Source organism: Parus major, chromosome 4A (assembly GCF_001522545.3).
Source record: "Parus major isolate Abel chromosome 4A, Parus_major1.1, whole genome shotgun sequence".
Lineage (NCBI taxonomy): Eukaryota > Metazoa > Chordata > Aves > Passeriformes > Paridae > Parus > Parus major.
The window spans coordinates 17,461,692-17,593,063 of record NC_031772.1 but is presented as its reverse complement, the minus strand read 5'-3'; the positions used below and the strand labels follow the sequence as shown (position 1 = coordinate 17,593,063).

At 41.3% G+C, this 131,372-nt stretch overlaps 2 protein-coding genes and 3 long non-coding RNA genes across 10 annotated transcripts; 2 read left to right on the top strand and 3 right to left on the bottom strand.

Moving 5' to 3' along the window:
• The first annotated feature begins 17,102 nt into the window (after positions 1-17,102).
• LOC107203902 lies at positions 17,103-28,858 on the top strand. 2 transcript variants are annotated; one of them, XR_001521406.2, is made up of 5 exons: positions 17,103-17,782; positions 17,985-18,028; positions 18,731-18,904; positions 19,823-19,901; positions 28,235-28,858. It is a non-coding gene; the product is annotated as an uncharacterized LOC107203902 (long non-coding RNA). The 2 variants fall into 2 exon arrangements; XR_004497312.1 differs by having other exon boundaries at positions 17,650-17,782; positions 18,746-18,904.
• On the bottom strand, positions 20,342-22,879 carry LOC117244371. Its single transcript, XR_004497314.1, has 3 exons — positions 22,815-22,879; positions 21,170-21,219; positions 20,342-20,562 (listed from the first exon to the last, which is right to left on the bottom strand). It is a non-coding gene; the product is annotated as an uncharacterized LOC117244371 (long non-coding RNA).
• Positions 23,624-50,657, bottom strand: LOC107203900. Its single transcript, XR_004497313.1, has 5 exons — positions 50,137-50,657; positions 48,352-48,527; positions 46,688-46,826; positions 25,827-25,911; positions 23,624-24,462 (listed from the first exon to the last, which is right to left on the bottom strand). It is a non-coding gene; the product is annotated as an uncharacterized LOC107203900 (long non-coding RNA).
• Positions 50,658-51,724: 1,067 nt separating this feature from the next.
• Positions 51,725-63,067, top strand: FGF16 (fibroblast growth factor 16). The gene is made up of 3 exons (XM_015626493.3): positions 51,725-52,074; positions 58,286-58,389; positions 62,051-63,067. The coding sequence occupies exons 1-3, from the start codon at positions 51,798-51,800 to the stop codon at positions 62,294-62,296; spliced, it is 627 nt and encodes a 208-aa protein (XP_015481979.1). The 5' UTR covers positions 51,725-51,797; the 3' UTR covers positions 62,297-63,067.
• A 4,738-nt stretch (positions 63,068-67,805) lies between these two features.
• ATRX (ATRX chromatin remodeler) lies at positions 67,806-124,398 on the bottom strand. Of its 5 annotated transcripts, none has more exons than XM_015626326.1 (35): positions 124,295-124,398; positions 121,133-121,245; positions 118,244-118,299; positions 117,375-117,427; positions 115,694-115,818; positions 114,403-114,522; positions 111,317-111,426; positions 109,219-109,286; positions 105,445-108,380; positions 103,026-103,101; positions 96,875-97,005; positions 96,146-96,361; positions 94,442-94,535; positions 93,813-93,921; positions 93,014-93,193; positions 92,490-92,631; positions 91,992-92,101; positions 89,945-90,091; positions 89,565-89,742; positions 84,417-84,554; positions 84,029-84,204; positions 82,958-83,075; positions 82,255-82,385; positions 81,873-81,961; positions 81,537-81,706; positions 80,513-80,666; positions 80,133-80,236; positions 78,459-78,567; positions 77,203-77,380; positions 75,688-75,882; positions 73,991-74,140; positions 72,655-72,777; positions 72,008-72,103; positions 71,395-71,523; positions 67,806-70,660 (listed from the first exon to the last, which is right to left on the bottom strand). In XM_015626326.1, the coding sequence occupies exons 1-35, from the start codon at positions 124,381-124,383 to the stop codon at positions 70,385-70,387; spliced, it is 7,389 nt and encodes a 2,462-aa protein (XP_015481812.1). In that variant the 5' UTR covers positions 124,384-124,398; the 3' UTR covers positions 67,806-70,384. The 5 variants fall into 5 exon arrangements, 4 of the variants coding, with proteins under 4 accessions (XP_015481812.1, XP_015481810.1, XP_015481813.1 ...); XM_015626324.2 differs by lacking the exon at positions 124,295-124,398 and adding an exon at positions 122,110-122,470; XM_015626327.1 differs by lacking the exon at positions 124,295-124,398 and adding an exon at positions 121,784-121,842.
• Positions 124,399-131,372: the final 6,974 nt, after the last annotated feature.

The following is a 131,372-nucleotide window of genomic DNA, read 5'->3' as shown; positions in this document are numbered from 1 at the left end:
AAAGCCACAGTTGATGTTGATTCTCAACTGGAAGAATGGGAGGGGGTACAGGAACATCCAGCTGTTGTGCATTTGACTCAAGAAATCATTTACTTTCTGATGTGCAAAATGATGAGCATAAAATAATGGGAGCAAAATAATATTCCCCACCCTGTGATTTACAAAAAAAAATTGCTAATGACCTCAAACCTAAGGTTCTAATGAAAGGACAATAATGGCAATAATAATGGGAAATATTATTTAAAAACAAGCCTTTTTTCAATTAATGCACATTTTTACACTTTGTTTCCTCCTTGACAGTTTGGCCAAAACAAATCTTCCTAAAGTTAATTTGTCTCAGGAGTAAAAGGGTCGATGCAGCATTACATGTTCATGCTCTGAATTCCAATAAAAGAGTTGTTACCATAGCAAAAAGTATTGTTGCAAAGACAACACACACAACATAAGATTAAAGAAAAAAACCTCCAGAAATATTTACAATGCTCAACAATAGCATAGTATATTCTGTCCTAATTACCTAAAATGAGACTCTGCTACTGCTGTGATACTGGCTCCTTTCAGAGCCATTTTTCAAAAGGCAAATCTCTAAATTGTTTGGGTTTTTTTCAAAATCATATCAATTACTTTAAAGATTATGTACATCATAATGGCCTGAGGCTTGTTAAGGATTGGAGAAAAGACATATTGTGTAAGATCTGTACATGAATGGTAAAAAAAAGCAGGTCATACCTTATATTCTGGGTTAATTTCAGGAAACAGAGGAACAAAGGGGGAAAAAAGGCTGAGAAATATGAATGGAAAGACAAGGCAGCAGAAATGTGAATAGAGATGCTCATGAAGTTTGGCATGCCAGCATTGTTCAGCAAGCATTTTGATAGGAGGTAGTTTTAAAAGTTTTAAATAATAAACTGTGAGTTTTGCAGGCTTTCTTAGACACCTCAGATAGCAAGAGAAAGCATGGAAATGATTGCAGGAGCAGATTCCCATGTGGGAAAAGCTCACACTGCTGGAAAGTGAAGACAGCTGTAAATGATGCAGCACCAGCTGAGACACTGAACAAGTGGAAGAGTGAAGAGCAAGACAGCAGAACGTGTGAAATAGGATGAAGAGCCAGGAAAATGATCTAAGGAGCAGAGTTTGAAGGGACAAGAGAGCAAGGGCAGAGGGGAAGGCTCTGCCTTGGTAAAACCTGATCCAAGAGGAGCCCAGAAACACCTCTGCAGATGAGGGCACCTGGAGATGGACAGGACAGGGGTTCTACATGCCCTGCTGAAGAGACAGAAGGATTTCCCCAGAGCCAGCCAGGCTAGAGAAGAGACAGCCAAGCTGAAAAAGAAATCAAGATCCATCCTTTGGCAGCAGGAGAATGCTCTGTCTGCTCATAGGAGTGAAAGAAAAGGGGAATGCCATGGAAATGTAGGGACTAGGATTTGAGAGAAGTGGTCTAAAAAAGGGAACAAAGAATAAGGGGAAAAATCAGGGATGTGAGGGGAGGAGAGTAGTGAAGGAGTTCACTGAAGAGGGAAGTGATGAGATTGGAACATGATGTGGGAGTCACAGGGTGAAAGCTGTAGGACAACAGCAAATGGACATAAATGAGCAGCCCAAGATATTAAAATAATCTTTAAGTTCTTAATTAACCATCATAAGACCTTTGACCACACATTGTAAGGGTTATTTTAATAGTTTGTAGGGAGAAGGGCGACATTTATGGACTTGAATAAATCCTTTAAAATGCTTACACTGCAAATCAAATGTCACGAGGCAGAATTCCACCCCTCCAGGTGGTCAGCCTTCCCAGGACACACAACACACTCTGCCTGATTTGCCACTAGAAAGAGATGGAGAAACAAACCTCCTCTCTAGGTTTCAAGTGTAGAGGTGTAATGATTATAAAGCTCTTCTGTCCCTATTTCTCTGCACTGTCTCCAGAACATCCTTTCCAAATTTTCACTATTTTTAACAATGTTTTTACAGCCTTGCCTTCCTAAATTCCTTTTGTTTCCTTTACCACTGTGCTCTTGCCCTGCCCCTCATCCACTGCCCTCCAATTTTTGTACCTCAGCGAGGCAGAGCCTTCCTCTTCTCCAGTGCCTTAGCACAAGCCAGGAGGAGCACAGGGAGCTTAGGAGCATCAGCCATTCCTATTTTTCTCTCTTCTGACCAGACTTATTACAGCTACAGTGCAACCAGGGGATGTAAATGCTTGCTAAGGCCTCTCCATGCACAGTTTGTCTGTCAAAGGGGCTGCATGTGAGCTGATTCCATATTGGAGCGTTGTGGTGGCACCTCCCAAAAATACAGCTGAAAAATTCAAATTGCTCTCCCCTGAGCATGTTAAAATTGTCAGTTTTCAGATTCAAAAATGAAGTCCTCACCTCCTCACTGCAGGCCATGGAAGCACTAATATTTCTCCAAATTTCTTGGGTTTCTCACATATACATACACATGGCCATAATTACCTTCATACCTACACAGAGCCCTGTAAACATGGGTTAAAAAATATGTCTTTTTTTTTTTTTTTTCCTTAATTCCCGTTGGAAAAATGGCTGAGGATTTTAGAGTAAACTCTTAAAAATGTTTGCCCAAGGGAGACAGCATGGAAAATTTTGGCCAGAATGATTTAAGTTTGGCAAAGCCATAAGCAACATAAAACAGGACCTTATAATAGAAAGTCTTGGGCAGCCTGATGGCAGACACCACGATTTGTGCTGTTTGTAAGACTTCATTTTCGTTAATAGGAGCTGCATGGCAGGGCTGGAATACCCTGGGGCTTCCTGTCTTTAATTTCCTTTGAATATAATCTTGGTCTTAAGCCTTCCTTCCTAAATAACCTCTGTCTTTAATTTATTTTTTTTAAGCAAATTACAACTTAACGAGCACACATTCTCGTAAGGCAGAGCCTCTAATTATCAAAATGACAGTGCTGCTTAGAATCTGAATTTCACAGTCATTCAGTGACCAATTCCACAGGTCAGTAAATAATTATACACCATCCCTGCCAAAAAATAATTAAATAGGATATTATAATGCATCACTGTGTACACCTACACCTTGCATCACACAGTCACCTGGATGTTTCTTGCAGAGTTTTGATGAAGGCAGCAGCAGGGAGGTGCAGATGTGCAGTCCCAATTGGCCACACAATTAATGAACATTTAAAAGGGGTTTCTCAGCCCTTATTCAGACACAAGTGCATGTAAGAGACACGGGGATGTAGCTCACCACTTGTGGATACATTAGGCAAAATCATTCTGCTAGAAATAATTTTACATTACTTATCTTGCTAGGAATAACTTCTAGATCCTTAGAAAGGATGGTGTAGTTTTGGAGGATTGGCTTTGCAGGTTTTCTAGACTTGCAGTACTTCCATGTTTCCTCATCCTCTGATGAGACATGGAACAGTCAATGGTTATGAAGCTGAGAACTTTTAAATATAAACCAAGTTTGTTGCAGAGTCCTTAATTCCTGAATCTCCCAGGGAAGCACATTTTAAGCTGGAATATGGCATTTGGAATTCCTGCCAGTTGCTTTGGGCCTCTACTGCAGCATTAATGCTCAGAAATTCCAGCGGAGTTTCTTTATGCTGCTTATAGAAAAGTGCCCGGCGCTGACCCTAAATGCCCCCATTATTAATCCCTGCACTTCCTTTATTACACACATCCCACACTTGAGGGGCTGAGATCCAAACTGTGACCCAAGGAAAAGTGGGCACTCCCTAAAGCGCTGGGGAGTTCTGAGACCACCCCTCTCCATGACCTACCCCTTCAACCCCCATTTTTCTCTTTGCTACCACATGTGTAAATCCATGTGACATTTAGATCTAAGAGGAAAAGGGCCATTTTCATGGTGTTCCCCCTTTGCAGAGGATGTCAAGAAGGTTTTAATTTCTTGTTCTGGTTGCAGACTGCCTGGGTAGCTGCAGGCTGCCCCACTAAACTCTCCTAACACACTTAGTGGCCAACAGCCTTCAGTAGTTACCAGCTTTGGACCAATGTTGAATTAGAACAGAGTATTTTATTTCTTCATTCCTATGCCAATTTCCTTAATTTAGTTATGCAACTCCTTTACAATGTATTTTTAAGATTATTCTTTGTGTGATTTTAGGGGTTTCTGTATATAAAAAAACCCACATATAGCTTTTCTTTAGTGACTAACAAAATTATACAGCAATATCCTTTGAAAAGCAACTGCTAGTTGTTTCAAGCAGTTGTTCAGAGTGAAAATTAGTCTAAAAATCGTAAATCATTCCTATAATTAATCAGCAAAATTATACAACAAAGCTTTTAATCCCTCCTTTGAATATGAATGAAAATTCCTGAAATACTTGAGTTGCCTTATTCAAGGTAAAGACCTGACTCGAGGAAAATTGATCCATCTTGAAAGCAAACTAAAAAATAAGGGCTACACACATCTTCATGTGTGTTAAGCTAGTCTAAGTAAAAAGATGACTAACATCACCCTAGATTCAACTTTCCACAGCAATTAGCTAAAGTATCTCAATTTATCTTTCTCTGACAGTTTATGATTTTAAGGAAATTTGAGATGTTTGGGTTGTTGGGGGTTTTTTTTCCTTTTAATGGACATTTTAGCACCATCTGCTGGTGTTAAAACTTGCTCTGGAAACTAAACACCAGCTTCCTCCTTCATTTTAACTTCCTTAAGGCCTGCTTCTGGCTCTTATTAGGAAAGGTTAATTGCTTGCTTTTCTACTAGAGATCCCAGGATTGGATAAGTAATTCAGCTGAATGAATCATCCAGATGGAGGATATCTTCTGAGACCATAGAGCAGTAGCAACAGACTATTATAGAAATATCTCATCTACAGCTACATCCAAGGGTAAGTGCAATTGGTTTTCACCATATAAAAATGACAACCACCAGCCCTCATTCTTTAAGAGGTAATAGAAAGTTTTTTCCACTGATTTATTCTGGGTTCATACTGGTATTTAGACTACAGAATCCTGCTGTGGTATTGCAGATTTAATGTCTGGGAGCACAGTCAAAAACTGACCTGCTAGAATTACCTCTTATGGTATCCAGTTATATGACTTATTCCATCTAATTCATCCAGTTGCTTTTTTATTCCCTTAGACTGCTTCTGGCTCAAAGCCAATTCCTCCTTCAGAACCTCTCAGGGCACAGATAGTTTGAAAGCACTTCAGGAAATGGTCACACCAGCTGCCTTTGTGCAGCTCCTGTCCTGAATCCATGAAACACCTTCAGTACAAGTTTGATCTCTGCCTTGCTGAAGCCAAGCTCAGAGAATTCCTCTCTACAGGACTTGCCAAATGCCTGGGTTTGAGTGACAACATCACAAAGCAACAAGAAACCTGCCATGGTCTCTGCAGAGGAGAACAGGATCAGCCCATTTGAGTTTAGGCAGGTCTAGCAGGTAAATGTGCCAGGGGAATTCAAGTTGTTCACAGCAAGGACTCCTGTGACATGAAAAACATCGAATGGACTTGGGGGTCTTTTTTTCAGTCTTCCTTTTCAATACCCAGCATGACTTTTAATGGTTGTACTTCAATCTCAGCTCCCAGCCACCATCCCAGCCTGTCTGTACATCTCTCACACCCCTTGCTCTAAGTAATACCCTCCCTCACATCTCACCTGCAGCCACCAGTTTCTCTTCTCAGTTGACTGTCCCTTGTGCTGGGAACTCCTCCTCACAGGATACCCTTGGTTTAAAGCTGAATTTCAGTTGTCTGAACCTTAACAGGACATAGAGAAGCAATCTCTCAAAAAAGTGCATTCCAGGTTGCTGTGAAAAGCTGATGTAGAAGCAGCTGACAGGATGAAGTGCCAGTATACCAGCATGGGGTGTCAGGATGTTATGGGCCAGCAACAGGGCTGGGAAATGATTTCCTTGTCCATCAGTGGGCTATGGGAATCCCTTCCCCTGCAGATACCAGTAGGCTCCAGTACAACTGGACCTTGCCATGGTCAACTTTAGCAGCAGTTGCCCCATGGAATCTAAATGGCCAGGAGACAATTAATTATCTTCTGCTTCCAGTCATACAGATCAAATTAATCAAAGCTCAAACCTTGCTTGCCCATAAATTCTCTATCTTAGAGGGTGATTGAAGACTTTTCAGATGGATATTGTTGGGTAAGTTTTCAAAGTTGTGCTTAAAACGGTCAAGTCAAAAAAGAAATTCAATTATTTGTTAGAAAGACTCATGTGTACACCTCCCACATGCCAACACTGCTTTGAAATGGACCTATTAATGTCTGGAGGGGATACAAAACTTAAGGTTCTCTAAGGTTTCAGAAGGAGGAAGAAGACCATGACCTTCAACAATTATTTTGCAGAAACAGGACTACTTCTCTTTGCGTAATGTTTTACAAAATAACCTGGGGAAAAGGTGCGGTGTTGTGAGCTGAAACAATTCCCTAAGAGCTGTAACGAATCAAGGAGGGCCTTGAATATATTAAATGTATTGATGGAAAAACTATGATCAAGAGATCCAGGCCAGAGATGGTTCTACTTGCAGCACCCAGCCTCTGTGGATTGCAAAATAAAGAGGAAATTTTGGTATAATTAGTCCAATTGTCTGTGCCAACAGTGATGAATGTCAATTCAAACCCATTTCTGATTTATTTTTTTTTTGTATGAATATCATTTATATCTAATTTCTGGCAACATCAGGGAGATTCAGAAGGAGGTTTATCAAGAAGAGAGTATTTGGGTGGGGAGGGACAAGAAGACTCTCTGCTGTTTCAGCAGAACAGAAACTGTGGAAGCAAATTAATTTGGGCAGATTTCCCATTAAAACAAAGCCAAAACCTTTTGAAACTGTCCCAATGTCCTTTCAAAAATATTTTGAACAAATGAGTTCCTTTGAATTGCAATCTACTTCTGCTTTACAAATTTAAATGAATATACATTCAAATAAAAGGTCAAAGTTGAGATGAAAACTTTCCAAATTTCGTAAAAAGAATTGCCCTGATCTCCTAGATAGCATTAATGACAGGAAGCCACCACATGCCCTGGAACTTGCTGTGCACTGAGACAGCAGAGATCTCCTGAGCTCCACCACACTCACACAAAATTTGCTATTTGGGGTTGTCAGAGCACTTGAAGCAGCTTGAAGCACTTGAAGCAGCTCCACATCACTCTGTGTCCCTTCAGTGTGTGGTTTGACGTGTAGTCACTTCATTAAAAATACCTCATGCACATCTCATGGATATTTTTCATGCATTGGAAAAGAAGAAAAAAAATTTTTACATGTATAAAATATTTTAATGAAACTACTTCCGGCTTAATTATGATTTTTTTCTACCCCAAGAAATACCAAGTTGTATCAGCCATTCATCAGAATCTCAAATTGCAGCAAAGAATGTTTCTAAGTGTGATAGGTTCTCCCTCACCCAGGAGTGCTCCAGCTCTGTCTTTTGGGGCATTGTGCCCTTCAGTCCCCTCATCTTTTACATTAAGTTACATGATATGCTGACAAAAAAGAGTTTAGGTGGATGAAACAGTTTTCAGTCAAGAATGGGTTTCACTGGATGAACAGGGATAGTGTTGGATCAAGTGCCTAATCCAAATATCCTTTTCTGTGCTTATTCCCTGTCCATGGTTGATTATCAGACAAATTAAGTAATTAGCCATTTTCACCTCTAACTTAAAATGGGCACTTTTCCTCCATGGCTGTGTTTGCTGCTGCTGGGAGAACACAAATAATCTCCTGTTCAAATTTGATATGATAAATTATATGTTTCCTCTCAGAACTAACCCAGCTTCCTCTGGAGGCAACAATAAAAAAAACATTAATAAATGATGAGAGCCTTTATCAAGTATTGCTCTGGAATTTCATTAGCTCACTTCCTAACCAGCACTATTGTTCAAATAACTTCTGTTCCTCCAACCTCTCACAAACTGGGAGTTCACTAAGCCTGTAATTAGTTAATTAGTTAGTTAGACAGATATTCTGACTAAGGTAACATCCAAATGTTCCATTCACTACAGCAAACCCCTACTTCTAAATATGCTCCTTACCATAAAACTATTTCTTAAGTTGCTTTTAAATCAAATTTAAAATCAAATTTAAATCAAAGTTTTGCAGTTGCAAAACTGAAACCTGGATTTCAAACTTTTTAGGTTTATGGTGAATCCATGCACTTTTTCTTCCAAAAATTTACCTTTGTGATCAGAAGAGTTTTTCCTCTTAATCAGGGCAAATCTTAATTACTAGAAAAAGGAATCACAAGTACTTTGCAGTGAAGCCATACTTAAGGTGACAATGAATTCAGCAGCCACAAATATTACCTTCCTGAGGGTTTTTATTACCACAATATAACCTGATAGCAGAAAAAGTGGGTTCCCTCCCCCCACTCATCATTCTGGTGTGAAAAAAAAAAAAAAAATTCAAATCTTGAGCAGAAATCCCTTCAAACCATCATGAAAAGGTCTGTGCACAGTCTTGGTATAGTGCAATGAAATTAAAAAAGATGTCATGTAGCCGTGTCAGCCACATCTGTGACCCATATGGTGCATGTAACAAGAGCATATGTCTGCACCTAAAGAGAACATTATATGCTGGATAAGGCTGGGACAAATGTAAAAGTGAAGTAGAACACCTTCACATTACAAACACAGTTTGTTATTTGTGTCACATCAAAGAAAGAGTCTCTAAGAATTATTGGCCTCTGAAGTCATTTAATTATGATTACGTGAACTAAGAACTAATGTAAATGGTATTTTATACCCCAGTGAATTAAAGTATGAGATCTAGTCAAGGTGAATGAGATTTACAGCCAAAACTCATGCAACCTTACAGTAATTTCATGACACTTTTACTACTAGCCTAGATATTTTTGTTCTTGAAATAATTAAAAGTACACGAGCAAATTTGATTCTTTGGATGCTTAAAATAAACCAGAGAAAGGAGAATAAGTTGCTTCTCAAGTAACCCATGCACTTCTACTTTCACTATAAAATGAACAAAGATTATGCAGGACAAGTACAAACTTCAGATTTTACTAAAAAAAAAAGAAGGAAAAAGAAAAATAAGCATAGTAGAATGCTCACAAATCTCTTCCATTTGGACTAAGTCTGACACAGATTAAAGTCTCAAAACTCATCTCTGGCTAATCCCAAATACCTGCCTGCTAAAGAACACATTTGTTATGTTGAGACCCTGTGCATAATAGGAGCAAGTCAAATCAGCCAGCTCATTTTAAAGTTACTAATAGTCTTCTCACAGATTTTTAAGGAAAACTGTTCCCAGGTATTTGCCTTCAAATAGAATTAAGAATGTCCAAGCAGAAGTGCATAACATATCAATGAATGAATAGTTATATTTCACAGCTTTTCCAGCTGGAAGTAAACTCATTTTCCAGTGACAACTGTTAATCCACTCTCTTTCGAGAGTGGCTGTTTGAAAGGCTCCAGGTAAGGAACAGAAACTTGGCTGACAGAAGAAAGTACCAGATGGCTGCTGGGATGGGAAAAAAAATTAAAGGGAAGAAAATGGTGAAATGTGAGTTGTAGAAATAAGGATTGAATCACAATCACAATGTAAGTAGAGAAACAGAGCCTCAGGTTTTCACAGGAGCCATGTTTGCAATGAAGCATCTCTCCAAGGCACAAACTGGGTGGCCTCAAGAGACCCTTAAAATGCAACAGAGCATTAACAAATTGCATAAATTAAACAAAGAGTGCTCTTTGAACAGGCTCTTTTGGCTCATGTGGCCATACACTTTTGCACAAACTGATCCCCTCATACCTCATATACTGTGCACTTTTTCAATCTTTTAACAAAATTTTAAAATTCCCAATAACTTATTTAGGAATCAAAGAGATTAAAATCCACATGCTAAAAAAGTATTAATTGAAATGGCCATGCTGAGGTGGTAGACCTTGTCTTTGGTAGAAAATGGTGTGGAAGAAAAGGAATTGTGGGGCCGAAGTTTAGTTCTAAATATATAACATGTAACTGATTCAGGAGCACCAAGGAGAAAATCTGGGTTACAAAACAATCTTGACTCATTGATCATCTCCTTCTGGCTCTGGACACTAAAGTTAAATCTGCCTCATTTTAACTTGCCTCCAGAAATACTGTCCTAAAGGAAGCTACTAATACTACATTACCATTCATAAGTACCCAGATTTGTATAAATTTTGGATATTTGTAGAGTAGCCACCAGCAGGGGACAAGCACAGTGACTGTGGGATATAATCCCCTTAAAGAATAGGGCCACCACTGTCAGCTGGGCTGGGTCACATTCGCTCAGGCCCCCATTTTCTAACCATCCTGAGCTGTAGTTTAGGGGGCTTTCTTTCAAATAGTTACTGCTAAAGCTGTTTGAGAAATAATGAGTTCTGCATTTCCCACAGTAAACTCAGCACAGCATGGTTGTCCTGAGCTAGCTCAGACACCCAGGCTCATCACAGCTGTTCTTATGATGCCTTAGGATTTTAGCTTTTCTATTTTTCATATATTTGTAATCCTGTAATTCTTTAGTGTATAACTCTGAACTCCATATACATGTGCTAACTACTGCCTTCACATTTTGGCCAGACACAGGAATTCCTCTCCAGGCCTGAGAATCAAGGACACCTCACTCGGGCCTCTAGAGATGGAAACAAAAGTGAGTTGTGGGGAGCAAACTTGGAGTAAATTACTTCATTACCTGAAGCTGTAATTGGAAGATTAACCCCCAATATGCAAATGGACCAAAAAGAGTGACAACCTGTGACCCATCATCCATTTCTGGGTGCAGCCCCTGAGGGGCTTTGTCTGCCCTGAATGTACCTGAAGGTCCTTCAGTAAATAGAACTGCTTTTTATTCTCTTCATTTTGTCTGGCCTCTGTTTTTAGGTAGCCCCAAAAGGCATCAGTCACACACTTCTGTCACCTCTTCCTAGACACAGCACTGCAAACCAGCCTTCCAGAATATCCCCATTTTCCCTTGTCTTTCCTTCCATTAGATGATCCTCAGCCTGACTGGTATGAGAGACTTCATTAAAACATTCCAGTTGAACTGAACTAGCCGATTCTTCCTGCCAATGAAATTGCTTTTACGAAGAAGTCTGTGTAAAAGACCAACACCTGGAGACAGGAGATTGCTCAGGGGATTGGTAACAGGCTGTGGAATACTTAATCTCTAGGGCACTGGCTCCAATCCAGAGTCAGGACCAAACGAGAAGCATCAGTCTCTTAGGCAGGCTGCCACACAACACCTTTAAAAATCATAAAAATCACTCAGGAGAGCCTTCCCCAGCCCTCTGCTGAGAAACTTTCTCCTCTCTCCAGTATGAACCTCACAGCTGAGGCAAGTTGAAAGGCTTTAATTCAGAAATGTGCAAAATGTTATGCCAACACAAAAGAAAAGTTTTAGTGTAACTGCCTGAGCAATGCCATGAACTAGATTTAGTGGCCTTTCAGAGGAGGGATGTATAGGCTCATGATTTTTCTATACTATTGTTATAATACAAGAGAGAAATGACAGCAGTTCTCTATGCTCAGAGCAGCTGTGCCAATAATCTTTAATTTCCTCCATACTGAATCTTTATGGATCAATTATCCAACTAAAAATCCTTAATAACAGCTAAGTATAAAAAGGAGAAAATCATTTTAATGGAAATTAAAACAGTTGGGACCATCAAAACTTAAAAAAAAATCACCCAAAGCCAAATGACACAATGGAAGTTGAGTATGTTTTAAACAAAAGACATTCCCCTGCACCTTTTCCCATACACAGCAGCAGCTGTCTGCTCCTTCTCTGTGATGGCATTGGAAAGAAAATTCCTGTACCACTCCCTTCCCTCCTCCTGTGTTATCACTGTCCACAGCAGATTTCTTCACACCCTTCATTACTCCTGATCCCCTTACTATTTGAGTAAAGACAAAATTATTCTACTTGATGTTTGGTATCATTGTTCATCTCAATGAAAATCCAGTAACTCCCTCTATTAGTGACCGAGGAGGTCTGTGACTGTACAGTATCAGTGAAAGCACAGCTGGAGAAATAAAACCCATGTAAATAGCTGAAAAGATAGGTAAAAGTCTGGGCAGGGATCCAAAAACACTAAACTACAGACTCCCAACATCTGGTTCAGGGTGGATTCCAAGAAAGACAGAAAGAGAGAAAAAGAAAGAGAGGGGGAAAAAAATAATTGATTTATCTGTAGAATTTTTACATAAGGTTTTCATATAATTTTTTAATTAATCAAAAATTTTACCCAGTTATTGTGGTTTAATTTCTTCACCTTACTGCATCCTGTTGCTTCACTCAGAAGGAAGCAGTGCCTTGGACAGGAGCTATAAGCTCAGTTCACACTTTCATATTTCATTGTGATAAATGCAATTACAGGTAAAAACCTCGAAACCTTATTGTTCAGCTTCCCTCTCTTTTCAGCTCGGACTGGGTTTATGACACATGCATGAGAACCTTATACTGATTTCATGGCCTTTCAGACAAATCATTACAACTGAGCTAAACCCTGTCAGCTCCTCAGCCTGCCCTGAGCAAAACCCTCCTGGCTGGGCACCCACTTGGGCTTCACCCCTGCTGTGTGAGGAGTATTTTCTGCTTTGAACACTTTTATTAGCCCAGAACTTCTGCTGAGGACTTCAGAGACAACATCATTTTCAAAAGCTCATAGATGACTTAAAATCATAAAAGCCCCCTGTTTCTCAGGGACGTTTCCACTCTTAATGTAGCTGAGCTCTTTCCAAACTCCTGCCTCTCCAAGATAAAAGAGCAGATCACTCATCCCACACAGGACTGCCTGTTCTGGCCACACAGAACGCTCCAGGCTACCAGTGCTGTCACTGTGCTCTGCTGCAGGTAGGACTCATCCCTCCAACTGCTGCCAGTGGCATCCAAACCTCAAAAACTGCACCCACAATAATCATTAAATGCACAAACGAGATAATGAGAAGCTGTGAAAAGTCTCCAAACAATTTCAAATTTGCCTACTTTGTGCTTCAGCACTGCCTCATTCAGAGCTGAGCCATGAGTGTTTGTGTGCTTTCCAAGTGTTATTACATGCATACACAGAAAGAGAAATAAATTCACGTGGGGTAACTGTGATTCTCCTGCCTGAGGACTAATTCCCCACTGCATTTAGGCAAGGTGTGCATTTTCTTACTTTCTCCTCTCTCCAAACAGAAAGAAGGTTCAAGACAGAGTTCAGGGCTTGGCACTGAGCACAGCCAGGCTGGACACAACTCTCTTGTCTCTTCACCACTGCTGTGCCCTGGCCACGGGCACCCCAGGATAGATTTCCACCAGAAAACGTTTTATGCAACAAGGCAGCACCTTCCATGTAGTACAGACTGCCAGAATGATGGCAGTGGGCCACCACTCCTGCCTCTGAATCTGCGCTGAGCTTTCCACTCAGGGAAGAGGGAATGAGTTACTGAAGGGGCAATACCCTTAGGGCAGTGACAGGAGGAAGAGATGAGTTCTGTCCCTCGGAAACAAAGTCCCTGAGAAATAAGAAAGCTACAGTCCTTGAAAATCAGCGCAATTTATTCTTTAAGTAGAGAGCCTAAGGGCAAAGAATTACATATGCATATTATTCAAACCTGAATTCTTCTTTTGAAACTCTGTTTTAACTGTGCCAGCTTACAGGACCATCTTTTCTACCTGCTCCCAGCTTGCTGCCACAGAAGATCAGCTTTGTCCCTCCCCACCTGCCCTTCTCCTGCCCACACCCTCTCACTTCTCCCTTCACCTCAGTCCTGGCTTGAAGTGACCCTTAGGAAGCACACTGAGCTCTCCAGACCATCAGAAAACAACTGACTTTCACTCTGAAAATACTTGACTGATGCTCCAGTGCCCCTGGCAAAAGGAGGAGAATAAAGCAGCTTGCTGCATAGTTGACAAAGCATGAGTGCTTTGAAAAATGACTGATGGGCCCTCCACCCCATACCTTTGTGCTACCCACATCAGTCTACATGTGTATTTTCACACCCAGATCACACACTGAACCAAAGGAACCTTCCCAACTGAGAGAGGCAGTTTCAAATCAAACAGCATCTCCCTCCAGGATAAACTAACACCACTTCATAACAGAAGTGACAGAGAAGTTGCATGAAATGCTCTGCTTCAATCCAATGCCTTTTACCCCATTTCCTGCAGTTGTTAGATTCTTCTGCAACCAAGTAATTTGGCAGAAAACTAACTCCAAAACACAGGACAGGACAGAAAGTTTTCACCTCAAGTTGTTTTCAATGGGTTGGAAAGTTGGTTGTTTTGGAGATTGAAGGTAGCAGTTGATACCAGCTTTGGGTTAAAAATGGGGAGAAGGAGGAGAGGAAAAATGTCAAAATTCAGCCTTCATGACTGGCCCTGTCAGGCAGAATTAATTAAAGCATTTCACAAGTAGTTACATTAGACTAGGTAAAAATCTAGCATTATACAGAATGCATTTTTGCAGCCTATGAGGCACTTGATAAGATGAATCAAGACAGTCAAAAGTAGATTTATATCCTTCCTTTACAAGGTTCCTGCTTTATAGGCAGATTGCCACAAAGCCAGGCCAAAACCCTCCCCAAGACAGTCCAGCTTCATCCTGTGCAGTGAAGGCAAACATACCAAGTCAGGCAAGTTGAAAGGAAGTCCCTTTTTTCTACATCTCAGCCCTTTGGCTTTCCACCACCTGGACACCACTTTTAAAACGATGACCTCATCATTTATCATTTTACCTTTCATTGCTTTACTTAATACATGACCTGCTCAGTAAAATATTTGCAGACTTGGTACTCTGGTGCTTTATCCCATTGCAAAGGCACGCATAACATTTCACATCTCTCTCCTGCAGGTGGTCCTCTGTTCTGACTCAAGGCCAAGCAGAATATAAAGTTAGGCCAGTTCAGCAGTGTAGGGGAAGGCATCTGAGCTGAGGGAGGGGAGTACAGTAACTAGAGATGCCAGTTGTGGCTATACATTTCAAAGATAGCGCTAATTTATTTATTTGGCTTACAGTGACCAAATCCATCTGTCCAGTCCAGATGATCTACCACAAGATGTCTAAGAATCACTACAAATCAACATTTTTTTTTATTCAAATTGTTCACATATGTACCAAGGAGCCACAGAAAGGTGTATTAATGGTCCAGTTCTTTCAGGCAATTCCACTCCATTAAATATTATGAGTACACATGTCTGGGAAGGAGAAGAACAGAGGAAAAGAGTTTCCCAGTTTATTTGTAGAGTGTTAAACAGTGCAAAACATAATGCATTTTTAGTCCATTTTTTTCTTCATTCCTATAAAATATTTCCTGTGCTAGATGATCTCTCTCTCTCTCTTAATATTTCTACACCAGATGATCTGTTTGCAAGTATCTTCAGGCACAGTGATTTGATTTACAGCCAGCAAACAGAATTTATCAGTGGAAATACAGAGGAGCTTCAGTGCAGGCAGGAGGCCTTTCTTTGCAGCTTATTTACAGAACACATTTATCCAACTGGTTTTGATTTCTATTTCTATTCCTCACTAAGAACATAGATGTGAAATTTGGTACTTATGGCACTGAGAGGTCCTGGGACTGTTGCCACTCTCAAAGATGACACCATGATCTGGGGACTCAGTGACATACAGGTCCCTCCCAGAGGGATTCTGACCTCTCCAAAAAGAAGCATAAAAACAAAGAGTTAGGAAGGAGATATTTTCTGAAGTCCAGCTTTCAGAAGCACATCCTTTCAGTTCTGGTACAGAACCTGCCTGAGCAAGGACTGGCATGAGGGCAAAAGGGCAGACGCAGAGACACACAGGTGACAGAACCTAAGAGTGAAAAGTACCTTACAGAATATTATGAAAGTGTCTTACAGAGTATTATGAAAAGCTGCTAAGGAAATTGTTTGGTCCATTGTGACTGACTTCCTATTCTTTCCCTTTTTTTCAAAGCCTCAGCTATTCTGCTCTCAAATTAAGATCTGGCTTCAGCTCTTAGAAAGACATGAATAATAATAAAACCATATTGCTGCACATATGACTTATGATTAAGCAGCTTTCTGGGTTATATACAGAGGAAATGTCTGAAAAGGCACTGGCTGACACTTATCAGAGAATTTGGAAATGGAAATTACAGCAAAAGAAAGTAAATTAGCCAAGAATTTAAAAAGAAACAGGATATAATGATCAAATAGATGACATCAAATTAAAAACTCAGATCAGGAACCAATGCACCAACCTCAGGAAGACATGCTCTCAAGCTGGTGACATCATTTTTATATATGTCCTATGTCATTCAGACATTTTCTGATGGTTTCATTAAAGACACAAATCACATGATTTTGAACTCCTGGGGTTTTTGTCTGTGTTGTATATCATCATCAGTTTTCCAGGGCTTTTTAGGTTACTGAATTCAGTCCACATTCATAATTCTGTTACTCAGATTCTACTTCATGTCTGTGTCAGAAGGGAGAGCTTTCCAGCAGCTTGCTGATTGTGAAGAAATACTACAGCATTTTTCAAGACATGAGTTAATGAGTCACAGTGGTTATGTTTCCCAAATAAATTAATAACAACAACTAACAATTCATTCCTAAAGTTCCTGCATGCCCACAATTGCTGTGGAAGCCAGAAATGCTCTGCAGCTCTGGAAATGAAAACTGTCCTGTGTCCTTTCCAGCAGAAATTTTTACAGATTAATCCAATGATGGTTAAAAGGGGACATGTAAAATCTTTGGAAACCAAATTTTGAAACTAAAAATTCTAAACCAGTAAAACACATAAACTTGTTTATAGAACAGAGTCTTCTGAGACTATTACTCCCTTTGCATGTGCAACCTGCCATTGAGCAGGAGCTTATTTATGTATTATGGGTGGTGCCATTGACAACACTATCATTAGAATTATTTGTTACCAATTATTCCCAACAGAATATTGACAGCATGGGTAGAGCAATCCAAGTAGAAAAACACTCACTTCTGTGGAATCACGAGCACCTGGCAAGAAAAGCTGGACCCTGAACTCATGTCCTGGATGAGTATTTTAGATGTGTGTAGGTATTCTTGGGACCTAAAGCACATCTGCATGCAAGGATCTCAGGTTTGGGGGGGCTGTTTGTTTGGGGGATTGCTTTTTGGTTGTTTTGGTGGTTTTCTTGTTGTTTTTTTTTGTTTTTTTTAACAAGCTGAGTTAGCATTCCCTTCTGTGTGTGAAAGGAAGACGTGGCTCAGGACAGTGCCCAGGTTTGCTCAGCACGAGGCATTGCAATGCAAACAGGGCTCAGCCTTCCAGCACCCTCACTGCTCCAATCTCCTGGGTGGGCAGCTTTGAGGAGCTCAGGAATGTACATTAACACACAAAGCCACCGTGGCTCCTGCAGAAATGCCTGAAAGGCAATGAAAGAAATGCCCCGAGCCGGGACTCTGCTCGGCTGCGGGAAGCGGAGCGCGGAGCGCGGCGTGGCCGTGGCTCAGGGCGGGGAGCGCAGGGCAGCCGGAGCTTCACCTGTGTGGGGAGAGGAAGGCAGGGCAGCCGGGGTTATGTAAGCAAATTCCCGGCTGGAATGTGCAGAATGTACACAGAGGGTGTGCCGGGCAGGGAGCTGGGGGCCAGGGAAAAGCCTCGCAGCCCATGGGCAACAGGTTCCCTGGCAAGCAAGAGGCGTTCCCAAAATACAGCTCGTGTTCTCTGCTCTGGCGGACCTCGCACTCAGAGACACAAAAGTCATCAGATGCAGTGAACTATTTAATGATACTAAGATAATCGTGAATAAATCAGTCGACATTTCTTCAGTGGCCTCATCTCCTTCCTGAAAGGCAAGACTTCTGCAATTGTTGGCAAAAATAGTGCAGGCAAGATATACAATCAAAGGTAAAGAAAAAATTTCACACCATTTCCGGAGCAGTCTGGGGTTTAGGCTCTTGCTACTTTGGATTTTTTCCCATGACTAATTAACTCATCCCTCCCTAAAATCTACTGAAAACCCCAAGCAAGTAAAGGCAAAAAAATAATATTTCAATATTCAATGAGTCTGCTCTAACCACTGAAATGCTCCTTTTGTTTTTCTCCTCAGGTGGCACTTGAAGGAACCAAACCCAACTGGTAAAGGTATTGAAAGTAAGTCTGCTTTAAATTTACAGATGTTTGTAAAGCAAGTACTTATGAAATCATGGAATAAAACCTCATCCAGCTGAGAGACAGATTTATCTAACTAAAAAACCTGAGGGATTTGAGTAAATTTGTGTGTTGAATACATTTACCATATACTTGACCACTGGCTTTGCAAACCTGCTGCGGGCATCCAAAGTGTACCTGAATATCCTCTGACTTGAGTTTAAAGTGAGTTAGGGGCAGAATTCCACTCCTGCACAGCTACAGCCCTGCATCCTGTGAGTGTTTTGTGACTGCCAACAAGAAATCTGAGTTAAACGATCTGCAGTGGTACTTGAACTAGCTCTACTGATCAGAACTAATTATAAGAAAAGTTCACACATTGAATGTCAAAGATGAATCCACAGAGGAAATATAACACATGAAACACATGTTCCAGACATGCTGTTCAAAACAAATCTGAAAAAAATAAGGTCAAGGCACCTGGAATATTTCTCACAGAGATTCTGCAAGCTAAGGAGTGAAATGGCATTAAATAAATTACATGGTTTCAGATTACTCACTCTGCAGCTACAGACTACAGAAGAGTCTGGCTATTTGGGGTACTTGCTAGAGCACAACAAAAGTGTCTGGAGAAACACACAAAGAGCAGAAACTCTCAATACTGTGTAACTCTTGGCCATGACTTCGTTTCTGTTTCATAAACAGCAGTGTCCTCTTCAGGAGCAGGATGTTGGGTGGACTCACCAAGCAGCTCTGTACTAAGAAATTGAGAAGAGAAGCATTACCAGGAACTGGACACAGACATGCAGGTTCACAGGTTTCTCTGAAGCCCTCTCACACCAGCTCTGGGCAGAACACGGTGTAGGATTGGACACTAAGGTAAATTTAATTTAGAACCAGATGTATTTCCCAGAATCAGGTTTATTTTGCAGGTCCAAAGCTTCACACAATTTTGTGACTGCTATTTCCTGAGGTAACAATGTCCTCTTTTCAAAAGGGATTGTTCACTGTGCATTCAGCTTCTGTTAGAAGAGAGATCCCCAATTCTTCTGGAAATTTCATATTCTCAAGTGCCATTTTTCATAGAAATGGCCTCGTTTTGGAGTTCATAGACAGCGGAAAAAGCAATAAAACCTTTAGATGCGAGGTGATTTGTCATCTTGCTAGAAATACTTCACCACAATTCTAATTCACCACCATCCCAGGAAAGGCTGCCTATAACACACTGAGAGCCAGCTTGGGCTGTGAGCCAGCAAAGCACTCCAGCATGATTTCAGCTTTCACTGTACCACTGCCTGGAGTGAGATGACTTAAAAACCATTACAATTAGAAAGCCTAAATGGGTTGCTAATTTAGAGCCTTGGTGTGAACTTCCTAGAGTGAGTATCACAGCACACAGCTACACCATTTTGAGTTTATAAAGCCCTACCACATGGCCCAAGCTGAGCAAGGCCCTACAGATGAGTTCCAGGTGAAATGAGATGGGAATGGACAATACTTGCAAAAGGCCTTCAGCAGAGACCTTTGTATTCAAGATCCTTTTATCCCACTGTAGGTGAGAGTATACTTTATACATCCCAGGAGAAAAATAACTTAGTCAGAAAGCTCTCAAGGAAAGATAAAGAGTACAGACAGAAAAGCTATTGTGCATAAATCCAGGTGGAATCATAAGTCTTATGCTGAAGGAATAAATCCCCCTTCCACAAACTAGAGGAAAAGATGTGGTTCCCATACACATCTGAGTGGCAAAGCAACTTCCCACATAGTCACATCTGCCTCCTTTTTCCTCTGTTCCAGTGCTTAAATCCTGCCATGAGAGTAAACACAAGAGGGGGCAAGGGGCTGCACAGGCACCTGGTCAGGGCAAGAAGAAAAGGTAAGAGGATTTGTACCTTAGATATTTGCATATGAATTTGGCTTCAGCCTTCACTGAAGCCAAATGCCTTTGAACACTTTCTGTTTCTTTCTGCATTCTTCACTGCTCCATTTTATTTATTTTCACCTTCTGCTTCTCAGATCTTCTGCCAGACTGCTTATTTAAGTCTACTTGTTGCACTGAAAACATCATTGTTATCATCCAAATTAATCCCTGAATATAATAAAAACCTCAAAATAGCTCAGACAACCAGTTTTCCATCCTTTGGTCTCACTTCAAGTACAGTATAAAAAGCCAGGACTTGGGAGCTCTGACAGTTTATACAGGACCAGTCCTATGTACATGGCATTTTGGTAGGCACAGGAGGCTTCTCCTTCTCCACCAATCTTTTCCTTTCACAGTTGAGACTGCTCAGAGTCCCCCATCATCTCCAGGCCAGTTGTCCCCTCTGCCCACATAATTCATTGGAAGACTTGATGGTTTTCAAATAAAATTGGTATTTTTGAAATATTGCCTTCTATGACAGGTTAGTTGAGACGCAAGATAAACTAAGATTACCTTTGCTTTTAGGGATGAGGGAAGGGAAGCATCTCCTAAGTGTCCATGCTGAAGCTGCAGGATGCTGGCTACAGATTTCCTGTTGGGTTTTCTATGTTCCTCTCTATTCAAAATGCACAGTGGAAAAAAAAAATTATAGGGAAAATAAGACCAGAGAAAAAAAAAGAAACACAATAGGACCAATATTTTCCCCAAACCTGTACTACCATTATCTGCCTTCAACCTTTTCCTCTTGTGGTCTTCCCAGAGATGAGAAGGGCTCTGAAAAGACTTAACACCCTTTTTCTTGCTGGCTTTGTCCAGTCTCTCACTCCTGTATTTTTTCAAGGATAGCTCACTGAATACCCTTCAGTGTTTTTTTGATTTGAACTAGATAGCAAATAAATATCATAATGTGAGCTTAAACAAAGCATCAGTGAGAAAAATATTCACTGGAAATATAAGGGAAACATTCACACGGAGAGTATAATAGATTTGAAGCTGTTTCTAACTTTTAAAGGCCTATTTATACCTATACCTAGAGTCTCCACGACTCCCATTTGATTTTTTTCACATAGAATTCACAATCATTCCTACCATTTATGTCATCCAGTAGCACTTTTAAATTAGAAAACCAGACTGGAACTTCAGCAGCCTGTCTGAGTATTAACCAATCTCAGCTCCTCTGCTCTGACAAAGCCCTGGCTGAGAGATAAAAAAGAACCACATACCTTACTTGCTAAGAGCTGTTCATGCCAACTCTTCCTCTTGCTGCTCTGCACTAATCACAAATTAGAAAGCATTTTCAGGTTGTCAACACAGAGACCTTATGTGAATACAGATATGAGAAATAAATCAAAAAGTAACAAAATCTTTGAACGTATGCTTATGATAATTTAGCAAAGAATTAATTGGCCAGAATTTATGCAGGCTGCTCTCCAGTCTGTGGATATGTAAGATGCTATTTTAGAAAACAGTGAATTTTTAAAAGTGAGTCTTTAACAACAAAAAGTGTGATTAAATCCAAAACATTTTAAGCATCCACTTTTTACAGTCTCTTGATTTTGCCATTCTCTGATTTGGGGAAGCCAAATTGTAGTTTTCTGCTTCACTTTCCAGGTTCCCTTTTTAACTCTGACACTAAACACAGCAGGACTGCATTTAAATAAAAACATGCAGTTTCCAGGGGTATTGTGGATGTCTTTCCCAGCTCACAGATATTCCCACTCATATCAGACTCTATAAAAAACAAAACACTAAGTCTAACCCATATTTTTATCCTAAAATATTGGCCAGTAGTCCTTTAATCCTGAAAGATAAAACCAGAATAAGATAATTACATTCATGCAGAGCAAAAAGCCCTCCTAAAAGAAACCCTTATAACTGTGGGGAGTTTCCCTGAGTATTTTGCACACACTGAAATAGCCAATTGCTTCAGGAGGGCTGAGGCACGAGCAAAAGTTCAACACTGACATTTCCAGCCTCAGCAGAAAAATTATTCTGTCATTTGAAAAAGTATTTACCAGCCTGTAGCTGCTCTTTTCCATGGCAGTGTTTCTGTCCTCTCAGAATTGCTTAAGAGGGATACTCTTCCTTATTTTACCCTGGCTGCCATCAATAAGGACTAACTGATAGAGAAGAAAGTAATGTGCATAGCTGCCTCTCCACAGCTCTGGAATCCTTTGAACTAGGAGCCCCTCAAAGCTTTCACTGAAAGGCAGATTTTTGCACTTGGACTGGGGCTGATATCCTTGAAACCATAATATTTACATTCTTTCTCTTTTATATTGCTTTTCCTAAATGCTTCCATGAGACAGTTAAAAATAGAAGGTGAGACACTCGAGCTGCACAGAAGGCAATCGGTGCTCCCTGTGGCTTCTCTGTGCCTGTTCCTTTTTGATGAGTAGGGGAAATACCTCCTAGGTCAGTCAGTCCTGCATCTCCTCCTGCTCCTGCCAGGGCAGGTTCCTACACTGCAGCTCTCCACCCTGGCTCATGCCCAGGAGGCTGCAGGATCTCTTGCCCATGTTATGTAATGAAGGATGCTGAGAGCTTCATGTGCTGACCTGGAAAACTCCATTGGCTCTTCCCTGAAGGATATATTTGAGATCCTGCCTCAGTTTATCTGACTTTCACATCACTTCATCTGCCATCCACACCCCAGGCTGGAGTTTATCTGACATTGCAGCATTTCAGCAAAATTTCAGGAATTTGCTCTTTCCTACTGCTCGTGGTCAATATGTTTTTCAAGCAAGTTGAGTTGTCTTTTCAATGTCACTTTCTTAAGGGCTCCTCGTAGTAACTCATCTCTTGAATATCAAGTCTAACACAGAAAGAAGTTTCATCCTATCCTCTCAGAAAGCTGTGATCTCTTACCTTTGGGAATCTCCAAACTCTAACCAGTGTGGGAAGAGCAAGACCTGTCGCTCCTCTTGATGTAGGATACAGCTGAAGGATAATACACAGAAGGAATGGTTCTTGAAATCTCTAGTATCAGTCACAATTTCTTTATAAATAGTATTTTTATGGTTTACAAAGCACCAATGTTCACACATATCTGATGTTTTTTTCCTTCCAAATGCATTTCTTTCCTATGAATAATGTTTAAATCTGTTTAACTGTATTTCAGCCATGAAAAGGCAAATTTAACTAGCTGATTTAACTAATTTTACTTCTTTCTAGCTTTATTTTGTGACTATTTTTTACTGTTCTTTATGCTTGATTATTCTTTCATTTTGTATGCCAAATGACCTCTCAACTTAGATTAATCCTCAAATCCAGTAATTTCTCCACCTCTACCCTTTCCTTTAAATGCAACCAGTGGCTTGTCTCTTTTAGGCTTTCAATCTTTTCAGTAGGCCTACACTTTCAGTGTTTATTTGTACAATATCTGATTAATTTGCAATCCTTTGAAAATTCTTACTAATATTTTAGTAGGATTTTTTTCCCCTCACACTTAGAAGATGATACAGTGTTTGTCTTTTCTGAAGCCAGAGAGATAAAACAGTGATCCATAATTCCATGGACAAAGCACAGTGGAAAAATGAGGTGGTTTCAGCCAGAAAAACTAACAATCAAGAACCTTTTGGCAGGTCTGAATTTTAACTTAAAGCTGCAAAATACATCATTTGAGACAGTTTCAAGTCTTGACCAAATCTTTACTGGAAATTACAGTAGCAAAACAAAGCAGAGTCTCCTGAGACACCCTCACATCTCAGTTAACAGTGTTAATCACCTGGCAGCTTGCAAGCATTTATTTCACGTAAGAGGGAATGTTCCAGATGATTCTGGAATTTGATGGAAAAGATTGTTAAATTCAATAATACTCAAACTCTGGCAGCATTAGCCAGTGTCAAACTTGCTGGGTCCAAAATATGATTTCTCCTCAAATATTATTTCCTTCTCATCGAGTTTAAACTCCACGAGGCTCCAACTTACACTTGTTCTCTGCAAGACCAACTGGCAAGGAATTTTACAGACAAAACCCAAACAATTCACCCTGGGGCCTCACCATAAACAAAGTCATATATGAATGCTATTTTTATTACAAAAGCTGTAAAGATTTCCTGGAAGCTCATCTGTGAAGCTGCTGAATGCTACATACCTAGCTGAGGTTTCTGCCATACTGCCTCCAACTCCAAGGACTTTCCAGGAGACAGGAAGATTTTAAATATCCTATTCTAGCAGTGGTGCTTGGGTTGAAGGAGAGTATCATTAGCCAGAGTTTAATAAATTTCTTATTCTGATCAAGCATTAATTTTTTTCTTCTGGAGACGGCAGTAGCACCTATGCACAGATCACTTAAATGCCTTTCTGCCTTTTCATTTGGGTGCCTGGAGAGAATAATTAAAAAGTGGAAGATGTGACAAAGAGAGAGAGAGAATTTTAGAGCATGTGACAAACTGGTTTCATTCTTTCTCCTTGCCATTTTACATCCTCAGATGAAGTCACGTCTTCATCTCTTCTCCAGTTTGTTCAGCAGTCATGGTTGCTGTCAGTCACCTGTACACACAGGTCACAAGCTCTGAAAAACAGCAGGTGCTCAATCATACAATTCTCATGAAGCTGACCTCTATAAACAAATTGATTTTATTTTTCCTGATCATGCTTGTATCAAGAATATCCCACCAGATAAATATAGCTGAGGAAACAGAGGCCAAACACCATATGGGCAAGCTGCAACAATGTCATTAATCTGCTCACCTGCCTGTCCTGCCTCCTCCCACCCCAGTCCCACATCAACCCCAGATCTTTCAGATGTCTTTAATGTTTAATTAAACAAAGAAGGTCTTTTCCTCTGTTCCAAGTCTTTCAGTTACTTGCCTAAATAGTTCTAAGTGACAGTTTTTTGCATATAGCTCTCTGTCTCCTTTCCAGCATTATGCAGACCACCCAACACTCAGCTCCTTTGCCCTCCCTTCTCCTCCTACAGCTCGTTGCATCTTGAGTTGAAATTTCTCAGAAGATCAACAACACAACACCTGTTCACCTTGTAATAGATTCAGCATGTAACAGATGAAGCCCTGATCCTAACTGGTCCTCGGATGCTATCAGAATACAAAGTGACACCATATAGTTTTGGTTTTAAAATAAGCCTCTGATTCATGCTCCCCCGGTATTGGCAAGGCCACTTGAGTGTGACAGAAATAAACTGTGTGACCTCCATATCAGCAGGGGATCTGCTTCAGGTTGTGCTCACAGAGCAGAAATGGGAGAAGGGGGGAGCCAAGCAGGCAGCACTTCAAACTCTCTCCCCCTCTCTGCTATGCCCTACCCTTCCAGGGCTGTGCTTCCACCCTCCAGGCCTTCCTTCTTGCCTAAGCTTCTCTTTGCTTCCCAACATCCTCTCAAAACATCTCCAAATTTTACAAAATAAGCAGCATTATTCTAGTTTTTCTTAAAATCTACAGCCTAGTGTCAGAGCATAAGCTACTGTCAAGCAGACAAGCTCTAAATGTCTTTCCAAACAGAGACTACTTTGTTGAATAAAAAGCATTTCAGAGCCAAGGAATGGCTCATGTTTATTTTCTTATCTCCTTGATGAAACAAAACTAATTTCTCTCACGTTCAAAGAGATTGTGTTCAGAGAGAGCTCCGTTTTTAGAACTGCAACTCCTCTAACATTCCCATTAGGTTCTCCTTGCAGTTTAAACTTTTGCCAGCAAAATACAGACAAATCTGCTGGGTGTGGTCTGATGCCCATCCAGGAGGTCTCTCAAACCATATGTTCCTCATGGTTCTAACCTATGATTAAATCAATCTAAAAGAATAAGAGCTGTGTGAAAGGAGAAAAGAACTTTATCTAGAAATGAAAGAAAATTCAATCAAGTGTCATTTTCTGAGATTTAAAAGGTGTTATATCTCCCAGAAGGTGCTAAAGACACTCACTCAGTGATCAGTGCTTTCCCTCCTGTGTACAGAGCAATGGGTTCTGCTCCTCATCCACAAACCACAAGACCAGCGAACAGCTCTTCTAGCAGAAAACGTGAAAAAATTTGCCTTAAAAGAAATATATAGAAAAGACAAAATAGACCCTCCCACCAAAACCTCACTTGTCCTTTGGAACCCTCTAGAAATCCACTTGTTACTTTTTTCTTCATGTTTCCAACTGCAGAAATGTTGAGAATTACAGGGCAGTAGGCAGGTTTGAATTGTGTGTGTGACATGATGCACTCATTTGTGCAGAGGTGCAGGTTTACCTACAAAAGAGGTACAGCATTTGTAGTGTCACAACATTTTAGGAGAATACAATAACATGCAAGAGCTGTCCTCAAGTCTTTGAGATGAAAACTGTTCAAACCAGGAAATAGCTTTTCAGAATAACTACGTTTCTAACCAAAAAATGACATACTTGTTATTTAGCAGCACCAAATTTCAGCACCCTCATTTGGCGATCTCACATAAAATATCCTATACCAGGAGCTCATAATAAGGGAGTAAATTCACAACTGAGCCATCTCTAATCCTTGTCTGATATCCTCCCTCGGGGGTCACCCTGGCCTGGGCAGTGCTTCCATGAAACCACATGGCCTTTGCCTGGCTGTGCCACACCAGGTCAAGCACGTCTGGGCCCTTCTCTCGCTGCCTATGGAAGTGTCCTGAGGACACAGCTGTGCCCTGAGCACCCAGACAGGAGAACAGAGCCCAGTCAGTGCAGAGAGGCACCAATAAACACTTCAGGAGACAGACAGCTCTGCTGGTGCCCCTGTGCTCTGAGCCCCGCCCTGCTGCATCCCTGAGGAGCCAGGCTCAGCCTAACCAGGATGAAAAGGATCATTGGCTTCTTTTGCTCCATCACAGCACATTCCTTGGACCCCAGCCCCCAGGGGCTTTACTGAACTTGCTGTGTGCTACACACACTTGGCTGTCTCATTAAACACCACGTTTGGCAAATCCTACCTGCCTTAGGCCATGTCTACGCAGTAAAGCTTCGCCAAAGTTTTGCACACCCAAGGTCAGCTCAGGGCATGGAAAATACACATCCTATAGCTGACACTGTTACAGTGGTGGGACTCTGGGGACCTGACATTACCTGTGCTAGCAGCAGAGTCCAGGTGAGTGCACTTTCTGCTGTTCAGGAAGGTGAAGGCCCTAAGCCACCAAAAACCCTGCTGGCAGAATATTCTGTGCCTCCACGAGGTTGTGTGTCCTGCAACCACAGCACAATAAATAGCTTTTGCTGGGTGCACAAGACACACTAATTGCAAGCTCTACCTGTAGACTCCCATCTGGCATCTCTTTGTTCACTTTCTCTTCCTTATAAACCATAGAGCTCCTTGGCCTTTTACTTTGGAAAAGACTCATAGTTGCCTCAGGATGTAACAGAAATTCTCTGTGAATTTTTCATGTTGTGTTTACAAAATACACAGGTTAAAACATGCTTTTGGAGCTCAGTTTCTTGCAAATATCAATTATACGAAGGCTCTTTTTGTTAAAAATGCTACCTACATTTCACTTCAATACCAAGAATGCAAACTGATGGGAGCCGAGGGAGGGAGTGATAGGCAAAGAGGGCAACACTGGGTCTTTGGGATTGTCACTGACACATCATGACAAACATTCCCAAGCAGGTTCTGTGCAAAATAAACTCTGCCCTTTCTCCTTAAAATAAACATCTTTGATATACTTACTGAAACCAGGAATGTGCCATTATTAATGATAATGTAGTGCAGGAGACAGCTTTTCTTAAAGTTACCTAAAATACTTTTGCTGCTTCATCAGATGTATTGTTAGAGCTCACCAAACCCAGAGCAGGTGCACCTGTTTTCTCTCAGACACATCTTATTTTTCTTCCTTGGAAGTCCCAGCTGGCGTCCAGGTTTTCTTAAATTGCTACCAGAGCTAATTGTTAAATTGTTACCAGAGCAATGCCCCAGAAGATGGGGAGCTGCTTTCTGCAGTGAAAGGTGAACAAATGGGTGGACTCAGTGGACCAGAATGGCCAAGGAGAGGCAAAGAACTGGTGCTAAGAGCAGCGTGGGAGGGAAGAGGGGATGTGACAACCAGGCAGGCAACCACAGCAGTTTCAGGGGCTTTGTTTTGGGGGTGCTCAAAAGAGGAACATTTTTGGGAGGCTCAGGGGAGAAAGGAGTAGCTTGGGGCTGGTAAAAAGCTGGCAAACACGTGGTTCTGTTGGGAGTCACTCAGCTGTGAAGTCACAAACTCAGGGAAAATATTTACTGAAGGCCAGATTTGCTCCACCTGAAGGCACAGAAGGCAGTCTGTTTTCTTCATTTGTTTTTTATTTCTTTTGCTTGTTTGGATGCTCTGTGATATTATTCCAATATTTTTTTTAGGTGGTTTCTCATTTAAGAAGACACTGTATTCAGCTTAATGGAATGGTTTTCCAGCCTCTGAGTGTTCTCCCTTCACAGAAAAATTAATCTCAAAGTAGTAACTGCAGCAAACCCAGCAGTGGAAAGAGCAAATGGCCAAAGCTAAGAGTAGGCAATGGTTTTGAACTTGCATCCAGTTGGGGAAGAGAAACGGAATTCAACTCTGCCAGCAAACTCACGACTTGGTAAAGGCTTTGTTGAAAATCTTGCAGAGAAATGATTGACCACAAAATTATGTATCATGTTAAAACCAACAGTAACAACCACTAATAGCCCGTTCTGAAGGGCCTATAATACTAAAATAATAATGATAATTTTAAAATGTAAGTAAATCTGGGCAATTGTATGCACACACAATGGAAAAGACTATTTTCCTATGATATTCATCTCAAGAGGCAACATCAACATTTTCACTCACTGGCTTCAGGAACCACATCAGGAAATCAAACAAATATTATCCTATTTGTGCAGAGAACGTCTTTCTTCTTGTAACAAGCAAACAAAAATTATTTTCTTAATAAACATTCAACAGACAAAAGCACTACTGAGAAAGATCATAAGAGTAAGAAAAAAACCTGTGATATTGATGAGAACAAAAGTTTTCCTCCTTCCAGTCAGGAGTGGCTGGAATTGACACATGTTGATTACTTATGGCTGGTATTGCACAGGGGCAGCTTTGCAAGGTGCTCTGTGATGGGACCGAGATGAGCCCATCACGCTGCTGGGGACACCTTGGAAAATACCCACAAGTAATAAAACTAAAGAAATAGATGATGCAACCAGAAATGTATAAGTTCAAAATGCTCAGCCAAGGTTAGATAGGGATTCTCTTTGGGGATGGGATCTCAAGAAAAAAATGGCTGTGCAGGAGAAAACTCCCAGGCTGAGAAATTCCAAGACTTATCATTTTTCAGCAAATACACCACTCAAGGGATTTTAGGGAGAGTCTGGGAAGTGTTCCCTCTGTGCAAACCTGCACAGCCTGTTAGGATGTGATGGGCATTAGAGGGGACAAAACTGGATGAAAGCCTCAGTCCCACCACACTGGATGTAGATTGTTATCTCTAAGAACCTGAGCACGGTTAAGCTTTGTCTGCATCATGTTCCCATTGATATTACACAAGAAAGAGGTTGGGATATTGCATTAGCAAACAAGGAAAACAGCATTAGAGATGGGCTTCAGAGCAATTCTAGGGTGGGTTCTTAAAAGTCTTCAATCCAAAGACCATTAGTTGCTACCAGAATAAAACTGAAAACAGCACAGGGCAATTGTTGCATTTTTAAAAGCAGACCAGCATCTCTGGATTTGTATTTGCCAGGTTCCCCACCCTCATTATCTCCCTTATGTTAGGGAATGGAGTCCTCACCACGCAGGATTAGTCTCTCCTGTGAGGTCATTACATTGCCAAAAATAATAAACAAGCGATAACCATTTTAAACTTAGGAAGATTTAAAATGAGATTCAGGCAAATGTTCCTTCCCTGCTTTCATTTTCAGGAAAAAAAGGAAAAAAAAAATATTTGGGGGAATTAAGGGGGAGAGGGCAATTCTTCCCTAGAGGTTCAAATATATCTCCCAGGCAGCACAAAAAAAATGTTGGTATTCTGTACCACCCAGTGCCTGCCCACTTCTATGCTTGATTACCCCGATAAATCAGAGAACCTGTTTGTTACAGACTCTCCTTCCATTACAGCTGCTGCTCTGGTTAACGTCTTCTGAATCATCCAATTCATCAGGATCACATACATGGGGCTTTAATCCTTTGATTTTTTAAGTTACTTTGTTCTGAATTTTTCGCTTCATCCCCTTACTGACAGAGGAACTGGATAAAGATAAATAAGTCAGAGTAGCATTGTTTCTCTGCCCTGCTTTTTATTCTGCAAGGGGAATAGGAAGGGGGGAGAGGGAGCTCTGCATTTCACAGTTCTTTAGTGATATCACTTAGTGTTGATGGTGCAGCCTCAGATTTGAGGAGTCTGAAAACCAGTACTGAACTCCTGAGGTACAGTCAGCTTCTTTGTGTTTTCCCAAACATTAAAATGCTATTTAAAAAAAAAAAAAAAAGTATATTAAATGGACAAATAACTTGGTGGTTATTCCAGGCCCTCCATCATTGCTATGCCTTTCAGTACTAATTTCTGTAAAAGGAACAAATCCGGGAATTGAGTTACAGCTGAAGTGTAATAGCTACATAAATTATAGGGGGTGTCAGAGTGGGAAGGGAAATGGGGAACACAGCAGGTTAAACACTCACTAATGGGCTCTCGAGTCATTCACCTGCTCAAATCAAAATCAGACACGAGTACAACACTGGGAGAACACAGGAGAATTTACCCTAGAGCACCGTTTCTCTCAGCACAATTTTAGGATTAATGCACACAAACTGCCCCCATGCTCATCCCATGTCCCTGGCGGTCACTCCCAGCATGAATCTGGTCTAACCCACCTGGGCTGACTCCCTGGGTTTGTCCCAAGTGAAGATTTTGCTTGAGAATGGTGACAACATAAACCTGCACCCCTTCAGGGGACTCCAGCAGCAAGGCCACCTCCTCCTCAGGGAGGGCTGAAGCAAAAACCAAGAGGTTCCTGAAGGATCCAGGTTCCTCCTCTGCCAGCCCAGCACTGGACACAAGGGAATCCCAGCCCCGAGGTATTGCCATGATATAATAAATCATAATAACAACTGCAGCTAGGGGGAACACAAATCTCTAATGGTGCCAGTACATTTTTACATGGCACATGTATAACATATACAAATGTGAGGAAATAAAGGTGATGACTAAACCTCAGATGGTTCCATGGTTTTATGAATGATCTGACACCCTTTGTTTTAAAAATCAGACCGAGTGTTTCTTTGTGGAAGTGACTTCTACAGAGGGACCTGAGATGGAGTTGTTCAAATCTTAGCAAAATGCAGGTTAGACTTCAAAATCAAATACAGACTGTTTATGAGAACAAAAAATGAACTTTGATAGAGAAGGAACATCTCTAACATTTTACATATCTCGTGATAGACATGCCTCACATCAATGTTTATAAATTCTTTAAGAAGAAAATACCACAGCTTGCTTTCTGTATCTTCCTCACCTGCTTTTATGCCATTATGTCATTGCAAGGAAGTATTTTATTGAGCAGAATAATGGACTCAAGCTCTGGATCCAAGGGTACCAATTGAAAAGCAGCTGTCTAGCCATATTATGTTATTATGTCAGAATGTACGAGCCCTTAACTATCTAGTTCCTATAATTATGATCAAGGATTTTGCTTCTGAATAATTTTACAAGAGCCATAAGGAATTATGGATCCAAAAAGAAAACTCCCTGCCATCAACAGAAATACAGTTTGGGCCCTGTTGTATTTAAGTTAGAGAAAGACAAGCAAAGAAAACATGAATAAATGAAAAAAATAAAACATGTACAGAAGCCTTCCATCAAAACTCTGGCTGATATTTGCTACAGAAATATTTAAATAGTTGCTTTTGATTAAGTTTACCTGGTATATTAAGCTCTCAATCAAAATATTTTGTACTAAAGGCCTTGAGCTCTTGTGTTGGACACAATTGCACAGTATAAATCTCACTAGTGGAAAATCATATAATAATCATCTAAACTTGAACAGGAAGAAGTTTGTGAAAGTCCTCAGATTCAAAGATAGCAGTTTTTCCACCATATGTCTTTACTCCAGAGGTTTCACTGAATTAAATAGATTGACAGAACAGGTAGCTGTATTCAAACTATGAGAAATATGAAAATAAAATCAGTATTTTAAATCTCAAAATCCAAGCAGCTAACTGAGAGAACAATATTGGTTTCAAGAGAAGAAAGCACACTCCTTTTATGAGGAAAAGCCATCTCTTTGCTATCATAGAAACATTCCCTTTAACAGAACAGGAAGATCCAAAAGGAGCAGCACCATGCAACATCCACCTCCAGCTGGAGAACAAATACAGACCAGGGCCAAATAACAACAGTAAGGATATAAAGAAACAAGACCCACACCAACAGAGACAGAAACAGCACACAGAAGGGTGACAGAAATAGTCCAGCAGGAACATTTACCAGTCTGTGACAAAGCTTGGGCTACAAACAGAAATTACATTGGTCAGAAAGCAGACTGGGGGAAATGACACTATTTTTTAGAATCACTTGTTGAAAATAAAGTAGAAGAAAAAACACAAACAGTGACATCTCTGAATATCTGACTTCAAAAATGGAGATTGGACTTGGTAAAGGTCACTATTATTCTTTATAAAACAGGGGAGACTTTTCACTTTTAAGTCTATAATTAGACTTCAATGGAAAGTTACATTGTAAGCACAAGAAAATTGCCAAAGTTTCAATATAATGTGAAGAATAGTACAATCTTTATTCAAGGCTGCTCTGGACACATGTTGTATTTTAACAAGTACTTTGCACTGGAAAAGTTCTCAGTCACAGCAAATTTTTAGTACCATTGGAACCAGATATTTCAAAATATGTAGAGAAACAGGTCATTGTAAAAGAGACATCAAAAGGTTTACCTTGAAGCTGTCCAAGGCATCCAAGTGCAGTGGGGATAAGAGTAACAAAAGTCTACTGCTGACCCCATGTCCCCCACCCCACGGGACTGCTGATCTTGGAGTCCTCCACAAACATCCCTGGCTGATGGAGGCCTCAGTGAACTTTGGGTCCTCATCACATCATCATCATAACTTTGTTGAGTTGGCACTCTGTCTTTCAAGGAAGTCAGAACACATTCAGCTCAGTTATTGAATTTCCTTTCACCTCTCCAGAGTATGGTCTTTCCAACTCAGGGTTAAGCTTATTTGCAGTTCCTGGGGAGAAGGATTGCTGCAATTGCTGCTGCCTGCGCTGTGCATGGCTTGTGAACAAAGAACTCTGGCTCCTAGGGCTCTTACAACTCTTTGAATAGTCACTCCCTCAACGAAAATTTCCTGAAACCCAGCCCTTAGATGTGAACCTCTTGAAAAGAGGGGATGAACAGCCTGGATTTAAACTCTCTGAACCAAGTACTGTGCTTCTTGGGTTTTAATTTATCCAGATCTCGATTCAGAAGAAACACAAATCTAATTCCAGCATGACCAAACCAGAGCCTTGCCTTAGCAAATCTCATCCCAAGCTGACAGGATCCTCCATGAGGAAGAAAGTCACTCATGCAGGATTTCTGCCAACTTCTACTTAAATCATGCAAGGTCAAAGGCAGGATTTCAGCAGCCAGTAATCCAGACTCAGCCACATCAGTCTGAACATGCAGACCCAAGCTGAACACCACCTCTGCAATTCTAAAGCACTGGGAAGGGGACATTTCTGCAACCAACAAAGCCATAAGCACTTCATTAAAAACTGCAATGTCTTCCCTCCTGCTCAAATGCAATTGCAATAATGTTAAGATATTCTTTCATTTTATGCACTAGTGCAGACATTACATAAACACCTAATCCTGCTCAGAAAACCTTTATTAAAGTTTAAATTTAGCTGCCATTCTCTGCTACTTTCCAGCAAGCCAAGGGACTCTCTCTAGAGGCAGTTCTGATTTTCCAGACAGTCAGGGTCTACTGTGGTCAGACAAGAACCTGAACTTTGGGAGCTCTGCAGCATTCTCTCCAGTCATCATAAACCAGCTGTGATGGGTTCAAAAGGAAGTTGTATCAGATGGGACTCATGGGAAGTTACATCAGACCTTCATTTGCCCAAAGAAGGTCAGCAAGTCAGAGTGTTCAGAGAGAGCATGCAAAACATGGCACACATTGCAGGGTGTGGATAAAGAGGAAGGATCTTTCATAAGAAAGAAAAATAATTGACATGGCATATTTCATCTGACTGCAATTTTTCCCTATTTCCTGGACAAACCAAAGCACAGAGAAAGATAACAGTTGCACACATTCATGCACAACGCGTCTATCAGAACACATATCTCTCGCAGAACACATCCTCTCTGTTTCTCCACTGCCTGGAAAGGAATGACTAGAGACTCCATGCTCCTAAACCTCCTGCTTTATGTGTTGCTATGTTTATGATTGTTACCCTATTGCCTGAAAACTGAAGTGTTTCTGACTGCTGGTCTTTTTAGTCACAAAACTGCTTGGTTCCAACTAGCCAGGAATGTACTTACACCCCAGAGCTGATTTCTTGGTCAGAGATACATGGGAGACTGCGGGGTGAAGCAGCAGGGCCGCCTGGCTGACTTCCCAAGGAAGAGGTGGACACCCAACACCTGTCGAGGGACACTGATCTCACAGGGTAGGGGGTGCTGGCCCAGCTTCCTGACACTCCAAAAGGAGATGGCTTTGTTACAGATTTGGAAGGGCCGGCAAGTCCAACATCTACTCTTTGCAGAAACTCAGTCCTGAGGAGTGCAAAGCCTGGCACCTGCATCAAAGCAACCCCTGCTCTCAGCACAGGCTGGGGTGTGCAGAGACTGGGAGCAGAGAAGGACTTTAGGGTGCTGGTGGATGAAAAGCTGGTCATTCCCTGTGCACTGGCAGCCCAGAGAGCCAGCTGTGGCCTGGCCTGCACCACAGGCAGTGTGTGCAGCAGGTGAGGGTGCATTCTGCCCCTCTGCCCTGCTCTGCTCAGACCCCACCTGCAGAGCTGTGTCCAGCTCTGGGATCCCCAGCACAGGAAGGACATGGACCTGTTGGAGTCCAGAGGAGGTCACAACTCCAGCTACAGAGGCTGGGAGAGCTTTGGATGTCCAGCCTAAAGAAGAGAAAATTCCAAGGAGAACTTTCAGTACCTAAAGGCGGCCTGTAAGGAAGATGGGGACAGGTTTTTAACAGGGCCTGTTCAACAGGACAAGGTACAATTGTTTTAAACTAAAAAGGATGGACCTCAATTAGAAATAAGGAAGACATTTTTAATGACAGGACAGTGAAACACTGGTACAGGTTGACCAGAGGGGTGGTGAATATTCAAGTCAGGAATGTTCAAGTCAGGTTGGATGAGGCTATGAACAACCTGATCTAGTTGAAGATGCCCCTGCTCATTGCAAGGGGGTGGGACCAGATGGCCTTTAAAAATCCCTCCCAATCCAAATTGTTCTTTGGACAAAAAAACCTGCCAGTCTTGCAGGTAACAGCATTAACTGTGTTTGACAATGGAAAAGAGACTGAATTATCACTTGCTATTTGTAGCAAGGTATCCTCTTTGCCAGATTTCTATACACTGTCAACACACCACAGTTCTACTCTGCCTAAATACTTGATCAAGACTATTTGGCAGTGAAAAGCTAAGCAGGCTTTGACAGCACAGCAGAAATCACCCAATAATCATTTCTGACAGCAGTACAGTCCCCTAACTTCACACAACAGCCAGGGGTGAATTTTGGGGGGAAATGCTCCCCCAGATAGAGAAGAGTGGGACCTACAAATCACACTGGTCCCTGTGGCCTCAGATCAACACCCTCTTTTTGCTCTGGAAAAATCAAGCTCAGCACCTCTGTCTCTCTATCTCACCTCCCCACTGAAACTGCCAATAAATTGTCTTATTGCATTTCTGCCTATGAATAACAAGAATCACTCAAGAAACCCCTCGCATCTGTCTCCCAGAAAACATGTATGTGTTCATCAGCTCTTTTCACATCAGTTACTGTAACACAGTAAGGTGGTTTTGTTCAGCCAAGAGGTTGAATGCAGGTTCATTAGGGTGAAAACTCACACTGTTACTTAATAACCCCTCTAGGGTCTGAAGGTCGTCTTCTTTTCCTATCTCAGTATCTTTAAAATCCTCTACAATGTATGTAAGCCTGAGTTCTCATAGCACCAGGAAAGCATAGCTGAGGTTTAAGGAGACCTATTTAAAATGAGAGATGAATGCACCAGAAATTCTATTCTGCTGTTGAAAGCACACTGACCTTGAGGTTCCCAATAATGTCCAGAATTAGCTTGTCAGCAGCCCAGAGATCCAATCTCAGTTTTCATGGAACTGTTCCCAGAGCAGGTAGATAATGCCCAATCTTCAAAGTAACTATGTCTCAAGTTTATCAAACCAGCAGGAAAAAAAAAAAATGACACACCAAAGGGCCTATTCACTAAACAGTGGCTTACACGAATCAGCCAAGCATGGAAAGATCTATTTTTCTTGCTTGGGTGACATAAATGTTGCACTACAAAGGGCAAGGATACAACTTGCCAGTAGATTAGGTGGGTTCAGCATGGCCAGAATGAATTATTTCAGCCCAGTCTCAAATCCACTTTGAACATCTGAGTTTAGAATTTGATTCAAGTATTAAGTTGAGATTTGATTAGCAGAGACCAAGAAAAGGAAAACTATAGGGGGAAAAAAAGGGAAAAAAAATCTAATGAAAAATGTACACTGTCTCAGTAGCTCAAGAAAAGCAGATTCCCTTAAGCCAGTGTAACACATGCTGCACATTTCTAATCCATTAATGAAAAACTAGATGTTTCAGGGTTTATTTAGATAAAATTTAAAACTCCTCCTAAATGAAACAAAAAACTCCAGCATAGGCTTGGCTCATATGAAACAGGCATAAGGACCCACCATAAGCATAGACTTGGGTTGTGCTATTTCTTGCTGTTGCCACTTGGAATAATTAGAAATACTGTTACTGAGAGAAAAATTAAAACCATACCATTCACACCAGCAACTACCAATGCAAAATAGCAGCAGAAACAGACTGGGTCAAAACTGCAGCCTGAATGCATTTGTTTCTATCTGTAATAATTATTGTTATTATGGCAACACGTTCTATTGAGGATATAAAACCAAAATCCTCTTCCAAGAAATGACTCATTGCCTTCACTCCCAACTATCTGTGAGATTCCTAGGAAATTATTTGAGATACTCAATGCACAACTCTCTTTCATCTCAAAAAGCTGTCAGACCCTGCAGGGGAGTGCTTCACCATAACCTCACACCTCTCCCTGCTCCTCCTGAGAGCCACTGATGCTTTGGAGCAGAGAAAACAACTCTGAGCTTCAGGTTGGGCTCCCGGGATTTCTGAGCATCATGACAAAGATGGAAATTTCTGAACATTAAAAGACAAGTCAAAGGAACTGTGGTTCTGAGCCAACTCCTATTGCATTCTAGTGGAAAGCTGTGCATTAACTTTCTTCATGGTTCACCTTTTTGCACTTTTCCAGGACTATTACAGAGATACAGAACTAAGAGCTACCTTGCTTCATCACCATCTCTATAATAGTCATTTTTAATGGTGTCAGTGTTCCAAATGGAGTTCCTGGGATACATCCCTAGAAATACAATGTTTTTTCTTTGGCTTGGCAGGTCTGGAGATGTTTTATTTGCACAGACTCAGGGTTCACACCACGGCTCCAATCATGCCCAAATGGCCTCCATCATTTGACATTTCTTTCATTTAGTGCATGGCATCTACTAAACCTCTGGAGAAGTCACACTGAGAACAGTATTTTAAAAAAAAAAGTGTTTACCTCTCAGTTTGGGCATAAAGTATAATGCTCAAGAGCCAAAGGAATTACACTGCACATCCACAGAAAACAAATTAATGCATCTTCTGAATTTGCCTCTGGTTACCGTACCCAGAACATCTACTGCTCAAGACTCTCTTACACACTTAATCTCCTCAAGAATATAATTCCTTGAAGGTGGAAAATAATTCACATTTTAGCCTAGATAGACTTCAGTGACTTTCTACCAGACAGGTATCTATCTTCCCAGGTTTGATATCAGTTCTAAGCACTGTAAAATTAAGAGTATTCAACTCTTGTTTTGTCTTGACATTCTCAAAAATAAAACCAAAGAAAAATAAACAGTCAAAAAGAAAACATCAGAAGCAGGCGTGGTTTTTATCCATTCCCTAATTTTTTTACTTGAATACATGGGCCAAATCCTGCAAGCCATCTTTATGGCCGTCTCTTCAATTTATAAAACCCCATGTCAGCTGCAGCAAATGAAAATGTGACTGAGAATAGAGCTGGTTTAAGGCCAGCCAAGTTGATGTTTCGTGTAATCTTTCACAGTGATGAGATCATATTCTACTACCAAGCTAACACCACAATCAAGATAAGTCCCAGTTTTAGGGGGGGCATGACTGACACATTCCTTCCATCTGCCTTAAAGGCACAATCCTGCTTCTACAGCAATCAAGTGTCCAATGTTTTTTCTGTCATTCATTGGACTTTAGGGGGGAAAAAACCCCTTATTTTGCCATTACACACAAAAATACAATAACTAGCTAATTTAATGAATAGAATATTGCTGAAATCCCAGGTCAGATTTTAGCTTGTGTAAATTTAGCTAATTTCCACAGTGGCCCACAGTCTGCTTAACCCTCTGCATGTGGTTGCCTCAATATCCAGGAAAGGATTTTTAAGAGCAGCTCCCTTCCTGTCTTCTGCAGGAGGCTCTGCTCAGACAGCTCCTGAAGAACTGGCACTGCAGACCTTTGTGCCTGATTTGTGACTGCTCTACCCAGCTTCACCCAAGCATATTTAGTTGTCAATCTGCAAACAGGCAAATGTGTTTGTAATTAACAGAGTCCTTCATCTACTGTATATAAATCAGGAAAAGGGAAAAATATTGTTAAATGAAGACAGCTATCAAAGGAATTACTTTGCTTCCAATTAGGTTCTTAAAGGCAAAAGCCTTTTCAACGACCAGTTTCCGTTGGATCTAACGAGATGTTCTCATTTGTTTTGCAGGGGTCCAAAGATTAGCCCTTCATTAGGGCAAAGTTAAGCGAAATGGCTAATTTAAAACTCATTCCCCTACTCCATAGATTTTTGTCTTCCTTTTAACTGAGAGGATTTGCTGGTAGGTCATTTATCTTCTCTGACAGATGCTGCCATTTAGCTCTGATCATTTTAGAAAGTGCACACACACTCAAAAGCAAAAGATTTCAAGGAAATTCTATGTCATGGAAAAAAGAAAAAAAATGAGTTTCATAATGGTGGGGTTTTTAAAGACATGGTCCTGCCACAGTAATTAGCCAGCTATATTCTGCTTGTTCTCCTTCATTTTTCTTTTTCCCCTGTCTGTTTTATATTTCAGACATAACACTTATAACTAAGCAATCACTCCAACAGGCACAGTCAGTATTTGACAGAGTAGATAGATGTCCAAAAAGCTATTATGAAGCACTCTGGAAATTCAGGTAGGTAGACTTGACACACAGCAAACTTTCCTTTCAAAAATTATTAAATAAAACAATTTCAAGTGAAAAACAGTAACTCTCACCATTTGTGGCCCTTAACAAAATATTTTTTCAGTTGAGAGAGCTCTTTCTTTTTGGTGCAAACCATATTTCAGAAGGCTTCAATAAGGAAGAAAACAACTACTTCCACAATCATATATGAAGGAAAAGCTACCCTGCCCTAACTGGGTGCAAGCATTCCTTCCACCCTCCCAGATTTGTCCCATTTCATCTTCCCTTCCTGGCCCCAATGGCTGAAGCCTGGGTGCTCTGGGAAACCTCTACAGAGGCAGCAGCCACACTCAAGCACGTGGAAAAAAGAAAGATCTTTCTCCAGTTCTCATTCCAGGCATCCTTGCAGGTAAGCCCTGCTGTTACTCGCTGCGTGAATGAATACAGCCATTGGGTCACCCTCAAAAAAGCCCTCAATAGCACTCAGTGATCACACTGCCTCTCTTCTCTGAGCTTCCATACAGAGTTTCTCCCTTACCCCAAGGAAAGCTGAGCAGAAGGATACTGAGGCTGTTTCACAGACATGTGCTATTTGATTAAAACCCCATTTCTTGTGTTCCTTTCCCACCCCGTTTCTCAAGGCTGTATCTCTCACACAGCTGTTCCACATTGAGTTGGGGAATTCATTTGGAGACTCAGGGAAGCAATAGCTTGGCAATTCCAGCACTGCAAAGGCAAAGCTGAAATGCCTTTACACAGCACCTGCTGAGGGGACCTTTTACTGCTTTCATAATATGGAACAGGAATTTGGCCCCAAGGGGAGGATCTTGCTGTACACATGCAAAACCCCAGGTTCTGCCTCATTATAGTTATTGGCCTCCCAATTAACTTGCTTCCTGTGAGAGCTGGGAGGAAGGCATTTTGCTCACTGAGATTTCAGGCTCTACAGTTTGTGAAGTCTTCTGCTTTAAGGACTGTGTATATTCCTAATTGGTGTTTGTCACTAGCAATTCAAAATACTTTTCCTAGGCCAGTTTCTATACACAGCACCACATCCACTTTTTACAGATAGGTAAACTGAGGCACAAACCAGGACATCTCACCATGGTAGTGCAGCATGTCCATAACCAAGCCCTCAAGATTGAAGGCACTGTGTGCAATCTGCCTCAACACAGCTTCTCTGACTACTCAGGTATCAGATAACTATTTGTACATGGCTTTAGTAAGGAGCGTCAGAAACACCCATTCCTGGAAATGTTCTGTGTTTGAGAAATAACTGGGATGCCCAATCATCTGTGAGTTTAATCTAGGTCATTAAAATGTCTTCTGGTACATCATTCAGTGTTATCCATTGGCAACAGCATCTGCAACAATAGGATATTTCACTTGTAATTACATTAACAAACGTAAAAATGCCTGAAATAAAAGTTATCCTCTAAATAAGCTGTGTAATGCTTGCAGACTACTTAATATAAGCAGCATCTGTGATGCAGCACATACCTACAAAGTGTTAAACAGTGCTACTGTAGTAAAACTGTCAGCCTTGATTATTTAAAAGGTGTCTACCTGGGGGCTTTGCTTTCATTCCCCGTTATTGTTAGTACATCCCACATGTCTGACCAGACTGGCCAATGCTCTGTTCATATTACACTTGGCCCCTGCTCCAAATTTATCAGCCATAGAGACAAAAGCTTGGCTTCCCCTTTCTGAACAACAAAGATTTATTCTTGATGGCATCCCTCTGCAGTCAAATAAAATCCTTGTATGCATTTCTCAACAAATCCACACCAATGCCATAAACTGACATGAGTGTTACAGCCAAGACAATGACTACTTGTTCTGATAAAAGATGGGGATTGTGCAAGTGCTGCAGTTGATTTTAACATATAATAGAGTTGACATTGCATGAGCCATAGTTTCCAAGCTCCCTTGCTCCCTCCTGTCCACCTCCTTCAAGTTTTTTCGGCTCTGTCTGCAGCCCCCATCTCATTCTGCACATCTGCAACTCCCATTTCATCTCATGTCTAGTCCATATTAATTCCTTGCATCACTGAAAACAGGAATACTACCTAGTCAATCTCTGCAGCAGAGTTTAACAGTTCACAGCCTTCACACCACGGCAGGAAAAATGTTTATGCAATCTTTGTGTTTCTATAAAACATTAACATGCACAAAGAGATATGGGTTTATTGTCCATGGTGGACATGGGGAGTAAAATACTCTTCAATGTTCCAGAATTTGTCCTTTTCACTAAAGTAACTTGAAAGTTTAAAGGGAGCTCTGCCTGATTCAGCAGCTTTTAGCAAGAGTTTTTTAAAGCAAAACATTAAAATAAATACAGTCTAGATTACATTTGATGTGAACCTACAGGTGAGATTTATATTGCTGATCCGTGTGAATTAGACTTAGCCAAAATTTTTAATACCATTTTGCATGCCTCGGAGAGGCAGAAAGATAAAGATTTAATTTTCTCTGAATGGGCCATTACTAGCTGTGAAATTGCTCGCTGTTATCTACAGCAAAGCTCTTTGTGGTCTAGCTGTATTTGTTCTGCATAATGAACAGAATGCCAGTGGTTTCCATCTCCATACAGCTCCTCACTCCGGGCACTCCACAGACACGGCTGACTACCTTTGCTAGTTAAAAATGGAGTTACCAGAGGCAAAGAAGATTTAGCGGTCAAAACCCAAGTCTGCGGCAGAGTCAAGAATAGAATTTCAAGCTTCTAAACTATTCCCAAAGGCCTGTTTTAACCACTACACAGCACTGCGCTGGCAGGGTGCAACCACAGGTCGAGCTCTGCGCCAAAGGGAGAAGCCGTCTCTGGTGCGGCGAGTTCCATGAGCGGTGTCGAGCATGTGCAAATTTCCTTCCCATCCCCCAAATCTTTACGGAGCTTTTCGTGTGTCACAAGAGAACAAATGCCTGAGCCATTATCTGTCCATTCCAAGAGTTCAGAGAATGTGTATGACATCATGGGCATGACTCCCCCACTAATCACATTATATGCTGTTTAACTTAACACTGCTAAGCTTTGTCTGATAACATTGTAAATACCATTTTATTGCAAATTAGATTATACAAACCTCCTCAGAGTTTAGGTCAGTTCTTGCGTGAGGTCTTTGCTCCCCCTCCTCTCTACTACCCCAAACTGAATGATTTGGTACCTAAACCAAGGCATTTCTACAGAAGGAAGCATGAGAAGAAACAATGGCTAAGTCGGTACTGCAGATTGCAGTAAGTGGACAGAAGACTCCACACATCTGTTCTTTTTCTCTCTCTTCCCTTGGAATAAAATCAATAGGTTTTGTTTTTCCCTTGAAGCTGGCTGGATTTCATTACAATATTCCTGTGAGGTAGCATATATCTGAGAGTTATCATTTCCCCTTCTACCAAGCCTAAACTGAGTTATACCACTTGATAGCGACAATGCTCTTCTCCTGGCCTTAAGGTTTCAGATTTGTTTACAAAGGAAGCGGCAGGAGTGTTAGTGTTATTTTATTTTAATTTTTGCATTTCATTCTGATTTTCCTTATGACAGAACCAGACTCCAGCTACACTAAACCATAGCCCCAGCATGATATTCAAAGTCATTGCCACGCTGATGCTCCCAAGTTTTTGAGAAGGATACTTGAATTTTCATATTTTGACTCATTTGATGCTGAGGAAGATATCTGAGAAATTTCTAATCTTTCAGAAAACTTCAGCAACAGGATTTGCCAACGCTACTGCATGAGAATATGCCCCTCATCTTTCTTCCCTAATTTTATCAAGACCATAAATATCCCATGCTATTAAAGCAGAGGTTTGAGAATCCAGACTTCTGCTTGTTGTTCAGGACCTTACAGATCCTCAGGGTAACTTCCTTGCAGGACATGGAGTTAAGGAATGCTAGGGGAAGTAAACACAATCCAGGTGACTGCTCAGACCAAAGCACAGCTAACACAAGTGCCAGTAAGGCACCGGTTAACTGCACTCAAGACAGATCCTCATGCCCTTGAGCAAACCACCTGGCTTCTGCATTCCTGCATGTTCCCATCTGGAGGAAGGCAACAGCAAGGCTGCACAAACACAGCAAAGGATGCTGTGAAATAAACATTTTGAGATCTCACATGAAACTCAACCTACCAGAACTGTGATTACTAAACACTGCATTTGTGAAAGGTTAAGGCTGTAGAAACTGGGTTCTGTTAACTCCTGATTTCTCAGGACAGATTTTAAGGAAACTCATATTATGAAAATCAAGTGGCTCTTCTGAAAACAAACACACCTCATCCTGCAGGAGGGTCATGCACATTTCTGTGGGTTTCAATCCAATGCAAGCAGGATTGTGCTCTCTTTACTGCATATTCCCTATACTTTGGCTGTTTGCAGAACTCACCACAAGTATACCTTAACAGTGTTTTTCTCAGCCTATTCACTCCTGTCTCCACAGAGATCTAGTGATGAAACATTATGATTTATGGGGCAGTTGGTTGTTGGATTTCTCTAACCAAATTTGCAAAGCACCTAGATTTTTTTTTTGAAAAATAATGCTGCATTTTAATCACCTGATTCATTAGAGAAAAGAACAAATCTAGTATACAGAATTAATTTACAGAAAATAGTAATTACAGAATAATTATCAAATCGGGTTGTTTATGTTTTTCAAGTTTTTATGTGTTTCTTTATAAGCATGCTATACAAATTAACCCAGTGCTGTACAAAGGAACTTGAGTAATGTTACTCACATGAACAGCAGTAAAGCTGAAAATCTTCAGTCACCAAAAATGCAAAAGCCTTTCAGCATAACTAGGAGAAAGTCTTTTGGTTTTACATTATTTTTCCATTTTTTGTCCCTCTATTCTTTATTTTAGGATGTCCCATCTAATCATCCACTTCTAGAATAACTCTGAGTTCAGATTCCTAACTCCACCTCACACACCAATATATTTCAGTTTTAGTCTCCACTGAGAACCAGTGTTGTCCCTAAAGACAGATACAGAGATACTAGGCCAAAAGTCCCAAAGCAACTTGACCACAGAAAATTACAGACTCTGTTCCACTGTGTAAATCTGTGCCTCAGTCTGAACAGTCACAGCACCAAGAGTTGTTTAAGGCATTGAAAAGAGTCCCAGGTGAAAAGGCAATAGCAAGAAAACTCAGTGAATCTTTGTACTGATGTTCAATACAGACACCAACAGCTATTTTGCAAGGAGAATGAATTTTAGGCAGCAGCACAGATGAAAATACCCACTACAAACACAATGATATGAGGATGAACTGATGATCTCCACAGGAATCGCATGGGAAATTGCCAAGCCATTAACTATGGTGTGAAATCCAGGTCATGAACAAGCCTTACTGCAAGAATGGGAGCATAAGTGACATAACTGGTGATCTTAACCAAGAGAAATAAATGTTTGACGTCAGGAATGTCAGAGCTCCCTACAGACTCAGAATAGGGTCTGTGATGTGTCGCCTGCTGCTTCATAATCCATAAATGAGCTGGAAATGCTGTGGGTAGGTGGCTGATGATACAAAGCCAGTGGGTGTTAAAATAGTAAATTTAACTCAAAGTCCATAGATAAAAAATAATGGATGAGGAAAAGCCATTCTTGCCATACTTTAAATCCTTTATTACCAGTAATGAACGAAATCTTGGAGAAGTGGATCATTCTCCAAAAAGATCAGCACAGTGTCAGCTGTCAGCATTTGGGGGAAACTATCCTGTTCAGAAATTTTAGAAGAATGAGAACAAAGCAGAAAATGGTATTATTCCTCTGAATAAACCCACAGTATGTCCATCTCTTCAATACTGAGCACAGTTTAGTAATTGTGGAAATATAAAGCCACAGAAAGGGCAAGAAGCACAGTGTACCAAAGCTGCACAAGAGGTGTTAGAAAGCCTTAACACAAGGAAAAATTAAGCAAGCCAGAACTTTTCAACCTGGAAAACAAGGGATAATAACAATTAAGTTCTAGACAAGCTGTTACAGCACAGTAAAGGTAAACAGCAATGATTATTTTAAAGTATTCTTAACAGAAATAATAGGGCACCAACTCAAACTGGCAGGCAGCAAGTGGGTTCAAAAGCAAACAAAAGGAAGTTCATTTTCACACAATGCCTAATGATGTTGTGGAACTCATTGCCACGGGATGTTATGGCAGCCAAAAATACAAGTGGGTTTTACAAAAACGATTAGACAATTTTATGGAAAAAGGTCCATCAAGGAATATCAAAAACAATGATACAGCTGCAGCCTCCAGCTCAGGAAGATCTCTAAACCAGAAACCACTGGAAGCTGGGAGGGTTTACCAAAGGAAGTATCACTCTATACTCGTCCTGTTTTCCATATACAAGTTATTAGCCATTATCAAGAGGCAGGATATGGGGCTAGACAGACCTTTGCTGTGACTCTTTTGTATTTGACTTATACTCACTGCTGCAAATATAAACACATACACTGCCACAGTCACAGATAATTCCATAAGAAGCTGCTGCAGTTAAAAGATGCACGCTTAGAAGAGTAACATCACATAAAGGACAGCATCTTTTGAGGAGGACCAGAACCAGTTCTTGTATTTAATTTGATGTGTTTCCCAGAGAGAAGTTGTGGTTTTAACCTCCTTTTTATTCCCTTTATTTTTTATTCCTTTTATTTTACATATTTATTTTATTTATTTTTATTGCAGCAAAAGAGGCAACCTCCAATTGAGAACCAGCTCCAAATGTCACCTGTTAGGACTAATGACTCAGCAGTCTGGTAATTCTAGCCCTAATTCCCAGAAAAAAAGTGGAGACAACGGTATTATGCACCACTTTGCCCCAGTAAAGGAACTTTCCCCATTACCCAGTCAGTATCCAGCAGTTGGAAATGTATTAATGTGAATAATTTGAGTCAGGATTCAAACCTGTCCTTAGCCATGCCAAGGAACCTGCAATTTTCAAATGGGACAGAACCATGACAAAACAACCTGAGGGTCAGCAAAGCTTCCATGCTCATTTGCACATGATGTTCATCTGCACATATTTGTCCCTGACTTGTTCCCCTAAAGACTGCAGATCTCAATTCTCTCCAAATGGGGGTTTTCATGAGTCAGAGTCAAGCTAGAACAGTTTTACTGTTAATCCATACTGGGATAATTAAAACCAGCAGATCCATGTTTGACACCAAACAATCAATAACTGGAAGAACTGGGAGGTAGTTCCTCATTTCAAAGTCACATCATTTATTTAGGCATTCCAAGATCCAAGTAGGCAAGTTCAGAGCTCTATCTTTTAGACCCTTACCTTCATTCTGCCACCAGTTCTAAATGTGTCAAAACCCTATACTTTTATACTTAGTTCTATACCTTGATGGAGATTCTGTTGCCTTCAAGTAGAAATCATTCCTCGAGGCAGAGCAGTGAGATTCCTCAGGTCAAGCACTCAGGTTTGTTACACACTTAATGCTGTATCCAGCACAAACAGGGTCTACAGCCTGAAGTGGAACTACAAAAGATGATAATAATAATAGTAGCTTAAGTAAAACCAATCAAAGATAAAAACCAATAAACTATCCTCTGCTCCCCTTAAGAAAATTTGTTTATTCACCCCCTCACAAAGGAGGTTGCCCTATTTATCTGCCCGGAGAGCTCAGACATTCCTTGCATGTGCAGCACAGATGGTCACCACACCACAAAAGGCAGAAATGCTCACGGTGGACGTGTCTGGTTTCTGGATATTCAGAAACCTGGTCAGAGCTTCTGCTCCAGCAGGGCTGCTATGCATCCAAAATCCCCAACAAATACAGAAAGCCATCAATATCCTTTGGACAACACCTCTTAGTGGAAAAAGAGACTGTCCAGGGAAAAGGAGCTGAACAGTGATCTTGGTTGTGAGTCTTAATTAATTAATGCACATAGATCGTTGTGAGATCCCAAGAAGGGAAGTGCTAAGGAAGCAGAAGTATTATTTATTAAAGCTCGAGGCTCTGTTGTTTCTTTATCCCCAGATATTCTTCACGTCTGATTTTGCATTCATGGCCATTGCTACTTCAAATTATTTCAGCTGTCTTGATCTTTTCTTTACCAAATGGAATAGCCCCAGGCAGAGGAAATGCAGTATCTAGTAGCTTGGATACTGGGTTGGCTCATTGCAGTTATTTATCTTATTTTTTTCTAATTTATTTACTGTTCTGATCCCAGTCCTGCTCTTCCTTTGATTTTATAGTCAGATACCAAATGTGGCTGCTCTCTATGGATAAAAATTGCTCTGACAGTAAATGCTATTAATATTTTTACTACCTCACTAAATACACTTCTATGGTTTGTAGGAGGGGTCTGCAAGGTCTGTTTTAGCAAACTGGGTATAAAAATCATTACTAATTCTTCTGAAAACTGAAAGAGCAGTTTGGCAGTAAACATTTTAGTTCCCAAGGTGGCCAATACAAACTGTAATCAAAGAAAAAACTTGGGGGAACTGAAAATCAACTGAAACAAAGTAGAGCAGAAAGTTAATTTTGTAGCACTCTGTTCTGTGACACAAACTGTACGTAAGTTTTTGTCCTCCTTTAACAAATTACTAAGTGAAGAAGTGTGTTCTATGTCATACATGAAAAAAATTGCTAAACTTGTTTCTGCTTTTGGAGGAGTCATTCTAGCTTTCAGTACTTAAAATACATCCCTCTTTTTCTTCAAAAATACAGGGTACAAATCTCTGCTTTTCTTCCTCAGCTCAGTAAAAACATAAATAAACCAGGAAATTAAAGCCAAAAAAAAGAAAAAAGAAAAAGAGAAAGCTACCTTTCCTACATCTTGTCGTGCCTAAACAGAACATGTTGCACTAGCTTGTACAATTTCTCAGTAAAATGTATTGTGGACACTTCAAAAGCTGACCATAATCAGGAGAGTTAAGTGAGGAATGTCAGCTTGGATGGGGGATTCTGCTGCTTTTGTTATACATTAGTTAAGCACTGAAGGTTTGTGGGTTTTTACTTTATCTTGGATTTTACTGTAGTATAATTGAACTCTGTTACCTTTTTCAGTTTCCTAAGTGTTCCACTAAGTGCTTGTGTGGATTTGGGTTGAACGATATTGTAGACAGATCTAGAGGAGATTGAAGTCCATGGCAGAGGCCTCTGCAGAGTTAGGCTAGTCCTCCACTGCTGAAACTAGGTCTTCCTCTTCCTTCTTAATCCCCCTGGGACCAGCCCTCAGACACGTGCAGAAATAAGGATTCAAAAACATGAATTTGCTATGGATCTACAGGCAAACCTCATACTTACATCAGCAAAACCAGGTTTCACCAAGGAGTGTATTTGACTGCAGCAGGATAATTCACTTTACATTAATTTTATGCATTAAATTCACAGCCTTTACAGGATTACACCTTTAACAGTAATTCCAGGCTTGGGGTGTCCCATCAGCTGTGTCTGGCCCCCTCCCCATCTTGGAACCTCTGTCATTTTCACCAAAGCACAATTTATTTCCTTCAGTTACCTCATCACATCTAAGTCTTCATATACATACTACAGCAATAAAAGCATAATTTTTGCAGGGGGATGCTTGAACTCCTCAGACAGTGGTACCTCCATGTAACCAAACATGATAAACAAATAGTCAACAAATGCACTTCAGTAGATTTTACTAGCTCTGAAACAGCCTATATTTCTATAAAGATCATGAGTTTAGGCTTCATGTGTCAAGTTCTGCATCAACACCCCTTTTACAGCCACAGCTCTGACAGGAAAAACTACCCCAAACCCTGTTTAAAAACCAGACTCCTCACCCACTGCAGACATACGGGTTGGTGTTTCACATCACAATATCACAATTTCCTTCTTCACAAGAGAACCCTGCCTGGCTCTGGGGGAAACGACCCACAAGCGACCATTTTAACCGTCCCTCTGGGATGATGTGGGGAGCAGCACCTTACTGAGGAGAAGAGACCTGCTGAGGGGAGACCCATCATGGCAGGAACACTCTGAGGGGGAGATACCTGCTATGGGGAGACCCACCATGGTGGGAACACTCTGAGGGGGAGACACCTGCTGAGGGGAGACCCATCATGGCGGGAACACTCTGAGGGGGAGACACCTGCTGAGGGGAGACCCACCATGGTGGGAACACTGAGGGGAAGACACCTGCTGAGGGGAGATCCATCATGGTGGGAACACTCTGAGGGGGAATCTACAGTGGTAGAGACACACTCTGAGGAGAGAGACACATTGCTGGGAGACTCACCATGGGATAGACTTGCTGAGGAAGAGACCTGCTAAGGCGAGAGACACTCTAAGGGGAGACCCACAATGGCAGGAACCCCCTGAGAGCATATCCACGGTGTGGGAGACACTCTCTGAGGGGAGAGACCTGCCATGGCGGGAACCCCCTGACAGGAATCCACTGTGCAGGATATACACCCGGTGGGGAGAGACCCATTGAGGAGAGACCCCGCATGGGATAGACTTGCTGAGGGAGGAGATGCACTGAGGGGAGACTCACAATGGGGAGAACACACTGAGGTAGAGACACTTTTGGAGGGGGGAGACCTGCTGAGGTCTCTCCCCTCAGAGAGTGTCTCCCACACCGTGGATATGCTCTCAGGGGGCTCCTGCCATTGCAGGAATCCTCTGAGGAGGAATACACAGTAGGGATAATTCTCTTTGAGGGGAGAGACCCACTATAGCTGGAACCCACATATCCACAGTAGGGCAGACACTCTCCAAGGGGAAAGACCTGCTGAGAGGTTAGATCTGCCATGGGACAGACTTTCTGAGGGAAGAGACCTGATGAGGGGATAGACCCACTGAGAGAGTACTCACCAAGATGGGAACCCACTGAAGGAAAATCCTCTGCAAGGGAGAGACTTTCTCAGGTGGCAGGCCTGCTGAGTTCTCTTCCACATGTCGTAGATTTGCTGAGGAGAGACCTACTGAGAGAAGACTTGCTGGGGGAGGAGACCCTCTAAGAGGAGAGACACACTTCAGAGATAATCTGCTGAAGAGACCAGGTAAGGGAACAAACTTGTGGAGGGAATACCAGATGTGGCGGGACCCGCTGAGAGGAGAGAACCTCTGAGAGAATACCCACTCGGGAAGAGACCCCACGGTGGGGATACCCCGTGGGGGAAACCCGCTGAGGTGGACATCACCGATGCCTCAGCTCTGCGCTCTGATGCCACCCGGAGGAGCCGCTGCAACAGGGCGGGCTGGTGGCTTGGGGGCAGTTTTGGGTGATTGTGGTTGTTTGTTTGTGGGCTGTCTGTCCCCTGGCGGGTCACGGCAGAGGGCACGGGCGACACGCCGTTCCAGGGACACGACAACCCACTCCGCGTCCCGGGCCCACCTGGGTCCCCTCAGCACCCGCCATAGGCCCCCTCAGCACCCGCCGTGGGCCCAGCGCCCCGGGGCGGCGCGGCGCGAGCAGCAGCGCCGCCTGCCGGGCAGGGCGGGGACGCTCCTGCCCTCGGTCGCTCCCGGCCCGCCCGCGCCCGCTTCCCCTCGGTTCCCCCACTCTGCTCCGCTCCGCCCCGCCCCGCCCGGCTCCGTCTGTCTGCAGCGCGGCCGCAGCTGCCGGCACAGATACGGTGTCGGCGGGCCGGGAGAGCGCGGAAACACCTGTTTCCAGCATGGGGAAGGTGGGGAGGGAGAGCGACCGGCGCTGCCCGGCCCCGCCGCGGGCTCCCTCCCGTCCCGGCGGCTGTAACCCGGCCGTACAGCCCGCGGGATCGCCTTTCAGAAAGATCGCATTCCGTTTTTACACGTTCGGCTGAAAAACGCGTCTCGACCCTCTCCTCACGTGTTGTTTTTTTCCACCGTGTCCGTTCCGGGGGGTGGTGGGTGGGGGGCACGCTGGGGGCTGAGGCTGTGGCGGCACTGACGGACCTGGGGCTTCCGACAGCCCCAGGGCCACCGACCCACGCGGGGGCTCGGAGCGACCCGGGCCGTGCGGCGTCTGGGGACGCGGCTGCGGGTCCGGTCAGGGCCGTGAGCGGGGCCGGGGCTGCCGGCGGTGCGGGAGCGGGTGCGTGCGGGGGCTCCATGATTTCATCGTCGGCTGGCGGGGACCTGCCAAGAGCTGTTATGCCTCACTGCGATGTGTAGCTTTTTCCTGCCTTTTTTTTTTTTTTTTTTCATAATAAAAGAGGGAGTGAAGCGGGCCCCCCCCTTTTTTTTTTTTAAGGAAAAAAAAAAAAAAAAGCCAAATGGATCAGAGAAGGGGGGGGGGGGGGAGGGAAGCAATAGCCAAAGGGGATGCCAGTGAGGTGTGGCTTGCATTTAAATATCCAATATGTCAATGTAAGGGGAGTGTGTACGTATATAAAGTGCAGTTCGCATCCGACGGCGGGACACTGGATCCAGCGATGGGAGGCGCGGGCGGCGCGGGGCCGGGCCGGGGCCGGCAGCGCGGGGCCGGGCGGCCGCAGCCCTCGCTCTGAGCGGCCGCTCAGCCCGCGCCCCCGGGGCCGCTCCGCTCCGCGCCCATGGCCGAGGTGGGCGGCTTCCTGGGCGCGCTGGACCCCGACCTGCACGGCTTTCCCCCCGCGCTGGGCGCCGGGCTGCCCCTCGCCGACTCCCCCGGCTTCCTCAACGAGCGCCTGGGGCAGATCGAGGGGCGGCTGCAGCGGGGCTCCCCCACCGACTTCGCTCACCTCAAGGGCATCCTGCGGCGGCGGCAGCTCTACTGCCGCACCGGCTTCCACCTGGAGATCTTCCCCAACGGCACGGTGCAGGGCACCCGGCAGGACCACAGCCGCTTCGGTAAGGGGCCGGGGGGGGATGCCCGAGCAGGTGCCCCGCGCGCACCACTAATTACCCCGCTAATATAAATCATCCCGGGACGGATATAATTGGCCTCCTAAACAAATGCGCTCACTCCCCAGCAATGCGGGAGTTTTTATTTCCAATTTCCTACTCTCCCGGCGCTCAGCCTTTCTGCAGGTGCACTAAAACGTGCCTTCGCAAGAGGGAAAAAAAGAAAAAGTAAAAAAAAATAAATTAATAAAGTAATAAAAGAGGACAGTGAACAGCTTCAGCTATGCCTCTGAAGTTAGCGGTGAGGGAGGCAAATCAGGGACATTCCTCGTTGGAATTTCTTGGAAATTCCTAGGTTGGAAAAAAAATTATTTTTTTTAGTAGTTTCTTTTTTCTTTCTTTCTTTTTTTTTTTTTTTTTTTTAACTCCTCCTTCTTTCTGGCGTCTGCAGATATTTGTGAGCTGCTCTCCTTTACGTGCGTGACTTTGATTAGAAGAGCGTCTCCCCAAAGCGGGCAGGGATCTGTTGGCTGGAGGGGTGTCAGGAGCTGGGTTTGGGAAGGTTGTTGGAAAGGAAAGGGGGAAGCTGAAGAGGGAGAAACACTTAAGAAAGAAAGAAGATGGAACAATAGGCAGAGCACCGTGGATTTACCTTGCTGCCCGGGATACAGTTGGAAGACTGCAGTGCCTGTATCAGTGGCACACAAGAGCAGTGACCTCTAATGAGACTATATGTAATCTTCAAAAAATGCATCCCAAGCCACAGGCGAAAAGAGTACAGTCAGTCTGAGCACAGTAAGAGAAATTCCCGCTACTCCAGCATCTAGTGCAGGTGTCTGTATAAGCTATCAACAAGTCCCATGCCAGTGATCTCAGCTATGTTGTCAACAGGTTGCAAGACGTGCTTGCAAGACTTTTTATAGTTTTCAAGTGATTTAACTCCTCGGGGAAAGGAATTATTTTTTTGCCTTTACTTGTTTGCAACCAGTCCGTTCTGATACTCTGGGAAGTGCTGCTGCTGCTATTGTTGGAGGTGTAAGGCAGGTTTTTGGAACAATTGGGGAAGCTTATCTTTCCATAAACACCAGGTGTGTGCATGGCATGTCCCTGCCTAAATCAACAAGAAAGTCATAACCCGCGGGTCAGAGTCAGGTACTAATATGCTCATGGGGCAAGCGTTCTTTAATTACCTCCTGAAAACACCCATCTTTTAACCTTTCATGCTGCAGTATGCGATGGGTTTCCACGTTCAAAGAGTTGAAAGCAAACCGATTGCATCTGGTTGGTTTTAGTTCAAGCTGCCACGTAGTGTTTCTAGTCTATCAGTTCTTTTTCCTTACCTTTGTAGAACTAAACTGCCAGTTTCAAATAGCAGCATTTGTCTCAGGTCCATTTTTTGTAAAGATTGAGTAAAAGAAGTATATTTTCAAACTTGGAAAAAACGTGTTAGACATGCTAAAACTTTTCATGGATTTTGCACACTGAAGCTTAAGTCACACAGTGCTTTCAATAAATCGAAACATTGGCATTCCCTAAGTGTTTTAGCAGTCCGCATTCAGCTCCGTAAACTAGACCAGACTTCAGATATTATAGTTTTCTGCTTCAGGGTTTTCCCAGAGGCAGTGTAAAATAAATAGTTATTTGTTGTAATTGCAAGACAAAGCCCCAAAGGATTAGACTGGAATCCTTGCATTCAGATCAAGTTGGACTAAGCCTTGCTTCAGCAGAGACTCAAAGCAATAACGTATTGGCACACAGTATTCACCATCTGTGTTCAGTAGCCATGAATATTTAAATTCCAATGTTACTGGTATGGTTTGTATTAGGATGTCATGTATCGATGCATTCCTAAATTTTGCGTGCAACAGTCAGAGAGAAGTAACTTATAACAGGAATAGGCAGCCTGAGCGATTCTGGGGACTCCAAAGCTGTGGTGAGGGATGCAGAGGTAGATGAAGGGTTCAGGAAAGTCTTTAAAGCTGCCTTAAATCTTGAGGCATCTGGAGAAATACTTAGAGATCCAGGATCAAGCCCATGGGACTGGAAGGTGCTGGCTGGTACCATGAGCAGATAATTCAGGTGCTCCATGGATGGCTGCAATGCCACAGCCCAGGCATGTGTCCAGCTGCAGGTGGGATGTCGGGCAGAACCAGACTTGGCATCCCCCTCTCTTAATTTGGAAGGGATTCAAGAATAGACAAGCAGTATCTGCACCCTCCCATGCGCAGCCATCCCAAAAGCTGCCAGATGTGCAAGACATCCACATCTTCCAGAGAGGAAAATAGCCAAAGCCCTGCTTTGCTATTGCAATGCTATGCAGAACAGACTCCCAAGGTCCCAACAGTGATGATTAAAAGAAGAGGTTCTTTTGTGCCACAGCATTTGGGGGTGTGACTGTAGGGGACAGGGGAGGTACTGGCATCATCCACCCACACTGCCTGAGCAATCACAGGAACTACTGCTTCTCATCTGTCAAGGACTGGAGCCTTCCTAAATCACACCTGTCTTCTGGAATGTGATATTTTATACTTGTAAAAACACAGATTCTTGCAAGAACAATGGAGCTCAGCTTATTTTTCCTAGAGGAGCTTTAATGCAAAATGTGGAAAAGCCCTCTAGGTTTGTTGGAAGAAAGCTCATTCTCACACTATGGAAGTGCCCAATTTCACTCTCTGAACCGGCAGCTCTGGCAAGGTCACTCCCAAAAGAAAAAAGCGTTTTCCAAAATGTATCTCTCTCACTGCATCTGCTCAGAACCTTCCTCTACAAAAAATAAAGGACAGTCAAAACCTGGAGGGGATCTGGACTGACATTAGTACCCTTATGACAATCCTTCTCAGAATGAAACTGAGAGAAATTTGCCAGGAAAATCCCTGTCAGGAGGAACTGCTCCTTTTCTGCCTCACATCTCTTTTACAGCAGCATTAAAGATGTGAACCCAACGGTGCTACTCACTGCAGTGGAGGAGAGAAAGAGGCCTTGAGGTTGCACTGTAGACAAATCAAGGCAGAAAACAAAGCTCTTCTGGGGTACAAACCTGCTCATGGATATGTTACACAGACTCTTAGAGAAGCTGCTGAGACCTCCAGAGAAAGTTTGGCTGTAATTTTGACATTCAGACCATAGTGCACCTGTTGCTGAACAGTTGTTGAGGTTTTTAGCTGAAGCTTTGGGTTTGTAGCCATTAATACAACATCTGATGTTTTTGTACCCCAGCTCCTGAATACAGTCATGTAAGAAGAGACAGGTGCAGGGGGCTGAATTATTTTTTGAGGAATGGTTTAGAGTAAGGCGAGAGTGTGTGGGTCCTGCCATGGCAAAGCTCAGGAGATTATCCAGTGCTTTGGTGGTAAATGAATCCAGTCAGAGTCTTAATCAAATCTCTCCAAGTCTTATCTGGAAAGACTCAAGGAACAAAGAGAAGGAATAATCAAAGTAAGGAAAAAAAGGAGGCAAGTCCTGGGGGAAAGAAAAAAAGAAAGCAAAAGAAAAAAACAAAAGCATGTTCTACCACAAAAACACACCGCTACAATTGGAAAGAGAATTCTTGAGCTGGCCCCAGTGGCCACTCCCTGTGCTGCTGGAGATCAGATGTACGAAGCTGCAATTTTGTCTAGAATTGGAGTGAGTTAAGGACAGGATGGATATCCGCCCACATATTTTCAGCCTTTACTCTGTCTCCTGACTTTTGTGGGCTCAAGTTACGTTCTTAATGCTCTTTCAACATAGTCATCTTCCATGCATGTCTCCAAGTGCCACTCAGAGATCATAAAAAGGGATGTTGTCAGAAGAGATTGTCATGGGCACACCTTGAAAAAAATTTTGTTTGCAAAACCTATGTCTGCCCAACCTGCAGCAGGTGAGGGATGTCTCATTCCTGCTCAGAGAGGAAGGCTGATGCTGCATCTGGCTTGGTCCTTCCCAGGTCTTTGGAGACCTGGATTCACGTGCCTCATACAGAGCATACATGTGGGCATATTCAAAAAAAGATCTGGGTTCCCCTCTACCTTAGACATGCCTCAGTTTCTCAATGTAACCAGCAACATTTTCTTGCTTCCCAGAAGTGACAGGAGACAAAAAAAGTGCTGCTGCTGAGGGCTGTCTCTATACCTACAGGAAGGTTCATCTACCATTCTCCAGTTACCTGATATGTTTCATTTAAATATTCCCTTGTCTCCAGCCTGGAAAAGACTCCCTCATTCCTGGGTGTATCTCTGTACTCCTGTTTTACTTCTTGCACTCCCTGTAGTTGTCCATCTTCCCTCACTCCTTTTCAAAGAGCAGCTGTGGTAATTTCTGGTCTGTGGATGGGAAAATCACCCAGCAGTTCAGTAACTCCCTTGTGTCAGAACTGGTGGGTAGTGAAGGGAGGAAACCACCCCTCATCCTGCACCTCTCTCCTCCCTGTTTGGGATTCTTTTCAGCTAAGAAACCACAACAATTACCAAGAAGAGCAGAGCCAGGGTCTGTGCCTGTCTGACTTGGAAAGGCTGCCTTCCCTGCGTGTGCTGCCTGTTCCTGATTTCTGCAGGCAGGATGTGTTTCCAGGCCAGGATGTGTCGCTGGGCATATTTCAGCCTGTAAAATGTCTGCTCTGGTCCATAAAGTGTATTTTTTGGTGTTTGCTTCCCTGTTTGTCTCCAGGCCTTGATGCTCCCAAGTCCATATTTCATGTCCCCTAGCACCCGCTGGTTTCAGGGAGGGCTGGATTAGATGCACAAGCCCTAGAGTAGGCAGGGGAAAGGGCGATGGAAGGTCTGATGGAAGGTAGGAATTCCTGCAGCAGCTTAGCTGCCAGCACCTGAGGATGAGTCTGTGCTGCACAAAGGGGGTCAGGGCTGTCCTATATTTAGGCGGTGATGCGGTGTCATCTGAGAGTTGCCACAACCGTCCCCAGGCTGTGGGGTGACCCAGAGCTGTGGCTGCCACTGAAGTCATCTGGCTCAGGTGGCAGCTTGTCACATGGTGGCTTTAAACCAAGGCAATACTTTTAAGAGGGGCTCTGGGAGGTAACCTGATCAGAGCATCAATTGCCCAGGGCTGGAGCAATATTAGGGAGCTATATTAGGAGAGCTGGAGCCACGCTAAAGGTTAGAGCAATTTTCCTCTCCAGTCAATGGAGACATGCAGTCATCAGATGAGATGAGGAAAACCCTCTTCCTTCTGCCTCCCAGCTAATTAATCCTGCACTGGACACTGGCAAAACTGCCTGTGACCTCTACGTATATGTGAAATCCATAATAACACAGTCCCACCACTGCCCTCAGGAAGTCTTCCTGGGTAGTTTGAACACTTGTGGTGTTGGGTAGGGGCTGTTTGTTTTTCAGTGCTTCACCAAAGGTTCTCCTCTTACAAGTCTTTCCCCCATTGAAACAGCTGTGGCTGTGGGGGTACAGCAGCCAGACCCTGCTATTGCTTTACACAGGAAATGAGGCTGCCCCTCATTTTTAAAGTATCTGACACCATCGTAGTAGGCTGCAGCCCATGGGTAAAGCAGTTGCTCTTGTAGAGCTGGGGATGGCTGGGACAGATACTTCTGGACTGGGAAGAGGCTGGGACAGGCAGTAGGACACAGAGGGCAGGAGGGGGTTCTGGCAGTAACAGTGGCAGGAGGTGACAGAGAAAGGACTGGCAGTGCCATGGCTCTGAAGGCTGCAGAGGAAAACACATTTTTACCCATGTGCTTTGAAGCTGGATTTTATCCCTATAGCTTGTATATACATTTTGGATTGGCAAGAATCCCACTGGAATGCCAGCATGAAGATGGTCCTCACAGACATCTCTTCTAGTGCTTTTCACTTCTTTTTACTGAATCCATGATTTCAAAACCTGTGGGACAATCATGTTATTCCAGAAGACAAAATCACACTACTTTTGGTGAAGAACAAAACCCTGCATGGTAACAGCCTTCTGACATTGCTAGTGGCCAGGCACAAGTTTCTACATCTGTCTTCTTGGTGATAATTATGAAAAAAATCCAAACCCAAACCAACAAAACCTTGCAAAGCTTTTCTCATTAGCAAAGATAATCCCTCTTGGGCAACTCAAATTGACAATGCTGGGGAGAGGCCCAGACTAGAAATTAGAAGATTGCACGCAGATGGGACTATAGAGTTAAGAATTGTATTGTTACTGGGAATGGCTGGGGTTTTTTTTGTTGCTGGAGCCTGGTGTCATTTTTTTCCTCTGTATGACTTGCAGTTCTTTTCTTTTTTAGGGATTTTGGAGTTTATTAGCCTAGCAGTGGGGCTGGTGAGCATCCGTGGGGTGGACTCCGGACTCTACCTCGGCATGAATGAGAGAGGCGAGCTCTATGGGTCGGTAAGTTCAGGCTGGGCTGATTCCATCCTGTCCCACAGCCAGCTCTGCAGCCTGTGGTCTCAGCTGTGTCACAAGCTGCTCTGTCACAGGTCCCCCCACATCCTTGGGGTGCCACTGATCTCAATCCTGCCCTCGATGCCACTGCTGTTTTAATATAAATATATATAGGAAATTGGGTTTGAGGGAGGATTCAGTCCTGCTGTGAGAGCCCACCGTGGTGCCCAGCCCCCAGACATCACACTGAGGTTTTGCCTTTCAGATATGGTGTGGCAATGGCCAGGTAAAGGCAGGGGGGCATTTGGTATAAAGCCAGGAACTGTTTATGTGTTTTCACAGCCTGAGTAACACATCAGTTGCATTCTCCTCATGGTCAGGTCTGCACCTATCTGCAGGTCTTACCTTTGTATTACAGCTCTTTAACAACAGAAGCTGAAACTGTGACCTGAGTGTTATTGTAAAATTCCCTGTAACTCCTTTTAGAGGTCTAGGGCTGCTGCTCATGATTTCCTAGAAGTACCCTTTTCAGGCTAAAATTTTCCATGTTTTGACTAAAAACCCCAAGTGTAAACTCTTTAAGTGTTATGACTTACAGTCAAAATGCCAGATCTTAACTGCTGGGTAAAGGTGCTTCCTGCAGGTTAATTTAACTCAATTCCTAATTATTTTAGATCAATTAAGGGCAGATCATAGTAAAAATAAAATGAAATAAAATAAACCAGTTTTAAACCAAAGCAGAAGGCAGCACTTCCTCTCACCATCAGATAAGCCTCAGTGTACAAGTTAAAACTCATATACTGTGTATGCACAGAAGCAGTTAGAAAACCTTCAATTGGCAAACAGTAAACTACAAGTTTAGCTCATTTTTCCTTCTCCCCTTTCCACCTGAGACTGATACAGACCCTTAAACCGTTTAAGACACAGTTGCTGATGTTTATGTGAGATAGTTGCCAGAGATAGTTGCCCCATCCCTGAAAGTGTCCAAGGCCAGATTGGATAGGGATTGGAGCAACATGGGATAATGGAATATGTCCCAGGGATGAGCTTTAAGGTCCCTTCCAACCCAAACCATTCTCTGATTCTCTGATCATCAGATACTTCATGCACCAATAACTGTTCTTTTCCCACCTCATTTCTGAAACACCTTCTACCCTGCACAGCAGTTAAATGCAGAGCCAGTGGTTAAATTAAAAATGTGCAAAACAGAAAAAAGAAAAATCACCAGTATTCCATAAAACACAAAATCTCCTGAAACACGCTTCAGAAAGCAGGGCTGGAGCAGCACCTCTCCTGTCAAGCTCTAAAGCTGCTCAGCAGCTCCTGGAGTTGCAGCTTTCACTTGTGCCTGCTGGAGAACATGAACCCATGTGTCCCCCCCACCTTTGCCTTCAAACCCTGCAGCTCTGATTGTGAGTCGAGTTTCATGATGGGTTAATTAAATTCCAGAGCCTGTGTTCATGTTACAACACAGGAACAGCAACAGGGTAGCATTTTATGGCACTGAATCTGGAAACAGGATTGACCTGAGGACAGTCCTGGGAGCTGTCCCTGCCCCTGACAGGAGGTTGTAGCAAGGTGATCTTTAAGGTTGTTTCCAACCCAAACCATTCTGGGATCATGTGCACCAGGCAGGACGCTGCAGGGACACACTCAAAAGGCTGCTCCAAACTGTGCCGGCGTCACGAGCCAGGTCCCCAAATAACCCTGGAGTTTTAAAATCTGGGACACGTGGGTTGTACAATGATGGCTTTTGGAACTCAAAAGCCACTACAGTATTCTTAATTAAAGGTCCATAAAACAGCGCCTGACAACAGCATTAGCATTACAATGGTATTTTGGGAGATCACAGTACAGCAGTATTTTTAAATTTTCAGCAAGTTTATTATTTCCCTCTGTGCCAATTTTGCCTGATGCCTGTGTTGATGCAGCCAGAGCCAGCCATCCCCACAGCGACACGTGGAGTCCCCTCGGGACACAGAGCTTTTCAGCCTGTCCCTGTTGACCTCGTGCCAACATTTCTGTAAAGCTTCCCAAGGGTTTCAGAAATGCCACTAATACTTAGGGCAGCAAAAGTCATGGGCAGCACCTTGCCTGCTGCCAGTGTGGTGTCAGGTTCAGTGGGGACATCCCAGGGCTTGGAAAGGAATATATCACACCCTGCAGAGTCACCCCAGACTCGCCAAACATTTTCCACAAACACTGTACTCCAAACTACCCAGTGCAGCACAGGGGAATGGGGGCAAAGCAGCAGCCAGAGTTCAGCCAGTTGTCAGGTTCCAATATATTCCAAGTAGATGGCATCTGAGAGGAGGGAAAAAGCCCAGCCTGTATTTATTGACAGTTCTGGGAAGAGAAGCCCATGGTTCCCTGGGTCTCAGATGGCCAAAGCTGTGGCCTAGGACTTCTGGAGGGCTCTGGAGGCTTTATTTAATTAGCAGCAAAACATTGAAAACAGGTTCTGGGCACAGGTGAGCTCCTGGATTGTGTTACAAAACACAGCTAGGCAGTAATGTTTACTGAGCACTCCGTGTGCCACAGAGGGGACACATTCCCTGCCCGGATAGTTTACAGTGGAGGGACAGTGGCTGTAATATTAGAGCATGCTACATTTACAGGCTGCCCTTCAGCTGAAAGGGCTCCCAGTCACCCTGGCAGTACCGGGATGGGATGGGATGGGATGGGATGGGATGGGATGGGATGGGATGGGATGGGATGGGATGGGATGGGATGGGATGGCTGGACCCACTGTGACAGCACAGCGGGGATGGTAAAGTCGCCTGTGTCCTCATGGGGCAGAGGGACAGCCTTACTCCCCACTGTAGCTGGGCACATCCCTGTACTGGCACATGGAGATGGGAGGGAGAGAGAAGGAACACTGGACATGAACAAAAAGTCCATCATCAAACAGCCACTGCCAAGAGCCCCCAGCTGTAAGGGCTGGATGGGAAGGCTGTCTGTGGCTGGGGTGACACCAGTGCCATCTGTCCTACCACACCAGCGTGGGATGCACCAGCCACACACCCTCATCACATCATCTATCACTACCCTAAACCTTCCCTGGGGTCTGACATCCCATGTCCCTCTGGGTCTTGATACAGCCTCCCATCACAGCTCACTGACGCTCCAGCAGGTGAAATCCTCAGCAATGCTTTCGTTCCCATCTCAGTGCATCCAACTGTGTGCCCTGAACTTCCAAAGCACACAGCAATAATCAACTTGCTCCTATTTTCCTGTTTAGACCCTTCAGATGTGCTGCCTGCTGCTTCTCTTACCCAAAAGAGGGGATTTGGGGTGTGTGGTACCTTGGAGGGGGCTGCTACAGGGGGATGTGTCCCTGCCTGGTGGTATGACCACCCCAGCAAGCTCAAACTCACACCTGGGCAGGTTTGGAGCTTTGCTGTGTGCCTGTCTGATTTATTATTCATGGAGCACCTTTGCAAAATCCACACCCACATTCTCCTGCTTTTATCTTCTTCCTCCTCCAAGAAGTCCTTGGGTCTTGTGCCCATTTCCACATCTCATCCCCACAGTCCTCATCCTCAGGGGAGCCAGGAGAAGGCAGCTGGGGAAAGGCTAGAAAAACAAAGGAAGGGTGACAATGTCTTCTCCTTTGCCTTTCTGACACGAGTGTCTCTTTGTTCCCCTGCTGCGCTGCCCACGGCAGAAGAAGCTCACCCGGGAGTGCGTTTTCCGCGAGCAGTTTGAGGAGAACTGGTACAACACTTACGCCTCCACCCTGTACAAGCACCCCGACTCGGAGCGCCAGTACTACGTGGCCCTCAACAAGGACGGCTCCCCCCGTGAGGGGTACAGGACTAAGAGACACCAGAAATTCACCCACTTCTTACCCCGGCCTGTGGACCCTGCCAAAATCCCTGCCATGTACAGAGACCTCTTCCACTACAGGTGATGGTTCCTGCAGTGTCAGTGTACATACTTGGGCTCCCAAGCTTTTTCCCAGAGCACTCTATTAATAGTCATTCCATCATTCCTGTAAGCGTAGATGACCTAGGGAAGCACTTACATTGAATTCAGACACTGCTGTTCCTCCTTGTTTCCAGTGTATATCGAACCTGGGTTATTTATGGGGCGGGGGTAGGGGAAGGGAGGGATCCCTACATTTAATCTTCCATTTTTGTTCACTTTCGTTACCCGGTTGCTACAAGAGAGGCTGAATATTCAATGTTACGGTTGCTTAAAGGAACGAGCAGGTCAGCAAACCTGATCACTGGGGAAAAGAAAGCCCCAAAACAACCTAAAAATGAAGCGAAGAAAAGAAAACAAAGACCACAGAACTGCTGCAGATGCTGCTGCTGAGCTGGGATAGCTTCCTGCTATGGAAAAGCCTTTGAGTGGTGCCCTGCTTAAGCAGCCCAGGAATTTGCTACGTGGATGATGCTCCATGGACTGGTCCTGATTTGTGGGGTTCTTCCTGCTGTTGGGGTGGGAATGGGGCAAGGAACATTATTCAGATGTAAGCATGGATACTGTGCATAAGGACAAAACTATTTATAAAATGTATATGATATTTATTTTATATATTTATTTATTTCAAAATAATTTTATTTTTAATGAGAGATGCTATGACCGGATTTTCATCAGGAAGAATAAGGTCCTACTGAAACAGGAAAAAAAATGAGTTTTAAGAGCTTATCGGCAATAAAATTGTCTTTATATTGTAGATTTCTTGCTAGCCCTTTTTTTTTTGGCACTCTTCAACAACTAACCCAGTATTTCCCCAGCAATATGAACAATAAATCCACCTCTAAAAGGGCTTTGTGCAGTAAAGATGAATTGCCTAAGCCCCAAACTCCTGCAGGAAGATGACATCAAATCACAGCTCTGGGAAGCGCCAGCTCGGTCTCCTTGGGGCGTGAGGCATCCCCGTGGATTTACCATCCTGCCCAAAGCCAAGAGGACAAACATTTGGAGCATCTGCTGTGTTTTGGATGGACACATCATTCCTGCAATAAAACCTGCACATCTTGCATGAGATTTACCTGCAGCACTGTGAAAAATCCGTGGAGAAATAGAAAGCAACAACAGCAATTCTGAACCCCTCACTTTTAGGCAATTACGGTGGATGAGGATCATCCCTGCAGGCAGTGCTGGGATGTTCTGGCTGTGTGACGTTTTCCTCTGCAGAAGCTGCCTGGTCCCACAGTCCTGTCACCTTTCCTCTGCCTCCAGCTGGGCTCAGCAAACCCGGTGGCATTTGGCAGCCCTGAGCCACAGCCCCATATTTGCAGCTGGTGCCCAGCAGTGCCAGGGAGCTGCAGCCCTCCTCCAGTCAGTCAGACCAGGGACACTCATGGGGGAGGCTTGGCTGTGCCAGCACAGGCCCTCAAGTGACACTCGTGCCACATGTCTGCCCTTGCTGCCTGCTTGGGATGTCGCAGAGCTGCAGGGAAAGCTTCCAGCAACGATGCCAGTTCATGTTTTGTCCCCTGGGAGCAGGAACGTGGTGTGGCTGCAGAGGCACAGGCACTTTGCAGCACAAGGAGAGGCCGACGGCCATCGGGGTTCTCTGGAGTGTGGAAAACCCTGGACAACTCCAGCTGTGGTGGCTCTGGCTTTTCCTTATCACAACTGCTTTGTGCACAGTGTTGTTTCTTAACCTCCTCCTTACAAAACAGTCATGGTAAAACCTGAGCTCCATCTTCAACCTGTGAATCCCCAGGACATTTCCAGTGACCTGGAGATGATCCACACCAGCTTCTTCATGATGGAGCAGCAGCCCTAGAGCCCAGCTCTGCTCCCGGCTGTCTCTCGCCCTCTCTGCCACCTCCCATGTCCCTGCCACGTCCCTTCGCTGTCCCAGCGGGTCCGGCAGCCACCAGACGACAGGCTGGGGTTGGCAATGAGGAGATTACAGGAGCTTTACCTTCAATGATCCAGACATGAAGGAATTTAATCCCGTGTTTGAAATAAAAAGAGTTTATTTAGCTTCTTCCTCTGAGTCACTGCCGAAACATCTCATCCCCGGCTGCTGTGTCGGGAGCTCGCTCGCTCACGAGACGCGTCCTCAGGTGCACTTTTGACCTTCCCCTGCACGAAGGGAAATCCCTCAGCCCTGGAGCCTCGCTCTGCCCCCTGGGATGATCCTGCTCCCTCCAGCCAGGGCTTTCCATTGTGCTTGAAGATAAATCTGGTGGTTGAGATCCTGCTCCTTTTCAAAATGAAGGTCAAAACCTGATCTCAGCAGTGCCAAGTACATTTTTTTACCAACTCCAAAGGGAGATTATTTTGCCTGTGGGGGCAACACTGGACTGGTTCTTCTGATACTCAACTCAAAGAGCTGCTGCAGCAGAACCTCCTGCCACAAAGGGACACACAGGTACTAGGGATGCTGTAAAACACCTTTTCAGGGTCTGGGTTAAAAAAACTCTTACTTGCAAAAAGCAAAATCCACGAAGAGTTTAATGGAAAATTCTCAGTTAAGGCAGGTGTCCTGTCCTGTGCAGGGCATTCATTAAATGGGGAATTCAGCACTGTTAAATCCCACCCAAATGGTTCTTTCAGTTTGTTTGGTTCTGGTTCAGCAAAGCAGCTGAAGATGTGAGTGACTTGAGAGCCAAAGAGCAGCAGAGGGAACCACCACAGACATGGGGTGCATTTTGAGTGGCACAGGAGCAGGCTGTGAGGTTGTGTGGACACTCTCACCTTTCCACCCCATCCCATCCCCTTTGGTCCAGCTGTTACCCCACCTGAAGATGCCAACTGCTGCTTTGGTTTGGAGGTGTTACAGGAAAGTTTGAGAGGAAAAGATGTTTGGGTTGCTTCAAGCTAACAGAATCTTCCAGGTCAGCAAAAGGAAACTGTTTGGGGTCTCAGCTCATGTCAATTCCATGGGATACAAAGGCACAACAGCCAGCTGGAGAACTTCTCTCAAAGGGGAGGCAAAGGCTGGTGCAGGGGGTGGCTGTGATCCCCAGAAACTCCACTGTGCCCCTGGCCCCAGAGCTGTTCTACACACGGCTGTGGGTCTGGAAACACCACAGCAAAAGGGACAAAAGGCATCTCTTCAAACCTCCTTCCACCGAGAGGGGTGGGCCTGTTCTGTGGGAAACATTATCCTGGGACAGCTGTGCAGAGCAGGAGGGAGGAGGCTCCAGCAAAGAGCTGGGAAAGTGCTGGAGTCTCACTATGGAGGGTGCAGAAACGGGAGAGCTGCCTGGGAGAGGCCAAGCACAGCAGTGAGTGCCTTTCTCCCTGGCTTTGGCTCACGATCCAGGGCACAGGGATGGATTGGACGGATTGTCTGGAGACTGACATACAAGTGGCAGCCTCCACGTCCCTCAGGGTCATCCCCATGGAGACCCTGCTGCCTGTGGGGAGCTCTTCTGGAATGAGAGACTTGGGGCTCCTTTCTCCAAGGGAGAAAAGGAGAGGAGGCCCCAAAGATTCACCTCCTCTGGAGAGAGCAATGGAGAGCCCAAAATTGCAGAGGGAATCCAGGAACTCAGTGCTGGAAGGCAGTGAAGGTGTCCTGGTGTTGTCCCACCTGGTTGGACATCCAGAGAGATGTGCTGCCACTGCCAGACTGTGGCTGAGAAGTTCCTGGAAGGGCACCCAGGGATGGAGCATTCCTGAAGGAGAAGGGCTGAAGCTCGTGTCAATGTGGAGACAAAGACATCTGCACCCCTTGGGATAGCGCTGGTTATTGCTTTATTCCAAAATTGCCCCAGAGCTGCTGAATCCTCACCATGGAGAACACCAAGGGTGTCACCTTGTACCTGCACTGGGTGTGAGCAGGAGTCCTGGGAAGCAAATTCCGAGGATTCTCAGGCTCTTCCCTTGCTGTGCCAGGAGGTATCTGGCACTGAGATGCCACCAGGCAGGGCAGGTCACCACACCAGACACAGCCAGGGCACAGGTCCTCCACCGCTGCTGCTGCTGGGCATGGGTGAGAATCCAGGGGAATGAACAGCTCTGAACAACTGAATTCCCAAAGCCACACAGCCACACAGCTGCTGTGGCTGGATCAGGCTTTAAGGAGTCTCTCAGGTATCAGTTACTGTCTCATTCTCCAGCAGTTTTTGTGAATGCAAGGCGAGGGTGGTGTTTGAGATCAGAGCTTGGGAGTGGCTGAGCACGGCCCCAAGGGGTGGCCCCACAACCCCGGCACCCACTTTCCCTGAGCCCTGCCCTTCCCCAGGGCAGTGTCCCCACTCAGGCCACAGCCCCTTCCCAACACTCTCCTCCAGTGACCCCAAGCCATCTCCTCCCTGGGGAAAGCAGAACAGGAGCTGTGGCTGGATCAAAGAGTCACAGCATGAACTCATCCCACTTATCCCAGCCACACATGGCAGGGCAGGAGCCTCTCCAGACCCTTCACAGCAGCACAGCTTTCCCAGAGCCCCCTTTGGAATTCTGGTGCTCTGTCCCCGGCCTCATCCCCAGGGTGGGTTCCACAGCACAGAGGGTGCACAGGGGATTATTTGACACCTGAGCAGGTCTGGGAAGTTCAGACACCTCGTGATTACTGGTGCTGCTGCTGCAACACCAGCGTTTTTCCAGACTCCTCCAGCTGGGAACATTTAGGACATTTGGCTTTCCATAAACATTGAAAATCTATCCAACTTCAAAACTATTTTTCACTTGAACTGATGAATTTAGTTTTATTTACTGTGCGCAGAGTGGTTCTGCTTTTAGGATAAAAGCAAAAGCTGCTCAGGCTGGGCACAGCTGACACAGCAACAGGGCTGGGCAGTGTTGGGACACCTCAGCACAACATTCTGGACATGGGACTCATCCCAGGACACTTCCCAGCCCAACACAGACGGCCACATCCAGCCTGAGCTGCCCACTGCCCTCCACCAGTGTTCAGCTAAGTTAAAAGTCACAGGGATATTTAAAACCACGCTGCCCACAGGGCCCCTTGGAGCACAACTCCAATATTTCCACCTCAGACACCACTTCCACCTCCCTCAGCTTTACCAAGATCAGCTGTGCCCCTGAGCAGCCCCAGCACTGCCAAGGAACAAGCAGAGGGCACATTTAAACACAATTATTACACTTCTCTTTGCATAGCAAAGTGAGTCTTTTGCCCAACAGGTGGGATTTAATAACTAAGGAAGGGAGAAGTACAACTGTGAGGTTAAAATACGGCACCACCTTATTCTGATTTGACCAAGCAGAACTTCACCTCGCTTTTAACCATCTCACTGTTGGACAACTCATTTCATTTTTAACAGGCAGGCTGGCAGAAGCTGCTATTAATAAAGAAATTTGAAAATCTGGACCACAGCTATTTTCCTTAAATGAAATCAATGGCTATATCCACTAAAGTCACTGCAGAAAACAGGAAGAGCTCCAGCTCACAGCTGACTTCAACAACAGTTCTGCACAGACACATTCCCAGGCTGAATCCCTGTGGAGTTAACGCTGAACTGTGAATGTAGCACAAGGCACGTTGATGTATTTTGGTCACTTTATTAAATGAGATATTAAATAGTTTAAGTTTCAACTACTAAAACAGCACTTTGAATGGTGAAAACACAGATAGTATATCATCATACTTGAATGCTTCTTCTCTTTTAAAAACACATTTCCAGTCCTTATATATATTACAAAACAGCCTTATAGGAAGAGGGGACACCTTTTCTATAGTACTTAAGATATTTAATACAGAACTGAAAAGCCATCTAGTAGAAACAAAGGCAAGTCTTCACAGCTGTATGATTTCAGCAGCCAAAGCTGGTTGATGGACTGAAACATTACTATACAACTGGGACAAAACATATACAATATCACAATACTAAGCAAAAACGCTTTACATCCAAAGGAATAAACAGGTTACAAAATGTGGATAATTTAGCAGGCAAAACTGTATTACAAGCAACATTTTTGTTTGTCATCTTAAGCCATTTTTATCTAGTTAAAACATCTAAAACAAATATAAAAATGAGCCTTTTATTATCTTACTGATGTATGTTCTGTCTTTAAGTACTGGTTAAAAGCCTGATGTTATACTCAAAGCACATTGTTATGCAGCTAAAATGTCGAGTGAGAAACGTAAGCAAAGTGGTCCAGGTTTTACTTCAATGCTTATCTTGGATTCCTCCTTGTGCATTAGTCTTCTGTTATCCATAGGTCTGTCCAGGATGAAATAAAATGTGCCTTTCAATGTTGCCTAAAACTTCCACATTTAAGTCTTTGAGTTACTGTAAAACTCCATTTAACATTCCCAGGTTTGGTAGAAAGTATTTCTCTTATTCACAACACGTAGGAATATCGGTGAGAGTTGCCCACAGTACATTTGCCTTCAAATGTTTGTCTCAACATCTCACTTTTGTCTCTTCTAGTGCCAACACGTCTCTCTTTGCTCCCTCCCCCAGATCAGAGTTAAACTGTAGAGCTGGCAGAGCACTAGAACACACTGAGGGTCTTTTGTGGTATCTTGTCATCAGAGAGTCCAAGACAGCAACTTGTCAGCTGGGTCTGCAGCAGCCCAACCAACCTCTGTCCTCGTCACAAACCAAGTGTCAGTCACACAGCGAAACATCTGCATGTTTAGATGCAAAACTTGTCCATTCAGGGCAAGAACTCAAAACTCCTGCCAAGAAACTTCCCAGAAACCAAAATGATTTTAATCCATACCAGCATCAGAAGAGTCCAGCACAATCTGGAGCCACTGCCTCCACCTGTCTCCAGAGTCCTGTGTTGTCCACACACCACTGCCTCCACGTTCCTGCCACTTACCTGTGCCCCCAGATTACCAACGGGGTTTTTTGGAGGGGGTAAGAATCAACTGAACTCTATGCAAAGGAAAGCCCCTGTTTGTATTTAATAACTTCACAAGCACAACAAGAGTGGGCAAAGAGAGTGACAACGGTACAGAATAAACCTGAAATTTATCTCTGGCCTACATTAAAAAAAAATCCAAAACAGAACAAAAACAAAACCCAAATCAAGCTCTTTGTGTCCTAACCCATGTTTTCACACAACTGAAGGGATGGGGAGGAGTGCATAGCCACATCTCTATCAATAAAGTCATTTCACGCTTCTGGCAGCTCTAGAAGTCGCTCCAGCCCTTTCTCTGTACGGATTTTCAATGGGCAATGGTTGTGACACAGTAAAGGGGGTTCTCTGCCAGGGTTTGTCACCGTCACCACTTTGCCCCCAAAGGACAGGAACTGAATTGTGTTGGCCCGTCCCCCATTGCCGGCAATGGGAGGAGACAGTAGCACCAGCAGGAAGGAGTTACCAGAAATGTGCTTTGTGCTGGACTCCAGAGCGAGGGATCAGCGTGTGAAGGAAAAGCATCTCCCACTCCCAGATCATCAGCTGTGATTCCATCACGTGGAACTGAAAATAAGAAATGGCAGCAGACTGGGGCAGGCCCAGTCATGTTTAAGGCTGGATGCACAGTTCCCTGTGCCTCAGAAGGTTCAGAGCAGTAGTAGTTACGAATATTGCACTCAGTTCTGTTTCAGAGAGGATTTTCAGCTCCTGTTCCATTCAGCACAGATGACCCACGAAGGAAACTAGACTATTTCTGTTACAACGTTCCCACTAATAGAAAGAAATGGGTAAGCAGAAAAGTATTCCATAATTTGAGGAATCAACTCTAATCAAGAACTCAGCTGTTTACAATTCACATATGTCAGACTGAACATACAGACCTGCAGTCCTTCCTAAGCTTCCCAAAGCTTTGCAGCCACGAAAAGCAAGCGTAGGAGTTTAGACAGGAAACCTGTGGAGATGCTACTGTAACGGGAGGACTTGTTTTCACTGAAAACAACTTGTTATCTCCTGTACTCAACATATGTAAGAAGATTCTAGGCAACATCACTGACAACAGGGAAAACATCGTGTCCTATTTAAACAAAGCTGAAACACTAATGTGGAACGTGGTATTTAAGGGGAGCAACCAAACTATTCTTTTTAATTTTTTTTTTTTTTTTTACAGTTGAGTTCTGTTAGGCCATTGATTCCTAAAAAAATAAAAGTTCTTTCTCTGATTTTAACAATCCTTTAGGCTTTTAGTGCAAAATCACATTGATTTCCCTTGGGAAGGCCCTGGATTTTTGCCTCTCATTGGGGGTGGTGCTCGTTGTAGGGGTGGTGGCTGCATCCCACCAGACACTGACTGATACATTCCTCTCACATCTATGGCTGGGTAGTTGGAAGGATTCATGATTAAATTTGGAGGCTTTGGCATCATGAGGTGGCCCATGGCTTGCTGGTAGGACATCTGCTGCTGCTGCTGCTGGTTGTACTGGTGCTGGAGCCGCCTGTTCATCAGGATCCTCTGGACACAACCGATTAACTGTGGAGGGAAAGCAGAGCTGGCTGAGTGCACGACCCGTCCCCCTGCTCCCAGGATCAGGTTCAGAGCTGAAATCAATTTGTTAGGGACAGCATGGCTGGGGGAAAAAGCCCCATTGTTATCACCATCCCTAATGTGATGGCATTCAGCAGCCCATTACTGGAGAAACCATTTAGTAACAGCATTTAGGGCTCAGTTCTCCCGAAGACTCGGCTATTGTGTTGCAGGCAGCATTTAGGTGAGTTGCCATGGCAACGAGTACTCTACTGTGAAATTATTCCCAGGTATAAGTTACATCATCATTTGTCAGGTACCATTCATCTTCCCTTTGAAAGTCCCGCCTGTGGACTGTCAGTGTTTGTCTGCCTGGGAGAAAAACTCTTCCCTCTGACATCATCGGGGCAACTTTCAGATTCTACAAAGTAATTTCAAGCTAAAACAACATTACCAACACTTTCTAAGATGTGTTTCCTAAGTGGCTGGCTGAGCTCTGGGAATCAGATTTCTCTTTATGCCTCATGACCTCGCAGCAAAGCCCTTCAGCTCAAAAACCTGGTGAGTGGCTTTTTTATGAACTTCTCCCGTGTCTCCCTCACCGAGGCTCAGCAATGAACTCCAGCACGCTGCTGACCATTCTGTGAGGGGTATTTATGTGCCTAAACATACACTTGTGGTTCAGGACAAGATCCTCATTCAAACCCTGACAGAAGATAAATAAATGTAAGATATTTTACCATCTGCTGTTTCCCGAGGACGTCGTTGTAAATGGCTTCTCGGCGCTTCACATCCAGCTCCTGGCTGGCCTGTCTGTTCAGGGCCAGGGCCTGCACCTGGCTCTCTGTCAGGGTTAAGTTTTCTTTCCACTGAAAAGCAAAAAAAACCAAAACCTTCTTGGCACTGGTGGTTTGAACAGAAGCCTGATGGTAGCTGAGGCCCTGGGTCATGTTCGCAGTTGCACCAAGAATTAAACCAGCCCAACTTCCAGTCAGTGCAAAACTGCTTCACCAGAACCAGGAGTAATTATTAGTTCTTCTAACTGGCAATTAGCAGTCCACAAAATTCAGTAACTACTTGCTTGTAAGTGCTGATTTCTAGAAAAAAACCAGCATTTTCAGAGCATGGCAAATACTTATGGCTCTAAATTGCCTCTCCTGCAAGGCTCTGTGCCAGATGAACACCACCAAGGGTTACTACTGCAGGGATAAAGATCACTACCAACTGGAAGTGATGCTCATTAACAATGCAATTCATTAGCTGGATGACCATTTGCAGTAGCAATATCTTTGTCTGATAATGTTTAGTGTTTTCCACTCCTGATCTAAGCCCAGGGTTATCCACTGCACTCACTATGGCTGCAATGATGTCTTCAAGGGGCTGGATTCTTGCTGCAGCCACACTGTTGGTTGCTTCCACCACCTTCTCTCTTCCCTGATTAATGAGGTCCTGAGAAAACACCAGAACATCAGTTATAAAGCACAGAAACAACCAACACATTTCTTTCCCAACCTTCTTTAATCTTTCTCTTGTACATACCTAGACTGCAATTACCTTTCTGCTCTCAATTTGCCCAAGTCAATGAGTCTAAGCTGCCACCCATCTGAATTTCAGCACAGATCAGTTGAACAACATGTATAAACCTGGCAATTTGTAGACAGCACTTGTAAAAACCTATTTTTATACTCACAGGTTTTCAGACCAGGATGAGAATACTAAAAACCCAGGCAAATTTTCTACCACACAGACTTGAAGATGTTACAATTTCAAAGTGGTAATTAAAGTCTGCAAAGAATGCAGGTGATACTCCAGAATCCTGACAATCTGCCCAGGTATAGGTTTATATCCATGCAAGTTAAAATTTCAATAAAGCTACATAAAAAAACAAAAACAACCCCAAACCTCCAAACTATTAAAATATAAAGATATTTCAGACTGACATTATCCACAATTTGTGTCAGAAAACCCCTGCAGCAACACAGGAGTGCTGTGCTCCTTACCTCCAGCTGTTGGTTACTCATTGCTGACAGAGCACCCAAATTGTAAGGAATATATGTCTGAGAGCTGAAATTTGTGGGCATTGTGGTGGTCCCTGCTGGCATGTTGAAACGCATGGTGATGCCCTGAAAAACACCAAGTGCACTTCTCACTCACTCTGAGAATTCTCTACCAAGCACACAGCCCCTAGAGAGAGCCACAGGCCCTCAACACTCATCATGGAGGTTTCCAAACCTCAGCTCAGAACCCCAATTCAGTCACAGAGGAACCCAAGTTCCAGCCTTGAATAATCTCTGAGTTTAGCTTGTCAATATTTGATATATCAATGACTGTGGCTTACTAGTACAGCTTAAGTTGGTAAAGATAAATTTTTTATATTGAAAACCCACTACTTAATGTTGAGTTTGACCAGCCTGCAATGAAATTCTGAAGTAGTAAAATGCACAATTTATTAGCAGGAATGTAAAGCTCACTGCCCATTTGGATTTCTCACAGGATAACTTCAGATTTTATTCTTTATCTCCCTATTTCTTTTCCCTCCCCAAACCTTTTCATCAGTTCACTCAAGGTGGCCAGTGGCAATTTATACACCCACTTTTTGTAATTTTAGTGGAAGGCTTTTGAGGGTGCCTGACCCATTGAAACTCAAAAGGTAATTTGGGTTAACACCTGTCTCTTATACACATCTAGCACCCACTTTTTGTAATTTTAGTGGAAGGCTTTTGAGGGTGCCTGACCCATTGAAACTCAAAAGGTAATTTGGGGTAACACCAACAAATATGAAAGAGAATTTCAACCTTGGTGGCATCTCATTAACTTCTCTTACGACCCTGCCAAGGGTAAAGGCACAGCTTTGGTGCACCCCACACCCCCAATTAGTGGAGATAAATCACCATCAACCCTCTCTGATACAATACCGGGCATGAGCCAACAAAATGGGAACAGGGCTCCACCTAATTGTAATTTCACTGATTTCTCTTGTTTTATTAACTATTGTTTTATATGTTAATGTGTGTATTAACTAAGGAAGGTAACACTGTCACACAGAGCCCCTCAAATGGGAAAAGAGGGATTACACAGGACATCAGCTGAGTTTTAGCATAAATTAGAAAAAAATGCAGGTGTAAAAGTAACTTGCAATTAAAGTAACAAAGCAAATACACAGAAATAGCCAGCATTGAAGGAGCAAAAAAGACACTATCTCCATTTTCCCTATGTCAAAATTTGCTTTATATCTTGGTCTAAAACAAAATTTAATTTCTCCAAGACAAACTGAAAAGGCAATTGGGATACCTGGAAAGGTTATTCTCATGGATATAATCAATTAAACAGCTTTACCTTCTTTTCTGCTTCATATTCTGCCCAGGCTGCCTTCCTCTCTTCTTCAGTGAGTTCTTCTTCCTCCTTATGGTCCAGGAGTGAATCATGTTCGTGGTACCCAACGATGTACTCCTTGTTGATCTGGAGCAGCTCTGCCAGGATGGTGTCCTGTTCAAAGGAGGAGATAAAGGAGGAGTCACTCAGCAGCTCTGCCCTGTTTGCTCCCTCCCCATCCCACACACAGCACTCCACAGCACAATAAAACTTGAAAATCATTTAAAAGTACAATTTTCCTCAGAGGGAGAGCAATGGATTAACAGTCTGTTGCAGAGATGACAATCCAGTCACTTAATAAACCACAGGAATGCACTCAGCTTCCACAACAATAAATGCACCTAAAAAGAATGGAATGTGCTCAGTGGCTTTTCCTTTGTTTAGGCTGCACAGCAGACAGGAGCCATCAATAAATCTGCATTTATTACACATAAACAGCATCTCTACAGCTTTCAAACACTGAGCAGTACTTTGGGTTCAACATCTCCAATATTATTAAGTCAAACCTTTTTGTCTGAAAGTCAAAGTGATGCTGCAGAAGATGAAGAAAAAGATCCCAGAGGACTATGAAAAACTGCTCCTGCTGCACCTCAGGAGCTCCTTTTCTAAGGTCATTATTGAACAGGGCTTTTTACATGACTTGTGTGGCTGATGAGCTTCAGGAAGCTCCAACACACCTCAGCATTCAGGCTAAAATTCCTAATATGAAAACATCACTGAACTGCTCCTGAGAGGAATTACAGGCCAGGAGTTGAGTCCCTCCAGCCCCTCCACATCGGCAGGGTTTGCACAAGCAGGAATCCAGCCCATCCCACCAATCTCAGCTGAACAATGACTGAAAAAAGCTCCCACAAACAGATTTTTGCAGCCACTCTGGGAACTGCATGTGGAAGTCCTGCCCAGGGGTTCTGTCAGAGCAGCTCCACAAAGCTGTTTGTTTCTGTGTGTTTGAAAAGCTAATTACATTAACCAATGATCAATGAGCTGCTCTTTGTTCCACCCTGCTCCTATCTGGTGTGAATCACTGTCTTCATCACCAGCTCCTCCCAGAATATCCCGGGTGGGGGCACAGAGCACAACAACACAGCAAACCCACAGCCTAATCTTAAATATAAACTGACTCAGAGAAAAAGAATAAAGTAGTGGAACAAGTTATTCTTTCCCCTAAAATTTATTCTTACCCAAGTGCAACTCTTCCCTTATCTCTACTAATGGTCCCCACAGGAGGTTAAACAGGGAACTAAAATCCAAAAAGTCCTGGCAAAGGAAAACATGGATTTGCCACTTCACAGATGTGTTCTCACAAACTGCAGTTGTGCTCTAGCACCCACTCAGATGCTAATTTGAATTTTCCACTGGTTTCATGCAGTAAAACTTCTATTCATTCAAAATGTGAGAAAAAGTGTCTTCGTTTGCTCTGCCTTAAAAATTGGGTCTTTTAATGAGTATCTTCCTTTCATAGTGTCAATTACACTGAGGGGAAATTCTTCAGCCAGCTCATTATAGGATGTCTTGTATCAATTATGGATTTTATTGTGCTCCCTGCTATTTACCTCCACTCCAAGTGGCCAGCACCACTCTAAAGTAAAAACCTGGAATATGTTTAAACAGACCCAGGTTGTTTGTACAGCACAGAACTCCTGCTGATGGCCACCACTCACTTTTGGCAGCATGGGGGTGTCCCTCTTCTTCTTCTTCTCCGAGTTGGGGTCATCCAGCAGGTCTGGCTCGAAGGTGTAGAGCTCAGTGAGCTCGTTCATGGTGAAGTGCCGCTCCACCTGCTGCTGGTCCACCACCCTGAAGGACAGCGACTGCTTCGTCACCTGCCTGTCGTAGATCTTGTCCTCCATGGTTCCCTGAACACCAACACAGCCACATTTAGAGACAGAAAAAAGCCAAAACAACAACCCAGCAGTTCTGTTTGCCTTGCTTCCATGACCAAGTTTCTACCACTTTCAAGCTCTTTGTTTGCTGAGCAATAAAAGACAAAACCTGCTGGAAGTGGCACAGCAGGAGTTGTGCATGGGACAGATGTCATCTAGCTGTTGACTAGAGGAAAAAAATTGGTCTTTTAGTGGTGTTTTTAAGAGATTCAGTTTTGCTTCAATTCCCCAAAGTAGGATTATGACCAAAAAATGGCAATTTTCACAGCATGTACCTTATTTTGCTGCTTTGAGCAGCCTGTAAAAAGGAAAACAGATACCATATCACTGTGGTGGAGGGGAGAGGGGAAGGGAGGCAGTCAAGTCTAATTCACCACAGCTGTGTACAAAAAAATTAGATCTTTGATGACAAAAAGGAAAATTACTTATTTTTTGAAAAAAAAGATGACTGAGAAGGACAAGAACAGCACAGCCCGTTCTGAACAGTGTAATTTAAAAAGGAATCAACAGTTCAAAAGTGCACAGAGAAACTACAAAAATAAACAGAAGCCTGAAGAAAAATCCTATTTCTGACAGTAACATGTCCCAGACAAGGATCTGCTCCAGCTGGGATGGAAAGAGTGCCTGGATCAAGGGTTAAGTGCTACTGGGAAAGGTCTCCAGGCTCCTCTGTCACATCTGAGGAAGCAGAAGCTGAAGCAAGGCATTTCCTAACAGAAATAATGACCTTACATAAAGCACAGATCAGTGTCCACCCGAGTTATTACCCATCTTTAACATCTGTAGGGTGTGATATGAGTTTTCCAGTCAGGACTGGATGCCTTTTTATAAAAACAAGCTTGAATCCCCATGGTTTCACTGCAGTTGGACCATCAGGGTCTGCAGAAGGAGCTGCCCTGGGCAGGGCTATTCCCTAACAACACCACCATCCTCTGCAGGGACTGCTCCATTCACAGTTTTTAAGGGTGTGCAAATTAAAAAGGCTGAGACTCCTGTTCTGAGTCTGGGTCTGGACATGTGAATTCACAGCTGCAATTCTAGAATTTGGGTTACATAAAGTGTCAGACAAGGAGGACTTTACAGGAAATAATGTCTCATTTATTTTACCATTCTTTCCTTCATGAGCTGCTTCAGTGGCCAAACGCTGCTCCAGATCAGAGCTGGAATATGACTGGATCAACTTGGGTCACCACAGACTCCAACACCAGCCCAAACAGGTACAACCCTCACAGTCCTGGCTCCCAAATTTGATAACAAGATGAAACAGCACAGAAACTGCAGCCAGAAACGTACCTGAGCCAAAAACCTGTACACAAACACAGGCTTGTTCTGCCCAAAGCGATAAACCCTGAAGATGCTCTGGATGTCATAGGAGGGGTTCCAAGAGGCATCAAAGATGATGACTCTGTTAGCAGCCACCAGGTTTATTCCCAGGGAACCTGCTTTAGTGGATATGATAAACAAGCGGCCTCTGGAACAGAGGAAAATTGCAAAGTTTGAGTATTTTGGAAAATAACTGTTCCTCCTGTGTTGCTGGGTTACTGTGGAGTTGTTCATACACTGAAATAACTCTAAAACTTCATTAAAAGAATGGGTTTTAGCATAAAACAGATGTAGATTTTACAATAACAACACTTTTAGCAAAACATACACTCCCAAAAATACACATCAAGGCCTTTTGCAAATTAGCTGTTAACAAAAACTGGCAGGGAAGAAAAAACTTTGGGGTTTGCATTTTCAAGCTCTAATGAAATCAGTTATATCAAATTAAATCATAATTTTAAACAGGCAGATTCCATGCCATTGAAACTCATTCCTGGCCTGCAAACTTTCAGGGTAACTCTCTTTGATTTATCTGGGGTTTTTGACATTTTGACTTATCTATATGTCTCTTTGATATATCTGGGTTTTTAGAGATTCAAAAAAAATCTCACTCAGGTTCACCCTGGAACCAATTCTTGACAAACACCTGACAGAATAAACCATTTAAAAGTATTAACACTGGATTAGTTCTTGAACTTTCAGTTCAATTGAACTTTTTTCCCCCTGCACATTATAAATGATTGCATCCTGATTACATATTTTATTTGTTAAACCAATCTAGGAAGGTGAAGCTCCTTAACTTCATCCAAATACAAGTTTGTATCTCTCTATTTAAATCGGACCTGAAAGTCCCATTTTGGAGGAGAAGTGGAGGGCTGGGAGCCAATTCTGGAGGCAATTAAAGGAGTTTAATTTGCTCCTGAGTGGCCCAGGGACTGCAGCCTCCTGGCCACACCCTTCCTAGGTCTGTGCATCCTTTAAAAACACTCTCTTTGATTTAAATTGTTAACAATCTAAAGGACAATCAAAAGAGCAAGGAAACACTGCTGAGTCCAATGGGATTAATTTTACTGAAGTCAGTAACATTGCTGCACATTTTCTGTGTGAGTTCTGATCATCATTTGCCTGGTTTTAAGGCCTATAAGCTAATAAAAGAAATAATAAATAGGGAACAAAAGAAAGAAAAAGGGAAAAATAAAGCATATATATCTCAGGAGAGATCTCACCTCACATTAGTTTCATCATTAAACTCCTCAGCCCATTTCTTTCTGGACTGAGCTGTGGTTGAGCCATCCAAGCGATAATAATCAATATTTCTGAACCATTTGCCTTCACCTGTAAATGCAACAGCCAAGTTATGAAAATGCTGATGGTATAAATAAGCAGACTGGTAACCATTGGAATTTAAAGACAGAAATTTATAATAAAAAAAAAACCAGTTCTGAGGTTAAATTTAAATTTAATTATTTGAAAATACCTGAGCTTTTTTTTTTTTTTTTTGGCAGGAGGAAGTCCTCTTATTTTTCACACTTTCTAGCTGTATTTATAATTTGCAGAGCTTTGCCTTACCTTGGAGCCCAAGTTAATTTTACAAGTCCCAAAGATGTTGTTATATCTCATCTTTAGGTGCTGTAGCCCTAATTGCACTGTTCCAGTTGAGCCAGGTAGGTTCACCTACAGCACCAGTGTGAGTCTCCCATGTAAGCAGCACTGATAAAGTCAATGCTCCAAAGGAGATTTCAAAGGTCAAACTCATTTTGGAACTGAAATCCAGCAAAATTTCTGGCTTTAATTACCCTGTGAGTTACAGCAACTTTTTGTCAGATTAGGGGAAAGAATAACTACAGCTGATGGAGGATTTTCTTCTCTCCCCAGCTCACAGTAACCTTCCATCTTCTTTGGCCATCATTTTGTACACAAAATTAATATCCCTGAGCCATCAATCATCAAGAAAACAACTTTTTTGGGAGCAGCACTGCTCAATTCAGTCCATTGTGGGAGGCAGATTGCTGAGTTCTGTCAGGAAAGGTGAATCTTGCCATGATCTAATTTTGCTGGCCAGAACTACCACACATGAAAAACCCCAACCTCCTTAAAATCTCAGAATAAAGACACAACTCCTCAAAAAGACACCTTGTAATGTGTGAGGTGACAAAATTCAGAATAGGAAGCAGCAGGCAGGAACCATAAATCTGTGAGAGGCAGATACTGGAGATCTCCAGTCACTGTCACTGAGCCACTTTTCCCTTATCTCTACAAGTGCAAACATGTGGAAGAGATGGATGAGAGACTGGAAAGGAAAAGCAGACTTGAAGGAATTCTTCAACCCACAAGTCCTGGGAATAAACTCTGGGTAAGGAGGAACAGCATCCTCAGGAGCTCTGGGAACACCCTAGTGAGGAATTCAATGCCATTTGAGCATCGATAATAATTCAGCATTGATAATAATTCAGCATTGATAATAATTAATTCAATATTTGCTCCCTTATGAAATCCATAAGCCAACTGCTGCTGTGCATATAAAGCCTAAATTCTCATTTTCCATGTTTTACACGCTGGTTTAAAGCAGCCTCATTTTGTTTCACTCTCTCTCTCCAAAGAGGAAGGATCAGGATTTGCCATGCACCAGAATTTAACATCATTTTTGTGCAGAATTTAACAAGATGCCTTCTCTCAGATATGAACATTTAATCTGCTTAGGCAACTCTCTGAAATCAGAGTCTCCATAATGGGACAGCAGAGAGCTCCTGCAGGGGAGCCCAGTAACCCTGCCAGCCTCAGGAACAGTCCAAGCATCCAATATCCTAATGAAAACACTGATTCCAAACCCATTCCCTGGGCACTGAATAGACACTTGTGACAGAGTTCTGAGCACTGCAGCTGTTGAAGGAGACACTCACCTTTGTAGATAGTGGGCTTTTCTCTCTCAGATTTCTCCCTGTTAGCCAGCTCCAGGAAATCTTCTATCAAATCCAGAGATATTAGGGACTGACTGAACACTAGGCTGAAAAAAGAAAGAGGGAAACCCAAAATTCATCTCAGGAATATTTAAATTATTGTACTGCTTCATTTCTGTTCCCTCCTCCCTCTGATACAAACTTTGAGACAAACAGAGCAAGACTTCAGTGGAGCACAGGCAGGTGTGGGAAGATCCCTGACAAGAACGAGTGTACCATGCTTGTCTGCTTCAGAAAACAGCCCCAGCAGAATGAAGAGTGGGTGGGGAACACTCCCAGACTAATGTAATCCTGAAGTCTTTAATGACATGTCCAGAGCTTACACTTTGTCTCCCAGCTCCTCTGCCATTCGAAGAATTTCAAAGAGCAGCACCATTTTCCCAGAATGTTCCAACACCTCAGCATCTGCATCAGTGACAAAATCTTTGTACCAGTCTGGAGCTGGACTACCAGGATTGGAAGAGGATGTAGCTTTGCCTATTAAAAAAAACCAAAGAAAAAGAAATAAAAATCAAATATGAGAACATGGTCTTCATTTAAATGCTCTGAATGTCTGAACTACAGAATTGCTCCCTCATTATTAAGACTTAACTGGTACGAAAAGAGTTCAAGAGGCAAAGAAAAAACAGCCTTTGCACTATCAGCAATTACAAGAGTTAAATATTTAAGGGATGCAGAGACAGAAACTCACCCTGCCTATGACATAATTCCTTTAACACATTTAATCTCTGTATGTTTTACACACACACCCTCCACCCACAGCACATTTTACAAGATATTGCCATTGGGATGGGGGCAAAAAAAATAAAATTCTCACCTGAACTGTCCCAAAAATTTTAAATTACTTAGGGAAAGAGATTAGACACACATGAAATAACAGAATTAGAAAATTATCTCTGTGATACCAGATACAAGACAAAAGTTAGATTATTACAGGGAAAAAAAATTAAATGTGCAGCTGTAAGGAGTTTGAGTAACAGCTTTAAAAAGGTCTTGTATTCCTGCTGCACTGGATCTGCTTGCTCAGCATCCAATTCAAATTCCAGATGCAACAAATTATGACAGCTATATTTCCTAATATTTCCATTAATCTTCCAGGTTATATAATTTTGTTCTTCTGAATTGAAGAATTTCACTGTGAAACTTCCTTGCCTCAAAACCCCCCAGTTCTAAGTTGATGTCCCTTGTTTTTCCAGAATAAATACATAATTAGAAGTAGCAGGAGCTGTAACTGGGAATTAGGGAATTTGCCATTCTGCCATACAGCAGAATTTCTAACAGCTCTCTCAAATTGCCTTTTGCAAAACAAAGCTGCCTCATGTTTTCATCACTCTGTGTTATCCTCACCTTCATCTGACTTTGTTGATGCAGGGTTGTTTGTAAGATCTTCTACATTTCCTTCCCCACCTCCACGAGATCTTGAATTCCAGACTTTAATGACTTCAACATCATTATCACTGCCACTTCCACTTGAGCTACACTCTTTCCTCACCTTTTTCCCCTTGGATTTTTTTTTCCTAAAAAGCAACATTACACACCCCATTATTATTTTTTTTAAAACCCACATAAGAAGAAAGAAAACATATCTTAACAGACACATAAAATACAAAATAAACATTCACTTTACAGAAATCAGTTCTACAGGGGAAACAACACCAGCAAACTAAATAAAAGGTCAATTACTTGGCATAATCATCAGAACTTAAGCTCATGGAAGTTTCATCAGAATCTGAAGCTATGAAGTCATCCATGCTGTCTTCATCAAAATAGCCCTCAAAAGAGAAAAAAATAGAAATTATTAACTGTGTGCACCCAGCAGCTTTTATTAAACCTTCAGCCATCTGCTTACTCTTCATTTAAACAATGCTAAGTTCTACAAAGGCCTGGCCTTGCAAAATGTTTTAAGAATGACAACATACCCAGCAAGAAAAATATGACAAAACCAGCAGCAAAATGACCCCACAGCAACAAAGATTTCCATTAATTTGACGAAACTTTACCTAGAGTTTGGCAGAGCTTATTTGGAAAGTTCTCAAGTGAGAGTATTTTGATATATCTAATTTACCTTATTTTCTTTGCTAATATAGTCCAGCTGCAAACACCAAGGGTGAGTCCAGATTCTGCTCAACATCTGGAAATCCTGGAATAGTTTAGCTCCAGCTTTGCCTCTTCCACCTTCATTGCCACCACCTACACCTGACAATAAAGTTCAGGTTTTAGAGTGAGCCCTGAAGTGAGTTTGCCACACTCTGCTCTCCTTTGAAGAGCCCAGCAGTGCAGATCTGAGTGTTCTTTCCAGCTGCACATCATACTGCAACATCTCTTGTAAAAGGGCTCAAATTACTCACTCACAGCCATTTTTTCTCCTAGTTAAAGTTGTCAAAATTAGATTTTCTCCTTTTTCTTGATAATGAGAAACATGAATATATATTTTTTATATAAAAGCACACTGCTCCTCAGTACAGGAATGTACACAAATCTTAAAAAGACAGACATGTCTATTTAGGTTTTGTAAAAGCAGCCCAAGGTGGAAAACAGAAAATAACATCTGCATGTAGGTCTCAATGAATCTAACTAATCTAAGCTACTTTTAATGACCTGTAATGCTGCAGTATTATACTACAAAAAATCCCTAAAAAACCCCAGCCTATTTGTTTGTTGTCCAAACACTTTAGTGCATAGGACTATGTTCAGAAAGTTGATTTTCACCTCCCAACTGTGGCAAAATGCCCCTTTTATTAAATGCCATCAGAGCTGCAGGCACATACCTGTCAAATGATCCAGGTAATACTGGTACAGCTTGCACTGGATCGGGGTCATCCTCACCTCGAGCACGTACTCGTATTTGGGGGGCAGGAACTTGGTTAATGCTGTGTAATCCTTCCTCTGCAATTTAACAACAGTGCTTCAGTCACAGAAACATGGGAATGACTCCTGAGAGCTGCAGGACTTGTGGCATCCCAAAGGACAAAGCACCATGGATCAGTGATGGTGACTGTGGTGTTTTCCAGCCCCCAAGGAGGAAAATCAGCCCAGCAAATAAAATTCACTACAGGCCCTGCAGCAGAAATCCCATTTAGACCAAAGTCTATGACCTGCTAAGCCCATCCCCAGTTCCAAGTCCTTGCAAAGTTCATTACAACTCCAGGTGCTCTAGGAACTTCTTTTGGGGTTTATTTTAGAATACTACAACCAGATTTTATTTCTGTTTTGGGGTTTTTTGCCTCTGACACTGCTCTGTCTCCCCACTCACCCAACGAGCACAAGAGAGAGCTGCCCTCTATGGACAGGTCTGCTCTGCACAGGGCTGGGAGAAAATCCAGTTGGGCTCCATCCAAAGCTTTTTTTATTTAAGGTCTATAAAGCAGCAAATTCTTCACCCTTTTGAACCTGAATAATTTTCCTTCTCTCTTGTTTTCTGTTGTTCTGATTCTCACAGATCAGAAAAAATACATATTCAGAAATAACTGATGAACTATGGACCAGCAACTTTCTGTGCAGACTTTAAGGCAGTTTTTAAATGTGCATGTGAAATTAAAATGGAATATTTCAGAGCAACTAATGTCCTACTCTACCATAAAATGCTCTTGTCTCCCAGCAGGAAATAGCTGTATCCTCTAATACTTGTATTTTAGAATACACTGACATTTGGAGAAAAGTATGAAGCCCTAATGCAGGGATCTAACAATCAGTGAAAATATTTAAGTTAAAAGATTTATGGAGCTCTCAAATCAGATGTTTACAGGCCTTTGGGTGATTTCATCAAGAGTGAGACAAAGTAACTCCTCTCCTTCCCTGCAGTTAAATGAAGTGATGAGTTAGGGACAAACTGTTCTCACCTGAACACAGCCAGCCAACATCTCATAGAGGATGTGAGCACGTTTCTTCATCACTCTGACATCCACCAGAGTGGAGTCTGCACACTGCCCATTTTGGATGGGATTGATGAATCGATTCCGGAATTCCTTAATTGAGCCAAGCAAATTCTCCTTAATGAAGTTAACCATGCAGTGATCTAGGAGAAGCAGATCAGACTTGAGTGGTTCAAAATGGAAAGCACTACACTGGGATTAATGCAAACAGAAAAGTAAATGTGTCACATCTAATACAGGGAAACCTAGCAGGCATCTGCACTGTTTCAAATCCTTTTCTTCCAATCAAAGTAAATATATCTTTTATGGCTGACAGGCAAAAGTGTGCTGAAGGAAATAAAAGACAACTACTCACATTCTATAAGATTATTCTGCAGTGGTGTTCCTGTCAGAATTATTCTTCTCCTAGATCTAATAGAATTCATTGCCTTAGAGACAGCAGATGCTTCATTTTTCAGTATGTGTCCTTCATCACATACCACGAAGTCAGGACCTGGAAAGAAACAATATTAAATCTCTCCACAATATTTCACTGTCACAAAGAACCTAACAGCCTAAAGTACCCAAAATTTGTTCAAACATGTGACTTAAGGGTTTTTTAAAACTTTTTTTTTTTGGTGTGTTCAATGGTGAGATTTTTTTTTAGCACTGATTGGGTTTTCACTCAGCCTTTGCACAAGCATTCAGAGCAGCCACTCTGGTAAAATCAAGGCTGTTGCTTGTAAAGTCTTCATGGCAGCATATTCCTGTTAAAATGGTTTATTCCTGCTGCTGGCTGTACCTCCATCCACCCTCTCAAAACTCAGCAAAACTTCTTCTCTCCAGCTTTAGGCTGCCATCTACTGACACTTGGGCAATCCCAAAACACCCAAAAACCAGGTAACCTGAAATTATCCATTAAGGCAAGAATATCACTAGGGAGACAGAGTGCAATCAGAAGTCTTAGAGAATATAAAACACAACCAGATTTGATCTGAATTACAGACAAGTGAATTGCCACCTTGCAGCTGAAAGCCTCCCCAGGAATGTCCTCAGCTTTCTTCCAGGAGATGAAATATCAGTCTGGTTTAAGTGAGCTGCACAAGGAATGTCAAAACCACAGCACAACACATTCCCACAGTATGCAAAGCAACTCTAATAATAAGATAAATAATACCCAACTTGGCAGTACAGACTTACTCTTAATTGTTTTCAGGCTTAGCACAATTTCTGGAATTTCTTTCCTTGAAAATGAAGTAAAAGATATTCTAGGATCCAAGTAGTAACTCAGAATAAATGTTTTACCAGCTCTAAACCTGACCTCCATTCCAGCACTCTCAACTCTGAAAGCAGCTCATGACAAGTTGCTGCACCTTGGGGAAAAGCCACCAGTTGGGTTCAGCAATTCAGCACTAAAAAGGCCAATATTTGAGGAGCAAAGGAGGATTTGTCAGAAAGGACAGTTTAATCTTGTATAATTTACTGAGAATATTTTGTCTCAGACTAAATTCAAACTTCCTTGTAAAGAATAAAATTAATTCTAGGGCAGTGATCAACAACAGAGAATCAATTACACCTCTGACTCCACACACCAGTGCCAGTCACCTTAATCATGCCATTTTAAGGTGATTTAAAAGTGATTTAAATCTTACATGTGAAGAAAAAGGAGTCAAGAAGATATTTCTTTCCAAGTAAAAAACCCAAACAAAACAAACCCCAAACTTTTGAAACAAGCCTAGAAGACAATTATGAAAATCCACATATGAATTCCAAATGCACTTAGGCTTGTCCAAGCCAATGGATTTCTGAATTTTCCCACCTGCCACAGAAACATTTCCCCAGATTATTTAATGACTTTTGTACCTTCCCAGTTTTGACAGAATGAAAAACACTGAGTGGCTACACACAAAGCCTTCCTTTAATTTTAAGTAACCATCTCTAGCAGTGACAGATCCTAGTCCTCATTTCATTAAAGACCGTGACTCATTCATATGAAGTCAAAGAAATTCAATTAAAAAGCCACCTCAAAACCTGTTGTTTAGAGTAAGTGAATGACACTAAAAATATGAAAAAACCTCCTATCTCAGTACAATTATTCATGGTTTGTTTGGCAGAAATGCAGCACTGATATCTTGAACTAACATCTTGGCTACAGTTCAGCAGCAGGGATTTTCATCAGTTTGTAGGGTTTTTCCCTTGTTCTTCCAAAACACAAATACAAATCATTATGGACAGAACATTCCTCAAAATATAATAAGGAATGTAAAGCTTAAAGGGACCTCAGGGGATCATTTAGATCATTTTGTCCATCTGAGATAAGGGTTACAAGAAAGGGGCAGACCTGACAGAAGTGGGAAACTCCACAGCCTCTCTCTTGCTAAAACTCTGTGCAATAACACCCAATTTGCTCCAAATCTGATTAAATTCTACCCTTTTCTTCCTCCTAATCATGTCAAATCCAACTGACAACACTCCTTTCACTAACCAGCTCTTAAATGGTGGAAAATACATCAGTGAAGTTGGTTTTTTTTAGGCTAAAAAGCCTTACCCATGCAATCCTTCCCCAAAGTCTTCATCTTCTCACCCTTCTTACTGTACTTGCACATGTTAATATATTGAAATACTTAAAAGATGGATATATATAGATATGTACACACAGTTCTCCTGTTCCTCTGAAGTCTACAAGAACTTTATACAACTGCCAATTAAAGAGAAGTCTCCAAGTTAAAACAGTACCAGAATTTTTGTTAGTAGCAACAAGTAAAAAAAAAATACAAACAAAAAGTCATTGAAGTGCTTCAAGCAGAGCACAGCAGTGATCAATAACCAACAGCCCTTCAGCAGTGGCACAAGGCAGCCTGGAAATCCTGCATGTGGATAAAATCCTGCCATTCATCCACATAGCTGAGCTGGTTAATTAATGAAATCACTTCTCCACCCATAAACTTTGGCCAAACCTTCCCCTTCTGCTCCCCTTGACAGTGCAACACAAGCTTCCCCTATATAATATCTGAGCCCAGCATTATTCACCAGACATCTCATTTAATTAGCACTCAAATCCCAATTTTGCACCTTTTTGAATGGGAAGTGACCCCAGAGGCCAAGGTTTCCCCATTTCCAGCCCCAGCAGAAGCCAGCTCATGGTTTTCTCCTGCACTGGAATCTGCAATTGTCCATGCTGACCCACCAAGAGAGCAAGAAACAAATGAGAATCTTGCAATGCACATTTAGCCAATCCAAATGCCTCCAAAAATTCATGGGTAACAACACACAGACACTTCTGTCTTTCTGCAATTAGTTAAAACAGAGATAGGGATGAGGCAACATGAAATGCCCTCAAATTGTGCCAGGAGAGGTTCAGGCTGGAAAAATTTCTTTATTGAAGGAGTGGTTAAGCATAAAAGGAGCTGCCCAGGGAGGTGGTGGAGTCATCACCCCTGAAGTGTTCAAAAAATGAGTAGACATGGAAGATCATGGCACAGTTTACTGGGCATGGTGAGTCTGCACTCGACCTTGGGGGGTCTTTTGCAACCTTAAAGTTTCCAGAATTCTACAAAATTAAGGAGTTAATTAATTAAGTTATTAATTAATAATTAAGGAGTTATTTCAAGGATGACTTCCCCAATGGTCTGATTGCACTCCACCAACCCAGTCCTAGAAGAAAAGAGAACAGGAGGCTCCATGTTCACATGGAATTATTCAAAATCTGTGAGGGTCAATGTGCTGCAGATTCCAAAATCAATTAAAACACAAATCCATGACCTAATCCCAAACATTGCTCTGTCCCAGTGTCTGAAGAGGTCTGGAAGGAGAACAGGAACACAGCAGGATGTAAAAGCCATGGGATGGGACAGGGAAGGTTACACCAGTCACTGTCTCCTCCTGACATCCCCCAGTTCAGTATTTTTGGGGTTACACAAACACAAATCCACCAAGGGACGATGCTGTTGTAAAGACACACAGTAACAACCTTTATGTTTGCCTTCTCTTACATTTTCCACCAGGAAAAAAACCCCCACAGAAATCAATTCCTGTATCACATTTTATTTCATCACTGCACCAGAACAAGACCCACTAAATACAAAATTATTATTACTAAAATGTTCTATCAGCACTACTTTGAGACAACAATTCACACCTTTTCTCCTTTAGCTTCCACTTCCTTGACAATATTCCCAATAAATGCAGTATCCTGAGAAAAATCAGATACAGAATAGCACTGACAGAACAGGGTTTTCCCCTCTTTTTTGGTTTTTTGATTTGTTGCTGAGGTTTTTTTTGGTCTTAACTACAGCTTAAGTAGGAGGAGTCAAAAACCCCATTGGCAAGAAGTGCATTTCCTTCACTGGTTAAATAATGTGTGTGGAATCAACACATTATATAGCAACAAAAATAGTTAAAATAGTTCATCAGCTGCTGTACTGGAGCTTCCTTGACTCCAGAGCCATTGTATGACTTGGCAGAAAATTAATTAATGTTTTAGCTGCTCCAACAACCTTTCTGCAGAGCTGGAGATGCCAATTCCACTTGGCCAATGCCAATAATCACAAAGTTATTTTTCTCCTTAGAATAAACTCTTTTGTTAGAACAGAATTCACAGCCCTACTTTAGTAGGAAACTTCACAAAATCAAGCTCAAAAAGTACAATTATCAATCAGAAAGAGAGAAAAAAATCAATTAAACACTGTCAATGTAAAGTACAGTCAGAGAATTAAAATCCAAGAAAACCCAGCTCCACTTACTCTGCCTTCCATACCTGCATTCTCAAGGACAAAATACCAACAGTACAGCAAAGTTGCAAAAACTTTTAAAACCAGGTTTTAAGATGTCCTGCTTAATTCTAAATTATTTTCAGGTATCAGTTGCCAGTTCAGAATTTGTAGGGAAATTTTGCTATTTTGGTGAACCTTCCTAATCCTAAAATTTTTAGTAACCACCTGACAAATCAGTTATATTAACATGGAATACTTTCAAGTGCTTCCATACATGCCAACATAAATTTGCTAAATTCAGCTCAGCTCAAACCAGACATCTGTTTCTCAAGACTGAAAAAGTAATTAACTGCTTTATCTGCATTCCCTTAATTAGCACTTCAATAACACTTGTTTTTTCACACTTCTAAGGTACATTGTCCACTATTTTCATGTGTAGTTGCCCCCTCAGTGGTAGATTTCCATTATGAACAAAACAGCTTGTGGTGGTAACAAATTAACAGATTAAAACAGCCTTGAGTCCCCAACAGACACCTCCAGTTACTTTGCAAAGGAAGCAAAGCCAACAAAAATACTTATCAGAAAAAGTTTCTAGAACATATTCCTTGTATTTGATTTAATAGAAAAGACTGTTACAGAAATTTATTTACAAAAGCAGATGGGGAAGATTCTAAACAAATTCCTGTAACTCAGCAAAAGCCAACAAAGAAAATAGGATTAATCTTACCAACACTATTTATTTTTTATTTTCTTAGCTCATATACATAAACCTGGAAGTCCAAACTATACAAGCTGCATACATTTTCACTTACCTGGATCAACTAAAGCTTTATTGAATATTTCTTTAAGTTTTCTGCTCTTCACATTCCTGCCTTGTGCCAGGTTTCGATACATCTCGTAGCCAATGATCATCACCCCTCCCTCATCCTGCCAGTGCTGCAGCATGTAGCTCCTCTCCTGAGGCCTTTTCACAGTTGCCAGCTCATAGACCTTCCAAAGGAGAAAAAAAACCCTTTAATTACTCTTAAAATATTCAAAAGTCGTCTAATTTTTAATACTTCTGATGTATTAATGCAAGTAGGTTTTTCACATGGTTAAAGCACATTTCCTAGCCTTTATTTTAAGTGGTGGAGCTTCCTAATTATGTAAATCATCCAGTTATTTAATGAAGAACTCTTTTTAAGCCTCTTACCTCTAGTTTTTCCTCATCTTCTAAACCTTCTTGCCATTTTTCAAACTCATTCAGCCAGTTCAAGGCAGTGTTGAGTGGACACACAACCAGACCTGTCCGAAAATCCAGTTTGTCGCATAGCAAGACTGTGTGGAGAAAACTTACTACCTGCAAGAGAAAAAACAGGCAGAACACCAAATAAACACCAGGAAAGAAAGATAAATGTTATCTACTCAATTATGTAATTAAATTACCAACAACAGTATTGTTTAAAGATATTTTTTGGATAAACAAATATAAATTCTTGGTTAAATTTTCACACAGGTGTATTTGGAGCTCATACACTCCTTACTCTGCATTCCCTGGCTGCACACATCCTTCACATACTGAGATACTTTTGAATTGCTTCATACTTTTATGCTGCAAAGTATGAAGCATATCATACTTTTGATATGCTGAAATCTATGAAGGATTTCATAGAGAACCCTCCCTTTACATTTCACTGATTGTTTTCATAAATTAAACATTTCTATCATGTAATTTTTAAGCTTTCTCCCAACATTCATCCCAAACATAAATTAAATTCATGGTCAAGTTTCTTACAAGTGAACTTCAGTCTTAAAGCAGTTTCTCACACTTTTTTCAAGGTATTTCAAGGCAAATTCTCTCAGCAGATGTCTGCAGCAGGTTATGGCAGTGTTTTCCAAGGATTCACCCTGCCTGGCTGCATGTTGAGGATGACCACACCACCTTCTTGAGGCTGGGAAAAACCCAAAACCTTTTGGTGTCAGTGCTTCTGCTGGGCTGCAGTGCTTCTGTTTTGAGCAGCAGCAAACAAAGGCAGGACTAGAGGAGAGTCAGTGATCCCCTGGCAGCTCCAGCTCTCCCACTGGACTTTGGATGTACAACAGCACAAGTTCTTTCTGCATCAAATCTTGGCATCTCACAACTCTGATTTAAATAGAGGAATTTGCATGACTGTGCCTGGAACACTGGGCAGCAAAGTGCTTTTAAAACAAAAGGATTTACTGGTGGTTCTGTGTAAGACAAAACTACCCAGGAAGTCTCATGACCACAGTCATGGCCAGCAAGTTCCCAATTCCCTGATTTCCCTGATCTCTACTGACATCCTGCCCTGCAGCTGGGCAAGGTCTGCTAGAACTCATGGCTGGATCAGCTCTTTCAAAAGCTAAACAACAAATGGCATCACAGAGCACAGCAGTGGCTGGCAAACAGACACATATGGAAAAAACAACCACCTCAGCTTCAAACACCAGCCTTCAAAATGGTTTATATTGATATATAACTATAACTATAGCTTTCTTTGATTATCAAGAAGTTGCAGCCAAAATTATTGTTATTAACACATCTGGATCACTATAAAAATACATTCTGCTCTAAGTATTTCATCAAACTACATGGTGTGTAAAGTGTAGGTGCAAAAAGTCCCCTACACAACAGTTCTGCAAAGTACTGCAAATCTCCACTAAAAGGTGTGATTAACTCCTCAAGAACCACACCAGCTAAGCTAGGATCAAGTCTGCTAAAATACACCTTTCAAAGTTGATTTTTGAAGTGTTCTGTAGAATTGTAGACTGTCAAAATATTGTGTCATCATCATTTCCCTAAACAAATCAAATGTTTAAAATATTCTGGAGATAAAATCCTGATGTGGACCAACACCAACTGCAGCTGCAGCTTGGTTTGCCTGAACTATGGTCATACTATGAGTGATCTTGGTTCCTCTGATCATCCTCAGCTCTGTGTCACTCAAAATATCCCCACAAACCCACCAGCACCTGATTTTACACACAAGGTTTGCCATTAAAAAATACAAACAACCAACTGTACTTTATCAGAGGCAAATTAGTTTCAAAGCAGCCAAGAAAATAGATCATTTAAGGGGAAAAAAATGAATGAGGAGGACAGAAAAAAACACAGCCTCGTTAAGATTATTCCACAGTCTTAGAAACACATTCCTGGAGCCTCTCCTGGCACCTGTATTTATTTACTTGTTCTAAGCTGCAAGAAAACTACACAGCACTTGGAAATAAATTTTGTTCCTTACCTGTAATGTTTTCCCAAGGCCCATACAGTGAGCAAGAATGCAGCCAGAGCCAGGAGATGTCTTGGTTTTTTTTACAGATTCACAACAGCAATCCCACATAAACTGAACACCTGAAGAAAAGAATTGAAAGTTTTCTGAATAAATATTCATTTTATTAAAGTTCACATGATAAGAGACAGCTGTGAGCACTGAGATAATGATAACTCTTAGGAAAGCTGTCAGGATAATTAACATTTTTGTCTAGTGGGTTGTATGTGGGATGATCTTTGTCCTGAACTTTATTATATTCACAGCTTCATAGAAGATGTGGCAACTAGGTTGGAAAATATTCCTGTGAGGATGCAGATTGCCTGATCTTGGGGACAGGGAGAAGAGAAGACACATTCTGGTTTTGCCAGTCAAGAAGTTTTTTATTATTCTAGATCAGTCTGCATAAGGTGCTGTGCCCTTGGAGAGGAAAAAAAAAAATTCTTTTTTTTCTTTAAACTCTTTCATTACCATCTACTTGGTGTGGCTTCAGTTTGGTCACTATACTCCTGTGAACCTGCACTAATGGTTCTTTGGTTTCTTCATCTTCATCTAAAACCAGCTTGGTTGTAATGGGACATTTCAGAGGAGAAGCATCTTCAATCTCTATCACCTGCAAACAGAAAAAAGGCATTAGAGGAATATTCTCATGAGTCACACCCAGCATTTGAGACACTTCAGATTTACCAGAACTGGAAGTCATAATTTATTTAGTAAAGAGAAACTTTCAATTCCTTACTGCATCACAACTTACTCTGGCATGAAAGTGAAGCAGCAGGGAACTGAAATAACTTTCTAAGGTCAAATAAAGCAGTCAAATAAAACTTACCAAGGTCAGCCTGCAGGAAACTGCAGACAAAACTTGTGGCTTATAAGGCTGAATGTAAGCAGTTTTCAAAAATTACTCACTAAATTACATTGAGGTTGAAATTTATCATTTTAAACATCATCAGGAATTCAAGTTCACAGAATTTGACACAGAAACCAGACCATACCTCTCTCAGTTTCTCTCTCTCCCGTTCTCTCTCTGCTATACGTTTTCTTCTTTCTTCTTCTTCTTTAAGTGCATTTTGTGTTTCTGTTCTAAGCTTATCATCTTTAATAATTTTCCTGATTTTCTTCCTGCCTTTTCCAGGAGATTTTGAGTCATCATTGTCCTCATTCTCAGAGTTACTCTATTAGAAATTAAGTAAAGTACACATTAACAAGAAAATGATGGCACAAACCAACAAAACCCTTCTTTCTTAGACAAGCTCCCAGAGATTCTTACACACACGGGGGAAGTTCAGCTAATAAGAAAAAAAATGCATTTTTGAAAAGTCTGACAAAAGAAGAGCCACCTTAACTGTAATGTATTCTGAGATATCAAAGATAAGCCTAGCTGTGCAAAGGCAATACTGAAGGTACTGTTATCATTTGATAGTAGCTAATGATTATTAATAAAGCACTTTTTTCCTGTTTTACTGGTGCTAAATCAGATCAGCCCTTACCAACACTGCACAGGAAAAGAAACCCCAACACTAACAAAGCCTTTATCAACAATTTGTCTCATCTAGATTTAGATTAAAAATTCCATTTACTTCAATAACATGTATTTTTATCAAGATCTAGACAGGAAAAGTTTTAGTTCAACAGAAGGTTTTACCTCCACTGTGGCGGCATTTTAAAAATTTCAGCCTGAATTGACATTGAGAACATTTTTAATTTTTTACTGTCTTTTGTGCAGAGCTGTTTGAGTAGCTGGCAGAAGAGACAGGAACTCCCTATTTATTACTACAAAACATGATACAGCACCTTATTCTCATTTTCACTTGATGAATCCTCTTGAACCTTTATCCTCCTTCGTTTCTTTTTCTGTTTGTAGCTGCGCTGGTTTTCTTCAGCCTCAGCTTTCTTGGCAGATCTATTAAAAAAGCAAAATTACTGATTAACCATAATAATCCTCTGCCTCATTAAAAAACAATGGTAAAGGAGTACTACATCATCAATTAATAACATATTCACTCCTTTTGTGCACTTAGGGCTGACTTCTGAATTCCCTTCTGCTCAGCCCACTGGATACACAGAGCAGTAAGAAAACCCTACAGAGTCTCAGAACTACAAAGTGTTAGTTTTATACTGCAATCCACCAGTTAACAGTGATGTGTTTGGCATTAAAATGTCCCATTTTTTTTGTTGATTTTTTTTTTGGTGTTGTTGTACTGGCTCATCAAATTGTTGCATATCCCCTACTGGGGTAAAAATTCAAAATTCTCACGTTTGCTATAAAATAAATTAATGTTCTATAATTCCTATCAACAAATATAACCAAGGGTTTTAAGAACTGCTCCAAAGTGTTCTAACTTTTACAATCTCCCTGAATAAACTGCACTATTAAAACCCAAAATAAACACAGGGTAAGCAGAGTTCAGTTTTATTCATACCTCGTCCTTGGCCGCTGGTCATCCTCAGACTCACTGACCTCTTCACTCACTGCAGACTCTTGGAACTCGGAGTCATTTGAGTCATCACTGCTCACTTGGAAAATAAAACAGCATTTATTTCATGGTGAGGATCACTGCAAAGCCAGCAGCTCCTCAATGCACAACCAACTGTTTAAGAGCAACAAGCACTGCCAAGGTTCATTTCATAAATATGAATATCTCATAATATTTCTTATTATATATGAATATATATATGAATATTTAATAAATATGGGACCCATATTTATAAGAAGAAAGAGGGATAAAAAGGCTACAGAGAAGAAAAGGTTAAAATTTAAGCACTAGCTGAGTCCTGGTGGATGGCTTATTGTGCCACAAGCCTTGAGGTCCTTTTGCAAGAACACCCACATTTATTTTAAAATGGGAGAGAGCATTAAATGATGGAGAGGAACTGTGGGGAAAAGTATGGAACTTCAGAAAACAAAAGGTGATTTTTAGTTAAACAGAAGCTTTTGTTTCAAATACTTTATACGACATTTTATAACCATACTTCAAGAAAAGGGCTTTTATTTACACACAAAATATAAAACTGCATGACTACATTTATGGCTTGCCATTACTTCAGGTAATGCAAGCTCAAAACCACCTCAAAAAGCAATTAAAATTTAAAAATTAAGAAAACCTAAAAGAGCAGCATTAGCAATACTCTCCTAACCACTTTGAGGAGTCATCACTGGCATTTTTAGGTAATGAAGACACCAGCATGGCATTTAACACCTTTAATTTCAGCTTGACCTTGAACACAGTGGAAAGTTTAATTGTTTTATAAATGACAAGGCTTACAACATGAGCTGTTCCACATACATGGGGAAGGTAACATCAATAACAGGGCTAAAAAAGGGCAAACTGAAATCAAATATATTGTTCTGTTTGAGGGCAGTCAACTTCAAAGGTTTACACTAAAGAACCCTGAACTGCTTCTTATTTGCACATTAATTCAAATTAATGTTTACATTTATTCCTCCTGCATGAAATGCTGCAGGTAAGACTTTTAATCATGTAAGGGGAGGAGAACCACGAATATGCAAACAGATAAAAATGAGAGTTTTCACAGAGGAAAATGCTAAACAAATCACATTGCATCTTTCATTCTGTGGAAGACCACAAGAGCTGGCTGGCATTAGGGTACCACAGGGATCAGGGCAGCCCAGTGCACCTTTCCTGGCCAGGAAACACCCTCAGGTTCTTTGTTTCTGCCTGAAACAATGAAGCTCCAGCCCAGGCTCATTTCACAGTGCCATCTGGTGCTCAGCTCCAGCCTGCTCCACTGCAATTCCAGCATGGACACATTCCTCAGGCACCACTGCCAGTCCAAGAGAGAAATTACATAAAGGACAGGACTACTTTCCCCAAATTTAGGCATTCTGGGCTTGACTCTGCTGTTTAGGATGGATATTTTAAGACTCCACAGGATTAATCCAATTCAGAGGATACAGCAAATGGAGAGAGCTGCACTTGTACTTGACATTTTAAATAAAGCTATTTATCAAACAAAGATAAGGGAATGCTAGATTTCACACACAAGGAAGCTTATACAGGGATTTTAAAATCACAAAGGTTGAGATCTCCATTCTGACAAGCTTTGGATTTATTCTACAGAAGCAAGTACTTTTTATGACTAAAAAAAAGATGTGCATTATGTACCTTTCCTTCTATTTCTGCGCTTCCCCACTTCTTTTTTGTCCTTTGGTTTCACCACCACCTTTTTTTCTTCTCCAGACTCCCCATCACTCACGGTGAGCTTCTGCCTCAGCAGTCTGTGTCTGTATCTGGGCTTCTTGGATGTTTCTTCTTCCTCTGAGTCCGACTCAGAATCACCTTCTTCCTTTTCAGACTTCTTGTCTTCCTTTTCCTTCTCTCCTGTCACACAAAAGAGTCAGTACCACATGCATATCAGTCACTTTCTTATCTTACATAAATTGGACAAGAATTAAAATCTGAATTAATTTAGGCTAAATCCTGTGCTTTTCCAGGGAATTACAAGCAACAACATGCAAGTTTCCCCTCAAATGTTTAGTATTTCCCATCGCCTGAATGCTTGGAATGTCTGTTCCTATGGCTGTGTTAGCCAAATCTCTCCTTTACACTTGCAGAACACACTGTTCTGCAGAGATAATAATCCCTCACAAACACCTAGGACTTCTTAACTGCTTAAAAATACCAGCCTATAACAAAAAAATAAACATACAGAAGACTAAAAAGAGATGGTAATCCTCATGACCACATACATTGGCCTCTATGTGGCAACTACAGATCAAAATCAGTAATATTTTTTTTCTGACACCTCTAACCATCTTAATTTTCCCAAGTGACCCTTGAAATCATGACAGGTGCCACAGCACCACTTTTTCCCAGATGCTTTTCGGTGCTTACCGTTATCTCCTGTGTGTTCAGTTTGCTTTGCAGGTTTCTTTTTTCCTTCCACCGGCTGCTCATCTGAAGACGTATCCTCATCAGAGGAAAGATTGGCTTTGATTTCTTCTAAAAGCATTTTCTTGGCAATTCTTTGAAGTAAAACAGAAAACACTATTTATTCCATTGTTCAAGTAAATCTATGAATGACAAGTGTAATCCTACACCATTCAGAACTTCAAAAAAAAGGGCTGAAAGCTGAACAAAAAAAAAAAGGACACGTGATAAAAAGTCATTGTGGCAAGACAGGATCTATCAGCAAAAAATCTCACATTAAATGTAATGTGTTGACTTGCTTTTTGAAAGCAGGTTTGTATAAAGCTTCTTTAAAAGAGAAGTTTCCTGCTTTTCAGCAGACTTGAAATGGTCATAAAAAGTACAGACTTAGAGATTTCCTTTTATTCATGGTCTATCTGGGTAACTAACCACAAGCACTCGCCTAACAGCAGCTCTTGCAAAAACTCTTATGTGTTTATACCCAAAGAGTCTGACCAACACTACAGGACCTGAATTTTCAGATAAAAATCATCATCTTATTTCCTGCTCCACAAACTGTCCACTCAGCTTCCCATGGTTTCACAGCAGAACAAGTTTCCAGCTAATGCAAAAGTGACTGTGGAAAAATTATTTCTTTACATGCACTTGCAACATAAAAATCTTGTCTATCCAAGGCAGGTATGTCAAAAGCACAGGAAAATAGTGGACTTAGAGTACTTGTAGTTCCAGGGGGGAAAAGAAAATAAACCAGGTCTTCCTCATATAAATATCAGGAATACTACAGTTTTCATTCTGAGGTCATCCATTTAAAATGGAATGTGTGTTTTCTAGGTGAAACCTCATCTGTCTTGCCTTTTGGGAGAATTAATGCATGTTGTGTGTACATAGTTCAGGATGGGAAAGCTCTCACACCAGTCAAAACAGCAGCTCAAAAGCCATGGAACTGAACCACAACTCAGGCTTCACTTGGGAATGGCAAAGGAACAGGGATGTCTGAAGCAAAGCTTCCTATACAACAGAAAACTGAGTTGTTACTTCTATGGAGCATTATAAAATAGGCTTTTAACAATCAGTATTTCATTTTCCAGCCTGCAATGTGTCCCTAAAACAAAATAATTTTTCAAAGGGAATCTTCCCAAGCTATCTTTGCTGACACTCCACACAGTATTTTCTAATTTTTGAGTAATAGTGTAGATTTTAGAAACACTCTCACACTAATTTATATTCAGTTATTATTAAAAGATGGAAGCAAAATAGTTTAACAAACATTTCCAATTGTTCAGTGAATCACATCACCCATCAGCATCCAAAACACACCCTCCCCCTCTCTCTTGAGAAGAAAAAGCTGATTAAAACTTTACCAAGCAGGACTCTTGGAGCACTTTAGTTCCACATCTATCAAGAAATGGCAGTGTGAACCCAAAGAAAACTTACTAAACTCCACAGGTAAGTAACATCCTCTTCCAAATGCTTTTTGCATTAGGTCCTCCCAGAGGATATTTGGAAAAGGGATTTAAGGTTTGGTTGGTTGTTGATTTTTTTTTTTTAATACCCATCACACCACATGTATCAGGAACAGTATAAAACAACTCCTCATATAAGAAATTCAGACTATATTTCTTCCATCTCTTAATGGTCAGAAGTTTTTCTTCAAAATGAAACTGCTTGGAATGTGTCACAGGTTGGCTTCCCTTTAACAGCTTTTAACACAAATTATTGACCTTGACTCCTGCTCCAGAAAATGCAGAGAGCAGTGGTCTGGCTATACATCTTGCTTAATAAAAAACCAAGGTTTTTGAAGAGAAAAAAACCTAAAAGATCTGAAAAAAAAAATTGAAATGGAATCCTGAAAGTCCTGAATCCTTTGACTTGTTTTGGCAAGTACATTAGCAAAGGATGGCAATACTTACCTCTATACAAGTCACCTTTAAAAGGCTGACTTTGGTTCTTAGCAAAACAAGACCTTCATTTTAATTTGCTCTTTAATGAAGTATTTGGTTTTTTAAGAGGAATAGGAGATAGCAAATATATCTAACACCTAAAAAGACCATGCACAAAATCTACCATCCATAAAGAGAAAATGCTCTCATTTTCCTATTAATCACCAGCATAACCAAGAAACAAATTGGGCAAACTGATTAGTTTCTAATTATTTATAATAATATTGATTAAGAAGTTATTGCTATGATAGAAAATTGGTCCTGTTTTTTATCTAGGATAAAGACTTTACCACTTGCAACCAAATTGAGATGGGACTGTTTGTTAGGGAGAAAAGCTGCATTTTTTTCAATGCTTTTACTGGTATGAATTTAGGCAAAAAAAGTGAGATATTTGTAAGATATTCAGGATTTAAAAGATGCCCAGTTTTAATTAACTACATATCTGACAGGAATGATAAGTGTAAGCAACATTAGACTCAAAGAGATTAGGCCTTATAAATGCATGTGACAAATGACTGATGTAACAAATGGTTCTTATGAATTATTATAAATTGAGTACTGGACTCTGGAAGCTGGGTTTAAATTAACCACAGTAGATGTTTACCAATATAACACATTATATTTCTATTTCATGAAAAATCCCATTTAAAGTCACCAGATTTCTAAGCTAAGAAACTTCACATGGTAGCTTTAACATTTTAGTATTTGCATTAATAGCAGCAAGAAAAACAAGCTACAATAGGGTGAAAATTGCCTCACTCATATTCTTCCAGAGAAAACCATGGAAATCAAAAAGGACTGTAATATTTACTCAGGTCAAGGACATAAAAGATTCTTGGCCATTCAGATGTAACAGTTGAGCATCAGCAATGGATTTAATTAAGAGACACAGAGAGCCATATGACCTCTAGCACAGGGTTTCAGGAAGTAAAAAAATAAAGTAAAAAAAAAAGCAATATTTTAAAATCCCTTTTACTCATTCCTGCACTGATCTGCTGTGACTTTGAGCATGTCATGTTGCCCCACTCCATCTTATCTAAACTTATGGTGACATTTGTATGAAGGGCACTCTCCCAACACACATTTATCCAGTTCCTCACAGAATGGGGCTGCAACCTCAACCAGGACACACCAAACCAACTCTAGAATAAAGTAACAGCACATATGCACAATTTCATATCAGCTGGGATTTAAAGATATTTCCCCTCTGTCAGAGCAACACCAGCAGAACACTTTGCTAAACAATGAATTGATGACTATGGATTTTTAAGTCATGCTAAGAGAGTTTTCACAAGAGACAGATTGGAAATTACCCAGGGGTTGCTTGGTTACACTGCAGGACTACTTTAAAAAGCTCCTTCAGACTTTGCAGCAGAACAGGATCAGTAGGTGCAGCCTCTCATGATGTGGAGTTAAGCCCCCAAGGCAATTTGCACCATTCTTGTTCAAGAATTTTACAGTACCAATACAATGAGATTGTTCAAAATCTTGGTGAAACAAATGCTACAGCTGTAAAAACATTTTTTCTTAAAAAGACATGATTTTAAATTTTACCTCATGATTGTGATGTTTCATTACCAATTAGATTACATCAACTCACACTCAGTGTTCATAAATACCTACTAATTATATGTACAAGTGAGGTTGCCCAAAACAAGCCCTGGGGTGGGGGAGGATGGTGGGATGTGGCTAATAAAGCCACCAGAATTCCAGCTAGAGCTCTACTGGCTTAAATGGGCCTTCAGGATACTACTAGAAAATTCAGAACCCTTTAAAATATATTTTAAGACAGTAATATTTGGATGAAATGTCACATATGTCTAAAAAAAATGAGTAAAAACTGCCAAACACCTTGTTCTAAATACTGTGCTGTCTTTGTTGGAAGAGGCTGATATTCAAGCTGTCAGAGTAGGATTAAATTAAATGCTTGGACAAGAAAAACGTTTTACAAAAATTTATTGTAACCATCAAATACTTAAAGGCATTCTGCATTAGATACACTATTAACTTCTTAATAAACAGAACTACTGCAAACATATCAAACAGTACCATTTAAAAAATCAGAAGGACCAATAATAGTTACACAACAGAAGATGAAAGCATACAGCACTGTATGGCATAGTATGACCCACTTGGATATTGCATTTTGGCAAAAAGATGATTTCAAGGCTATTCATATTCATGTCATGCACATCCTCAGGTATGCAAATAACAGAACATCTAAACTAGAGACTTGCAAACAGGAGAGTTCCCACACTACAAACACCCAGCAGGTACCAGGTACCCTCTTTGGCCTGGAAGAAAATAGGCAACTTCTCTGAATCAGTAGGTAAACTATTTAAACACTGTGTTGAGTAAACAGAAGAACAAGTTTTTAACTTCTCGAAATTTGTTCCATCTTTTTACAGTTTATAGCTCTGATTTTGGTGCCAAGTACAACACACGATGAAGGTAAAGTCAGACTGCATTACCAGTTAACATGTCTGAAGGTTGACAACACTGTTTATTGACAAAATACCTCCTCATCTCACAAATAGATGTTCAAAAGATCCCCTAAATAAAAACTTAACAGAGAGGCAGCTTCAAAACAAAGTACAGAAACTGATTTTTAAAGCCCGAATTTATGTTACTGTTTCTTATCAATGAGGTTCATTCATTTCCCAACATAGCTCTTAAATTAAATCATAATTGAGTCTATCAGAAATGTTTAAGCGGTAAATACCGAACTTCTGACAAAAGTGTATCGGTTTCATTATCAACCAGAAACTCACAACAAAAAAAGAAAAAAAGAAAAAGGAGAAAAATAAATTAAAACAGGACTGAAATTAAAGCAGAATTTTAAAAAAATCTTGTTATACCCAAGTTTACATGTTCTGCTTATGACCCTGTGCTGTCAAGTCCCTAAAAAGCATTTTTGTTTAAAGAGCTGAATTACTGGGTTAAATCCCTAAGAAGCATCTTTCTTTACAGAGCTGAATTACTGGGTTAAATTTGATGACTGAAAACACACAAGAACTAATTGAGCAGCAGCATTTTGATGCCAAACTGAGGTCTGTAAAGGATATAAAACAGTGTTTTTAAAATTTACTTCAGCCACGTATTAAAACGCACAACTCTGTGAAACAAGGATTCCATATTCTAAACTAGTAAGGCTCAGAAGCAGAAAAAGACTCCACCAGCAACTGGTCCCACACATGCTATATGGCCAAAACAACAACAAAAAAATCAGTTTCTGAAACACTGTATAAAAATTTGTTGAGCAGCTCTTCAGTCTAACTACAATAACTTCCAAAAAGAACCTGAGCTGAGCGATACTTCATGTTGTGCATTTAGGAAATGAAGCTTTTACATTTCTAGCCAGGCTAATTTTGATAGCTACAAAGGTACTGGTAAAATATGACATGTCTTAGCTAACTGTATCTTACAGAGATTCTTTTTTTTTTTTTTTTTTTTTTTTTTTATTGAATTCCAAACTGAAGCAATACATATAAGCCACAATTCTGAAAATATCTACGCAAAGACTTAAAATATATAATTAGTCTCTTTGATACCACTTGAGCCTATGCACAGCGCTTGTAGAATCATGGCCTTAACTCACATTAGTAACTTCAGGTGGATCCACTTTTTAGTGGATTAAAACTCAGTTGAATTAACAGCTGAAAATATCTAATAGGTTTTTCCCCACATTTGTGCTTTCTCTTTATTGAGAAAAGGCGTTTCAATTTAAAAAGCATATTAAGTAACAGTAATAACCAAATTCACTCTGAAAATATTGCAGCACTGCAAATTGCACAGATGCAAACTGTAACCTTCTACTCCCCACAACTAGCTGAAATTCACATTTAGTAGCAGCAGCTTTGGACCTGCCTGAAAGATCCTTGTCACCAACCCCCCCATGTGCACTGGGAACCTCAGTGGGTCAGTGCTGCAGTGCTTTTAGAACACCCCCTAGCCAGGTGTGTCAGCTACCACTTCTAAACATTTGCTTTGCATTTCTGGCTCTGGGCCTCTGTTTTCTGGCCCCACGTTCACACTTGCAGGAGGCCCGTGAGCGAGTCTTTACCGGGCAGGCAGCCGTGCTTTTTACCACCTGCTTGCTCCTCCGTTGCGCCGGTTTGCGCCCATGCCTAGGGTGTGTTATAATCGTTTTTAAGTCCTTACGGAGGGTATCATACCTATTCTCAGGGTCGTCATCATCATCTTCCTCCTCCTCCATTGGGATAGTCCTTGCTAGAGCCTCTCCCTCATCTCCTGAAAAAAAAAGCCCAACAGAAAACACTTGATACATGTAAATCCAATGATAAACAATACATGATAGCACAATAAACAACAGATCAACTGCATCTCCGTCAACAATCCCCATTTAAAAACAGCTTGGTAATACCACTTTTCTACCAGTTACATGTCTCAACAAATAAAAATAAATCTAGTTTTAACAATTTTGCTCGCTACTACGCACAACTTGCAATTCATTCCTAATTCCATACTGTGAATTTGGGATTTTACACCAAAACGTAAGAGACTAAATACTCAGGAATCAGAAATCAATTTCCTAAAAAGTTATTTGCTCTTTCTGAAGCTCCACTTGTGAGTTTGTGCAAACTGCTTCCCAAGCCCATGGGTTGCCCTGCTGCCAGGAGGGAAGTACTGGAGAACACCAATCCTTCCTATTTTTGTTTTCACACTATGAGTGTGTGTAAAGAGTTGTATTTTGAGAACTCCACATGACATCAAGACCAACAGTGTGAGACATGTGACAGAGAAGGAACAGCACAGTGTGAATCCTGCCCTTGAGATTTTCTGCACTCTCCTGGCTGGACTGAGGAACTGGCACATTCCCAGGTCTCTCCCTTGCTTTTTCTCTCTTTAATGTCTTGCATTCAAGTCAGACAAATCTGCTAGGTAGTGAAATTAAGGGGAAGAAATTTGAATGAGCTGAGATCCCCTATTTCATAATTTCTGTTTATTTTCTACCTGTGGGGACTGGACTGAAAGGCTGCAAGGGGCACACAAGGTGATCACAAGAAGTCCCTCATGTAGATAAATAAAAGTATCCTGTTGGTTAAACCAGATCCTAAGTCTCATTCAACGATAAATCTACACAGCTTATTCAGACACAGAACAGACTCCTTTATTTTACTAATTCACCTATTAAACCAAAAGCAAACTGCAGGCAACGGCCACAATCTTCTCTGAAAATACTCAAACACAGGCAGAATTTCAGAGAATCAAACAGTAACCAAAGCTGAAAGAGACATCTGGACATGCTCTACTCCAACTCCATCCTCAAAGCAAAGCTAATCCAAAGTCAGGTCAGTTACTTCAGGGCCTCAGCCAGACAACATTTGAACATTTCCAAGGACAAAGACTCCAGAGTTCAAGAAGGCAGCTCAGTCTAAAATACTTCTTGTATCTGTATCAGTTTTCCTTGCTAAATGCTGTATCCACTGCCTCTCATCCTCTGGGCACACATCAAGCTCAGCCCCTCCTAAAACTGCCCGTGAGGTGATCTGCAGACAGAAATTCAGATGCCCTGTTTTTAACACTCTGTCTCCAGTCTACACCAAGCCTCTTCTTTCTCAGTCTAACTCTCCTGTCAATCATCCCACACCACAATCTTGTTCGGTTTGTATCCTGCTATCCATCTCTCCAATAATGACCCAATCTCTCCATTGTGACCTGCAAATGAAACAGCTCCCAATGCCTCAGTCACTTCTGATATATTAAAACCAACTTTCTCCTCTTGGGCCATTTCAATACCAAGTCCATGACCTGTACATGAGCAAATCCATTTTTAAGGCATTTTTCACAGGCCCAGTGGTGCTGAAAACTGTCACTGAGTGCCATCAATTGTCTGTCTAAAGGAGTTTTAATGGCTATGGCAACAACCACATGCAAAATAAAATTAAAAATTCATTGCTATGCAAACCCTGAATTATCTGCCATCTCCCCTAGCAGTGACATCACTGGGGAAAACACTGCTAAGGCAGCACTCAAGGAAAAGCCCTACAAGTCCCAGTATTATCTGCACAGAGACACAACATATGAAAATAATAAGCAATGGCAGATCTCTAAGTAGCTGTTCTAAGCCTACACGGCTCTTGTGAGGCATAAAAATCGCTTACTTTATTTTTTAATTGTATATTACAACACCACAAGTCTCCAGAGCAACCTCTAGTGCATAGATAGGAGATGATAAATTTGAGTTCACCACATTATCTACTCCTTCCAACCAGCTTCTGCTAAAAAGTCCCTGGACAGATGAGGCAAGGGCCAGGCTTTGGAAAGCTGGACTGCAAGGCAGTACCTGTTGTAAATACTGGAGTTTTCAAACATCATTTTTTTTCCTCAAGGCACAAGCTGCACAAACTAAAATCATGGAATCTTACAGCCACAGGATAGTTTGGCTGGAAAGGAATGTTACAACATGCGCTTCCAAATCTGCATCAGAAAACCTGACAGGCTGCAAACATTTAAATGTGTAATTACCAACTTATGAGTGTTTTCTGCTTCTAGATTATTAAATGTCACCCAAACCTTACAAAACACCTCTGTTAGTATTTTACTATGTGTACATGAACATCTTTTGCACACCTGATGACTGACAAAATCCTGCATCAGCAGACAGCATCAAGCTTTCGGTCACCGGCCTGATCTTCTGCTCATCGCTGCTTCCATCGCCTGTGGAATTCTGATCATCGTTTTCTTCCTTATCAGATGAGGAAGAAGTAGTGACAACCACCTTCTTTTTTACAACTTTCTTTTTTAAGTTGCTTTTTTTACTTTCTTTTACTGATCCTCTTTTAATCTTTTTCTTAGTGTCTTCGTAGGACTCCTCATCAGAAGAGGATGAGTCATTCTGTTCTTTCTTGGAAATTTTCTTTTTGTGGCTTATTTTTTTCTTTTCTTTCGTTTCAGTTCGTTTTTTACGCCTTGTGGCATCATCATCAGAACTCTCCTCTTTTTGGGGAGATTTCTCAGTATCAGAGGATAAATCAATGTGCATTCTTTTAGCTACTCTCTCTCTCAATTTCCTCTTTTCTGTAAACACGGGTTCCTTTTTAATTTTGTCGTTTTCAGAAGAATTGCTACTTCCTTTCTCTGGAGATGACTTATCAAGATCAGAGGAGGAATCATCTTGTTCTTTCTTGGAACCTTTCTTTTTCAATTTTTCTGATTTCTTTGCTTTGCTTTCTGATGCTTTTTTGTTCTTGGATCTGTCTTTTGAAGACTCCGACTTGTGCTCTTTCTTTGCCGATTTCTCAGTACTCTCAGAAGAAGAATCATCCCGAGCCTTTGTCTTTTTTGAATCCTTCTTTTTCTTAACTTCAGGACTCTCCTCTTTCTCCAGTGAAGATTTCTCAGCATCTGAAGACTCATCGCGTTTTCCCTTTGCAGATTTTTCTTTTGAGTCTCTGTTTATCTTGTCCTTAGCAGCTGACCTCTTACCCGTTTTATCTTTAGAAGAGTGATTAATTTCCTTCTCTGGAGACTTCTCAGCATCATCATCTTCAGAAGATTTACCTCTCTTCTTCTTCAGATTTACCTTTCTCTTACTGCTTGCTTTTTTCTTCTGCTCCTCTTCAGAGGAATCATAACTATCATCTTTTTCTGTGTGTTTTTTCTTTGATTTTTTTGCAGCCTCAATTTTACTCAACATTTTTATCTCTTTTTCCAACTCGGAATCATAGTTTGAAGAATCAGAGTAGTTTTGTCGTTTCTTTTTAGCAGCAGCAGCATTTTTAGCTGATTTGCCTCTTTTAGCATCTAAATCTGAACCGGAACTGGAACTTTTCCTTTTTCGTTTCCCATTTTCATCCTTTACTGGTGGACTCTTTTGAAAATCCGAAGTGTTTTGATTCTTTTCTGGCGCTTCATTGTTGCTTTCACTGTCTGAGGAGCTGCGACTCATCATCCCTGCTTCTTTCAGGACAGCTGGCAACTCCTCAGAGTCTGAGCTGTGATCTAAGTCATATGGCTCTTTGGATTTGTTAGGACTGGGACCATCAGCAGTGCTGTCAGAAGAATTTTTTTTATCGTTTTTCCTCCTGGGTTGCTTGGATGATTTCCTCTTTTGTTTTTCATTGCTCGTGTCATTGCTGTCCTCTTCTGAGTTGGATGTCAGGGGGCTGATGTCCGTGGGGCGCCTCAGCGGGGTGGTCTTGACGCGCGGCGACCTCCGGAGATCCGAGTCCTCCACGGGCACAGCGTCATTCTCCGTGGAGGGCTCGCTGCCAGCACTGTGGTTTTGTTTTACAGAATCACAGTTTGCTGCCCTAGCTTGAGACTCGTCAGCGTCTTTAGATGCATCGTCTTCAGATGCATCAACGCCTTCAGATGCATCAACGTCTTTACTGTCCTTTTCTAGGCTGTTGTCTTGATCTTCAGCTTTAACTGCAGACTCTGAAAGGGAAACTGGAGTCAATTTTACAACCAGTTCTTTTGTTCCTTTAGCCGACGATTTTGACTTGCTACCACCTTTGGTATCTTTCACAGGAGTGTTTAATTTTGCATTTGAATTTGAAGTCTCATGATCTGTTGCTGTGTTTCCACTGTCCTGCTCATCCGATGGCATCTGAATCTCCATAGCAGATTCCAGAGTCTCAAAAATATCTTCAGGAACAGACGAGGGGATGGACACGATATCCATGTCTAAAGCCTCTGTACTGTTTGGCTCATACTGCGGTTCTTCATTTCTGCCAGACTTTTTCTCTTCCCCAGGAGCTGCCTTGTTATCTGTCTGTTCCACTGAGGGAACACTTTGATCCATGGGCTCATTGTCAGGTCGCTCTGACACAACTTCTTTCTGTGTCTGTGTGGCGTCATCCTCTTTTAATGCCACATGCTCCTTTCCTTCATCTTTTTTCACCTCATTTTTTTCTGATCTAACCTCGGGTTTTTTCTCTTTGGTATTTTTATCTTTGATTTTAACATTCAGTGCTTGAATCTCCAGGTTCAAGCCTTCTTCTAGTGACAGATGAGCTTTTTTCATGTCACTCAGCACAGATTTAAAAGCTTTCAGCTGGCACAGTTGCACAGTTGGGCTTATTTCTACATTTTCTGCAGCGTTTTTCAAAAAGCTTACAAAGCTAGAATTCAGATTTGTTGTAGTTTCAATCAGTTTTTTTGTTTTCTTAAGCAAGTCCTTTGGCACCATTAGTGCTTTATAAGAATATGTTAGTGAACCTGAATATAAATTATCTATTTTTTTTTCTTCCCCATTACAATTTGCATTATTTCTCTTTGGAGAAAACTTGACTGTGTGGTCATAGATTTTACTTTTTTCATTTTCAACTTTCATCTTTTTTTTGTTTTGTTGAAGTAACTGTTCTAAATTTTCAAAGACACTGTCACATGCAGTAACCAAGTCCAACAAAGGCTCTGGATGGCAAATATAACAGTGCCACTGATTATTTTCATCCAGGATAGTCGAGAGCTCTTTTCGGCCCAGGTTGCGCAAAATGCACTTTTTACAGAAGGCGTTATGGCAGAAGTCACAGCAAATCAAATTTCCACCTTCAGCACACCACCTGCAATGAGATTGAGAAAGGTAAGAGTTTTGTCTCCTCATCATCAAGGTGATACATTATTAAGTTCACATATTTAAAAATTTAGGTGCTAAACAGATATCCATTACTTGAAGCCGTTACTAAAAGCATGTCTGAAAAGCTCAGTGGAGAACTGCCAAGTCAGAAAATTCATGTATTAGATTAACAGCTCACAAAGCTGAAATGATCAGTAATTTTCAAACACAATTTCAGGATTGATTTCTTTAAAGAAGAGAAGAAAATTAATTAAATTATATTTTCCCTGTTTCTCCTGTAAATTTGTGATTTATTTTACAGTAAAATTAATAAGCTTCAGTCTTTCTGGCCTTTGCTCATACATTGCTACTGCAGTACATGAAGACTGAAAAGTGGTGGACAATAAGCTCATAGAAACCACACAATGCACAATTTTGACTGAATTACACATTTAGATATTTGACATAAGGACAGAGAAGTGCTTTGGTATTTCAAAAGTGTGAGATGCATCTGGAGAACTGAGTTTCTCTGGTTCATGAAGTTTAGAATGTCAGATTTTATCCCTATCTTTAAGGTGTTAGGAAGGTGGTATGTTAATTTAGTTAAAAATGTGGTATCTTACAAGTGTTTGTTATTAGATTTCTTTATAAAATATTTTCCTGTTCATTACTAAAACAACAGTTAAAAAAAACCTGTGATTGAGCATTTCTTGGTGACAAATAATTGTTGATTCAGATCTTACGTACTTGTCTTTATTCATCAATAATATCACAATTGCAAAAAAAAAAAATAAATCCCCAAACCAGTAGAGCTGTGGGGTTTACTTTAGTTTTTGTACACTTACCTACACTGTTCATCCATCCCATCTGAATCACGACTGATGTCATCACTCATGTAATACTTGTAGCAAGTCTGTAAAGAAAGAGAGAGAACAAGGAATTCTCTATTAAATCTCAACTGGGCTTCAGCAATTCATTAGATTTCAGCATGCATTAGAAGCAAACCAGTAAAAGCAGCAGCTGCAAGGTCTTCCGCATTCTAAGCCTTTTACATTTGTTTTAATCTAAAAAACATCTTTCATGTCCCAAACCATGACTTATTTAGATGGCTTAAGGTTTGCTGGAAAATGAAACACTCTTTTGTTTGATGGCTGCATATTTGTGTATTTTAGAACATCAGCTGAATGTTTCTCTCCAGTCTGAATGTTTCTTCCATCTATTTCCTACGTAAATCAACACCACATCCTCCCTGACACAATTAATTCCACAAAAATTACAATTTTCAGCTGGATGCTCCTTATGTTAGCATGTGATGCCATAAGGCTTTAGATTAAAATGTCTTCAGCATTTATCATGACGTTAACATCCAAGAATTCCATTTCCAGGTGCAAACAAAGCATCATCATTTGAAAATTTGGTAATGGTAAGAAAAAAAATACAAATTACTCAGCTAGGAGTATTGATGGCTTCAGCTACTGAATTGAAACTTTGAAGGTTTGGTGTCATTTTTTCCCCAGCTGTTACTGAAGAAATGTTCTCCCAGATTTGTACCTCTACTTTGAACAGGCATTTATACAATTCAGAATGCAGAAGCAGCTTCATCACCTGAATTGACAATGATGATGCCCCATTATCTGGAACAGACTCACACATCTGTTCAACTAAACTATCCAAACAACCAAAATCAACATAAAAGCCCAGTAAAATCTGATGTTTCGACACTTGATGGAACATTTACAATCGAAGGAAAATAGCTTCTCAGGTCTAGTACTTTTACCTAAGTAGGAGAAAAATAAGGGCAGGACTAGGCTCAGAAATAATGGAAGAGCTTGAAATGAGTGGCTTCCATTCCTCCCTCTCACATTCACATAAGGCCATGTTCAATTAAGTAAAAATAGAGAAAATCAAGGGAAACATCCCTTGATGTAACTCATATAGCAGAGCTCCCAATCAAGAGCTGCTGTTGAGCCCAACACCCTGACCCAGGTTACAAAAATGACCAATGTCACTGGTCACACTGCAGGAACATGGCTGTGCAAGGCCAGGAACAAGAGCTGGGACTCCAGTGGAGATGGGAAAAGGTCACCTTGTGAGCTGATTTTTGTAAAGCACGTTTTGTAAAAGAAACAAGCCAGAATGCAGAGAAAAGCCAGCACACCAGACTAGATGGGCACGGCTGACTGTCAGCTGAGTATGGAACAATGAAGAACTGGGAAGAAGGAGGAGGAAAAGCAGGGAAATGCTACATGTACATTATAACACAGAATGCTATCTTTAGCAATATCTTTATAAATACAAAATCTCCATCACTATAGAAATATGAAAGAGAGATCTCTGCAGCTCTTTGAAAATTAACACAGATCTCCACAGCAGGAGGCAGGGACATTTCCTTCCTGTCCCACCTCTTCCCTCTGCAGCCAAATCAGGGCCTGTGTGGAGCCACCAGGAAGCCACACAGCTGAAAACTCAGATTATGGACTAGACCAGCATTGCAAAGCTGCCATAAATTAAAATGGTCCAGGAGCTGGCAGAAACAGAGATGGTTTTGAAGCTGCTTTTCTGCTCCTTATTTCAGTGCTGTTTTACATGGATTGCTTTACCAGGAAATGCAGACTTGAATCCGTTCTTAAAATACATTACGAGTAGGCAGAAATTTCAGACAGATCATTTAACATTAAAAATTCACTAAGATTATACCCTTAAAGCTGTAAAACTAAATAACAAAGAAACCACCACCAGTTTAACTGGGATATAAGAAAAAAGGAATATAAATTCGTAAGTATATTTGCTTTTTTCCCCCTCCTTTTAATTTCCTTAATTGTAACAGCTAATGACTGAAAACTTTACTGACTAATGAACAAGAATTACTCCCACAAAAACCCCACCCAAACCAACTAATATGACATTTTGAAACAAAACCAAACAGAACTGTTTACCACATACCTTACAAATAAGCACTTTCAGTGTAGGGTGTCTATAGATTGAATCCTTTTGAAAATGGTTCACCTGCTGCCCACAAGCTGTACAGCTCACAATTCCATGGAGCCCTTCTTCTATGGAGAGGATTAGAAAGCACACATTAATTGTTTTCATCCTTATTTAAAAAATCTGTATATATCTATTGCATTTTCTTCTAATATTCTAGCCTGTCAGGTTTTTTATAGGCCTTTACTTCTGTACCACCCAGTACCAGAGAAATCTTTCTGTAAAGATTTGCTGTTTTAAGACTGAATTTCCCCCTGATTTCTTTGCTGCACTTGGGGTCAAAGCATAATTCTTTTCCTTTTAGAGATTTAAGTTGGGTTAACTGGTCACCTCATGAAAACACACCTAAATTAGAGTCATCACTAAAATTCTTTCAGAGCAGCTCTGATATGCTGGACAACATTCCCCATTTAATCTTTGTTCAATAAATGAACATGAATTGCCACTGCAATTCATGTTCATCTTATGACATTTCTTTCACATACAGCTTTAATTTCTCACAGAAAACTGTTCCAGAAAACACAAGTAATCCTTGCAATAGTGACTGAAAAACCTTTTCTCACATTTTGTTCCCTTCTCAGTGGTGGTTTTTGGGTTTTTCTGACACTACAGGTTTGCAGTAATCCACATGGTCTCCCCATGTTGCTGATTGCTCCCATGGTGTGTGCATCACTCTGCTGCTGCATCCACATTTGCCAGCCCTCCAATTCACTTTAGAATGGGTGAACTTAGACCTGGCAGGATTACTCCATGCCAGGCTCTTAATTAATACTTGGAGACCTTTTCGTTTTCAACAGCAGAAAAAGGAAAAATCATTTGTGGAAGTTCTGCTGTTCCAAAAGCCCAATTTGGGATCAAGCAGATACAGGTTTGGTAAGAGATCACTGAACTGTGACTTGTCCCTTTGCTGTCATGCTCAGTGATTAAGTCAATGAGGAAATTAATACAAACAGTTGAATTTAATACTTACAATCTGAGTACAGACTCTGATTTTTTTCTATTTTTAATGAAAATATCACTACCCCAGAATCAGAACCAAGCTCCAACACCAGCATGTTAAGGAACAGAATGAACATTCTCAAGACACAGTACAAGCTCCCAGCAATCTGCTGCTGAAGCACAGCCTCAGATGGCTCAGGGGGCAGTGAAACACCTGATCCATGCTCCTAATTCAGTGAAATTCTGAAAGCTGGATGTGTTTGCAGCCTCCAGCTATTCCTGACTGCACGTCCTGCAGAGCCTGTGGACCTGCAAGCCCCTCTCAGGAGCTCCAAACCAGCTCAAAGGCCGGGTTCAAACGCTGCTGTAACCGTGGATGAACACACCCATCCCATCACACTCCTTGGGAAAGAATCCCACATTCTGCATTGCAGAACCTAAGACAGCAGCATAGAATCCAAGCCTGGCACACACCACAGTCCTTAAACTGCTGCAGGAATCACTGAGGGGCCCAGCCAACCCAGGGAGAACATGATATTCCCTTCCAAGCCCTGAGCCACTTCCCTGTTTTCCACAACAAGCACTATGGCCTCCTTCCTCAAACCCACAAGCTGGCACCAGGAAAAGAGAATTTATGAGGCAAACCTTTGTAAACCAGGTTACTACTACAAATGATGATGACCCAAAAAAAATAAACTACTACTATTTCACTGATACTGAGAAACTACTTGGTTAAAAACATTCCTAACTGAATTTCTTAGCAAAAATACAACCACAACCATGCTGTAGACACAGAACTTGAAAATAATGACACAATGCCTCTCACAGTCTTAGATAAGAGCATCTGGTTGCTAGAAAGGCCAGAGATCTGCTTCTACCACTATTTCTAATACACACAGGTCATATAATTCCCACTAGAAATGTAAATATTATATATATATATAAAAGCCTGCAAATTCCCTAAGGATGGAGATTAAAAAAGCTGGAAAGGCAGGTGATACAAACTGTCCTGGGGATGCAGACACCAGCCACAAAACTCAAGCACAAGTGTCTTATCTTTTTAACACTGTACCCCTGGAAAGTTCTGTTGGACCATATATAGAATTGTTATAAACACAAATGGAGAAAGCATTCTTATATGAAGAGGACATCTTGCATGTAGAAAACAGAACCAACTTCCAAAGTTTGTAATTTAGAGAAAACATCAATGCTCAAAATGTCACAGACACCACAGGAGCCCAGGTGTATGCACAAGCACATTTATTTCCACACAGTCACATCTCACTCCCCATCACCCACAACACTCAAGAAATTACTTTAAAAGAGAGCAAGGATCTCAAATGATACAGTGGCAAGGAAAAAAGTGTGTGCAAGAGCTGTTTGTATGACTATCCTGGCTACTGCTGGAGGTGTGTGAGCTAAGATATTGCCAGTAGGGTTAACAAAAATATCTACTGTCTTATTGGCTATATTATACATAATCCTCCCTCCTCTCCTTTGCTTTTGGGGGAAAAAAAAAAGAGGGAGAGAAATTAATTTCTGTTAGTATTACAATCTACCTAACTTCTCAGTTTTAGCAGCAGATATGGAAAATCAGCTGACACAGCAGCTTTTCAAAGGTAATTCTTAGCAGGGCCCACTGGTAGGGAATTTCCCACAATTTCAAAACAGAACAAAAAAGTCTTTATATTGTTTGAGGCTTTAGATTTTTTCTTAGCTCACTGATGGATAATCTGCCCATACATGTCTCTGCTCAAACATGGTTGCTTGTGAATATTCCTGTATCAATGGGGTTCCAACTCCTTTAAAAAAGGAATGCTCATAACATCTGATTGCAACCAAGCAACTGCACCTAATGAAGCATCCTATACCCACTGAAAATAAGGAATTTAATGGGAACTAATCTTAGCTTTCACTGCTGCATTGCAGGAGCAGCAATGGAGGCTAATTTCTGTCAGCTAAAATCCCTAATGAACAGAAAGCCAGAAGAGTGGAGGTATTTTTAGGATAATTTATCAGAAATATGGACAATTTTCAGACGTACCAAATGTGGTCATGAGCAACAATTTAAACCCGTTTCAGTAGATGTTTTAAACTGTATTTACCTCCACGCTTTTTGGGAGCTTCAGGTTTCATTTTAACGGTATTTCTGCTTCTAAATTCAGGCCCTTTAAAATCATCTTTGTCTTCATTCAGCACTGGCTCAGGCTGTACAACCACTGTACCTAGAATAATTTTATTTAGAAATTGGAAACCATTACACATCCAAGTGAAGTGCAAAAGTTCTGATTAATAAAGCCAACCAAAATAAGATAAAATAAAAGCAATCTGTTGACTAAAACTCAACAAAGTTTTGAATGCACAGATGTTAAAAAAAAATAAAACAAAACAAAACCAAACCAACACCACATATTTCAAATTACATTTGTGTTGCAGCTGTAGGACAGAAACCAAGGACTGAATGGGCTGGGGAGCAAATTCTGCTCTTTCTGCTCTGCTGTGGCACGTGCAGGACAGGACTGTCACACTTCTGGGGGGTGTAGGACAGGAATGTGCTACCAATAAAGGACATCACTTAAATCCCTCAAAACACCTTTTTCTCTCTTTGACTCCTTCTATTCAGTTTCCCTCATCTTCATTTATTTCAGTTTATGAAATAAAAAAGCAATAGACTAAAACATGCTTTGTCTTTAACAAGATTCAAAATCTGACATTTTCATTTAAACAAAGTACTAATCTAAATTACGTGAAGGAAAGAACACATCTTTCCTATTTAAGAGGCAAGTTTTGTTGTGAGGACACTGAAAATAATCTAATATTCTGAATAAATAATTTTAGAGTGACTGCTCTTAATACTGCTCCTCACACAATGAACAGTTGCAGTTTTTCCTGTAATTTTCATAGGTAAAAAATGGAGATTAATCCAACTCACACTGCAGCTAAGAGCAGAGGAGTGTAGGCCTACAGTATTAACTGTGTCTAAAAGGTGCTTAAAATAGATCAAATAATGGCATTTTACCCCCAGAGTTAGTTTTGCTTTTGTTGATCTAATTGCTAATAACCTCAAAGAACAGTAAAATAAGACCTCCAAGTGACAGAGCTTGAGACTCCTGCAAAACAACAGAATAATTTCCCATTTTGTGATGGTTTTATACAGATGTCAGCAGGCTTTTGAAATTAAGCCACCAGCATATCTGTGTGCACCCACAGATTAAAATCTGCTGGGTTCCAAACTGAAAGTGCTCAGGTTCCTCTTTTTTGTGGACAGAAAACCAACAGGACCTTCGAGAGGCATTTACTGATACATGTTAATTCTAGTGAATTATTTATGCTGCATCATAATCTTGGCTAATTTGCTGAATTCAGAAACCAAAAAAAAAACCAAACATGACCTACCTTTAGGCAAGCTTTGCATATCTACATCATTCTCTGAGTTCTCATTTGAAATATCTTCATTTACAGTTTCATCTATGATTTGTTCATCATCTGACCCAACATATTTTGTTACAACTGTAGGTTTCCTGCATAGACAGAAAAAAAAAACATGCTCTGACAAATAGTACAAACTGCAATTCAGGTAAGCTTGCAGGCAAAACACCATATGAACTGTGAAAAACTAAGTTATTTTTAAATTAATTAAAGACATTATGAGTTGGGATGCTCCAAGTTATTACTACACAATTGTAAGATAATTTTCTGGTTTGTAACAGGATTTTTCCCCTCTCATGTGAAACAGAGGTATATACTAATAAAATCTTTTTGTTGTAAAATCGAGGTTTGATGTATTTTTAAGAAAGTCACAATTCCAGGAAAAAAGTCTAAATGAAACACAAGTAAATGTCTGCTCATTAATTTTATCCATCGTTCAGGTTTAAGAGGCAACACAAAGAGAACATACAGATATTGGCAAATTACAAAAAGCATCTTGGCAGAAGAGATGCTTGCAAGAAAATGAAAGAAATACAAAAAGAAATGAAAAAGCCAACCACTGAACAAAAGGATCAGCTGACAGAATTCCACAAAAATAATTTAAAACTGAATCCATGAAAATGAATGAATTTACTATGTCAGGATGGGGAGAAAATAATACAGAATATGAAGCAAATTTTTCAGTAGTCTGAAGGAAATGCATGAACTACTGCAGGATACTGGTTTTGTCAATATAAGGTACAGTATGATAAATGGATGAAAACCCCTTTGGTGATAAGACAGGAAGCAAAAAGCAGAACTAAAAAAGTATATAAATAAAAGGAGTTCAGAAGGACACTGGATTCAAAAGATGAGGGAGAAACTAAAGCCAAATACAAAACCACACTTGCAAATATAGCATCAAGACAAACATAAAAAGGAGACTGAAGAATATTAATTCCAGCAGACATGATAAAATAAAGCAACTTGGATAAAAAGGAGAGTGAAAAGAGATACAGACTTCTAAAGAACAGCACTATGGCAGCTGTTGAAAACTCAACTCCCTGCACAGCTCACTGAGATTTAATAAAAATCACAGAGGACAGAATTTGAGTGAGCATCAGCTGAGAGCAGATGAGGAAGAGTTTGACTGGACTGAGTCTGCTCTTACTTGGGACACAAATAATTTGTAGGTTCAAGCAATTGGTAAACAATTCACTCCATATTTTTTTAGATGAGGGATAAAGGATTAAGCAGGGATACAGAAAATGGCAGTTTCTGCACAGGACAACCCAACAGCACAGTCTGATGCTGCACTCTCCCAACAGTCAAGCACATAAAGCCTTTTTTTCCTCTATGACCCAAATTACGTTTTTGGAAGAATCCTACATGTACAAGACTGAAAGAACTCTTGCACAAACTCCTTTGTCCTGAAGATATGGAATAATCTTGTCTTTGTAAATAATAACCAAGATTGAGCATCTTAGCCTTTCATCCTGAGAAATAGTTTGGATTTTAAAAGTACTATGAGGCATTTGTTTTACCAGCACTCCATGGATTTTTACCGGTGTGGACCTAAAATATTTGACGCAGTGCACCCACTTTTCTATAGCTTTATAGCTTCTCACACCCAGAAAGTTATTTATTTTTTATCATTTTCCAAACCAACCTTTTGGAACGGGATGATCCTAAGGATTTGGTTCTTTCTGAAGAACTACTTCCCTAGAAACAAGAAAAAAATGTAAAAATCAACACATTTATATCCAAGGGAGCTGTCAAAGAACAGTTTTTTGCATTAACTAGAAACAACTCAAATCATCAGTGCCCTTATAAAAAAATAATTTTAAAAGAGCAGCAGGAAAAACAGTAACTACAACTGACAATTTCAACAGTCATGCCAGCTCAGTTAAACTGAATCTCTGGAGTTTCAGGTCCGAAGTCAGCAGCTCACACAGGGCTGGGAATGCTCTTCTTGCTACGTGAAGAAACCATCCCCTTTTCCAACACACCCTTCCAGAGGGCTCTGGCACTCAGGAGGAGCAGCAGCCACGAACTGCCAGCACAACAGACTCTTGTATGTGGCTCACGTGCCAGAAAGCACTGGCTGCCTTCAGAGCAAAACTGATTTTTTCAATGGTTTTTGCACTCAGATCACAACGAGGTCTGGCCAGTAGAAAATACCTGAATTTACAGCAGTAAAGGCAAACTAAGGCAAGACACTGGCACTTGTGTTTTCTCTACAATGTTAAGACCTTGTCTACCAGAATGTTTCCAATAGAACAGACTGAAGTAAGAAATACCATACGAAAAATTTCTGCTCAGTTTAACATAGGTCCATTTTTTTTTTTTTAAAGGAAGCATATTCGCCTAAAGAACAATTAAGTACCTACTGTTATCTGAGAACAGGGTGAAGGGGGAGCACATTTATGGCTGCTTCTGACAACATTATTGAAGTATTTATTGTAAAAGCAACAGAGTGATCTCAGCCACCGTGCACTACACATGCAACTAGAATTCAAAAGCATTTTTTATTCCTACCTCATCCCTGTTGTTCTCCATTGAAGCTGGGCTTCCTTTAGGTTCTCTACTTTTACCTATGGAGACAAATTAAAGGAGTCCATTGGAATGCAAGGAACATCAGAAGTTCTTCACACTGCACATGACAGCATTGTTTATGTTTCACCAGCTTGCATAGAGGTAACTGACTTCCAGAGATGTAATAATATCATTAGTGCATTTCTGCTGATCTCTGAGAATTTCCTACAAGTATTTTCTCTCACACATCTTGACATAAGCAACAAAGTATTAAATCTGGGATCACGGAACCACAGACAAAAATCCCATTTAATCCAGGTTCTGATGATAATTTCCTATTTTTCAAGCTTGGGAAGTGTGGAATATAAAGCCTAAAGACCTGCAACCTATTGGCCCCTGCTCCAATCCACCAGTCCTGGAAATGGAAGGGAAGGTTTGGAGTTCAGTGATTGAATGATTCTTGTATGAAGTTGCTCAAAAAGTTTAGGAACAGCAGGATTTTAACAGATACTACTGAGAAGGAAGTATAATTACAGGATACTTATCAGGATTATTAGCCTTATACAGGATTATGTGACACTTATCACATTAAAAATGTGATTTTGACAGAAGACTACTAGCACCACAACTTCTTTAACCTTAAACTTCAGTTTTGGGGAGAACCAAACAATTTACTTCTATACTTTGAAAAAACTGAATCACTTAGAGAATTCAATGTTGGATATTTGACCTCTGCAGAACTGAGTAAATTGCAGGGAAAATCATCCACATGTGAAGGAGGAAATACAAAATGGAAGCAGACAGTGTTTTTGGCCTTTTTAAATACCTGACATTTCTTCTCCAGAATAACAGGCATTCCCTATTGTGAGGGAGAAACGTGAGATATGGAAGGAGGGTAATATTTCTGCTGCAGCTTGGATACTGCCCACATTCTGCTCTTGACCAACTTTGCCTGAGTGATAAACCCATGGAAAATACCAGCTTGGAGAGTTTGGCAGAGCTTCCCCTGCTCTGGCAGCCCCAGTGTGTGCAGACTCTGCACTCAGACTGGCAGCCTGATGCACATGTGCTATTCCAAAGGCAGCTGAACACGCTGCAGTGCCAGTTTCTCCGTGTGCCCACCGAAGCAGCCCGAGTGCTGCAGCCAGAGCTGGCCTGGCTGCTCCTGCCCAGCCACTCCAGGGCTATCAGGGAGCAGAGCTTCCCCTGGGATTGCTGTTCCACTCTTGGAACAAGAGCAGGCAGGCTGGCTCTCGATTCTCCTGCTGGCAGCCATGCAGTGGAAAAGAGGGAGACATCCAGTTCCAGTGCAGAGGAGATAAAGAACATTATTAAGGCTATAAAGCAAATATTGCTTCCTGTTTTAACTGCCTTCTGTGTGTGGCAGGGACAAAAGTTTAGGGTATGAAGTAATACCAGCTAATACCCAACTGATTTCTGACATCCAGCCTTCCTGGGGCATGCTTAACCACATTCATCATCATCTCCCTCCTCACAACACTCTACCCTATAGCTCATATATCCTCCACATTCTGGAATAAAATAAGATCCATTACTAAATAAATCTGACTTGGCCCCAGTCACATCCATAACTTCTGCCTGTAATGAGCACCCTCTGGATTAAAGAAAAAAAAAAAAAGCAAGCACAGTTGCTAAAGACATTTTCATTATGCACAGAACATTGGGATGAGAAGGAAATTTGCACAGTAAATTCTAATATTTAAGTGTTTAATCCTGACTCTTCAACTCTAATATGTTCTTTTAGACCTCAAAACCAACACAAAAATATGCTATGAATTTGCAAGTGCATCCATTTCAAAGACAATCTGTGTTTTATGGCAAAGAAACAAATGCTAATTTTTAACTACAGAGGAAGAAGAGATTTCTTTTTCCCCGTGTGCTCCTCAGCAAAATTTCACTTTGAGATGCACTACATCAGTTTATTTTACTGTTCTACTGAAGCACCACATGAGTTGTTTCTTTCTCCTGTGCTAACAGTTCTGTTTGATGCTGACATGAGGAGGTGAATGCTACAGGCAGCAGACTCCTTCTCTAAACAAAACATTAAAAGATAAAAACTACAAGCCAGAAAACCCAACATTAAAAGATAAAAACTACAAGCCAGAAAACCCATGGAAGACATTACTTAAGACAACTGGAGTTTGAAAATAAATTCTGAAATACAGCCAGCACACTCTTCTCCTGCAGTCTACCACATCAACACAACTTTTAGCTCATTAATCAGTAGAAAGGCTTTGCACCTGTATCCAGTCCAAGTTCACCTAAGAAACAAATTTAACCAGTTAAATTTGAAAACAGATTTTATTTAGTACTGACATGAAATGATTTCACTTGTAATCACTGTCATGGAAGTGTTTAAATTTCGGTACCTAACTTCAAAGTAATAATTTCCAATATCAATTGTGACCTAGTGTAGGCCTCTAGTTTTTTAAAAAGTATTATTTTCTTTTCAAATGTTTCTAGACGATAAGTAGAAATCTTTTTCAAATTACTAAGGAAACAATCTCCACAACTTCTTCCACACCTACAAGGACTGTAAAAGCATTACCACAGCAGAAAAAACAAGATGCTGCATTTATAATTTCAGAAACACTGAACAAGGAACTCCTAGCTCAGCAGGTACCTGTGTGTTTGATATCTCATGTTTCAGAGAAGGGAAATTAGCAGAAGATCAGATTTTTTCACCTTTAGAAAGATTCAGAACTGAAATAAATATTGTATCAAAGGCCTATTGTGTATTTATCAAGCTATCACCACTTAAGACTTGATATAATTATCCCAGTGAAGCGTGATATAGTGAAATAACAACATCAAGTTACTTGGCTTTTGAATCACATATACATTGAAAATGAACATAAAATGTCTTTTTACCTATACTTTTGTTTTTAGATAATGCTGGAGGAGAGTTTGCGTCCTCAGATTCTTCTGATGAGTGAGCCAAGAAGTCATGGAGTTTCTGTACCAATGTATTCAACTTGCTTTCACTGTTAAAATACAATACTCAGAGTTACTTACACATCTCACTTCAATTTATCAAGCTTGAAAGCTTATGTTTAATCTCAATACACATCCACATGAGATTTAAACATTTGTTTCTGCTTGAGTATATCAGAGCAAATAAAAAGCATGTAATTTTTCTAAATACTGAGTGAAATAGTAGGTGTAGCCTTATTGACAAAAAAGCATAAAAAGTCTATTTTAAGTAATTTTCACTGTTTACAATTATTGACAAAATTTAAGGAAGTCTGAGTGGTGATGCTGCTATGACATGAAGACAGCAAAAATGTAATATTCTGCTTGTCAGAAGCCAGACAGGTAAGAATAATAAAATCTTTATTTTATTACCTAAAATGTCACCTTTGGGATATAAACCACTAGAACTAATAGAACAGTTTCACCTGCAAACTTCAAAACAAACAGGTCCACTGAATATGACAGTGAATAGGTGAGTGAATATGACAGGTCCACTGAATATGAAAATTTGCTGATGCAAAACTTCTGTTAAATCTACCATCAACATACATGCTGTGTGGTGGTAATTTTGTCAAGAGTTTCTTGACAACCATGCAGGTCCAGATCATTCCTTGATCTGTTTGAATGCTGATGATTAACTAATAAAAAATAATCCTCTGGCAACTTTCATTAGACACTTTTAGACCTCAGGAACAATCTGGAGTACATTTACTGATTACAGTAAAAAACAACACCCCAATGCCAGGCTTGCCTTAGAAAGCTGTAATATATACATATATACATAAGCTCTATGTTATCCCCTGGAATTTTACATGGTTTATTTCTCCCAAAACTCCTACAACTTCCCAGGACAAGGCTTTTCCAGCTGCCCTCACCTAGGCCAAGGGTGTTCAGCCCCTGTTAAGAAGTGCCACAGAGCTGTTTGCTCCCTCCCCTCTTTATCAGCCCTCTGGAATCTGCAGCTGATCTGTCCTGACTCACCACCCCTTATCTGCAGCTCCAGATGCTTTTTCAACTCCTGACCTGCCCTATCCCCAGCAGAAGTGAGCCCAGATGAAGGATAAAGGCTTTCCACCCTTCCCACTGTTTGTTTTCCCATTAATTTCAAAATAGTCTTCTAACAGCAAGAAGAAATTACATTTTCTGTAATTTCTTCACACAACATGTGCCTGTTTTATTGGTCATAAGAACTTCTGAATATTCAACCTGAGCAGCCACCTTTACCATCACTACTATTTCCCTGAACACATCAATTTATTAACTTCTGACTTTCAATTTGTTATTGCTTAAAAAAAATAAAATCTCATTTTATCAGAAAGATGTACAGGTGAGTGCTCTCTTGAGCTGTGAGTGAATATCCTCACATCAGTGCCAGTGACTATTCCAACCACTGAAAATAACCACATAAAACAGCATAAACCATCCATTTAAAAAAAAAAATTATCTGCAATTTCTTTAGATCTCCTGAGGTACTCAAAATAAAACAAAATAGCACTTTACAATGAAAAGATTTTCTGCATGAGTGAAGGGCACTTTTCTTTTGAGACTACATGTGTACCATCAATCACTGGAGCAAGTCTGAAAGAGCAGAACAAAGCTCTTTAACTCTCAAGAGTACCTTAAAATTTTTCTCTCAATCTGTCCAAAAGTCTTTCCCTCTAATTACTGGACTCATGCTGCTACACAACTGCCAGTTCCCTAATCTTGGGCTTCCCTTTTTCTCATGGATGGAAGGCATACTTAGAAAACATTACAGAAGATGATAATGGTACACTGCAGCCTTAACAGCTTGCATGCTCTCCTTTAGAAGGGAGATTTAATGACAATTTACTCACATTAAGTGAAAAAAAACCTAGAGTTCTTCAGAATTATTTGATAGTAAAAGCATATAAAGAGATTTTATATGCATTCCAGATGGTCTGAAGAAATAAAGCACATTTAGAAAGGCCACAAGAAAGTACATTTTTGGTAGTAAAAACAACAACAACAAAAAAGCCACATGTGGAATTCTGCTCATTTAGTTTATAAATAACTTGTTTTGGTAACAGCATTTTAGAAAGAAAATGGGAGCTATAGATGAGTTTAGTATTGTTTTATTGTTGTCAATACAGAATGAATTCAGAATAGTATGCATGTGTCTTGGTGACTAATACTTGAAACATTATCTACTACCATTCATTAAATCTTATACTAACTAATGTAAAATTATCATTTTCAGAGCAAAATGTTCTTGCTGACAACCAATCAAAAAATACATACAAACTAATACTAAAAAGCCTTCTCAACTTTTTTTTTGTCTTGATTATTCATCATTTTGTACCATAAGCTTTGTTATGGTATACCAGGTCAAATCTAAGTAAAGGTGTTACTATACTTCACTAGAGAAAAATGTTAATTTAGGGCAATACTTTATCTGGGTCTATAAAAAGTGATTTTATGTCACTCGTAAAATTTTATTTATTGATTTTATTTATACTTGAGAGTAATAATCTATTATTTTTGTTTAAAGCTTCTGCTGCAAAATGCTTATTCTCTGCAGTACAGACACAGTCTTTTGATCAGAACCTATAAGCATGTGGTTTTTAATAAACATACAAGCCAAAAAATACAGAACCATCTCTGAAGCACTACTGAGGCAAACAGGCTCCTCTACACTGACAGTCCCCACACTATTTATTAGTGTTTTCACACTTGAGTTTTCTAAGCAAACAGCTTCCCCACCACTGTAGAGCTATTTCAACACTGTTCAGCCTAATTAAAACAGGACTGAAGGGGAAGGTGCCCTGCTATTATTGGTTTGGCCATGAACCTGATTTGTGACCTTGGGAGCTACCTTGGAACGTACCATTCCTTACCTACATTCAGAGCAAGTGCTGTTAGAGCAAACAATAAATGTCTGGCCCTTACAGGATAACAAAACATCCAGAGGAGGTAAATTACCTATAAATGAGTCCACAAATAATTAGAATAAATAAAGAGCTAGACAGCTTGTGTCCTAATCTAGACATAACACACTTCATTCCAAGTGGCTGTTGAGTGCTGTTCCCTGGATGTTCTTACCTGTACCAGGTTTGTGTGGCCAGGTTTTGGTAGTGGGAGGCTACAGGGGTGACAACCCTCTGTGCAGAGATGCCAAAAGCTTCCTCCATGTCCAGCTGAGCCAAAACCAGCCTGCTCCAAGAGGGACACACTGCTGGCCAAGGCTGAGCCCATCAGCAGTGCCTCTGGGATTATGTATTTGGGAAAAGAAAAAACCTGCTGCAGAACAGCAGCTGGGAGAGAGGAGCAAGCATGTGACAGCAACAAGCCTGTAGCCACTGAGGCCAGGGGAGGAGACACAGGTGAGGCACACGAGGGTCAGAGGAGAGATCCACCTGCAGCCCATGGTGGGGCCACGGGGGAGCAGAGACACAGCTGCAGCCCATGGAGGACCCCACGCCTGCTCAGGGTGATGCCCAAAGGAGGCTGTGAGCCCACGGGAACCCTCTGCTGGAGCAGCCCCTTCCTGAACCCTGTGGGATGGGAAAGGACCACGCTGGAGCAGCTCAGGAAGAACTGCAGCCCATGGGAAGGACCCACATGGGAGAAGTCCATGGAGAACCATCTCCCATGGGAGAGACCCCACACTGGAGCAGGGAAGGAGTGTGATGAGCTGAACTACAGCCCCCATGAACTCCCATCCCCCTGCAATGCTCACCAGGAGGAGGCAGAGAATCAAGTAAAGCTAAACCTAGGAGAAAAGAAGGGATGGGTAGAAAGTATTTTAATATTGGGGGTTTATTTCTCATTACCCTACTCTGATTTGATGGGCAATAAATTAAGCTGATTTCCCCAGGCAGAGTCTGTTTTGCCCATGATGGCAATTGCTGGGTGATGTCCCTTCCTTATCTCAACCTGAACTTTTCATTGTCCTCTCCCTCCCCTGCCCAGCTGAGCAGGGTCAGTGACACTGTGGGTACCCATCACGACCTCACCCCCTGCACCAGCTGATGACTGTGCTTCCCAAAAGCAAATCATCTCACCTTGGATAAATACAATTTCAACAAACAGTTTTCATTTGGATCCAAGCTGTCACACATTCACATAATTATATTTCTTCTGAAGGCATGTGAAACGATGAAAATTCAAAACCAGGGCACTGGAAGGAGCAGCACTGACCACTCCAGCAGCAAACCCAGGAGACATTGGACTGTCCTCTGAAACTGCACTGAAAACCTTGTTATTGCACTCAATTTCTATTTGTTTTCTTCAGACACTTTGCAAGTGGAAGTGGGGAATGTCCCAGTTATTGTCAACATCTGGAACAATAATTTGAAAGTGCATTTTCTTTAAACAAACACCTACCAACTATTACTCTAAACAAATGTCCCTCATCTGAATTTCAAGTGGCTCCTGAAAATGGTACAGGAGTCCTCTCCAGCTTTTATCTATCCCAATGTTTACAAATATGCTTTTTTTTAACCATATGCCTTCCTTAAGTTCAACACTTGTCTACGATTTTTCTATGTTTAAACTTTAAAAATAGTTCAAGGCACAATTTTTTTTAAATTCATGTTTACAGGTGCTTCAAATACAGTGTCAGTCATTTTTCACTTTTGAAACAGAAACACTGCAGAACTACTATTAAGCAGACAAAATTAAACAACCCTTAGGAAAAATAATTAAAGAAAAATAAAACCAGATGTACTTTTAAACTGTAGACTGCCATCCTCTGCTTCAGACTGCATCCCTCTGTGAACAGCAGAAATCCAACAACCCACAGCAAAACTCTCAATATTTTATTTAGGATGGGGGGAAGAGAGACTAGTCCTAAACTTTGATATAATCAGGCCAGTATTCTGTCACCTGCAAATCTTCATTAAAGCTTTTCCTGATGAGAAGGAAAAAAGTTAGAATTAGCCCAATTCAAAGGTTTCAGTTACAAGGGTAGAGCCTGCATTGTTGTTTCACATAAAACATGTCAATATTGTGGCTGAACACACATGAAGGAAATAGCTTAAAGCTGTGGGAAAGAGTGAAAGAGGATAAAACCTCCAGTAGGAGTTTTTTTATTTTCTTATCCCAATTAAAATAATGGAGTGAGCACCCCACACCTGCTATGTCATAAGAAAACTACTTCTGTCAGAAAAAATACAAAACCAGAAAATAAAATCAGCCGACCATTATATTACTTGAACAAGTAAAATATGGTTTTACAATGGTGGAGAAACAGAGCACTTCATCACAGTGTTTGATTTTTAACTCAACAATGATTTTCTGCAGGCAAAAGCAACATGACACTCTAAGTCCTAGAGCAGATTCATATTTTGGACCTTCTTATAAATGAACACTAATTCTGCCAAACCAAGTAAGGTTTTACACTCAGGATTCACACAATCTGTTTGTGTTGGCATGAAGCAGCTCTACTGGCCAAGGACACAAACCCTCACACCCTGCACACACTTGATGCCACCCCCTCTGAGTCCTCTCCTTTCTCCTCCACTCCACAACAGGGATCTTTGGAGATCCTTAAGTCCAACCCCCAGCAGAAGCAGAGACAGGTACAGGAGGTCACCCAGGACAATGTCCAGCCAGGTTCCAAGCGACTCCACAGATGGAGGCCCCACAATCTTTCTGGGTGAGCTGCTCGTGTTTGACCATTATCACAGTACTGCATTTCTCTTGTGCTTAGGAGGAATTGTACCACAATGACCTGACTAGATCAGATAATACCTGAGCACTAAAGCTCTGAAACACTCTCTGAAAAGAGATACTCTCTCTGGAAAGAGATGGAGGCATCCAGCACTTCCTAAGAGATTCTGAACCTAACACTTTGTTAGCACACACTCACTTTTTTACTTTGTTTAGAACTGACTTTTAATCCATAGGGGCTTAATCAAGTGATACCTGGTACAGTTGAAGATGCTTGATGATGTGGGTGAAGTAATTTTGGAGCTTAAATACGGCATAACAGGTTCAGACAAGTAAACAATTATCTTCCTCCAGACACACAAGGGAAATGAGAAAGTAACAGTTCAAAGCCACTAAGAGACCCTTTATTTGGTTCAAGGAAGATTACACAATTTCTTTCTGTTGACATGGTGTGAGTTATCACACTTCATTCACTAAGAAGTGAAAAAAAAACCCTTTGTTTTTAACTTGTTTCTTTAATGGGATCTTAAAAAAACCCAAACAAGCAACATTATCACAAACCCACAATGCAAAAGTAAGACAAACAATCTCACTGTTAAGGTTGGTTTCAATGCCACACTGAAGTATAACTTCAATGGTGAAATACCCTGCAAGCTGAAAAAAGAATGAAGCTGCCACTTGAAAACCTAAACATTTTCACCCTTATGGGACAAAAATCATGCAAAGTGCACACGTTACTCTGCTGATTCAGGAAAGGAAGCTCAGTCTAGCACACATAACACACAAACCAAGCTGTATTTAAAATGTCTGAACACACTCTGTGAGAAGGGAAGGAAGGGTGCACCATGACCAAGTGCATCAGGGACCCCTAACTCTAAAAATGCCTTTTGCTTCATTTGCCTGCTGCTCCCTGGAGCTGATCACAGGTTCTCAAACCTCCTTCAGTACCAACTCTGCTGAGAATCAAAGCCTGGCCCTTCAACTCTGCCACATACCCCCAACCACAGCTGCCACAGCTTTGAGGGCTGTAGCTCATCCAAAGCACAGGTTTTCATTTTACAGATAAAAGCCATCTCAGTCTCAAATTTATTGCCTATTTTTTACCTTTGCTTTACATGACAGATGCATTTACCCAACAAAGCATCTAGCTTAAACCCATTAAAACCTTCAGTTGGATCCAGTCAGATGGAAATTTCTACAACTATGCAGATTTTGGACTTGCAAATAAACTGCTTCAACAACGGCACTGCAGCTGACACTGGTCAGCAATCTGTGTCATCAAGTTCTTGACTTTTTCAAGGTTTCACTCCTAACAAAAAAAAACAAACAAAAGCAAACAAAACAAACCACCAACACTAATCAATCCATCACCCACCCTGAGTGACAACTACATTTCATCACAGGCTATGAAAGCTTTATGCTCTTCCTTCAGTAAATAAATCAGGACACTTCACCTCTTTTAAAGTCAACATAAAGCCTTCCATGTTATTTGCCACTGAATTTCTACAATTTCTTATTCCTCTTGCTGCCACACCAAGGGAAGAGCCTGCCACTGACCCATCCATGAACTCCTTCATGTTTCCAAACCACCTGCAGGCACGAGCTGAGCTCCAGCTATACAAAATGTGATTTCATGAGGTTCAGCACTATCCTTAGGCTTTCCCTTTATAAAAGACACTTCTGGTAATTCAATTTAAAATCTACTTTCTCACAGGCCACAGACATTTGTTTTTATGGTGAACACAGCACATTTTAGCATTACTTTGATATTTTCTTTTGGTGAGGTAGAGGCACATAAAAAGCATTCTCTTTTCCATCCTTCAAACAGAGGGTACAAGGAGCTAGTCTGTAACAGAACTGAAACTTTCAAATTCACACAATGTTAAGGTCACCCTGTTGCAGACTTTGTATTAAACACCCCTCTAACACAGCAAATTGTTTCCCAGAAAATGAAGATAACTTCAGTTAAGCCCTGTAAAGACCCTGATACAAAGCTTGCGAAGCCATAACAGAAAGTATTGTACAAAACCAGAAATAACAAAGTCTCTACAGTAAGTTCCTCTCCCAGAGAAATTCATTTAAGTGCTGCAGATATTGGTTCTGGGGCACACCTGGCACTGAAGATGACACAGTTTTGCTCTTCTTCAGGAAGAACCAAAGAATCTACCTATGCTCATTCCAGAACAGTGTGGAAGACAGAGAACTTTCACTGTCCCTTTAGGGAATACAGAAGATTGGTGTTGACTTACTTCCAATTATATCATTGTGGCATCAAGTAACACACCTCAAACCACCCTGCAATATCACTCAGAACAAAGACATTCAACTGACTCAAAAATGCAGACAATTTAATGAAAACTTTAAAATTAAATTACCAATATTACAATATGAGGTAAAAAGCCTGGATTAAAAAACCCCAAGAACGAAGCCTATTTTGTCAACTTTAAAAAAACACCCCCTACATTCACTGACTACCAGATAGTTCAAGTGAGGAAGATTCAAAACTTGTTTTCCTATTGCTGTGCTTATTTTGTACAATGTATGAACTGGTAGAAACAGGTTAGGTCACTATGATAAAGATTCCTCTCTATAAAAGGGAAAGAACAAGGTAAAAAAAAAAAATAATTTTTTTTGGAGCAAAAGTTTTTGATGCCTCTTTATAAATATTTACAGAGGCAGCTCTTTTTAAAAGTTTCTTAGGAGGTTACTCCAGTTTTTATCATTCCAAATTTCTCATCTGGGACATGGAAGGCCCCTAGGATCTTAACATGAAATAAAAGTATTCTTGTAACAGTTGTTTAAAACTTCTCTGGGAACAGACTAGTATTGATTGATGATTTTCCTCTAAAACACTGCAAGTCAATCTTCCACAAGTACTGGGAATAGATTTTTCCATCCAAATTCAGTTTTTTGCACATCTTTCCAAGAATTCTAACAGCGATCCCCCAGTCCTTTATTTCTGCACACCTCTGACATGGACAAAACTGTAGAGAGCAGAGGATGAAGTGACAGGAACTTGGGCAGCTGACAGCCAACAGCACTTGTGGGAAATGGGAACAAAAGAGGAAGACCGGGTGTGCTTTTGTTTTTCATTTCCTTCTCTCCAACTCAATTTTAAAAAATTTTTAAAAATTTTCTGGACAGAAATAAGGTAAAGCCCGTGCAATGTCCAGTACCATGTGTGATGCTGCAGTGCTAAGCCCAGCCCTTCACACATCTTGTCAAGTGCAAACTGCTCAAGATGAGCTCTGCACGGGATGGGAGTTTTAACAAACATCTAAACTGAATGAGAACTGAGCTCATGAACAGAAGGAAAGTTTGAAGCATCAAGAAATCATTATGTCTACCTACTTAAAAGCAGTTTGTCTGTCACAGGGCTGTTTACTCTGTGGGCAGAACCCACCCAAAGACTGCACACAATCTCAGATCTATTCTGTCAATGCTTTTTGACCTTCAAAATAACAAATAATCTGAAATAATCCTATTCTGTCTGCAAGTAATCTAAGAATTGCAAGGAAAATGTATGAGCTTCCATATCCTCTTCCTCCAAAGCAGCCCCCTGCTAGTAACTCTAATTGTGGCAATAACAACATAAGAATATGGAATGAATTTAATTACAACCCCTGCGTATTATACATGCGTTTCAAAAAAAAGACAAACAAGATTATGGGCAACAGGGAAAAAAATATGACTATCACAATAAAACAAAAAGTGAAGTGGTCCAAATGGAATAGTGTTCTTCAGAATATAAAATACTAATTGTGACTGCAAACCAGACCATAAATATTAGTAACTCAGATCTTTTCATCCTACAAAAATCAAACTCTATGCTTAACTTTTGAGGGCTGGAGAAGAAAAAGAAGAAAGCCCCTTAATTAGCGCTTCAGTCTACACAACAAAATAATCACTCCAAAAAAAGTAGTTGTTTAAACTGTCAAAGTACTTTAAGAACAACAGAGGGGAGAAAGTGGTAGTGAGAAGGAGAAAGGATGAGAGATGGACAATCTCTGTTTTACAAAATAAGGAAGAAATTACACGCAGAAGAAACTGCTAACTGCTGGGAAGTACTGCAGCAAATGATGTGTATTTGCAATGCTCATGACCTACATCAGAGTGTGATCAACATCAACAATGATTATAATAATCAAAAACTTCTTTTTTATATATTCCTAATTGGAAACGTTAAGACTTCAAAAGCAAGCAATAAAAAATAGGAGAAAAGTCACTATCCCTGTAACTTTTGCCTAAAATGACACAGTAGTTACGAGCTACTCAAAATAAGGCGGGAGGTGAAGATACATAAATAAAACCGCGGAAAAAACTTTACCCAAGGCTCAGCACTAAAGCCAGTGATGAGTACTAAAGACACAGCGATGCTTCTCTAACACTGTTTGAAGATATGTGCAGCATTTGTGGGGGTCAAGCGACAACACCTCATGGTTCTCGTAGCGCCCCAGGCACGTGTCTGGGGGTGATGGACTGCGGGGGTCAGAGCCCCGGGGATGCG

Excerpts from the sequence above, each read along its gene's own strand:
- ATRX (XM_015626324.2), bottom strand. The coding sequence starts at position 122,333 with ATGGGAAAACAAACAGTGGGAAGGGTGGAAAGCCTTTATCCTTCATCT. Across the intron at positions 109,287-111,316 it reads TGAAAGTGCTTATTTGTAAG|ACTTGCTACAAGTATTACAT; the intron begins GTATGTGGTAAA and ends CTTTCTTTACAG. Across the intron at positions 103,102-105,444 it reads AGGATTTTGTCAGTCATCAG|GAGATGAGGGAGAGGCTCTA; the intron begins GTGTGCAAAAGA and ends TTTTTTTTTCAG.
- FGF16 (XM_015626493.3), top strand. The coding sequence starts at position 51,798 with ATGGCCGAGGTGGGCGGCTTCCTGGGCGCGCTGGACCCCGACCTGCAC. Across the intron at positions 52,075-58,285 it reads GCAGGACCACAGCCGCTTCG|GGATTTTGGAGTTTATTAGC; the intron begins GTAAGGGGCCGG and ends TTTCTTTTTTAG. Across the intron at positions 58,390-62,050 it reads GAGGCGAGCTCTATGGGTCG|AAGAAGCTCACCCGGGAGTG; the intron begins GTAAGTTCAGGC and ends TGCCCACGGCAG.